Source organism: Ursus maritimus, unplaced genomic scaffold (assembly GCF_017311325.1).
Source record: "Ursus maritimus isolate PB19 unplaced genomic scaffold, ASM1731132v1 scaffold_34, whole genome shotgun sequence".
Lineage (NCBI taxonomy): Eukaryota > Metazoa > Chordata > Mammalia > Carnivora > Ursidae > Ursus > Ursus maritimus.
The window spans coordinates 23,411,619-23,555,797 of NW_024426008.1; the positions used below are offsets into that span (position 1 = coordinate 23,411,619).

A 144,179-nucleotide genomic window follows, 5' to 3' on the forward strand; every position below is an offset into this window, starting at 1 on the left:
GAATGTTTGTTTGTTTTGGTGTTGTATAAGTTCCTTATATATTTTGGATATTAACCTCTTAATCGGATATATCATTTGCAAATATCTTCTCCCCTTCAGTAGGTTGCCTTTTTGTTTTGTTGATGGTTTCTTTGCTGTACAAAACCCTTTTATTTTGGTGTAGTCCCAATAGTTTATGTTTGCTTTTGTTTCCCTTGCCTGAGGAAACATATCCATAAATATGTTGCTCAGGGCAATGTCCAAGAGAACAAATATTTTAAATTTTGATCAGGTCCATTATATCTGTTTTCTTTTGTTGTCTGTGCTTTTGGTGTGATATCTATGAAATCATTGCCACATCCAGTGTCAACCAGATTTTCTCCTAATAATTTTATTTTTAGCTCTTACATTTAGGTCTCTGACATATTTTAGTTAAATTTTATGTACCATGTGAGGTCAGTGTCCAGGTCCTTCTTTTGCAGGTGGGTATCCAGTTTTCCCAGCCCACCACTAGTTGACAATATTGTCCTTTCCCTATTAAATGATCTTGGCACCCTTTTCAAAAACCATTTGACCAAACCAAGAGTTTATTCTGGGCTCTCTGTTCTGTTCCATTGATTTATATGACTGTCCTTTTGTCAGTACCTCACCATTTTGATTACTGAAGCTGAAGCTCTGTAGAAAGTTTTGAAATCAGGCTTAAGGAAAAAAGAAATTTCTTCTTATTTATCTTAGTTCTATTTTTGCAAAAAAGTCATTGACATTTTGATAGGGATGACACTGAACCTGTACATCACTTTGGATAGTATTGACTTCACAATAGTATTAAGACTTCTGATCCACAAACATATATTTGTTTTCATTTATTTCTGCTTTCTTTAATTCTTTTAACAATGTTTTGTAGGTTTCTTCTTGTTTAAGTCATTTCTAAGTGTTGTATTGTTTTTGATGCTCTTGTAAATGGAATTGTCTTCTCCATTGCATTTATGGATGTTCATTGTTAGCGTATATAAATATAGCCTGTTTTTGTATGTTGATTTTGTATACTGATACTTTATTGAAATTGTTTATTAGCTCTAGCAGTTTTGTGGAATCTTTAGGTATTTCTTTGTATAAGATCATATCATCTTCAGGCAGAGAATATTTTATTTATTCTTTTCCAATCTACATGCCTTTTTTTTTCCTTTCTCTTATCTAATTTTTCCAGCTACTATATTGAATTGAAAGGGTGAGAGTGATCTTTTCCTTTTTCCTGATCTTAGGGGATAAACTTTCAGTCCTTCACTATTGAGAATGAAGTTAAGTTAGATTTTTCATACATAGTATTCATCATGTTGAGGAAGAGTTTTTCTATTCCTAGTTGGTTAGTTGTTGTTTTTTTTATCATGAAATGATATTGAATTTTGTCAAATTCTTTTATGCCATGTTCCCCCATCATTCTATTAATGTGGTATATTACGTTAATTGATTTTTGTATGTTGAACTGTCATTACATTCCAGGAATAAATCTCAGTTAGTCATGAGGGATCCTTTCAGTATTCTGTGGAATTCAGTTTGCTGTTTTTTGTTGAGGATTTTGTCATCAATATCCATAAAGGATATTGGTCTGTAGTGTTCTTTTCTATGTAGTGTCTTTGGCTTTGGTATCAGAGTAATGTTGGTCCCTGCAAATGAGTTAGGAAGTGTTCAACCTCTTCAATATTTTAGAAAAATTTGAGAAGGTTTGGTTTTAATTCTTCTTTAAATGTTTGGTAGAATTCACCAGTGAAACCATTTTGTTCTGGGCTTTTTTGTTGTTGGTGGTGGTGGTGCCAGATTTTGATTACTGATTCAGTATCCTTACTAGGTATAGAGTTACTGAGATTTTCTATTTCTTCATGATTGTTTTTGGAAGATTAGTTTGCTTCTAAGAATATATTCATTTCATCTTGTTATCCCCTTTTTGTGCATATAATAGTTAATAGTATTCTGTTACAATACCTTTTACTACAGTAAATACCTTGTACAATACCTTGTACAATCAATAGCATTATCCCAAGTTTCATTTCTGATTTTAGTAAGTGGAGTCTTCTCGTTCTTCTTTAATCAATCTGCTGAGTGTTTGTCACTTTTGTTGATCTTTTCAACAAAAATTAAAATATCCAACTTTTGTGGTTGAGTTATCTATTTTTCCACTGAATTTTATCAGTGTTTGCTTCATATATTTTGGGGCTCTGGAGATTGTTACAGGTATGTTTGTAACTGTTATATATTCTTAATTAATAAGTACTTTTCTTAATATTTAATGTTCTCATTGTTGCTTGTAACAGTTTTTGACTAGAAATCTATTTTATTTGATATGAGTATAGAGTCTCAGTGTACTCAGTCTGCTAAACAAAACATCACAGACTGGGTGGCTTAAAAACAACATTTCTGTCTCACTGTTCCAGAAGCTGAAAGTCTGAATTCAGGGTGCTAGCATGGTTCAGTTCTGGTGAAGGCTCTGCTGGTTTCAGACTGTCAACTCCTTGCTGTGTTCTCACACAGTGGAAGGGGCTAGGGAGCTCTGTGGGGTTTCTTTTATAAAAAATATTAATCCCTTTCATGAGTGTTACACTATCATGACCTAAGCACCTCCCCCAAAGCCCTATTTCTTAATACCATCACATAGAGGATCAAGATTTCAACATAAGAATTTCGAAGGGCACACAAACTTTCAGGCCATAGCATACAGCAGTTCTAGCTCTCTTTGGTTGATGTTTATCATCTTTTAACTTTCAGCCTATTTGTGTCTTTAGATTTAAAGTGAGTTTATTATAGACTGGATATACTTACATTATATTTACTCATTCATTCGGCCAGTCTCAGCCTTTTGAATGAAAAGTTTTATCCATTTATATTTAAAATATTACTGATAAGGAAAAGCTTACTTTTTCCATATTTCTATTTCTTTTCTGTATGTCATAAAGCTCTTTTGTCCCTATTTGCTTCATTACTGCCTTATTTCCTGTTGATTTTTTTTGTAATGATATATGTTCATTTACTTCTCATTTTCTTTTGTGTATATTCTATACATATTTTTTTTTGTGCTCACCATGGGGACTGCAGACAATGTAGTACTGAAATTGCATCTAATTTTAATTGATATCAATTTAACTTCAAATCCATACAAAATTTCTACTTCTATACAAATCCATTCTTGCAATTTTATATAATTGATGTCACAAATCACCTCTTTTTACATTGTGTACACAGTACCATGCTTTTGTAATTATTTTTATGTCTGTGTCTTTTAAATCCTATATAAAACGAAAAAAGGAATTTCAAACTACAATTACAGCAATACTGGTTTTTATATCTGCCTATGTGTTTACTTTTAAGAGAGATTTTTATTTCTTAATATGCTTTTGAGTTATATCAAGTATGTTTTTATTTTGACCTGAAGGCCTCCCTTTAGCATTTTTTTAGGGCAGATGTTGTGGTAGTAAATTCCCTCAACTTCTGCTTATCTGAGATGCCTCATTTTTTCTTTTACTTTCAAAGGACAATTGGATGGACATGGAAGTCTTGGTTGACAGTTTTATCTTCAGCACTTTATTTTTTTTAAATTTTTTATTATGTTATGTTAGTCACCATACAGTACATCCTTAGTTTTTGATGTAGTGTTTCATGATACATTGTTTGCATATAACACCCAGTGCTCCATGCAATATGTGCCCTCCTTAATACCCATCACTGGCCTATCCCAGTCCTCCACCCGCCTCCCCTCTGAGGGACTCAGTTTGTTTCCCAGAGTCCATAGTGTATCATGGTTCATTCCCCCTTATGTTTGCCCCTCCTTCATTCTTCTCCTCCTTCTCCTACCGATCTCCCTGCTATTTCTTTTTTTTTTTTTAATGTTCTCCCATTCTTTTAAGTTACCTTTCGAGATTTTTTTTTAAAGATTTTATTTATTTATTCGACAGAGATAGAGACAGCCAGCGAGAGAGGGAACACAAGCAGGGGGAGTGGGAGAGGAAGAAGCAGGCTCATAGCAGAGGAGCCTGACGTGGGGCTCGATCCCAGAACGCCGGGATCACGCCCTGAGCCGAGGGCAGACGCTTAACCGCTGTGCCACCCAGGTGCCCCTCCCTGCTATTTCTTATGTTCCATAAATGAGTGAAACCATATGATAATTGTCTTTCTCTGTTTGACTTATTTCACTTAGCATAATCTCCTCCAGTCCCGTCCATGTTGCTGTAAATGTTGGGTAATTGTTCTTTCTGATGGCTAATATTCCATTGTATATATGGACCATGTCTTCTTTATCCATTTGTCTGCTGAATGGCATCTCAGCTTCTTCCACAATTTAGCTATTGTGGACAATGCTGCTATGAACATTGGGGTGCATATGGCCCTTCTCTTCACTACGTCTGTCTCTTTGGGGTAAATACCCAGTAGTGCAATGGCTGGATCATAGGGAAGCTCTATTTTTAACTTTTTGGTCCAGGGACCTCCACACTGTTTTCCAAAGTGGCTGTACCAACTTGCATTCCCACCAACAGTGTAAGAGGGATCTCCTTTCTCCACATCCTCTCCAACATTTGTTGTTTCTTGCCTTGTCCATTTTTGCCATTCTAACTGGCGTAAGGTGGTGTCTCAATGTGGTTTTGATTTGAATTTCCCTGCTGGCTAATGATTTTGAACATTTTTTCATGTGTCTGTTAGCCATTTGTATGTCTTCATTGGAAAAGTGTCTGTTCATATCTTCTGCCCATTTTTTGATTTGGTTATTTGTTTCTCATGTATTGAGTTTGAGAAATTCTTTGTAGATCTTGGATACCAGTCTTTTATCTGTAGTGTCATTTGCGAATATATTGTCCCATTCCGTGGGCTGCCTCTTAGTTTTTTTGACTGTTTCCTTGGCTGTGCAGAAGCTTTTTATCTTGATGAAGTCCCACAAGTTCAGTTTTTCTTTTGTTTCTCTTGCCTTTGGAGATGCGTCATGAAAAAAGTTGCAGTGGCCGATGTCAAAGAGGTTGCAGCCTATGTTCTCCTCTATAATTTTGATGGATTCCTGTCTCACGTCGAGGTCTTTCATCCATTTGGAGTTTATCTTTGTGTATGGTGTGAGAGAGTGGTCAAGTTTCATTCTTTTACATGTAGCTGTCCAATTTTCCCAGCACCATTTATTGGAGAGACTGTCTTTTTTCCACTGGATGTTTTTTTCCTGCTTTGTCAAAGATTAGTTGCCCAAAGAGCCAAGGGTCCATTGCTGGGTTCTCTATTCTGTTCCATTGGTCTATGTGTCTGTTTTTGTGCCAGTACCATACTGTCTTTGTGATCACAGCTTTGTAGTAGAGCTTGAAATCCGGCAATGTGATGCCCCCAGCTTTGTTTTTCCTTTTCAACAATTCCTTGGCGATTCGGGGCCTTTTCTGGTTCCACACAAATTTAAGGGCTGTTTGTTCCAGTTCTTTGAAAACTGTCATTGGTATTTTGATCGGGATGGCATTGAAAGTGTAGATTGCTCTGGGTAGCATAGACATTTTAACTATGTTTATTCTTCCGATCCATGAGCATGGAATAGTTTTCCATCTTTTTGTATCTTCTTCAATGTCTTTCAAGAGTGTTTTGTAGTTTCTAGAATATAGGTCCTTTACGTCTCTAGTTAAGTTAATTCTGAGATAACGTATGATTTTTGGTGCTATTGTAAATGGAATCGATTCCCTAATTTCTCTTTCTTCAGTCTCACTGTTCGTGTATAGAAATGCCACTCATTTCTGAGTATTGATTTTGTATACCACCGCATTACTGAATTGCTCTATAAGTTCTAGTAGTTTGGGGTGAGGATCTTTTGGGGTTTTCCACATAGAGTATCATGTCATTTGCAAAGAGAGACAGTTAGACTTCTTCTTTGATTTAATCACCTTTTATCCTTGTTGTCTGAGTTGCTGTTGCAAGGACTTCTCACTATGTTGAATAATAATGGCGAGAGTGGACATCCTTGTCGTGTTCCTGATCTTAAGGGAAAGGCTTTCAGCTTTTCCCCACTGAGAATGATATTCACTGTAGGCTTTTCATGGATGGTTTTTATGAAATTGAGGAATGTACCCTCTATCCCTACACTCTGAAAGGTTTTAATCAGGAAAAGGATGCTTTGCTTATTTTTCAAATGCTTTTCTGCATCAATTGAGGGATTATATGGTTCTTGACTCTTTTCTTGTTGATATGATCTATCACACTTGATTGATTACTTGAATGTTGAACTAATAGCTTGCATCCCAGGGATGAATCCACTTGTTCATGATGGTAAATCCCTTTTAAAGTACTGTTGGATCCTATTAGCTAAGGATCTTGTTGAAAATTTTAGGTCCATATTCTCATCAGGGATATCGGTATGTAATTCTCCTTTTTGATGGGGTCTTTGCCAGGTTTGGGGATCAAGGTAATACTGGCCTCATAGAATGAGTACCGTAGTTTTCCTTTTGTTTCTATTTTTTGAAACAGGTTCAGGAGAATAGGTATTATTTCTTCTTTGAAAGTTTGGTAGAATTCCCTGGGGAATCCGTCCGGCCCTGGACTCTTGTTTTTCGGGAGGTTTTTGATCACTGCTTCAACCTCTTCAAAATTAATTGGTCTGTTTAAAAAATAAATGTCTTGGGGCGCCTGGGTAGCACAGCGGTTAATCGTCTGCCTTCGGCTCAGGGCGTGATCACCAAGCGTTCGAGTGATCCGGGAGTCCCACATCCAGGCTCTTCGCTGTAGGCCTCTTCTTCCTCTCCCACTCCCCCTGCTTGTGTTCCCTCTCTCGCTGGCTGTCTCTCTCTGTCGAATAAATAAATAAAATCTTAAAAAAAATAAAAAATAAAAAATAAATAAAAAATAAATGTCTTCCTGTTTCAGTCTTGGTAGTTTATAGGTTTCCAGGAAGGCATCCATTTCTTCCAGGTTGTTTAATGTATTGGCATAAAGCTGTTGATAAAAGTTTCTAATGATACTTCCTATTTCATTGGTGTTGGTTGTGACCTCTCCCCTTTCATTCATAATTTTATTAATTTGGGTCCTTTCTCTATTCTTTTGAATAAGTCTGGCCAATGGCTTATCGATCTTATTTATTCTCTCAAAGAACCAGCTTCTAGTTCTGTTGATCTGTTCTACTATGCTCCTGGTTTCTAATTCATTGATCTCTGCTCTAATCTTGATCAACTGCTTTCTTGTGCGTGGGTTAGGCCTGTTCTGTTCTAGCTCCAGCTTCTTGAGGTGAGAATATAAAAACTGCATTTTAGATTTTTCTGTTCTTTTGAGTGAGGCTTGGATGGTATGTATTTTCCCTTAAGACTGCCTTTGCAGTGTCCCATAGGTTTTTGACCAATGTGTTTTCATTTTTGTTGGTCTCCAAAAATTGTTTGATCTCCTTCTTAATTACCTGGCTTACCCAATCATTCTTAAGCCAGATGTTTCTTAGTTTCCAAGTGTTTGTGTTTCTTCCAAATTTTTCCTTGTGATTGAGTTCCAGTTTCAAAGCATTGTGGTCTGAGAATATGCAGGGAATAATCTCAGTCTTTTGGTATCAGTTGAGACCTGTTTTGTGACCCAGTATATGGTCTATTCTGGAGAAAGTTCCATGTGCATTCAAAAAGAATGAGTATTCTGTTGTTCTGGAGTGTAGTGTTCTGTATATATCTATGAGGTCCATCTGGTCCAGTATGTCATTCAATGCTCTTGTTTCTTTGTTGATTTTCTGCTTAGGTGATCTGTCTATTGCTGAGAGCAGAGTTTTGAGTTCCCCTAGTATTAACATATTACTATGTCTCTTTATTCTGGTTAAGAGTTGGCTTGTGTATCTAGCTACTCCCCTGTTGGGGATATAGATATTTATAATTGTCATATCCACTTGTTGGATACATCCTTTAAGAATAATATAGTGTCCTTCTCTATCTCTAACTACAGTCTTTAGTATAAAATCTAATCTGTCTGATAGGAGAATTGCTACACCAGCTTTCTTTTGAGATCCATTGGCATGAAAAATGGTTCTCCATCCCTTCACTTTCAGTCTGGATGTATCTTTAGGTTCAAAATGAATATCTTGTAGACAGCATATGGATCGGTCATGTCTTTTTAATCCAATCTGCAACCCTGTGGTGTTTTATGGGAGCATTTAGGCCATTCACATTCAGAGTGATTATTGAGAGATATGATTTTAATGATGTCATGTTGCCTGTGAAGTCTTTGTTTCTATAGATTGTAAATTTCTGTTCTGTATCACTCTTGAGGCCTTTTTACCTTTATAGAAGCCCCCCTTAATATCCATGTATGGCTGATTTGGTGGTTACAAATTCCTTCAGTTTCTGCCAGTCTTGGAAGGTCCTTGTCTCTCCATCAATTCTGAATGACAGCCTTGCTGGATAAAGGATCCTTGGCTGCATGTTCTTCTCAGATAGAGCTTTGAAAATACCTTGCCAACCCTTCCTGGCTTGCCAGGTCTCTGCAGACGGGTCTGACGTTATTCTAATATTTTTCCCTCTGCAGGTAAGGATTTTCTTCCCCCCTGGCCGCTTTCAAGATTGTATCATTGGGGGGCGCCTGGGTGGCACAGCGGTTAAGCGTCTGCCTTCGGCTCAGGGCGTGATCCCAGCGTTATGGGATCGAGCCCCATATCAGGCTCCTCTGCTATGAGCCTGCTTCTTCCTCTCCCACTCCCCCTGCTTGTGTTCCCTCTCTCACTGGCTGTCTCTATCTCTGTCGAATAAATAAATAAAATCTTTAAAAAAAAAAAAGATTGTATCGTTGGATCTATGATTTGCGAATTACACTATGACGTGACATGGCGTAGGCCTGTCTCATTGATCTTGGGAAAGGTCCTCTTTGCCTCTTGGACATGAATGCTTGTTTCCTTTGCTAGGTTAGGGGAGTTCTCAGCTATAATTTGTTCAAATATCTCTTCTAGACTCTTTCTTTCTCCACCCCCTCCGGGATGCTGATGATTCTGACATTGGAACGTTTCATTGAGTCAGTAATCTCCTGTAACCTACATTCTTGAGATTGGATTTTTTTGACCCAAGTTTCTGTTTTAACTTTCTCTTCTACCATCCCATCTTCTAGTTCATTAATTCGTTCTTCTGCCTCATTTACCCTGGCCGTCAGTGTATGTAGTTGAGACTGCATTTGATTCATAGCATTTTTAATTTCTGCCAGATTCGCTCTCATCTCCGCCCTTAGAGATTCTGTGTTCTTGTTAATATTTTCGTTAATATTTTTTTCAATCCTACACATCATCTTGACCATTGTTACTCTGAACTCCATTTCTGACAATTTGGTTATATCCATATCCATCAGTTCTGTGGCAGAGGCTACAGTCTCTGTCTCCTTTCTTTGCTGAGGGTTTCTCCTCCTCATCATTCTGATGAGAAGAGATTGCGGGGATGCACAGAGTCCAAGTTATTGACCAGGACCCAGGCAGTGTGCGCTTGCTTTATAGGACCTTAGGGATGTGGGCTTCTTGATTTTTCAGCCTGCCTTCTGGGGGAGGGGCCTGCCGCACTGATATTCAGGCAACCCTGTTTGGGTAGAGTCACCCCGTCCCCTGTGAGGGGGGATGAGGTTGGGCACAATGTGAACCGATATTTCCAGGCTTTTGTTCTCTGGCGGCTTTCCATGGTGGTTTTCTGTACCTCTTCTGAGCATCAGAGCAGCCGTGGCTGTATCCTAGCCTCTGTCTCAGAACAGAGAGATTGCAGTCCGCTCTCCCCTGAGCTCTCCTGGCCACTTGAACTCTGTTTCCATCGGTGATGCTAAGAACCCTGCAGCCTCCCGGGATGTGCGCCCCACAGCCCCTCTCCCAGCCCTTGTTTCCAGGGCCGGCAGGTCTCTGTCCTTTGTGCTTCTAACACCGCCAGCCGCCCCCAGTTCCCGTGCCTGCTCCCGAGCTCCGTTTCAGTGTGGTTCATGTGCGCTCTTAAGCGCCAGTTTTCCGTCTGGTTGCATGTGCGCTCCCAAGCTCCTGGTTTCAGTCTAGTTCAAGTGTGCGCTCCGGATCTCAGGTTTTCAGTTTGGACGCGTGCATGCTCCCGAGCTCCCAGTTTCAGTCGGTTCCAGTGAGCGCTCCGAAGCTCCGCTTTTCAGTCTCGTAGCGCACGCATTCCCGGGGTCACAGTCTCAGTCTGCTTCCTTGCGGGTGCTGGTCTGTGAGTCCAGCCGGCTCCCCAGTGCAGGTGGCTACGTATCCATTCACCTATTGAAGGACATCTTGGTTGCATCTAAGATTTGGCAATTATGAATAAAGATGCTACAGATATTTGTGTGCATGTTTTCGTGTGGACATAAGCTTTCAACTCCTTGGGTAAATATCAAGGAACACAATTACTAGATCGTGTGGTAAGAATATGTACTTTTGAAAAAACTTAAACTGTTTGCCAAAGTGGCTGTCCCATTTTGCATTCCCACCAGCAATGAATTACAGGTCCTGCTACTTACTTCATATCCTCACCAGCATTTGATATCATAAGTGTTCTGGATTTTTCCCATTCTAATAGGCGTGCAACAGTATCTCATTGTTTTAATTTGAAATTCCCTAATGATATATGATGTTGAGCATCTTTTCATATCCATCTTATCAGCCAGCAGTATATTATTTGGTGGAAATGTCTGTTCATATCTTTTGCTAATTTCTTAATCGGTCTCTTTGTTTTCTTTTTGTTGAATTTTAAGAGTGCTTGTACACTTTGGATACCAGTCTTTATCAGAAACATGTTTATACATCTATAGCTTGTTTCATTTTCCAACGAGTGTCTTTCACAGAAAAGAAGGCTCACGTTTTAATAAAGTCCAAAGTACCAATTTTTACTTTCATGAATCATGTTTTAGTATTATATCTAAAAGGTCACTGATGATTCATTCACATGTAGAATTTAAGAAATAAAACAAGTGAAGAAAAAAGAGACAAAGAAACAGACTTTTAACTACAAAGAGCAAACTGATGGTTACCAGAGGAGAGACTGTTGGAGGAGTGGGGAAAATATGTGATGGGGATTAAGGATTACAGAGTACATTTAACTCACTGAGCAGTTAGTTAGTAATTCACAGAATTGTTGAACCACTGTAGTGTTCACCTGAAACTAATATATCACTGTACATTAATTATACTGGAATTAAATAAATAAATAAAAAATTTTAAGAAAAATATAAAAATAAAAGACCATGGCAAACCCACATCACTTGGATTTTCTGCTATGTTATATTCTAGGATTTTTATAGTTTTGCATTTTTTATAATGATTTTTTATTTACTATTTTTTTAAATGATTTTTTATTATATTATGTTTTTTTTTTTTTAACAAGTTTCCAAGGTGATTCTTTTTTTTTTTTTTTTTTTTTTTTTTTTTTTTGAAGAAGCAGGCTCATAGCGGAAGAGCCTGATGTGGGACTCGATCCCGGATCGCCAGGATCACGCCCTGAGCCGAAGGCAGACGCTTTAACGACTGCGCTACCCAGGCGCCCCTATTATATTATGTTAGTCACCATACAGCACATCCCTAGTTTTTGATGTAAAGTTCCATGATTCATTACTTGCATTTTTATGGTAAAATACAAATTACATAAAATTTACCATTTTAGCTATTTTTAAGTGTATACTTTATTGGCATAAAGTGCATTCACACTGTTGTACAACTGTCACTACTATCCAAGTCTAGAACTTTTTCATTATCTCATACTGAACCTCTGTACTCATTAAACAAGAACTCCCCATTCCACCACTGTGAGCCCCTCATAACTATTACTCTACTCTCTGTCACTATGAAATTGGGTATTCCAGATACCTCATATAAGTGGAATTATATAATATTTGTCCTTCTGTGTCTGGCTTATTTCACTTACCATAATGTTTTTATAGTTCACCCACATGTAGCATGTATCAGAAGTTCATTCTGTTTTATGGTATAATAATGTTTCATTGTATATATACCACATTTTCTTTATCCACTCATCCATTAAGGTCATTTGGGTTCTTTCCACCTTTTGGCTTTTGTGAATAATGCTGCTTATGAACATGAGTATACAGATATCTGTTTGAGTACCTGCTTTCAATTATTTTGAGCATATACCTAGGAGGGGAATGATTGGATCATATGCTCATCCTATTTTTAACTTTTTGAGGAACCATCATACTGACTTCCACAGAAGCTGTACCATTTTACATTCCCATTAGCAGTGCACAGGTTTTTCAATTTCTTCACATCCTTGCCAACCCTTGTTATTTTCCTTTTGGAATAACAGCCACTCTAATGAATGTGAAGTAGGATCTCACTGCGCTTCTGATTTGCATTTACGTAATCACCAGTGATACTTAGCATATTTATATGTGCTTATTGGCCATCTTCTTTGGAGAAACGTCTATTCAAGTCATTCACCTATTTTAATTGGGTTATTTGTTTTTGTGTTGTTGAGTTGCAGGAGACTTCTTTATATATTCTAAATGTTACACCTTTTCTTATATGCAATTTGAAAATATTTTCTTCCATTCCAGTGAATAGTCTTTTCACTCTGTTGATAGTCTTTTGTTGCATAAAGGATTTTAAGTTTGATGTAATTAAATTTACCCATTTTTATTTTGTTTCTGTGCTTTTGGTGTTACATCCAAGAAATCATTCCATTGGAATTCAATCCAATGCTTTTGGTGCTTTTAGTGTTACATCTAAGAAATCATTCCATTGGGAATCAACCCAATGTCATAAAATTTTTATCCTGTGTTTTCCTCTAAGAGATTTACAGTCTTAGTTCTTAGATTTAGGTCTTTGATCCGTTTGAGTTAATTTTTGTGGACAGTATAAGGTAAAGGTCAAACTTCTTCTATTTGCATGTGGAAATCCAGTTTTTATCCACTGTTTGTTGAAAAAAAAAGTCATTTCCCCATTGAATGGTTTTGGTGTCCTTGTCAAAAATAACTTGAACATATACGTGAGCGTTTATTTCTGTGCTCAGTATTCCATTCCTTTGATCTATATGTCGTTCTAATGTCACTACCACACTATTTGATTACTATAGCTTTACACCCAGTTTTGAAATCAATAAATACAAGACCTCCAATTCTGTTTTTTTTTTTTTTTTCAAAATTGTTTTGGCTATTCAGGGTCCCTTGAGATCATGTATAAATCTCAGGATGTGTTTTTCTTCTTTGCAAAAAAACATTATTGGGATTTTGATAGGGATTGCACTGACTCTGCAGATTGCTTTGGGTAGTATTGACATTGAACAACACTAAGTCTTTCAACCTAATGAATATGGGCTCTCTTTCCACTTAGTTATGTCTTCTTTAATTTCTTTCAGGAATGTTTTGTAGCTTCCATTATACAAATCTTTTCATCCTTGGTTAAGCTTATTCCTAAATATTACATTCTTTTTGAAGCTATTTTAATTGGAACTGTTTTATTAAAAGCTAGTTTGACTGCTGACCCTACCCACCTATGAGCTTGCAGAGTACAGGATTCTCAACAGCACAGGGACCAAATCCTGTCCAGTGCACCCACAGCAGGCAAAGTAGGTCATTGCAGCCAACTGAACTGAAGGCAAATGCAGCTCAGGCACAACAGTAGGATGTATGAAGCCCAACAGAAGACACCCCTGGAGCACCTGGTTCTGGTGACCAGGGGACATTGTGCTACAGGGAACCACAGGATTCCTTCTACACAAGGCCACTACTTTCAAGACCAGAAGTAGCTAACCTCCCTAAATACATAGAAACAAACACAGAAAGTCCGAGGAGATGAGGAATATGTCCCAAATGAAAGACTAGGACAAAATAACAGAAAAGAGCTAAATGAAATGAAGATAAACAATATGCCTGATAAAGAATTCAAAGTAATGGCCATAAAAATAATCACTGGACTTGAGAAAAGTATAAACGGTTTTAGTGAAAACTTCAACAGAGGTAGAAAACATAAAAGAGAACCAGTCAGAGATAAAGAATTCAGTAATTGAAATAAAAAATACACTAGCGGGAATCAACAGCAGATTATAGAATGCAAAGCAGATCAATGATTTGGAACACAGGGTAATGGAAAGCAACCAAGCTAAACAGCAAAAGGAAAACAAGAATTTTTTAAAAATGACGATAGGTTAAGGGAACTCAGTGAAGTCATCAAGTGTAATAACTTTCGCATTACAGAGATTCCCAGAAAAAGAATAGAAAGAAAAGGGGACAGAAAATGTATTTGAAGATCTATAGCTGAAAATTTCCCTAATCTGGGGAAAGAAACAGACAACTAAACCCAGGAAGCCCAGAGAGGAGGCCCTAACAAGATTAATCCATCAAGGTCCACACCAAGACCTATAATAATTAAAATGGCAAAAAAGTAATGACAGAGAATTTTAAAAGCAGCAAGAGAAAACAGTTACACAAAGGGGAAACTCAACAAGACTATCAGCTGACTTTTCAGCAGAAACTTTTCAGGTCAGAAGGGAATGACAAGATATATTCAAAGTGCTAAAGGGAAAAAACCTGCAACCAACAAGATTGTCAATCAGAATAAAAGGAAAGACGAAGAGTTCCCAGAGAAACAAAAGCTAAAGGAGTTCACCACCACAAAACCAGCCTTGCAAGAATCATTAAAGGGAATTCTGAGGGGGGGGGAAGGCCATAATTAGAAGAAAATTATGAAAGGAAGAAGTTTCTCAGGTAAATGCAAATATATAATAAAGGTAGTAAAATAATTATTTATAAAACCAGTACATAGGTTGAAACACAAAAGTAGTAAAATCAGTTATATCTACAAAAATCAGTCAAGGGAATACACAAAATAAAAGGATGCAAAATATGATATCACATATGTAAAATGTGGAGAGGTGAGGAAAAACTTTGTGTTTTTAGAATGTGCTCAAACTTAAGCAACCATTAACTCACAATAAAATGTTATATACAACATAATAAAAAATTTTTTAAAAAAGAATGCTACATACATAAGATGCTATATTTGAACCTAATGATAACCACAAATAAAAAACCTACAATAGGTACACAAGAAATAAAGAGAAAGGAATCCAAGCACAATACTAAAGAAAACCATCAAATCACAGGAAGAAAGCAAGAAAAGAAGAAAGGAACAATGAAGAACTACAAAAACAACCACAACAGGGGAGTCTGATTCTCCCTCTCCCTCTGCCTGTCACTACCTCTGCTTGTGCTCTCTATCTCTCTCTCTCTGTCAAATAAATAAATAAAATCTTAAAAAAAAAAACCCACAACAAGTAATGTACTGGTAACAAGTACACACCTATTAATAATTATTTTAAATGTAAAGGGTCTGGGGCTTCTGCTCTCTCTCTCAAATAAATAAAAGCTTTAAAAATAAATAAGTAAGTAAATAGGGGCACCTGGGTGGCTCAGTCGGTTGAGATCTGCTGTCGGCTCATGTCATGATCCCAGGGTCCTGGGATTGAACCCCACATCAGGCTCCCTGCTCCAAACGGAGCTTGCTTCTCCCTCTTCCTCTGCGTGCTGCTTCCCCTGCTTGTACACTGTCTAATAAATAAATAAAATCTTTAAAATAAAATAAATAAAATATAAATAAGTAAATAAATAAATAAATGTATGTATGTATGTAAAAGGTCTAAATGCTCCAATAAAAAGACATAGGGTAGTGGAATGGATAAAAAAATAATACTGTATACTATATGCTGTATACAACAGATTCACTTCAGACCTAAAGACACATGTAGACTGAAAGTGGAGGCCTGGAAAAGTACGTACCATGCCAATGCAAGCAAAAACAAACAAAAAACAAACACAAACCACAAAACCCAAGGTAGCAATACTTATACCAGACAAAAGAGACTTTAAAAGAAAGATTATAGCTAAAGGAGGACACTACATAGTGATAATGAGAAAAATCCCACAAGAAGATATAACAATTGTAAATATCCATGCACCCAAAATAGGAGCACCTAAATACATGTCAGTTATGAACAGACATAAAGAGAAGCATTAACAGTAATGCAATAATAGAGAATTTTAGCACCCCACTCACACCAATGGATAGACCATCTGGACAGAAAATCAACAAGGAAATACTGGCTTTAAATGACACATTAGACCAAATAGACCTAACAGATCTATACAGAATATTCCACCTAAAACAGCAGAATATACATTATTTTCAAGTGCACATAGAACATTCTCCAGGATAGATCACATGATAAGCCACAAAACAAGTCTCAATAAATTCAAGAAGATTGGCCAGTTGATGTGATGGATTACATTAAATGATTTTCAAATCTTGAACCAGCCTTCCATTCTGCTCAGTGGGGAGTCTGCTTCTCCTTCTGCCCCTACTCAGTCATGGTGTATTCTTACTTTTAAACATTGTTGTATTTGATTTGTTAATATTTTGATGAGGATTTTTACAACTATGACCATGAAAAATATTAGTCTGTAGTTTTTTTGTGATATAATGTCTTTTTTTGGTTTTGGTACTAGGGCAATGATGGCCTTACAGAATGATTTAGGAAGTATATACTCTCTACCTTTCAAAAGAGATTATAGAGAATTGCTAAAATGTCTTTCTTAAATGTAGTAGAATTCCCCAGTGAACCTATCTAGGCCGCTGCTTTCTGTTGGAAGGTTATTAATTATTGTTTCAACTTCTTTAATGGATATAGGTGTATTCAGATCCTGTTTCTTCTTTTTAAAATTTTAAGTTTTAATTCCCGTTAATTGACCTATGCTGTTATATTAATTTCAGGTATACAGTATGGCGATTCAACAATTTCATACATCCCCTGCTGCTCATCGTGACAAGTGCACTCTTTAATCCCCATAACTTATTTAACCTATTCCCTCCACCCTTCTTCCCTCTGGTAGCCATCAGTTTGTTCTCTATAATTGAGAATGTGTTTCTTGATTTACTTCTATTTTTCCCTTTGCTTGTTTTGTCAAAATTCCACATATAAGTGAAATATGGTATTTCTTTTTCTGACTTATTTCACTTAGCAATATACTCTGTAGCTCCAACCAGGTTGTTGCCAATGGCAAAATTTCATTCTTTTTTATGGCTGAATAATATTCCACATCTTTTTTTAATCCATTCATCAGTCAGTGGATATATGGGCTGCTTCCATATCTTGGCCATTGTAAATATTGCTGCTATAAACATAGGGGTGCATATATCCCTTTGATTTAGTGGTTTTGTATTCCTTGGATAAATACCCAGTACTGCAACTCCTGGATCACAGGGTATTTGATTTTTAACTTTTTGAGGAACCTCCATACTGTGTTCCACAGTGGCTGCATAAGCTTCCATTCCCACCAAAAGTGCATGAGTATTCCTTTTTCTCCACATCCTCGCCAACATCTGTTGCTTTTTGTGTTGTTGATTCTAGCCATGCTGTCAGGTATAAGGTGATATCGCATTGTAGTTTTTTAAAATTAATTAATTAATTTTTTTAAAGTTCCATGATTTATTACTTGCGTATAACACCCAGTGCACCATGCAATACATGCCCTCCTTAATACCCATCACCAGCCTATCCCATTCCCACCCCGCCCTGAAGCCCTCAGTTTGTTTCCCAGAGTCCATAGTGTATCATGGTTCATTCTCCCTTCTTTTTATTCCCCTTCCTTCTTCCCTTTCTTCTCCTACCTATTTTCCTACTTCTTATGTTCCATAAATGAGTGAAACCATATGATAATTGACTTTCTCTGCTTGACTTATTTCGCTTAGCATTATCTCCTCCAGTCCCGTCCATGTTGCTGCAAATGTTGTGAAATCATTCTTTTTGATGCCTGAGTAATATTCCATTGTATATATGGACCACCTCTTCTTAATCCAGTCATCTGTTGAAGGGCATTGCACATTTTAGCTATTGTGGACAATGCTGCTATGAACATTGGGGTGCATATGGCCCTTCTCTTCACTACGTCTGTCTCTTTGGGGTAAATACCCAGTAGTGCAATGGCTGGATCATAGGGAAGCTCTATTTTTAACTTTTTAACGGACCTCCACACTGTTTTCCAAAGTGGCTGTACCAACTTGCATTCCCACCAAGAGTGTAAGAGGGATCCCCTTTCTCCACGTCCTCTTCAACATTTGTTGATTCTTGCCTTGTCCATTTTTGCCATTCTAACTGGCATAAGGTAGTGTCTCAATGTGGTTTTGATTTGAATTTCCCTGCTGGCTAATGATTTTGAACATTTTTTCATGAGTCTGTTAGCCATTTGTATGTCTTCATTGGAAAAGTGTCTGTTCATATCTTCTGCCCATTTTTTGATTTAATTATTTGTTTCCCGTGTATTGAGTTTGAGAAGTTCTTTGTAGATCTTGGATTCAAAATAGTACTAGAAGTCCTTGCAACAGCAGTCAGACAACAAAAAGGGATAAAAGGTATCCAAATCGGCAAAGAAGAAGTCGAACTGTCTCTCTTTGCAAATGACATGATACTCTATGTGGAAAACCCCAAAAGACTCCACCCCCAAACTACTAGAACTTATAGAGCAATTCAGTAATGTGGTGGTATACAAAATCAATACTCAGAAATGAGTGGCATTTCTATACACGAACAGTGAGACTGAAGAAAGAGAAATTAGGGAATCGATTCCATTTACAGATGGAAAGATATTCCATGCTCATGGATTGGAAGAATTAACATAGTTAAAATGTCTATGCTACCCAGAGCAATCTACACTTTCAATGCCATCCCGATCAAAATACCGAGGACATTTTTCAAAGAACTGGAACAAATAGTCCTTAAATTTGTATAGAACCAGAAAAGGCCCCGAATCGCCAAGGAACTGTTGAAAAGGAAAAACAAAGCTGGGGGCATCACATTGCCGGATTTCAAGCTCTACTACAAAGCTGTGATCACAAAGACAGTATGGTACTGGCACAAAAACAGACACATAGACCAATGGAACAGAATAGAGAACCCAGCAATGGACCCTCGGCTCTTTGGGCAACTAATATTTGATAAAGCAGGAAAAAACATCCGGTGGGAAAAAGACAGTCTCTTCAATAAATGGTGCTGGGAAAATTGGACAGCTACATGCAAAAGAATGAAACTTGACCACTCTCTCACACCATACACAAAAATAAACTCCAAATGGATGAAAGACCTCGATGTGAGACAGGAATCCATCAAAATTCTAGAGGAGAACATAGGCAGCAACCTCTACGACATCGGCCAAAGCAACCTTTTTCATGACACATCCCCAAAGGCAAGAGAAACAAAAGATAAAATGAATTTATGGGACTTCATCAAGATTAAAAGTTTCTGCACAGCCAAGGAAACAGTCAAAAAAACTAAGAGGCAGCCCACGGAATGGGACAATATATTCGCAAATGACACTACAGATAAAAGACTGGTATCCAAGATCTACAAAGAATTTCTCAAACTCAATACATGAGAAACAAATAAACAAATCAAAAAATGGGCAGAAGATATGAACAGACACTTTTCCAATGAAGACATACAAATGGCTAACAGACACATGAAAAAATGTTCAAAATCATTAGCCATCAGGGAAATTCAAATCAAAACCACACTGAGATACCACCTTACGCCAGTTAGAATGGCAAAAATAGACAAGGCAAGAAACAACAATTGTTGGAGAGGATGTGGAGAAAGGGGATCCCTCCTACATTGTTGGTGGGAATGCAAGTTGGTACAGCCACTCTGGAAAACAGTGTGGAGGTCCCTTAAAAAGTTAAAAATTGAGCTACCCTATGATCCAGCCATTGCACTACTGGGTATTTACCCCAAAGAGACAGACGTAGTGAAGAGAAGGGCCATATGCACCCCAATGTTCATAGCAGCATTGTCCACAATAGCTAAATTGTGGAAGAAGCTGAGATGCCATTCAGCAGACAAATGGATAAAGAAGACATGGTCCATATATACAATGGAATATTAGCCATCAGAAAGAACATACCCAACATTTACAGCAACATGGACAGGACTGGAGGAGATTATGCTAAGTGAAATAAGTCAAACAGAGAAAGACAATTATCATATGGTTTCACTCATTTATGGAACATAAGAACTAGGAAGATCGGTAGGGGAAGAAAGGGATAAAGAAAGGGGGGCAAAAAGAAGGGGGAATGAACCATGATACACTATGGACTCTGGGAAACAAACTGAGGGCCTCAGAGGGGAGGGGGGTAGGGGACTAGGATAGGCCAGTGATGGGTATTAAGGAGGGCACATATTGCATGGAGCACTGGATGTTATACGCAAACAATGAATCATGGAACACTACATCAAAAACTAAGGATGTACTGTATGGTGACTAACATAACATAATAAAAAATTATTAAAAAAATAAATAAAAATAAAAAAATAGGTGAAGGATAAACTGATGTATCTATACAATGGATTGTTATTTAGTGCTATCAAGAAATGGGCTATCGAGGCTTGAAAAGACATGGAAGAATGTTAAAGGTGTATTACTAAGTAAAAGAAGATAATCTGAAAAGGCTGTGTGATAACTCTATGAGTTTCTAGACAGTCAAAACTGTGGAGAAAGTAAAAAGATTATTGGTTGGTTGCCAGGGACATGAGGGGAGGAAGGGATGAATAGATGTAGCAGAAGGGATTTTCAGGGCAAGGAAACTGTTGTGCACAACACTTTAAGGATGGGTACGCGTTATATAGATTTGTCAAAACCCTAGGATGTACAACACCAAGTGTGAACCATAATGTAGACTGTGGGCTTTGCTTGATAATGATACGTCACTGGTGGTTCATAATCATAATAAATGTCCCAAGTATAACAAATGTACAAATGGTGGCTGAGGTTGATAGGGGAAAGGGAATCTGTAAGAACTTCTGTACTTTCCACTCAAATTTGCTGTGATCCTAAAACTGATGTAAAAAGTCAGTTAATTTTTTTAAAAAAACATAGAATGTACAACACAAAGAATGAAACCTAAGAAACTGTAGACTTTTGTAATAATAAATAATAATTATAATAATATGTCTTTATTGGTTCATCAGTTGATGCAACTGAACCACACTAATGCAAGATGAATAATAGGAGAAACTTTTTGCGAGCAAGGGGTAGATGAGAATGGTCTGTACTTTTTGCTATATTTTTCTGTAAACTGAAAATTGCTTTGTATTTGCTTTGGTATCACATATACAAAAATTGGTATGAAAATTGCTTTAAAAATTAATGTCAATTAATTAAAAATATATGTTTTCAGTCGAAACGAAAGAAACAAAGATACTTTTTTAAAGAGAAAAAATAAATGTGCCCATGCATATAGCTGCTAAGTGCTGGAATTCAGTTCATACCCATGTCTACTAGATTCCAAAGACCTCTTTCTTTTCTGGTGATATTTCTTGGATCCAACTCTGGTTGGAGTTAATCTTTTTTAAATTCAATTAGCCAACGTATAGTACATCATTATGGACTTAATCTTAATAGTTAAGGCTAATAAAGATTAATGTCTTTGAAACAGTCATTGTAGGTACAAGAACAGAAAGCATGAGTGAAGGTATAGGTTGATTACTTCAGTCTTCTTTCTAGACCCTTTTCCCTGGCTTACCTCAACTCTCTAGGCTATAAGTGAATCTAGAAATGATTTCCCAAGTCTCTAGCAGGGTCCATGTATCACAGTTCTGGCCAATACAACATAAGCACACATGTGGAGGTTTCTGGCAAAGTCTTGCTTTTCTGATCCAGACAGTAAGCCTTCTTCTCTTCCTTTCTTTTCCTGCCTAAAGTATGCACTGAGATCCAGAGGTGCAGCAGCTGTCTTGGGACCATGAGGTGAGCAGCCTAAGGAGGAAGACTTGTATACTCAGCATAGCTGTCCGGAAATGTGTGAGGAGGCTGCATTCAGGATTGGATATTTAGTCCATAGGCTTCTTTGAAGCCACCATTATAGGGTTTTGTTATTTACAGAGAACACAATCCTAATTGATACACATATACAAAGAGTAAATTCTTTTATATGAGAAATAAATTAAGCATACAACCATGAGTTTCTCATGAGAATTTTAGTAGGACTTTGGTAACACAAGAATTAGATATCTTAAAGGTGTTAACTGATTATTTGAGTGTGTATAGTAGATGGTTAGCCATAGATTGTCTTTGTACCCCTTTAAATGTGGTCATATTATCAGAGGTAATGAATTCAGATTCTGGGACCAGGAACCCTGCCTCCAGGCCTTTTTTGAAAGAGCATATGAGGGATAGGGGTTAGGGCAGGGTCTGGGGAGATACCTTATGTGTCTGGGAATGCCTTTTCATTCTGATGGGGCTGTAAATTTCCTGGGTACTGCTCTTGTTCTCCTTTTTTGGAGTTTGCATTTCGGATAGCATTCTTCCTGGCTTTGTCCAAGGTGGCTTATGGCCTGTGAGGTTCTGCAGCCACTTATGAAGTTTTACAAGGTGGCCTTGGTTAGGACTTAATATACCTTAAAGACCTCATTATGATTAACCATTATGGAGTTTGAAATTGGGGAGAATTTTTTAAAATTCTGTTTTTAGATATTTGATAGAGATTAACTCGCTATTTAAGTTTTCTATAAATGCTGCCTAGAAATGTATGTGTATGTGAGTCAAAGGAACTAGCTAAATACCAAGATACTTGTTAATTTACTTTTCTCACAAGTTTTCATATCATTTCACAGCTATTTTGTTATAGAAATGGTTTGTAAATTCTCAAATAATAAACATAAGGTTTGTTCCCTTGCTAAATCAGTTCTTCTGTAATATATGACACTCAGTTGTTTATTCTCTTCTATATATCTATTCATTTTTTTCCTTAAACATAATTTACTTTTAGTGTCTTAGATGATAGAATTAGGAGAAGAACCCTACTTCAAAAAATACTTGAGTTTATATGGCCCCAACTCAATTAAATGGATTTAGTGTCCAGTATGATTATTTGCAATTAATAGTTCAATAAGACACAAAAATCTTTTAAAATCTATTAGAAAAGTCCAAGTTTTGTGACTCTTTATATATCCAATCTGAATTAATATCAATAAAAACATTTTGGTCCATTTTGTGTACCAGGTGTTAGGCATTGTGTAAGTTATTTTTTATTTTTATTTCTTGCTATTGTGTTTAATATTAAGTAGTGAAATAACATTTGGGCATTAAATCTGGAGAAAAAAGAGTGGGTGACAGATTATAATATATCAAATACAAATTTTAAAAATAGGCTTATCCTTTCTTCATTAGTGCAAAGCAAAGTGTTTTACTAAGCTATAAAAATTTTTTTGAGTTATTGTGTGTGGCTAAAATGATAAAGATTGTGTCACCCTAAGTTAACAGCATTAAAAAAGCAATAATAATTATACCATTAATAAAAAAGGCAAAAATAGTTTTTGGAATAAAAAGTATTATTAGCAGAAACTATAATAATACAAGGAATAGTTTGTTACACACCAAATGAAAAGCCCAAACACTAAATGATGATTTCTCATATTTTAGTAATCAGTGGGGTGACAAAGCCATCAGTGAATGTGTCATAAAGAATCATGTAAACAGTAGATGAAATACACAATACTTCCATCTCAGCATATTGAAGAAAGCTCTTTTCTGGTGCAACCTACATTACAGCACTTTTCACTGTAGTTTACATACTGTCTCTTTTTTCGGGAATGTTTATCTAAGCCTGAGTTTTCTAATTCTGAAAGACTTTTGTCTTTAGCTTCATTTTGTCCAATAAGAATAATTTCCTTCAATTCTTTCAAGGTAAGATTTGGATCTTCCAGTACAAGTTGTAGCTCTTGTAATGATGACTGCCTCCCAGACAGTGCTGCCTTCAGCTCCTGTGACAAATTAGGAATGTGTTCCAATATTGTATTTAAGGTTTTTGTATTGATGACGGAGGATGACACAAGTTCTAAAAGGGGAGAAGGGAGAGAGAAAAATACTCAAGTCAAAGAACATCAGGAAAACAATAAAATTTTGGATAGACATAAAGGAAAGCATTGTCTTAATAGAATTAAACATCAAAACAGAATCAACAAATATCCTGATTAAACAACTTTGAGTATTATAGTTGGGTGGCTTAAAATTACTACAGCATCACCAAGATTCTGCTTTATCCCACAGACTTTCTGTCATCTTTCTTTATGCTTTCATCCTAGCAGTTTTGACTCCCTGATTTCTGAAGTCATCTTGGTCATTGAAAACACCCAGTTTGACCACAGATGAATTTTTCTTACCTGGGTAATTTTCTTTTGTTACTAACTTCTGAGTTATTATAGTAATCCTATCAAATATTCCATGGGGGCAAATTACTGGTTCCGGATAAAGTTAAAAAGGCAGAATTTTCAACTGCTCTCATCTAAACGTCAGGAGATAACCAGTCTCTGATGTCCCTCAGACATCTGTTAAATAGATGTAAATAGATCTTTTTTCCCCAGAGTATTAACTTCAAATAAAACTATACTTTAGGACTTTATCTTTCCTCCTAGCGCTCCTTCTCATTCAAGTTCTAAGCTGACAGATGAGAATTTATACCATTTTTGGTAGTCAGAAGTTTTTGCATTTTCCTTCAGTAAGATATCCTAAGTTTAATTCAACCTCTTCATAAAATTCCTCCTGCTTTAATTTAAATTTTCTATAGTTGGGGCCTTATTGAATACAGAGAAAAGCTAATAGTAACTTTCCATGTACTTAAAGCCAGTTAATTAATTAGGCAAAACATTTGTAGTTTTTGTTGTGTTTATTCATAGCCTTTTTTTTTTTTTTTGCATTCTTTTTCATCTGTGGATGGACATATAAGGTGTTTTGAGATCTTGGCTATTGTGAATAGTGCTACAATGAATGTGGGAGAGGCAATATCTCTTCAAGATCCTGATTTCACTTATTTTAGATGAATATACAGAAGTGGGATTGCTGGATCATATGGTATTTTTTTTTTTTTGAGGAATCTCCATGGTGTTTCCCATAGTGCTGCACCATTTTGCTTTGCCTTCCCAGCAACAGTATACAAGGGTTCTAGTTTTTCCACATCCTGAATAATACTTGTTGTTTTTTAGGTGGGGAGGGACAGAGGGAGAGAGAGAATGTCAAGAGACTCCACACCCAGCACGGAGGCTCATCTCATAACGTTGAGATCATGACCTGAGCCAAAATCAAGAGTGGGACACTTAACTGACTGAGCCACTCAGGGGCCTGTCTTTTTTTTTTTTTTTTTTTAATAATAGCTATCCTGACAGCTGTGAAATGATACCTGTGGTTTTGATTTCCATTTCCCTGATGATTAATGATATAGAGCTTCTTCTCTTATACCTGTTGGCCATTGTATGTCTTCTATGCAAAAACGTCTATTCAAGTCTTCAGCCCATTTTCTAATTGGATTATTGCCTTTTTTGCTATTGAGTTGTAGGAGTTCCTTACATATGTGGGAAATTAAACCCTTAGCAGATACATGATTTTCAAAGGTTTTCTCCTATTCCATAGGCTGCCTTTTCACTCTGATTATTTCCTTTGCCCTTCAGAAGCTTTTTGGTTTGATGTAGTTCCTCTTTTTTACTACTGCTTTTGTTGCTTGTGCTGCACTCATTTATTAAAAGTATTTTTTAAACTTAACTCGAAACATTTTGCAATCAACAACAACTTTACCTTCTCAAGTCTAAATAAAAGATAATATTCTAATTGACTTGAAGTCATACAAACATCTTAACCACTGTATTTTGGACTAAAATTTCACTACATAGACCTCTTTTAGTTCAAAATATCTGTCTTATTTTTTAAAAGGGGTGCAATGAGTGTTATTTCTGCACACGTTGTAGGAAAAAATGGTTAGTTAACAATTTAATAATATGAAAACAAAAACTAACAATAGAGGTTTTAAACTCATGAGTCATAAATTATTGACATATACTTCCAAAATATTCTTAACTAGTAATTTAAACATTTTTCTTGATCTTCACTTGCAGGCAATATTATGGTAGGTTATTTATAATTAAATTATGTACTGGATAGCTGTTAAGAGTGTTCTTCAAAAATACTTTAAAATCACAGTACTCCTACAGAAATAAAAATCTGGCTAAATAGCTATATATAAATGTGATCAAAAAAACATTTTTAAGCAACAATTTGGAAACAACGTAAATGTCCACTAAGAATGGTTAAAACCTAAATGTCCACTAAGAATGGTTAAATATATATGGTAGATTTATGATATAGAATACTATAAAGAAGTTTTAAATTATGTTTTTGGAGAATAACAATGTGAGAAACTGCTCACAATATAATGTTAAGTGAAAGTCAGAAGATACATGTACACATTTCCAAATTTTTTTTTAAAGATTTTATTTTTAAGTAATCTGCAACCAAGGTGGGGCTCAAACATACAACCCTGAGATCAAGAGTCACATGCTCTACGCACTGAGCCAGCCCGGTGCCCCTACATATCTCATTAACATTGCTTTCCAGTTCCTCATTTAATATAGATATTTTTATTTTCTCATTAAATTCACATATTTTTTCAAAATCTTTAATATCTATGAGTGTTTTTCATTTTTCTTATTATATTTATGTATCTGTTTCAGTCTTTAATATGAACATATACTATTTATTCAGAAAAAGTGAATAAAGGAAACACAATGCAATCTCGTCATTCCTACTTTGAATCAGTAAATCCCTCAACTTTGTAGTCCTCTTATAATATTATATAAGAATTCTGTAAGAACTTGCATTAAATAAATTGGTCTCTGACCAACAGTGTAGAAAAAGTAAAGGGAATAGCTTTATAATCAGCTTTAAATCCCATAAAAGAGAAGCAAATGGTGGTTAGTGTACACAATAATTTTATATGAGGGTCACTTATATACAGGATGGATAGGCTATAAAATATAGTTGTGATATATCATAAATTGCATATATGTTGTGAAACATAAAACACTAAGTTATTCATAATTGAGTTTGCATTTTCTGAATTTAATATGACCCATTGCACTGCTTAGAATAGCGTGTCTGTGAAAATTTGCATTCTACTTACACTTAGCTTCCAGTTTGTCTTTATAAATAGTTTATTACTAACGAAGTTGTTTTTGTTTTGTTTTCTAAACCATTCCAGATTTGAGCTGTACTCAATTCTGCAGCTTCCAAATGCTTGAAGCATCAATCAGGTTTTCAGCTGAGAACTTCCCTTGGGCAAACTTCCCTTGACTCTAGGTCCCTTCAGTCTCTCCTGTAGATTAGGCCCTTTTCTTTCTCTTCAATCCCTTATCTCATAAATGAACTTCAAGGTCCAGTGCAAAAAGGATGGGAGGCTAGGCTCTCCCCTTTGGTGAAGTTTACGAATAAAAATAAAATTAAAAGGAAATTTTTGATGGTGTGGGCCACAGCCCAGCCTTTTTGCAAAGGAGTAGAGTGGTTAATAAGCCCCTTCGTGTTTACCACTCCAGGACCCTCTCAGTGGTCTCCCATGCCCTTTGGCACTCAAACCAGCGCACACATCACTGCCTCTAGCTCTCTCAAGTCTAGATGGCCTGTTCAGTTGCCCCAGCCCCCAGCACGACCGAAAGGCCCGCGGACTTGACTCGGGGGTCCAGCCCGAATGGGTCCCATCTCCAGCGGGTCTTTGGGTAACCAACATCCTCTGTGGCTCCCCCTCTCCCCATCTGGATCATCCGGATTGCCAGGAGGTGAAGGGCTCCGAGTGCCTCTCAGGAGAGGCCTTCGTTGTTCCCGCTGCTTTCCCTACCTCTGGTGAGATCCGCGGTGAGACCTTACTAGAAAAGCAAATTACAAGGGAAAACTCGAAACTTTCAGGCATCAGCAGCCTCAGAGTCAGGGCTAAGCGCGGGAAGCCCGAACCGTCTGGAGCCAGGGAGTGCGGGTGCCGTTCTAAATGTCGGCGGTCCGCCGACAACCAATAATAGGAAGTACGGAGCGGTGGGGGGCGGGGCGCTCACCTGTAGGTGATTCAGGTGCCTGCCGAGGTTCCCGCACTTGCTGGAGAGCCTTTTCTCCCCAGGAGACCGAGCCGCAGATCCAGATACGTTGGCGGACTAACTCGCGGCCGCATGCCTTAATTATGTCGTTGTCATTACGGGCTGGGATCTCACTGGGAAATTGGCTCAGTAGCAGCCAGATTCTCGCCAGGTGGGACAAGTACTGTTGTGGCATCTTGGACCAGATTGCTTCTGCTCTGGGTGTTTTTCCTCTAGGACTGCAGCCGCTGTCGCCCACCGGTCTCTGCCTCTGTTCCAATCCTGGACTCAGGCTGCTGTCCTGGCCAGGTTTCATCAAGCTTTTATAGCCCTCGGACGACCACTTAGACCTGAGTCAATTGTCCAAGCTCCACCCCTTTCTCCACCCACCTCATTGGAATTCTCTCCCCCCACTTCTGCCCCCTCTTATCTCCCCACCTTTCACCCTTGACAACTTTCCTCTGTTTGCCCATCTTTCTGTTCTTGGAACAGTTGTATATGTTTTTCTTTTCTTACCCTTAAACTGTTTTGTATACTTAGGTAAAGTTAGTCAGTATTTGAAGTTTTCCTTTATTATAAAGTTAGGCATGGCCCTTACACTAAATTATATCAAGAAAAATAAAATTGAAATCACCCATATTATTTCACAATTCAGTCTTCTATCATGAACATTTGTTGCATAACCTAATCTAAATAAGTTAATTAGTATAGTATCTGATATATCAATCCATAAAGATATAATGAATGAATGGATAAATTAACAAAAGAGAGAGAACTGATGACTTTTATCTAAATCCTGGTAAAAGTATTAAAATTCTCAATGCATCACTTTAAGCTTGTACAGTATCTTAATTTACAGCGCACTTTCTCTACTGACTTTCCTTTGGCTCTTCTGGGAGATAGTTGGATTGTAACCAGTTACTTGAATATTTTAGTTTTAGGTTGTGTTGTTTCTATATCCCTAGAGACTAGAGAGAACACACACACACACACACACACACACACACACACAGAAACAAACCCCCTCCCCTTCCAAAAAAAAGATCCTGCAATTCTAGAAAGAATATTTTGGTAATACAGGCTACAGCACAAACATCAGGTTTATTTATTTTTTTTACTGTACTCTGTTTACTGTATTTAGTGAGGTAATTTTTAACAGCTCCTAATTTAACAGTTTGAGATAATATGCTCATTAAACAATCTCTCTGGATGGACATTAACTTTTAAGTGTAAATAGGTTCATTTTTTTCAATAACTTATTTACTTGTGTTCATAATGTACCGAGATTACCTCAGTTCTACCAGGTAAATTAGAGATTTGGAGGAAGTTAGGGTAGCTTTGATTAAAGTAATAACTCAACAATCACAAATACAGCTATGGGATAGAATAAGTCTAATTTCTAGATTGTTTCTAATTTCAATAGGACCCACTTGGCATTTGTCAGATGCTAAGCATTGCATAATTAAAACAACAATAACAAAACAAAACAACAACAACAAAAAAAAAACCCAACCAACCCTGACCAAAGCAATGAGAGGGTCAGAGGTAGTGCTTTTACACAGGTTTTTGCTAAGATAAGCAGTTTGGGAGAGCCTTCTCAAAACTGAGGTTTGAAGGTTTTTTTGTGGGTTCACAGTTATTGCAAAAAATAATCCATTTTCAAGGCTGCCCTCCAAAGTAATTGCTTGTGTAAAATGTAAGTTTCCGGGGGGGCAGTAGGTGGTGTGCACTAAAACTGCAGTAGGAGACTGATAATCAGCCTCCTGTGACCATCTCAGTTGACCTCAAGGAGAAATCAAATACAGGAAGAACCAGAAAACCAGTTAAGCAGGGCCATGCAAGCAAAATTTTTAGACAATCAGATATGATAGAAACATGTATTAAGATGATCTAAGGGTCTTTCACATGTCTGTGTGGAAATCAGAAAACCTTAATTGTTACAACCATAGCAAATTATATCTTGTGACTTGTCTTTGTGCTTGTGGCTTGAAGAACTGCTTCCAAGCACGCATACCCCTTTCTTTTGCATACATAATTCCCTGTATCTAATAAGCTTCGGGGCAATTCTGCAGAGCAATCGGAAAGACCATTTCCTGGGCTACAGTCCTCAGTAAAACAAAGGACAAAAGCACTTTGAGGTTGGTTTTCTTTCAGTCAACAGTGGGATTTTTGCTTTACCTGTGTAATCTTATAGAGTCCTTGTAGCTGTCCAGTGAAATGGCCATTTTCCCATTTTATGGAGAGAAGAAGTTGAGAGTACTCAAGTAACGTGTTCAACTGTCCAGCACATGTGCCAGATGTGGGCTTACCCTACTGTTAAGAGTAACAGACAAATGCAGGGTTCACAGGCTTTGTAGGCACAACTAAAAGGCATTTCATGCTGTTAAAACAAACAACAACAAAACCCTAAGAAACTTTTTAAAAGAGAAGAACCAAATGTATGCCATACACATGTCTGGTTAATGCTGGAGCCGTGATTTCTACCCATGTCTCCTGGATTCCAAATCCCTCTTTCTCTGGTTCTACTGTGTCCAGCCCCAACTGGAATTAATCTGCATGGTGAAGGTTAATAGACAAACATTAATGCCTTTAAGACAGTCATTTTAGGTACAAAGGAGTAAGTGAAACTATGGATTGATTCAACTTAGGCCGTAAGTTGTAGAAATGATTTCCCAAGTCTCTTGCTGGTAGCAGGGTCCATGTGTCACAGTTCTGGCCAATACAACATAAGCACAAATGTGGACGTTTCTGGCAAAGCCTTGCTTTTCTGATCCAGACAGTAAGCCTTCTTCTGTTCCTTTCTTTTCCTGCCTAAAGTACACACTGAGATCCAGAGGTGCAGCAGCTGTCTTGGGACCATGAGGTGAGCAGCATAAGGAGGAAGACCGTATATTCAGCACAGCTGACTAGAGAGGTGTAAGTAGCCTGCTGGTTATCATTCAGATGCTAAACAGTGTTGATGGCTTATTCCCTCGGCTTGTTTAAGGCCCCTGTCACAGGGTTTCTTGTTGTTATTTACAGAGAAAACAATCCTAGTTGATATATGTATGTCTAAGTGGAGTAGTTTTTTATATGAAAAACAAGCTTACATTCATTAGTTTCTCATGAGGTTTTAGTCATAATTCAGTAGCACTTGAGTTAGATATTTGAAAGATTGAAGTAATCATTTGAGTGCTTTTACAAGATGGTTTACCACAGATTATCTTTGTACCTCTTAAAAGCCAGTTATGTAAGAAGCAGTGAATGTACATTCTGGGACCAGGAGACCTACTTCCAGGGATTTTGCGGAAGATGTGGTGAGGGACTTGGGCCAGGGCAAGTTCTGTGGAATTGCTTTTTGTGTCTGGGGCTGCATCTTTGTCCTATCCAGGCTGTAAATTTCCTGGGGACTGCCCTTGTTCTTCTGGGTTGGATCTCCATTTCATAGAACTTTGCCCCAAGTGACAGACAACCTCTGAGGTTCTACAGCCCCTTATTGAATTCCCTTGCTCATGGTCTCCTTCCTGCACTCCACTCCATCTAACCTCCACTCCATCCAGTTGGGGTCAGCCTGTGCTTCTAAGAGAAACTCACTTTTTTAAAGACATGAGACTCTGCTCTTCTATTTTTTCACCACTAATCTCCTTCTAGCAGCTTTACGTCTTGTAGCAAACTCTCACTGTTTTCTCTGATGTGTCAGTAGCAAACAGTCCCACTCAGTCCCCATGATAATCAGTGCTGCTTCAGATCTATTTTTGTTTGTATATTTCTTCCATCATTTCATTGTGATCTGGTGAAGGAGGAGAGGTAAACCCTTGTATTTTTTTTAAGCATAGTGATCAGAAATCAGTGCTGATTATATATCTCATCGACAACCTTGGGACCAATCTAGATGTTTGTGCTTTTACTTCAGGTTATCATGCTGTTTTATCAAGAAGACTGAAATAAAAAATGAAGGGAAATTAGGATCTTCAGAAAGTTCTCTTATCAGCAAATCTTTGGGAAATCTCTTGGCTAAGAGATTAGAAAAGATAAATAACTTCAATATTTTCTTATTCTCCTCAAATAATAGATGTGCTAAGGGAATGTTCAGAAAGAATTATGCCACTGGATGGATAATTCTTGTGAACAGATATCTTAGTTTTGTTCACTGATGATACATGCTTGTCATGTAGTAGGCACTCAATAATAGGTCCCCAAATATGCTATTGCTCACCATAAATGTTGATATATTGGGTCAGAAATTAAGGCCCAACTTTATATGCTGCCTTGACATCTGGTGAAACAGGGACGGACTTAAATGTCCTAACCACAAGTCCCCCACCCTGCTTGCTCCCATGGTGGAGTCTGGCTCCCCTGGCCAAACAGCTCTACTCAAGAGGACCAGGCACAGTTCTTTCTTATCCCTCAGTAGTGGGTTTCATTTTCCTGCCAGCTCATGGAATTATGCAAAGAAGCCAATCGCATTGTCTCACAGTAACCAGGGGTTACCTCAGCCTCTTGCTACTACAAGGCCTTACTCCTACAGCCCTGGTTGTTGGCTCTGTTCTGAGTTCAGCGCCCATTTAGCCTTCTGTGGCATGCAGTGTCCTACCCTGAGCTGCAAGTGTATGTGACTAATAAACTGCTGCCAGTCTCATATGTCCAGTGTTGGGTGTCAAATGTTGTATGTGGCATCCCTATAGCCATGGGGCAGAATTTCCTCCCTCACCAATGGGGTGAATAGGAGGCAATTAAAACATCTGGATTGTGAACAAGGTGGCCCATTCATGACCAAGGACACCTGGCCAGCTTTAACTCTTCTTGGCTAACTAACTGGTTCCATGATATGGCAAAGGCCCCCTGAGACAGAGCTACCAATTACTGCAGGCTTGTGCTTTGGGTACATTTTTTGTCTTTGTCAATATTGCCATCTCTCCCTAACCTAAAATGCTCTCATCCCCAAGACAAGAATTGTTGTTAATTGACTATACCACAGCTTGACATGTTGTTGGGTTTGGCCTGTATTTGGCAGGTGGTCTTTGAGTCTCTTACCTGTAAAGGCAGACACAGCTAGCTTTAACTGTTTGGCTCTTGACTGCCACTTACCAAGGGTCCAGCTAGAACAATGTGGTCACTGCATCTAGCCTGGTGACCATCACTGGCAGCTTGGGGGCAGCCATGTGAATATTGTTTGTGATTGTGCCTCCCTGAGATAGGCTCAGAGTTGGCCCTCTGTGAGTTTTATGAAAAAGAAGGAGACCAACGTCCTGGGGAGAATTAAGCATAGCACCCCAGTTGCAGGTCTATGGCCAGTTGCTTATGAGAAAAGGAAAGGGAAAGGAGCATTTGGTATAAGCTCCTGCCAGAACACCAGAGGATAACTAATTCCGCTGCTCTTCTAATATAAAATCCCTAGCCAATGTACCCGGGTTTTGCTTAGTGTTGCTGATTACCAGCATATCAAGGGCTAATCTGGCAATCATAGAGTTTGATGACTCCCCCATAGGCCATAGACAAAATGACCTTATTGTATGTGGGCCCTGATCCTAGGGAGGTTGACTGGCATTCCCTGGAGGAAAAGGTGGTTGCCCATAAGGCTGGTTGCCAGGCTTCTGAACTTTTCCCATAACCACCCGCGCTATGAGTAATCGGATCAAGACAAACTAAAAGCCATGACTTTTTGCAGTTAGAAATATGTAATATTTTGAGAGAAATTGTATATAGAGAGCAAGAGAGATGCAGAAAGAAAACCAATAGGTGGGGTGCTGTGATTCATATACTTAAGAGCAGACAGTACAGCAGGACCCTTAAGTACCTCTCCTGCTGCTGATTCCTATGCTTCTTTCATAACAAAGATCCTGATCCTCAGGGCTATAGGGAAAAACACCTATGGCATCCCTGTGGCACAGCAAAAGAGTTAATTCAAACTTCCTTAAACCCCGTAAAGCAACTATTGCTATGGGGGTTGCCCCTAAGCCTGATGATACTGGTTTGAAATTCTGGAAGAAGAAATTTATAAATAAGCATAGGGTAGAGAGGACACCCCCTGCTATCAAATTATATTTAGTGGCCAACCAGAAAAGAGATACAGAGGAAGAAAGAGAAGGAAGGAAGGAAGAAACCAACAAACAAACCTGACTATAAGGGAAGGGGAAAAAAAAGAAAAAAAAAAAACCTGAAACAAAGACCCATATTTAGACTCAATTGGAAGTCCAGACTTTACTAAAATAATGTAAGTGGCAAAGAAATAAAGACTTATTGATTGGCTCTTGAACCTCTACAGCACAGATTCTGAATTAATTTTAACATCTGCTGAAATGTACCAATTGCTACCAATTGGACATAATACTAGACCCACATTAAAGGTACACCTGGGGCTCCCACTACATATTAACATGGTATCCACTATAATCCTCAGAGGTTACTACATATGAAATTAGAGAACAAATAGGTATGTCTCACCTTAACCACTAGGACTGTTGTTTTACCTAAGTTACCCATTGCACCCATTGCTCTAAAATAGATTTTAGTGAGCATAGATATTCTGACACAATAAATGATACATTAAAATAAAGAAAATAAAGTCTTTGGTACTTACCAATTGGCTTGACAAAATGGGACCCCATTAACCCATCTGTACATTTTTTTTACAAACTCTTGGACTATTGTGTAAGACTTGCCCCACGGTACTCCTTATCCCCATTATTCATAATCTAGAATGTTTTCTTCATTAAGATGACTGATTCTTCGGATTAGCCAATGGCCTATGGCTCCTACACCCAACCTGGGCCTTTACCCCAACCCAAAGTTTCCCCAGCATTGCAGCACATTAGAATTGCCTGGGGAGCTTTAGGAAATCCTAATGTTATGTTGCATGCCAAAACAATTAAATCAGTGTATCCTGGTGTGGGAACCAGGCATCAGTATTTTTGAAGATCTCTAGTTGTCTACAGTGTGCCAAATAGTTGACAAACTACCATGTAGCCACTGCCCAAACACTCTGGTGAAAGATTTTAGGAATAATGCCATTTAATTTGTTACTTATGCAACCCTGAAGAAACCAATAAATTAAAAATTCCTAAATATACCAGTCTTTAGCATAAGTGGGTGTTATGCAATACTTAAGATGTATTGTAAAGAGCTAATGTCAGTATTATAAGGATATGCTAATATGGTAGAAAACAGATGTGTATGTATGGAAAAAGAATGTATTTTGTAACTTGTCTAAAGTTCTAGCCATTGTTTTATAGAAACACATTAATTACTTCAATCTTATATCTAGGGAACACATGTGAAAAATTAATACAAAGATGTTCAGTCATGACTATTGAACCCAAATAATCATACTTTATTCCTTCCTACTTGATTTTCAATATTAACCTTTTATTGTGCAAGGACATCATATGTCACTTATAATTTGCATATATTCGAAGAGATTAACAAGTTATGTTTTATATTTACTTGTATCTGGCTCAATAGATCAATCTTGAAACAGCTCAGAATAATCCTTACTAACTCTTCTCAAACAATTCTCAAGCATGTATTAGCACGCCAGAGAGGACATATTAAAGCTTTAGAAGTACATATAATTCTGTTGATATTTAAGAAGTATTGTTTTCCTAGAAGCAAGTTTGACAGAATTTTTTTAATTCTTTTTTTTAAAGATTTTATTTATTTGAGAGAGAGAGAGCAGGGTGAAAGGCAGAGGGAGAGGGAGTGAAAGAATCCCAGGCAGACTCCCCGCTGAGCAGGGAGTCCAATGCAGGACTTGATCCCAGGACTCTGGGCTGGTTGACCTGAGCCAAAGGCAGACACTTAACCGCCTGAGCCACCCAGGCGCCCAAGTTTGAACAGAATTGTAAATTGCCTTTCTTATAAAGTGAAGATTGCTTAATTCTACTTTTTTGGTTAACATTGGCTGATAGATGTGAGCAGCTGTATTTTTTTTTTTTTTTGAAAAGTAAGGGTGGTACCCAAAAGCATTAACAAAATGAATCATCCTGAACTAAGCTGACTGCAGTGGAGAAGAAAATTGATTAAAAATCTAGGGTGAGTTGTATGCCTCTACAGGATTATGAACTCTCTTCATCCATGATTCAGTGGTTTCTAACAAGTGACTTACTGATTTTTGATGAGGGTGTTTTCCTGCTGTTAGGTGTGTGTAGACTATCTGCTCATTTCATTACAGTGAATGAAGAGACCTTCTTCTTACTTGCCTCCAGAGTGGTTACATTGAACCCAATAACCAGCTGTTTAGAATGCCTAGGACCACTTCCCTAAAGGTACAATTTTCTCCGAAAACCCTATTTTCCTACTTTCAGGTTTTCTTGTCCACAGGTCCAGATATCTCAGATAATTCTGGATTTTCCAGAACAGCCCGGATTTCAGTTTTATTCTTTTCAGTAAATACTAATTGTTTAAAACATCACTAAATGTTATTTGAATTTTTATACCTTTTCTTCTGAAGTATCACCTAAATGCACTGAGCAGATATGACCCCTGATCACATCACTTTCCCCAGTTTTATTTCTCAAATATGTTCATTGTGTCCATAGAAAATGAATAGTCATTTTCTGACAAATAGGATATACAATCAACTGATAAACAGAGAAGGGTTTGCAGTCAAATGTTTCTCCTTTGTAAAATAGAACTCATCAAGTTTTGGGCACCTGGGTGGCTCAGTCGTTAAGTGTCTGCCTTCAGTTCAGGTCCTGATCCCAGGGTCCTGGGATCGAGCCCCACATCAGGCTACCCACTAAGCAGGAAGCCTGCTTCTCCCTCTTCCACTCCCCCTGCTTGTGTTCCCTCTCTTGCTGTCTCTCTCTGTCAAATAAATAAATAAAATCTTAAAAAAAAAAAACCTCATCAAGTTTTATAGTAGAGTGAAAATAGCAATAGACATGGGATACACTTGGGAGAATGTCAGTAAACACAGAACAGTATTATTAGGAAATACTAAGTGCTTGTTATCTGCCAAATACTTGGTCTATATTATCTCATTTTATCCTCCTCAGCAACCCTCTAAGCTGGCTAATATTAGTACCACCAAACTACCAGAGAGGTGATAGAAGAACAGAGATTCAGTCACATGCTCAGGTCTGGTGAGCAGTTGGAATGAAGGTTCATACTGAGACTCTGTCTGCAGAGCGTGGGCTCTTAACCCTTGGATGCTGAGCACAGTTTCCTGAGAAATTTTGTAAACATGAATTTATTTTTCCCACCCAACAATCATGTTACACGTAATAATGAAAACGTAATATAAGCTGAGTACCTCTTAAATTGGCATTTTATGCTGCTAGCATCACTAACAATCTTTCAAAAATCATCTGTTAATTTTGTATACCTGGAAAGCTAAAAAGTGATGGTTATTTATCACTCTTGAGGAAAAAAATATACATTCCAAAGTTAGAAAAGAGTCTAAATGATTAGACTGTAAATTCAAAGCAGTGGTTCTCAACTAGGAATGATTTGGAGACATCTTTGATTGTCCAGTCAAGATGGTGGGGGGGGTTGCTATTGGCATCTAGTGGGTAGAGCCCAGGAATGCTGGTAAACATCCTGCAATGACAATGCATGGAACAGCCCCCACCACAATGAATTTATCTGGCCCCAAGTGTCCTGAGGTTAAGAAGCCCTGGATTACACTATTAAAATTATATACTATTGAACACTATTAGAATTATCCAAGTAATTACAAATGCTGAAATGTCAAGCATTTAATAAATTTATGAGGTTAATGGCCTGGCATATTGAGTCTAATAGTATATTTTGGTGAGTTCTAAAATATATTGCTTTTATGCTGGTATTTAGACTCATTTCTTAATTAATTGGCAGAGTGCTAGATACTTAGATATTTCAGGAGCCAACATACTTCTTCAGAGTGTCTGCATCCCATATAGAAACTGGTTGATAGGGATGAGTGGGTGGCTCAGTTTGTTGAGCTTCCAGCTCTTAGATTCCAGTTGGGTCATGATCTCAGCGTTGTGGGATCTATCGGCCACATCAGGCTCTGCGCTCAGTGGGGAGTCTGCTTCTTTCTCTCCCTCTCCCCCTCCCCATGCTCTCTCTCTCTCAAATAAATAAATAAATCTTAAAAAAGAAAAGAAACTGGTTGATGGCTCAGGACTCAGTCCTATTCTGTTGAGGAATAGGACTTGGTTACTAGGGGTTTTGTTCCTTGATTGCTTTGGCCTTAAAACCCTGATCTCTGCTCACTGGCATTGCCAAAACAACTCACTGGGATACTTTTCTCCCATTAACATGAATACTCTTTAGTGAAAACCTTTATATCCAAATTCTAAATGAAAGGATCTGGCCTATAAAATCAACACGATTAACATAAAATCTAATAGTAATTTTGTTTCAAAAATTCTGAATATATACATTAGATGACAAATGTTAAAATTCAGTCTTTTCTTTCATTCTTCTTCCCTCCTCTTTCTGAATAATGCCATGCTAAAGCCATTAGGAAGGGCAGAACAAAGGAGGTGTCCAGTGATGGCTCAGAGAGATGTGTTGAAGGCTAGGAAAAGTAAGTAGGGCATCCACACTGGGGATGGCAAGGAAGGGAAGGTGGCGTAGTGAGAGATATGTGGGCCTAACTGGTTAAGGTTGGCTTCTGCACAGTGGAGCAGGCTAGTGGGATGAGTGGGATGATGAACACATCTTTCTATGTGATGGGTGACCCAGCATGTGTAGTCGGAGCTCAAGCAGGGTTAAGAGGGGGATCTGTGTAGGAGGGCTTCCCAGCACAGGGTACTGATACTCAAATGGACTGAGAAATGCAAAAAGAAAATGAGATACTGTCTTAGAAATCTTGCTGAAAAATTATTAATAACCAGGAATTCTGTACCCATCCAATCTATCAATCAAGAATCAGAAGAGAAATAAGTTATTTTTAGATATGTGAGGTCTCAATAGGTTTCTTCCATTTACTCTTTCTCAGAAAGCTGTAAGAGGATGAGTTCCAGCAAATGAGGTAGCACAGCATAGGGAATAGGAAACAAAAGACCCAACAAAGGAATAGGGAGAAGGGAACCCCCACCATATGTGAAGGGAGAACTTAGGATGAGAGCTCAGGACTGGATGTAGTGGGAAAATAGTCCAGGTAGGAGCAGGTCAGAAGTCTCCAAATTTCTTCATGAAGGAGATTCTGATAGACTAACTGATGTGAATGGATGTCTTGGGAGATTTAGAAATTGACAAAGAGTTCGTAATCAAAGAAGTAATAACTAGATAGAACATTAAGGACATGAAACAACAAAACTCACTAATTCCAGAAAATCAGGAAGTCAAGCAAGAAAGGGAAAGTAATTATACTTTATTACATGGCGCAGTTGTGAAAAGTGTTCATCATCATTATAATGCAATCACTGAATATTGATCTAACAAAAATGATCACGTAACAATATTGGAAGGATGGGGCGATGGGAAGGATGTAAGTGTGTGTAGTTGTGGTGCAGATGGGGGTGGGAGAGTTGAAACTAAATTCCTCATGATTTGTATGTTACATTAAGAAATAATATTTTAAAAAATTGGAAACATTAAGAATTGGCTACACTGGAATGTTACTTAGAGATGTAGTTAAACAAAGTAACATGGTCAGTACTAAAATAGGAGTTGCTTTCAACTACTTGCCCTTGGCCCTCACCGTTTCAGTTTGAGCTGATCTGACTTCCAACTTGTAGCACCTGCATCTTTTGCCTGCAGGTTTTCTCTGGCCTCCAGAACCCACTTTGCCTAAACACCCTAAGTGCTGGAGAAATAACGGTCCAGGAACAGCCCTCCACCAGTGAACTCCAAAGTAGGTTATAAATACCCCAGCTCCTTCATTCCTTGGGTCGGATAACTCTGGGGTGAGGGGGATTCTAAACCATTTCTCAGAGTTCCCCAGCAGGATTAAGTTGCTCACAGAGGTAACTTCCTGGGTAAGATTTTATTTACTAGCTTTCTTCTTTGTCCTATCTTACTTCACCAATTCCCCACCAGCGTTTCTGGGATTACCTGCTGCGTAAATGACTTGCTTAAGTTACTATTGCAAAATTTGCTTCAGGGAGATCTTACACTGAGACAGCTAAAAAAGATAAAAGTGAATATCTCTGAGGAAGAAGAAATGGGAGGGAGAATGGACTGTTTTAGTTCCATGACCCATGAACCTATTTGAACTTTTTCTTTTCCTAAAATACTCCTAGTAGGAAATTGATGTCTCTGCTTGAATTGCTGAACAGAACTTACTGAAGTTGAACAGAACTCCCTTTGCCTACCTACTTAGATTTTCAGGCTGTGTCAGAGACGCCAGGCTTGTCCTAAGCTTCCAGTTCAGACAAGGAAATGGTTTGGAAGGTCAGTCTAGTACTCTATCCATAGTCTATGGTTACTGAATTCAGAGAAGTGCCCATCCATAGGCACAAACTGTATTCAAACCCCAGGTGTCTTTTTACGGTTTCTGGTTTTTGAAAGAGCATTAGTTGGAATCCTTTCAAAATGTTTAATTCCTTGAAGATGGAAAGAAAGCATTCCCGAGGCCAACTTTTCTCTGGAGTAATTTAAGAAGATGTGAAATGGTCAAGTATTTCAATCCATCTTGGGTTCCTGGCATTCTCTCTCTCTTTTTCTCAAATCACCTTAGTGGGTAGAAATGGTACTACCTTCTACTCAAGTCAGATCCTCATCAGCAGTAAATTAATGGTAAGGGGTTTGTAGGAAGAGAAGGAAAAACAGTCACCTGTATTCCTCAAAGCCCAATCATATTATCCTGACATCCTGACAGCTTTTCACAGACTTCCTTTATCACATTTCAATGTCTACTGGTATCTCTGATCCATTGACTTTCACATGGATTCAACAGCTGTTTCCTTTGAGTTTTTTGAAACCTTCACCAAGCCAGAATCCCAGATTGCCAGTCCTCCCTAGGACATGACTTCTTGTGGACACATCCTGAACTCTGTTCCTCTAACACCAAATGAAATGCCCAAACCAATTCAGGGTCAGTGTCTGCCTGTCCCTCATGTCCAGGCAGAGCAGAAAACATCCACAGAATGCTGCTGGCCACAGATGAAGTCCTCTAAGAAAAAATAAATAAACTGAGTTTAGCAATCCATCATTCAACCCCATGACACTTGTGGATTGAGAAATTGTGAACCAGAAATGTCATCTAAACCTGAAACTTAGCAATATCATTGAGTCTTTATAATTGGAATATAGGTTTCCAGTTGCTTTTATTGGTGGTCATGATGAATTTGTTCTACCCAGACACACTTCTTACTGTCATCCAGGTAGCCAAAGGAATAAGTTAGCACAGCAAAATAAACTGGCCTGCAAGAGAATCCCACAGGTAACTTTGATCTCTGGGGGGGCTCAGCTCCCCCAACCAATAGCTCCCTTGGCAGTCATTTTTGGGCTGTTTACTGTAAGAGACATTTGAGTCAGCTACTCCCTTCATGAAGACTACTCTTCTCTGGCCCTCTTCTTATTTTCCTTATTTTCTAGGCCTTTCTTAATCTTCTTCCTCTGTCTCTAGCAAGTCTGTGCTTCTTGGTACACCTGCAGCCCAAGCACTGCTCCAGTCTTCATCAACTCCAAGAGTGACCCAAAGTTACCAGTAGAAAAATTAGCAGAGATGCTAAGTAGTCATCCCTGAGTACTAGAAACTACTTTCTGCAAATTGGACAGTTGGTAGGATGCAGGGTATTCCTGGAATCTCCTGTAGGCATCCGCAAGGCCAAACCTAAGAAGCATTTCCAACCCTCTTGCAGAAGAGACACAACTCCAAGGCCAAGAGATAGTGTAACCCCTAACAGGCTTTATTTAATAATATTTCCCTAGCAAGAGTTTGTTCCTTTCTCAGAATAGCAGAGCAAAAAAACTATCTAGGGTCTGGCTAGTGTCTCTAGAATATTGCATTTGAACCTGCATATATTAATATTGTTGACATCTATAAAATACATTATGAATTTCAGATTGCTCATATTCAGATTATATTGGTTATAGATTTTTTTTTGGAATTTGAGTCTACTCCCTCCCCATCCTCTTCTAATCCCTGCCCTTCTAATCCCCCCTTCTAAGACTCTGAGGCTGAGTATATATGATAGTTTAAACCTATATTTTTGATTTTTACTTTCATTGTCACTGTCCTTTTAGAGTCATGCAGCATGTTGCATTGGACAAATTCCTGCTAGGGATTCAAAACACCAAGGTTTTAGTACAAACTACCATTACCAGATGTGGAATTTTAGGTAAATCACTAACGGCCTCCATTTTCTTGAGAAAATATAAAATGGGGGCTTACCATAGACCATTTTAAGGGTCTTCTCTTTTTAACATCTAGACAATAATTCCAGTATTTGTCATTAAAACTGTTTTGAGTAGATTTGGGGCGCTTCTATAATCTTTACAAAGTGTAGCTTCAGTATTCCCCCAAACACAAACTGAGTTGAGTGGAACACCATATAAACTTTATTTGTAATTTTAGTGCCTGTAATTTTAGTCCCCAGTTCTCTCATTTAAATATGAATTTTAAATATTCAAAATGGTTAAGTACTATGATCTTAAAAAACTGTATTTTTACTATTTTTTTATTATTATAAAGTGATTTCCAAGAAGGGTCATTCTGCTGCAGAGAACTTCTGGGCCCATATTTATTTCCTTTACACCATGACTTAACCTCCATGTGAAGCAGAGGGACTCCCTGCATTGCTTTGGTTGGGCCAGCAGTGTCTTGGGGGAAGATGGACAGTCACATGGAGTAGGAATGAGATCCCCTCATTTCAGCTTTGCTCCTAATCACTGAAAAGACATCTGATGAGGGTACCATTATTCTAATCTCTAAATCGTTGCTTATAATCAGACCTTAGTTTCTTATTTCTCTCCTAATTTACTTTTTTTTCAATAATTTCCTCATTTTTCTTGTAATATCACAAAAATCTGTGATTATGAGCTAGCTGAACAAAGACCACATCATGTTTGGTATTTAGAAATATCAGATGCCTGGTTGGTAATCAGAACTTAATAATAGTAATAATAGTAATTAATGCAAGTATTAACATAAATGGCTAAGAAACAGCTCAACAGTGTCAGAGCTAAAATGTTTGTCTTTTCAATTATAAATATTATATTTATAATATAATAATAGTATTATTATATTTAATAATAAATAAGGGGAAAAGCTTTGAATAATCAATAATACAAAGGATAATTGGGATATATTTTAATATAGTTGAATTGCAAAGCCATTATTTAATAGCTTTGCTTTGACTTTTGCCTCACAATTGGGAGCAAACAAAAATGTGAATGTGTGTATTTAGCAGAGGCATTATTGAGTAACAATTATTAATGGGCTCAGGGTCAATGCCAGGTGAGAAGCCAATGCAAATGAATGGTCTGGTGGTCCAGAGGGAGTTCAGAGCCTGCTGTGTTGCATACCAACACAAATTCTGTGTAAGGTCTTTAGCCAGTCAACCCTTGCAGGACACCCAAACCCATTCTTGGTGATCTCTGGCTAGACCAAGTTAGGAATGTTTGGACAGCAGGACTAAATTTAAGAGATACAATTCCAGATTCTGGCATGGTCTTACAAACCAATGATGGATCTTAAGCATCCCTTAGACCACCAGTGTGCCTCCCAATCACTTCTTTCCCATATCCTCCAGAAAATCCGTGCTAATGACTCCATGAAGGGGAATTACCTTCTTCTGCCTCCACAACCTCAAAGGACTTTCCCAGTTTTCCTATTCTTGTGGGCTCTGGGCTCTTCCTCTTGTAATAGACTAATTCCAGTAAAACCCCAATGCAGATTCTTTCACAGCATCCCCCCCCACCCCCGCCCCTTGCCCTCAGGATAGAGCACAAGTTCCTTAAGCCCAGAGCTAGTCAGGAGATAAACTGTGCCTCCAGGCTCATTTCTTAACTCCCTTCTGGGAGGAATTCTTTGCCCCAGGCAAATGGAACCAGCAGCAAATCCCTGGACTTGACTGCCTGTCCTGCCTTTAATCACTTTAATCAAGTTTCTTCTGCCCAGACTGCTTCCTTATCTACGTGGAGTACTTCAATGCATCCTTCAAGACCTCACCCAAGGTTCTTTACAACTATGATAGTATCAAAACCATATGTTGATATGTGGTCAGCTGCTTGAGGGTAATGGCTATGGTATTCATGCTTGTTTTTTCCCTTCAGGTTTCATCTCCTATTATTCCATTTGGCCTTTCTATTCTTTCCGCAGGCCAAGTCTCTGAGTCTTTGGCTCTTCTCTTTATGGAGAGATCCCTTCCTTGTTCCCATACCTGCTCTTCACAGGACTGGCTAATTCATCATTCAGCTCTCAGCTCAAGTGTTACCTCTTCAGAGAAGCAGTCTGTCCCAGATCTATAGTGCCCCCCTCCCACATGCTCCCAATAATTCTCTTATCATCCTGTTTCATTTCTGCTGAAGCATTCATAACCATCAGAAACGGTCTTGTTTATCTCCATGTTTATTTGTTCCTTTCCTCAGTTCTCGCACCCCTTACTGGAACATGTTCCTCTGCCTGGGATGCAGTACCCTCGTCTTCTCATTCACTCATGTAGCCCTAGTATCTACAGCAGTGCTTGATACAGAGTAGGTTTCATGAAATATCTTTGAAATTATTGTATTATATGTAGGGTTTGCAACTGTGGGAAAGGGTATAAATACAGTTACGAGTATAGGTTTCCTGGTGAGTGAAGATAAAAAGGTAGGCATCCTAATCAACCTCCCCCCATTCCCACCTCTTCAGCAACTCTGTCCTGAGTCATCATTTGAGTGTTTTTACCTTTTGTCTTTCACAGCTGTCTTTGCATGTCCAGAATGTGTTAAATACCTAACCTTTTCAAGGCCTTTTAGAGCATATTCACTGGAGCCAAACCATTTAGCTTTAAGTCTTAGTTCTGTCCATGTATGACCTTGGGCAAGTAATTTAAGCTCTCTGTGCCTTAGTTTACTTGTCCATAAAATGATGCCTGCCTCATGGGACTGTTAGGATGATTATAATAATATATGCAAGACACTCAGAACAGTGGCCATAATAAGTACAATATACGTCTTAGTCATTAATATTAGTTGTTTTCTGTTATGTGGAGACAGGACACAATTGGCAAATCCAAATAAAAGAAGTATCTGTGGGAGATAAATGTGATGGGGAAAGTGTGTGTGACAGAGAAAGGAGAGCAGCAGGACATTTGCTTCCGGGAATTCAAAACAATATAATTTATTTATTATACATTTAGATATTTGTAATACACACATATATAGGAAATATGAAAGTTATTTAGAGTACCTCCATGATTTTGTGTTAATGTTATAAATTTTATTTTAAAATAGTTTAACAAAACTCATCTTGCATTTTAATATTTTAAAATAAAACCCATTATATCAAAATCTCAAGCATCTAAAAAATTGTAAAAACCATGATTCAAGTTAACAATGATGTGTTTTGAGATTTCGTGGGTAAACATGATTTCATTTGTCTATGAAGAATTTACTCTGTTCCCTTCTGGCTTTTTCAAGGTTTTCAAAAGTGATCATGCCTCTTGGCAGCTGCAGCTTACTCTTTTCTGTTTCCAGTATGTTCTCAGCTTCACCTTAAATAAAGTACAGAAATATACAAAGTGACAAAAAGGTCAGTGTTTTGTGAAAAAATCAAATTGCTACAGTGACAAGCTGTAACATTGTGTGGAGGCATGCCTCTAAATCTCACACTTAAATATTTCACCTGTTGTCCTCAGGAGAAGCCACCTCCCAGAGGAAGGTCATTCTATCCTTTGTGAGGAAAAGGAATTCTGAAGACTGAGAGAGAGAGAGATCAGTCAGGGGCACCTGGATAGCTCAGATGGTTAAGCCTCTACCTCTGGCTCAGGTCATCTGGGATCAAGCCCCACGTAGGGCTCCCTGCTCAGCAGGGGGTCTGCTTCTCCCTATCCCTCTGCCCCTCCTCCCTGCTGGTGTTCTCTCTCTCTCTCATAAATAAATAAATAAATAAAATTATAAATAAATCTTTGAAAGATCAAATAGATGCTGTAGGTTTTACTTGACAGAAGACAGCATTTTAAAATGTAGAAGAGAAAGAATACCAAGTAATATTTTTTTCCTTGAAGGAAAGTCAGGATGGTAAGCATTAGTTGTGTTTGGAGGGGTTTGGGACAGAGAAACCAAATATAGTCTTTGCTATATTGCCCCTGAATATGTAAGTGACATGAGAGAAAATAAAGCTTAATAAATTTCTGCTTTTTCGGGAAAGCTGATCTTTTACTTGAAACCACTTGTAAATACCCAAAATAATATTAAATGTTCTTTAGTCTGCATACATACATACACACAAGTATAAGCATTTTTATAAACAATTCCTCTTTCAAGTAACAGCTAGTAATTTCTTAGGCCCAGTTAAAGAGTAATTAGCAAAATTTTTTAAAAATTATAGTATACATGGTTAACATTCTATAAACTTTCCTTGGGAATGAAAACAAATGTTTCTTTTTAAGCACTTTTCTTTTTAGCACACTATTAATTTATACTCTGGACCCAACAGGGCAGGCGGCAATTTTCAAATTATAACATTTCAACCATCTGCAATCCCCTTTTTTTTTTCTTTTTGCCCTCAGTCTTAAATAGTTAGTAAAAATCAGTATAAATTATATGTAATTAGACACAGGGTGCCTGGGTGGCTCAGCTGGTTAAGCGTCTGCCTTTGGCTCAGGTCATGATCCCAGGGTCGTGGGATCAAGCCCCACATCTGGCTCCCTGCTCAGTGGGAAGCTTGCTTCTCCTTGTCTCTCTGCCGGCTCATGCTCTCTCTTGCTCACTCTCTCTCTCAAATAAATAAATAAAATCTTTAAAAAAATATATGTGATTAGGCCTTTAATGACAGACTAAATGTTTCCATGTGATAGTGCCTCACATATGGCAAATTCTCATGCATTTGCAGAAAGGCTGTACAATCCCGATAAAGGATTGTTTATCTTGGGTTCATCACTAGTTAACAGGGCTAAATGTTATAACCTAAACTTTCAAATACCTCAAGTTTCCTGGTAGACTATAAAGTTGTATTTTTTTTAAAACAGGAAATTCCCACCTGTCTTGAAAGTTTAAAATGGTATGTTCTGTGGACTCTGATGGACCTGTAATAAAATTACTTCCCAAATATACAATCATGATGTTCCTAGAAAATAAACTTGTTCTCCATTAGTAATATGTTCAAGTGAATACTGTGTAATAGACTTGACATTAATTTTTATGAGGCACTGAGAATTCTAATGTCCATATAAGCAATGAAACAGAGTTGAACTCGGACTAATGAATTCTTAAGCAGATGATTAACATGAAACTGAATGGTTATTGAAATGGGCTTTAACATTGGTAAATCAGTTGTGTAGTTAGTTTCCAGCTTAAAATGGGATTGTACTCCAAAATTTAATTTGTAGCTCAGTGTTTTAGAACTCGGAATACATTTTCCCATAGTGATGATGCAATAAATCACTTGCTAGGCCACCAACAAAAAACTGTTAAGTCCACAGTATAGCTGAGCTATGATACCAATAGTGCTTGACCCCAAGGGACCTTGTAGCAGAGTTTCTGTGTGGAAAACGTATTGCCATCTTCAGTGGGAATTTTTTTTTTAAAGATTATTTATTTATTTATTTATTTGACAGAGATAGATAGCCAGCAAGAGAGGGAACACAAGCAGGGGGAGTGGGAGAGGAAGAAGCAGGCTCCTGATGTGGAGGAGCGGAGGAGCCCGATGTGGGACTCAATCCCGGAACGCCGGGATCACTCCCTGAGCCAAAGTCAGACGCCTAACGACTGCGCTACCCAGGCGCCCCTTCAGTGGGAATTTTTAAGAACATATAATCCTTGTAATTCCCTAGGCCTGGGAAAGAGATTTTCTACTGCCTACTCCCAATACCTGCAGAGGAGCCTGCACTTCCTCCCTTCCTGTACCAAATGAGTCCCCACAGAGCTTTTAGTGATAGTGATGTGCCTAGAGATAGCCCAGGAGAGGAAAGGATGGCAAAAATGAAGGCTCAGGAAAGCACAGTTTCCAATATGCTTGGGTGGAAGGCTCAAGAAGAGGGGACACAGGGGCCCTCATGAGAGAGTCTTCCTGGTAGAGGAATGGCTTCTGTGGCAGCGGTGCTATTTTCTAGGGTAATAAAAGCCAGAGTTCTGTGACAACAGCACGGTGCAGCGAATATTTAACAACCAGCTTTCCAGAAAAAGTATGTAAGTTTCTTATGAACATAAGTTTATTATAAATTTTACTTATATAAAATAGATGTAGCACATAATGTATAAAAAATAAAGTATTCGATATACTTTATTATAGATTTCTCATAGCAAATGGATTCTCGCGGAATGTTTTTATTGACTTTTGCTGAACTCTTACATTCATAGCTAACCTATAGTTGCAACTGATGAGAGAGTATAATTCCAACTTGAATGATGGTTGGTATTTTCATTTACCCTAACAAATAGGACAGAAGTGGAAACAATGACATATATTGGAACTTTTTTGTTTGGGAATGATGTAAACAACTTGGCTGAATCAGATAACAGTTTTTAAATGTTAGGAGAATATGTCCTCAATTGTTTGTGGTATTCACAATGTAATGGCTACTGACACAACAAACATTTAAGCATAATCTGCATTATTAACATTTGCTTTATCACTTCCTTAAATCTAGACTTATAGGTTGGCAAGCTTTCTTAAAAGGGCCAGACAGTAAATATTTTAGGTTTGTGTGCCCTTATGTCTCTGTTGCAGTCACTCAGCTCTATCATGGTAATGGGAACACATTCATAGACAATTCAGAAATGGATGGGCATGTCTGTGTTTTAATAAAACTTCACTTTCAAAAACATGTGGCCACCCTGCAGGCCATAGTTTGCCAAGCGCTGGCTTACACAGTCAACCAAACAATAAGTCAATCCTTGATTCGGTGTTTGCAGATTCCATGGTGTAAATATTCCCACCATGACCAACTTTAGGCTACCAGTGGCATGCCACTGAAGTTAGAATTGTATCTGTTATCTTATTGTGTGTGTATATTGTATTTGCATTTCTACCATACAGATACGATAGCTATACACAGGACAGATTATATAACTTCAGAGTACAGATAATAGTAAAATAATGAAAAACTGATAAGTTCTGAGTATTTATTGCCATTGTTTTAATATAATTAAATATAATTTTTTGTAATTTATTTAATTGTAAGTTTATCTAATTTAATGTTTAATCATGACTATATTTAATAACAGCTTACAAATTCCTGAAAATTAGACAGTTCTTGTGAGCTGGTATGAGCTGACTCCAGCGTATTGCTGTGAGAGGGAGCAGAAATGTTGGTCAATTGGAGGCTCAGGGGGAGAGGTCTTGTCAAAATATTCGTAAATCAAGGGGTCATAAGAAGAGGATCCTTGAACCAGAAAATGAATCAGGAATACACTCTAGTTTATCAAAGACTGACCTTTCATTCTTTGCAGAAGGGTTCCATATCCTAGGTCATACTGGTAGGTGAAGATGAAGCTTAGTGGAATAATAGGGAAGAGGAAGGCTGGCTTCTTCCTTCTTATTGCTCTGGTTCAAGAACAAAGAAAAAAGTATCAAGAATGACCTGTAAATACATCTCTCTATACTCAATGAAAAAAAATAACCTGCTTTTTGGAAGAATGTCCTCCATTTTAGAAGTTCCTTAGTTCATTTGAGTCTTCTGTGGAAATAGGATTTTCTTACCCACAACGCCTCACCAGATTCTGCAATTCTCAAGGGCAGAATCTGTGATTTGGCCATCCTTATTTGATGTTGAGGCTCAGATTACTCATTTAAAAAATGGTTAAGTATTGATATCTGCCCCTTAGGGATTATGGAGATAAATTTGCAGAGGCCTTGTTCTATCTTGGTGTCAAGTCAGTCCTCTTTCTAACTTATAAAATGGAGACGAGGATGGAAGAAATCTGAGAACTAGAGGTAGAATTAACTATTTCTACCCTGGTTCTACATTTACTTCCAAGTACTAAGCTATAAGGGGTTACATATACACTATTGGGACCAAAGTCCTATCTTGGCCAACTTGATAGTAATATGATAATGTCAAAAACAAAAAGAAGCAAATTAAGAAAAATTTAAAGTAAATAGCAAACATACCCAGCTGTTAAAGAGATGGCTGCGATGCCAAAAAAAGTTCCAAAATATTTGAGGAATTCCCGAGACCAAGCAATCTGCAAGGCCATTTGTCTTTCTCTCATTTCATTCTGCATCATTAGCTGCCTTTCCAGCTGAGGATGAAACACATGACAGAGTCTGGTTGTTCATCTTTTTATTCTGAGCACAGAGTTAATAATCTGCTTTTCCAGGGGACTGTCATTCTTCAGTTGCTTTGATTTCTCTCTCTCTCTTTTTTTTTAATCTCAGTAGACTTTGACTAAAGTTCCTCTGGATAGCTATCCCCGCCTGTCACCTTGGCAGTGATCTTCCTGGAATATATACAGAATGGATGTGATATTTTTCTTCTGTGTCCTGAGGTCTCGAATGCATGTGATCTGGAGCTTTTATTCAACCCTAAAATACATGTTCAGCCTATTCTGTCGTTCTGAGGAAAGATCTATGTGCCTTTAAATGCAGGTACATCTTACTGATCTTTATTACAACTTGCACTGAAATAATTTTGCCTTCCAAATTTATCTAACTGAAAATTGACATTCATTTGGAGTAGCGGGTCCATATCATATTATTATATGATGGTAGAGGATATTTTTCTGAGACATCAATGGAGATTTTTCTTTGCCACTATTCTCTTGATGCCTCAAGTCCTTTGTCACTTTAGTCAGTGTCTTTCCCTGCATTGGAGCAGAAAGCGGGTATAGTCCAGAACACAGAAGGAGACTGGATTTCTGGATGGATTTTTAGAAAACACACAAGAGAAGCAATAGTCTAAAAGCTCATTATTTTGAGAAAGATTGTTGAGAAAGAAAAGTTTTTAAATTCTAAAATCTTGGCACTGTGTATCACTAGCAGAACCTAGAGGAGAGCAAGCATAGAATTCATGATATAAACCATAGGGTGGGGAGGAATGAGTAATAATGTGACTCAGTTTTTACTTCTTGCCTTCTTGCTACTGTGAGAAGAAATTGGAAGAGGAAAAAGGAGACTTTAGATATAAAGATGGGGCATGGTTCCTTGGCCTCTCTTAGGATTGAAACTCTGGAGAGTTGTGGTGGATTTGGGATTTGGGGATCCCTGGACAGAGGGCACTTGTGGACCTATCTTCTGTCAAGAATTCTGGGAAGGGACAACTAAAGTAGAGCAGCCATGGTTGGAGGGCAGATCTAAGCTTAGAGCAGCCTGAGAGAGGCCACGCCCTCAGCTGCCAAGGGGTGTGGAGAATGTCTGCAAGGTTCTCATATCAACCTCTAGAGGGACACAGAAGGTAGCTGAGAATTGAAAGTGGGTGGCTTAGTAAGTAGTTAATAAAACGTAGAGACTGGGACCCTTTAGCAGACACTTAGGTAGAGGCCATAAAGCAAGTGCTGGGCAGAGAGAGAAGCTGGATGTCAGAGGATTAGCAGCGCCATAGAGTGCAGAGATGATGGCCAAACCAACCTGAAACGTGTTGGAACACCCAGAACAGATCACCTGGCGCTGCGCAGGTTGATCAAACAGAAAATAACTACAGAAACCTCTTCCAACCAGATAAGCCTTCCCCGTGACCATGCCACTCGAGCTCACTTGGACTCAAACCTAGACTGCTCCAGGAAAAAAATGGACAGAGAAGGGGAGGGGGCCAAGCTGAATTCACAAAGAAATGAGTTTTAAGAAGAAGTAATTGAGTCACTTTGATTTGTCAAAATTAAATTTGCCTTCAGCAGTAGAAATTGACGTTCATTTTGGGTTCAGTTAGAGAGTAAGGAGTGTTTTTGCATACATGATTTATTTAGCATGTGAAATTCTTCCTTGCTATATTACTTATTTTAAAAACTTAAATGATATTTCATAGCATCCCTCCAAAGTGATGTAGAATGCATGAATTTATAATTTGTGTTGTTACCAAAAGGCAGCCGGATCCAATCATGACACACATGAATGCAGAATCAGTGGTTCTGAATCTTACCTGCACATTGTGAGCATCTGGGGAGCTTTTCAAAATCTCAGTGCCCAGGCCCACATGTCAGACCAATGAAACCAGGATTTGGAGTTAGGACCAGTCATTAGTATTTTTTAAAGTTGCCCAGTAATGCCAGTGTACTGCTAGGATTGAGAACCACTGCCTGAAGAAACTCACAACCTAGTTTTTTCCCACCAAAGATCAAGCTGAAATATCAGTCTGAAAACTGATCCTCTGGGGACTCTTAAAAGATTGGGGACAGAGGGCTTTTTAAGGTGGTGGAACTCAGCTGTATAGTACTATCATGGTGGATACATGATACACTGCATTTGTCAAAGCCCTTTAAACTTCACAGCACAGAGTGAACCTCATTGTCTACAGTAATGGGGCATCCTGGATGGGATTCTGGGACAGAAAAGGGACATCAAGGAAAAACTAATGAAATTTGAATATGGAATTTATTTAAAAGTGATATACCAATGTTAATTTCTTAGTTGTGACAACTGTGCCATAGTAATGTAAGACATTAACTGTAGAGTATACAAAGGGTAAGGTATTCAAGAACTCTGTCCTCTTTTTCTATAAAACTGTTCTAAAATTTATTTTTAAAAATGGTTATGAACAAATCTTACATTCTGGGTCTCTTCTACTGATAAGAATAGAGGCATCTGGGGTGCCTGGGTGGCTCAATCCTTAAGCTTCTGCCTTTGGCTCAGGTCATGATCCCAGCATTCTGGGATCGAGCCCCGCATCGGGCTCCCTGCTCAGTGGGAAGCCTGCTTCTTCCTCTCCCACTCCCCCTGCTTGTGTTCCCTCTCTCTTGCTGCATCTCTCTCTGTCAAATAAATAAATAAATAAATAAATAAAATCTTTAAAAACAAAAAAAGAATAGAGGCACCTATCTCCATATATCATAGATAAATTGTGAAAATCAACAAGATTGTGTAGCAACAAACTCTGAGCCTAGAGTAAAAAAAAAAAAACCTATGCATAACTTTTTCACGGGTAAAAATTTTCTGATGAAAGATATCATTGAGCTATAATTTTAATTCTCAATTAAAGCTTTATTAACTACCTCATACTTCGTAAAATTATGCTTAAAATCAGGTCCAGATCTAAATATATTTAAAAATTCAAATTAATTAATACGGGGCACATGGGTGGCTCAGTTGGTTAAGGGTCTGCCTTCAGCTCAGGTTATGATCTCAGGGTCCTGGGATAGAGACCGGAGTTGCATCCTGCTCCCTGCTTAGCAGGGAGTCTTCTTCCCCTCTCCCTCTGCCTGTCCTCCTACTCGTGCTCTCTCTTTCTCTCTCTCTCTCAAATAAATAAATAAAATCTTAAAAAAACCAACTTAGTTGATAATTTATTACCAAACTTTTTCAGTAGCCATAAAGGGATAATTATATTGATGCAGTTATTAATTTACCAATTATAGGCATCATGTAACTAAGTGTACATTCATTTTCACCCTTCTTTCCCCAGTGTTGACATTAATGAGAACTAGGAGCAAAAGAGAACATGTACAGTAAGTTTCCTTAGCAGTCTTTAACCCAAATCATAAATGTAAAATTCTTTATTTTATTTTAATTAATTAATTATTTTTAAAGTAATTTTAAAAGATTTGTTTACAAGAATGTTTAATTATAACTCTGTGGTCATATTCCCAGGAATAATAACTAAATCTATGTTAATTTATTTTCCTCCTTTATTTATTTATTGAAAATCAATTAACATATAGTGTATTATTAGTTTCAGGGGTAGAATTTAGTGATTCACTAGTTGTATACAACACCCAGGGCTCACTACATCAAGTGCCTAGCATAACACCCTCTAGTTCTATCCATGTGGTTGCAAATGCAAGATTTCATTCTTTCTGATGGCTGAGTAATATTCCATTGTATGTATATACCACATCTTCTTTATCCATTCATCTGTCAATGGACATTTGGGCTCTTTCCATATTTGGGCTATTGTGGACATTGCTGCTATAAACACTGAGGTGCATGTGCCCCTTTGAATCACTATGTTTGTATCTTTTGGATAAATACCCAGTAGTGCAATTGCTGTGTTGTAGGGTAGCTTTATTTTTAACTTATTGAGGAATCTCCATACTGTTTCCCAGAGTGGCTGTACCAGCTTGCATTCCCACCAACAGAGTAAGAGGGTTCCCCTTTTCCACATCCTTGCCAACATCTGTTGGATCCTGAGTTGTTAATTGTAGCCATTCTGGCTGGTGTGAGGTGGTATCTCATTGTGGTTTTGATTTGTATTTCCCTGACGGCTAGTGATGTTGAGCATTTTTTTCATGTGTCTGTTGGCCATTTGGATGTCTTCTTTGGAGAAACATCTGTTCATGTCTTTTGCCCATTTCTATTTTAAAAGAATTTTAGATCTTTTCATAATACTAATTTTTTTGTCTCTGTTATTTTTCGGTATTGCTTTACAGGACAATTTGAAATTAGAATGTTTTAGATTATGACTTCAGACTAATGACCTTACAGGTTTATCTGATACTAGTTTAACAATTATAGAACCACAGGTAATTTTAAACAGAACATAATAAAAGGGAGCTAGCTTATTAGAAACAGTTGTACATAGTAGGGGAAACCACATTCTGACCATCTTCATAAAACTGTTATATCTGCTCTTTCTTGTGTATTTTAATTCTTCAGTTTCTTTGTTTAAAAATTTTTTAGAACAGCCACAAAATTACTGATCTCAGTTATTTGTCGATCTCTTGAGTTCAGAAGGGACAGTTACATAAAGGTCCACAGACCACTTAATGCAAGTTTCCCTTTACTACAATAATAAAATGATTAATTTTTACTTGGACACACAAAACGTTTTCAGAGCACAAAGAAGGCAATGACATTGTCCTATAAGTTGTCTTTATTACATTTTTTTAAAATTGGAGCCTTTTCTATTTTGAGAAATAATTAGGGCATTCTCGAAAAAATTCAATTATTTCTGTGTTTTTAGTTTCCAGTGATCTTTTAACTTATGCATAATGTATTCCCAAGTAACAGAACAGTTGTGTTTTTATTTGCTTAATTGGGCAATGACAAAAAGTATTCTATGTGTCCTGCCACAAAAGAGGTTTATTTTTATCAGTAATGAAAATATTTCATATTTGTCTATGACTTTGTTAAATTAACAGAAACATTATTGATACTCTCTAAACTAAAAGCAAAATCAGAATTTCAGGTAAACAGAAAATAAACTAAGATTGTTAAAATAAAGCAACTGTAATGAAAGCTGTGACAAGTAGATTTATCCTTAATTTGTTCTACAGATATTTTATTTTTTTTCTACAGATATTTTAAATGCTCAACATCCAGTAAGTAGTTTGGAGAGAATCCAGAAGGGGAAATGAATAATAAGTTTGAGCTTTAAAAAAAGGGGGGCACTATTTTTTTTTACAGATGACTTAAGAAAATAATTGAACATAAACAAAATTATAGTAGTATTTAGAAGCTTAAAAGCTTTGCTTACAACATCTCATTATACACCTTCCTATAAAGATTAAACACAATTAAATCCATTTTTACTCCCAGATGTTTGCAAACAGTAAGGTCACCCTAAGTAAAAAATACAAATGCCAGTTTGGCAAAAACCCTTTATGTTAAGTTATGGATTCCAAAATGTATCGACTCAGGTCAGATGTAAAACCTAGCTGCAAGGGAGTCTGGGAAATATGCCTTTGGCTTTCCAGCCTCTGTTGTATGGGCAGGCACTCTATAAGGGTGGAATGGAATGGAACATAAGTTAAAAGATCCAATCAGCATTAACTGCCACAAAAGGTATTATCTCAGTTTACAGTTGAGGAAACTGATAATCAAAGTTTGAGTGATTTTTCCTTGTGGCCTCACCTATTAGATAGCAGACCTGGGATTCTGACCCAGACCTGCCTGTCCCAAAATCCAAATATGCAGTCTACTGTAAGTGTACTTGCAATAATCAAGTCAGTATAGAAAATCGGGGTGAATGGATAGGGTATGTGATTACCATCTGAAAAGCCGTATTAATTAATTAATTAATGCCAGAATTCTAGAAAGACTGAATAAAGAGCTCTGAATTGACCTGGGGTACAGATTGACTTGAATTCTTCTGTTTAAATCTCTTTGAAAGAACCTCAATAACACACTGCCTCCAATTTCTCACCAGCATTTCATGCCTCCCTTCCCTTAGTGATTTCAGTGACCACCACTCTCTGATTGTGAGCCTGCCAAGGTCCTTATAAGACCCCTTCTCAATGCCATATCTAATTCCTCAGAGAACTGGGAGGCACCACCACTTCCAAATAATGACCATGGTCTGCAGACTTGACTGTCTAAACATTTCTTGAAATGTGGCCTCCCCTATCCTGTGGCACAGGCATGGGTTTGGTGCTCCAAGTGAAGAGCTCTGAGGGAGAACAAAGCCAGCCCATGGCTTTTTTTTTTTTTTAAGATTTTATTTATTTGAGAAAGAGAGAGAGGACGCACGCCCTTGAGCACGAGCAGTGGGGAGGGGCAGAGGGAGAGAGAGAAGAGACTCCCCACTGAGAAGGGACCAGACAAGACAACGCAGGGCTCCATCCCAGGACCCGCAGATCATGACCTGAGCTGAAGGCAGATGTTTAACCTGCTGAGCCATCTAGGCACCCCCAGCCCATGGCTTTATAAGGAAAATAGTGTCTGTGCTCAAGATGAGGTCAGAATAAGAAGCTAAGGAAGTTCTGAAAGATCAAGACCTGCTCCCCTTCTATAAATGGGATACAAAGGAAAAAGGCAACTCCTAAGAACGGACAAGCACTGGAACCTTTTCCAGAAAAGGTCCTTCCAATCTTCTGTTTACTTTCCCCCAGAATTTCCTGCTTAGCCATCTTCTCTTGGTCTTCCAGTAGCTGATGATCTCATCACCTTGTAGTCTCCAACTACCACCTCTTGTTGATGACTTATGAATTATAAATCTCCATCCTAGAACTCTTGTAGTGGTAGATACTATTTCCATCTACTTTCTGGGCACCTCTCCTGGGACTTCATAGGTCTTACCAAAATGTCTCTGCATATCTCTTGAATCCAGTCTCCTTCTTCTCTGCTGTCTTTGCTCCAGCTCCAGCCCAGACCATCATTATCCATCAACAAAAGCACAGTATTATCACCATCTGTGTTCTCTGTTCCTAGTTTCTTCCTCATCCCATCCATTTTTTTCATACTTCTCTCTTTATCTTTGTTTATATTTATATTCCTGTCTTAAAAATGATTCTTCTATTACTTTCCTACTGGAAACCTTTCACTGGTTCTTTAACTCCCAGACATGACATGGCCTTTAAAAATCCTATTCTGGCTTACCTCTTGGGCTTCATGTCCTGCCAGTCTTCTCCTAGACTCCAGCCACCAGCCCTTACCTGTCCCAACCATATCCACCTTTCCACGTGTTTTTTGCTTATGGAAGGAGATAGACTTTGGGGTTGCATGGACTAGGTTCAAGTTCTAGTTATGTCACTTACGTGCTATGTGATTGTGGTTAAGACCCCTAAATGTCTTGACTCCAATTTCTCTATCTTTAGGAGCAACATAGCTATCTTACAGGTTGTTTTCCTAAATAACGTGGCATATTGCAAGGGACTGGTGCATCATAGCCATTGGTGTATGTTAGTCTCTTTGTCTTGTTTTTTGCTCTTATCTCCTGTCCCTGGTGGATAGTTAGGTTTAGAGCCTTATTCTTTCACTTTCTTCACTCTCTCTTTCTTGGAGAGTTTACCTGTTTTCCTGACTTTAAAGTTCCTCTTTGCCGAAGGCTCCCACATCTCTTTCTGGATGCTGCCAGCTGCGGCATTCCTGGCACTATCCTGAACTCAACAGTCCCTATACTGCAGTCGTTGTTTCCTCCTGACCAGCTCCTCTGCCAGCTCCTTGTAGTCTTCAGAGGCTCTGGGATTCTCCCAAGGGAATGAAAACTTTGGTTTCGTTTTCAGCTTACCCCTTTTCTTAATCCCCCAAGTATCTAATTCAGAAATTCCACCAACTTTTCTTTTGAAAACCCCGTTTTCCATTCCTTCCACCTCCCCTGGAATACAAGTCCTTACCACCTCAGATCTTGGCTACTGCAGTGGCCCCATGCTAGCCTTATATGTCTAGCCTGTGGTATAAGTCTATTAAGAAAGCACTGTGGCCCAGACATTACTAATGTGCACTCTGGGGCAGACTGCCTGCATGTGAAGCCTAGTTCCATCACTTGCAAGCTGTCTGGATTTTGGTGAGTTCTTGCATTTTTCTGCCTCAGTTTTCTCATCTGTAAAATGGAGCAAATGACCATGCTTACCTCTTAAAGAGTTGGTACAAGGATTAAATGAGCAAATACTTGCAGAGCAGAGCTTTAATAACGGTTCAGTAAAAGTTAGTTGCTATTATTTGCCTAGAAAATAGATATTAAATTTTAAGATTGATTTTTTATAAATATCAGTTCTGCTCCTGTTGCTGCCCTGCTCAAAAACTTCTAATGCTTCTCTTTTTGCCACATCACACGTAAATGCTCTGCTCAGCTTTCCAGGTCCTCCAGCCCAGGTCTGTGCCCTCAGACAACCTCATATTCTGCTACAGCCCTTCCCAGCTGTGGTCAGCCTGGCCTCCTGCAGTTTCCTGGATGGGACTCCAGTCCTCTCTTCCCAGCCCTGTGACCTCAGTTAAGTCAGAACATATCTAAGCTTCAGTTTTCTCATCTGTAAAATGGGCACAGTAACAGTACCTACCTCACGGGTTTATTTACTTAGGAGTCAAAAAAGAAATTATGTATACAGAGCATCTTTTCTTTCTTTTTCTTTTTTTTAACCTGCTTGGGGTGATTGGAAGAAAGGATGTTTGTACGGGAAGAGCAGAAGCAGCTTTACATAGTACAATCAGAAATACATTTCTGTAAATCTTGAAGCCTAGGGAAGTAAAAATGTGTTTCAGGGGAAAAAGATAAAATCTCCACAGAAATGAACATATTATTCCTAAATGCTAATGGCTATTGAGTCATTTACTTCCTATAACAGTCTGTTCGGCAGATGTTACTGACATCCCCATTTTTCCAGCAGAGGAAACTGATGGTAAGAATGATGAGGTAACTCACCAGTATGTGTAGTTCTGTATGTAATGGGTTTTCTTTTACCTCTTAGATAAAGAAACTGTAGCTCCAAAGTTTAAAAGGCACATGCAAATTTGTAGGATGAGTGCTTGGCAAGGCTAGAGCTCCTTTTCTGGACTGTTAATCCAATGTTCTCAATAAAACACATCTTCCCTAATATTTATTTTCAGATAATAGGTCACGCTGTTCAGTTAGGAATAGAATGTTTTACATAACCTACTTAATTCACAAGATGTTTACTTTATTACAAATGTAACTTACCCAACGATAATCAGTAACTTCTTTATAGAATGAACTTTAAATGTTGTAATAGCTGGTTACAAATGGAGTTACAATCTTCCAAAGATTAGCCTAGCATCTTAATTTTTGTCAGTTGACAAGAACAGGCCAAAAAATAAAAACAAAAAGAAATACAGAAATGCTACATTTTCAGCAATATCGGGGAATCAGCTGTTCATATTTAAAAGCATTATCGAGAGAACTAAAATATACTCCTTTAAGCAAGAAGATTTGCAAAAGATTTCTAACCATTTTAATAGACATTTGTCTAAAAGCTATATACTGCTTTTACTCTGGTATACAGTATAATATGCTGTTGCCTTCATAATAGAATATAGCAAACCAAAGTTGTTTGATGGCTTATTTATTTATAAATTTAATTAGTTAGTGGTTATATACCCTTTTCCAGGAAGGTTTGGAGGCAGTTTGAACATTAGGAGACTTCTTTTTGTAAAGATACAGAGTCATCATTAGTTCTCCTGTGCTGTAATGCAGGGGTGCTGCCAGAGTTTGCTGAGTAGCCCTAGGCCTCTGGGTCTATCTTCGTCTCCTCCTATATCAAGTAGTTATTTCTCATTCTTAGTAGTAAATCCTCTTCTAAGCACCAGTCTTTCCTGGATTCTCTCTCTACTCTTTGTCTTCCTCTCATTCTTTCTCAATGATCTGTTGCTTTTATTTGTTTGAGGGGCAGTAAGGGAGCAAAGCTTGCTAGAACTGTATAAAACAAAAATGTATACATTCCTAATACATCCTAATAGGGACCTGAAAGTCAGGGGCCTCCATGGGTATGTTGCATGCATTTTAGAACATGGCCTTGCTATAATTATTTGGTTCTTTTGTCTTTAAGTATTTCTTCTTGCTTCCTCATCATGTTCCAGATAAGAGGTTTTCAAATAGATGACTTTGGTCTCATGAGATACCATTATAGTCAAAATAAAATGGGGAGTATATTGCTTACACCTCTTATAATAATAGCCAGAAAATTTGTGAAGTACTTATTTTCAGGAATTGAGCCAAAGCAAAAGAGAAGTAAAACAAAAAACAAAAAGACAAAACTAAACCCCCCTGAATACCTCCTATCTTCTCAATGAGTTGTGCTTCTAATCCTACATTTTGATAACTTCAGGGAATCCTGAAACTGAAGATTTTTATCCAATAAAAAGTCCTTTTGTACTTTCATGTGGTTTTATTACATCCAGAAATGTTCTAAATCTAAAATAAGTCTTCCTGCTTCAGAAGATGGAGAAATCCAGAGCAAGAAACAGATAAGAGTGATTAAAGGCTATGTTGAGCAAAGGCCTTCCCACCTGGTTGGCTGAAATTTTTTATTTTATTTATTTATTTATTTTTTTATTTTTTATTTTTTAAAGATTTTATTTATTTATTCGACAGAGATAGAGACAGCCAGCGAGAGAGGGAACACAAGCAGGGGGAGTGGGAGAGGAAGAAGCAGGCTCATAGTGGAAGAGCCTGATGTGGGGCTCGATCACGGATCGCCAGGATCACGCCCTGAGCCGAAGGCAGACGCTTAACCGCTGTGCCACCCAGGCGCCCCTGGCTGAAATTTTTTAAACATTTTTTTGAAAAGCTGATTCTGAAATTTCCTTGGAGGAGGAAATATACAGCAAAATGGATGAACCTCAAAAATATTATGCTTACTGAAAGAAGCTGGACACAAAAGACCATGTATTGTATAATTCCATTTATGTAAAAGGTCTAGAAAAGGCAAATCTATAGAGACAGAAAGTAGATTAGCAATCTTCTGGGTCTGGTGTTGGGATCAAAAGTTTACTATAAATGAGCACAAGGGAAGTTTTGGAGGTGATGGAAATGTTCTCAGACTGGATTATGGTGATGGATGTAGAACACTATAAAATGCACTAAAAATCATTGAATTGCATCCTTACAGTGGGTGGATTTTGTATTATATAAATTACACTTCAACAAAGGTGTTTAAAAAAATAGAAATGGGACACGGTACTCTTTCAGCATCAGTCATGATAGGTAAGTAACAGCATGTGTTTATTTTGAATTATCATTAAAAACAAGGAAGATATGTGATGATATAGTTGCCTGACTACATAATTATTCCTGCATCTTTAAAAAGGTCTTTTGTGATAGCTAACAAGACAAATGAAAAAATGTTCAAAATCATTAGCCATTAGGGAAATACAAATCAAAACCACAATGAGATACCACCTTACACCAGTTAGAATGGCAAAAATTAACAAGACAGGAAACAACAAATGTTGGCAAGGACGTGGAGAAAGGCGAACGCTCTTACACTTTTGGTGGGAATGCAAGCTGGTACAGTCACTCTGGAAAACAGTATGGAGGTTCCTCAAGACATTAAAAATAGAGCTACCCTACGACCCAGCAATTGAACTACTAGTTATTTACCCCAAAGATACAGATGTAGTCAAAAGAAGGGCACATGCACCCCAATGTTCATAGCAGCAGTGTCCACGATAGCCAAACTGTGGAAGGAGCCAAGATGCCCTTCAACAGTTGAATGGATAAAGAAGATGTGGTTCATATAACAGAAAGGATGAATATCTACCATTTGCATTGACATGAATTGAACTGGAGGGGACTATGCTAAGTGAAAAAAGTCAAACAGAGAAAGACAATTATCATATGGTTTCACTCATATGTGGAACATAAGGAATAGTGTGGAGGACCACAGGGGAAGGGAGGGAAAACTGAATGGGAAGAAATCACAGAGGGAGATAAACTATGAAAGACTCTGGACTCCAGGAAACAAACTGAGGGTCACAGAAGGGAGGGGATGGAGGGAGGGGGTAACCAGGTATGGGTATTAAGGAGGGCACGTATTGCAATGAGCACTGGGTGTTACACGCAAACAGTGAATCGTTGAACACTACATCAAAAACTAATGATGTACTATATGTTGGCTAATTGACCATAATAAATAAAATAAAAATAAAATAAAATAATAAAAAGGTCTTTTGTGTTCCATTCTCAGTAATTGTTCAAAACATCTGAACCACTTGGTAAGGAATAATTTTATTTATATGCAAAGACTTTATAATTTTATAATAAAGCATTCCATCTTTACATTTATTAAAGAGGGAAGGAAAGACTGTTTAGCAGTATATATGTTTCTCTTCATAAATATTACTTTTAAGCTTCATATCCCATACATTTTCTGTTCTCATACTAAAACACACCAAATTTTCCTTGCAGTTGCAAGAGGTGGGGAGAATACTGTTTTTTTTTTTTTCTCTATTAGTGGTTCTATAGTCTCTTCAAGTTTTCTTATCACTAATACTAATATCACCCTGTTTATTAGATGCTTACTTACCCCAAAGAGGTGCAATCTACACCACAGCAAATTTTTGGTCAAGAGGGGGAGTTGAAGTGATTTGCCTTCCTTTAAAACATTGCAGGAATATCAGCCCATCACCATTGTTGCAACGAATTTGGGGAGCTCAGCTTGTATGGTTGTTACATCTGGAGATTCTTTTATTTAGGAGAAAGTATATTTGGACAGTGGCTAAAATCAGAATCCAATTAATATCAGAAAGTTAATCTAGTGATCTATAATAATTAGTAATAGGAAGAATTCATGGGGCAGGTCATCTCCAATTCTAATGAATTTTAGGCAAACCTTCAAATTAGAAGTTTCTTATTTAAACCTGATTTCAACATAAAGATGAAAGTAAGTTGTGGAAAGAATTCATTTAGTTATCCATTTCTGGGAAATAATACTTCCAATACTCATGTTCACATGTGGTTTTAAAAATAAAATACCATCTCATTATTAAAAGAAAATAACCATTAATTCCTGAAAGGGAAAAAATTGTTATTTTTATATTCTGTCCTTTTCTGATGTGTATGGGTCTAAGAGTTCTACAGAAAGGTGAGCCTGACCCAGTCATAACCAATAAATCTTAGATTTGCTGCTGTTTAATCCCCACAGTGACACTCATTCCTCCTGCAATATAATGTTAAATAAAAACCCAAACTGAATAGCCACAGATAGGGAGAGGTCAAATTGGGAAACATATGCATAAATGTGTAGAGTTTTATGCCATAAAATTTTCTTCTATAATCCTCCTGAATGTTTTTGCTTAATGAGAAAGAGGTACATTTTTTGTTATGGCTGTTTATTCACACTGACTTCTTTTTTTGAAAACTAAAGCCTAATTTGATAGTACTGATAAACAAGCTAAGATAGGAAGTATTAAAATGATAGTGGCTTAGTATCAGCCCACATGGGCAGAAGGGGGGGAAAAGGCCACAGAAAAGAATGTGGTGGAAAAGGAAAGGCGTACACTTTCATGAAAGATACTGGCATCATTAATTCTTAGTCTGAAAGAAGACCGTACTCCCTGTGTCAGATCAAACAGAAAATGAATTCCAGGTGAACCAAAGCCCTCAGTGTACCAAATGAAATGATAACTATATTATAAGTAAAATTTGGAGATTATTTGTATAACCTTAGAGAAGCAAAGACCTTTTCAAGGAAAGCAGGAAACATGAAGGAAAAGATTAATAGATCTTATACATTAAAAATGAAAAATTCACTACTTCATACCCATTAGGATGGCTATCATTTAAAAAAAAATACAGAAAATAACAAGTGTTGGCAAGAGGCAAGGATGTGAAGAAACTAGAATTGCTGTTGGGAATATAAAATGGTACGGCTGCTATGAAAAATGGTATGAGGATTTCTCAAAAAAAATTAAACAAAATTACCATATGATCCAGCAATTCCACTTCTGGTTATATTCCCAAAAGCAGTGAAAGCAGGGACTGGGATAAATATTTGTACACCCCTATTCACAGCAGCATTATTTACAATAGCCAAAAGGTGGGAGCAACTCAAATGTCCATTGACAATTGAATGAATAAGCAAAATGTGGCATGCATATATGTGTGTGTGTACATATATATGTATATATATATACATATATATGTACACACACACATATATATACACCATCATATAAATATATATGTACACATATACCACCTCTTCTTTATCCATTCATCTATCAGTAGACACTTAAGTTGCTTTCATATATTGGCTGTTGTAAGTAATGCCACAGTGAACATAGGGATGCATATGTCTTTTTGAATTATAGTTTTCATTTTCTTTGGATAAATACCCAGAAGTAAAATTGTTGAATCATATGGTATTTCTCTTTTTAATTTTTTGAGGAACCTCCATACTTTTTCTATAGTGGCCTACCAATTTACATTCCCACCAACAGTGTACAAGGGCTCTATTTTCTCCACGTCTTCACCAACACTTACTATTTCTTGTCTTTTTGATACTAGCCATTCTAACAGGTGTGAGGTGATACCTCATTGTGATTTTGATATGGATTTCCCTGATGATTAGTGATGTTGAACATCTTTTCATGTGTCTGTTTGCCATCTGTATGTCTTCTTTGGAAGAATGTCTATTCAAGTCTTCCACCCATTTTTAATTGAGTTGTTTGTTCTTTTGTTATTGAGTTGTATATGTTCTTTATATATTTTTGATATCAACACTTTTTTGGATATATCATTTGCAAATATCTTCTCCCATTCAGTAGGTTTCCTTTTCATTTAGTTGATAGTTTCCTTCACTGTGGGAAAGCTTTTTTGGTTTAATATAATCCCATTTGTTTACTTTTGCTATTGTTGCCCTTGCCTGAGGAGACATATCCAAAAAAATATTGTGAAGACTGATGTCATAGAGCTTACTGCCTATGTTTTCTTCTAGGTTTCAGGTTTTACATTTAAGTCTTTAATCCATTTGAAGTTGTATTTTTGTGTATGATGTAAGAAAGTGGCCCACATTCATTCTTTTGTATATATCTGTCCAGTTTTCCCAATACCATTTATTGAAGAGACTGTTTTTTCCCTGTTGTATGTTCTTGCCTCTTTTTTCATAGATTAATTGACCATATAAGTATGGATTTATTTCTGGACTCTCTATTCTGTTCCATTGATTTTTTTGTGCCAGTATCATACTGTTTTGATTACTATAACTTTGTAGTACAGTTTGAAATCAGGGAACATGGTATCTCCAGCTTTGTCCTTCTCTCAAGATTATTTTGGCTATGAGGGGTCTTATGTGGTTCCATACAAGTTTTATTATTTTTTCTGGTTCTGTGAAAAATGACATTGGTATTTTGATAGGGATTGCATTTAATCTGTAGATGGCTTTGGGTAATTTGGACATTTTTAACAATATTAATTCTTTCAATCCATTAGCATAGTATATCTTTCCATTTATTTTCTGTTATCTTCAATTTCTTTCATCAATATTTTCAGCATATAGGTCTTAACCTCCTTGGTTAAATTTATTCCTAGGTATTTTATTCTTTTTCATGTAATTATAAATTGGATTGTTGGGGCGCCTGGGTGGCACAGCGGTTAAGCGTCTGCCTTCGGCTCAGGGCGTGATCCTGGCGTTATGGGATCGAGCCCCACATCAGGCTCCTCCGCTATGAGCCTGCTTCTTCCTCTCCCACTCCCCCTGCTTGTGTTCCCTCTCTCGCTGGCTGTCTCTATCTCTGTCGAATAAATAAATAAAATCTTTAAAAAAAAATAAATTGGATTGTTTTCTTAATTTCTCTTTCTGGTAGTTCATTTTATTGTATAGAAATGCAACAAATCCTGTAAATTAATTTTGTAATCTACAACTTTACTGAATTTATTTATTATTTCTAATAGTTTTAGGGTAGAGTGACAGGTATGGCCAGAGTAGAGTGAGCAAGGGGGAGAGTAGTAGAAGACAAGGTCAGAGAAGTGGTGGTGAAGGGACAGATCACTAAGAGCAGTGCTTCTCAAACTTCAATATGCATGTGAGTCACCTGAGGGATTTGTTAAGAGCAGGTTCTGATTCAGTAGGCCTAGAAGGACACACAATTCTCTTTCTTTCTTTCTTTCTTTCTTTCTTTCTTTCTTTTTTTCTTTCTTGACAGAGAGAGCAAGAGTAGGGGGAGGGACAAAGGGAGAAGGAGAGAGAATCTCAAGCCAACTCAGCTCTGAGCACAAAGCCCAACACAGGGCTCAGTCTCACAACCTGGAGACCATGACCTGAGCCAAAAATCAACAGTTGGATGCTTAACTGACTAAGCCACTCAGGTGCCTCTATAATTCTGTATTTCTAACGTACTCCAGTGTCAGTGCTTTTAAAGAAGGGACCACGGTTGAGTACAGAGTCTTCTTATAGGCCCTGCTGGAACTTTTGCTTTTACTCTGTGGAAGATGGGAAACTGCTGGAGGATTATGAGTAGGAATTTGTGTAATTTGACATTTTAACAGGATCAGTCTGACTTTTAATACGTACATAAGAGAGATGAGCATATATGTTTACTACTCATAGCAGCAATTAGCATAATAGACCCAAACCGGAACCAATCCATATATCCATCAACAGTAGAATGGATAAATAAATCATGGTTTTATGTAATAGAAAAAATGTTTGGAAAAAATGAATTATTGCTATAAGCAACAATGTGAATAAACAATGTGGACATAATATTGAATGAAAAAACAAGACACAAAACAGTACATATTGTATGATCCCATACATATGAAGCATTAGCATGGGCAAAACTAATTTATGACGGTGGAGGTCTGGATAATGGTTGCCTTTAGCAGTGGGAGAGAGAAGCGGGAGGAAGCCTTCTGGGGCTAGAAATGTTCTATATATTGATCTGGGTGGTAATTATGTAGGTATAAACATACGTAGAAATTTATTGATCTGTACACATAAGATTTGTTCACTTTACTATGTCTGTGATACACTTCAACATAAAAAGAAAAGAAGAAGTTGTAGGGGAGCAGTTAGGAGGCTATAGCACTAATCCAGGCAAAAGATTGGGGTTTGGAGCAGAGTGATAGCAATGGAGATGGTGAGAAGTGGTTGGATTCAGGATATGTTTGGAATTTAGAGCTGAAAGTGATTTTTCTGATGGACTGGGTAACATGGTGTGAGAGAAAGGGAAGAGTCAGAGGTAATCCTTGCTTTGTAGCCTGAGCACAGCACAGTGGTGCCACTTATGGGGATGGGGAAGCCTCCAGGATTAGCAGATTTGATGGATAAGAATGGGATCCAGTGGGGTGAGAATGAGGAATTGTGGTTTCGACATGTTAGCTTGAGGTGTTTATGGACATCTAGGTAGATAAGCCAAGTAGACAGTATGATAAGTCTGGGGTAGAAATAGAAATTGGAAGTCATCAGTTATATAGGTGATATTTGAAATTACAAGATTGGACGAGATCCCCTATGAAGTGAGCACAGATGGAGAAGAGAAGACAACTGTGATATGATCCAGGGCTGCTCCAGGAATGTGTAACAGTCAGGGAACAGAGGAGGCAAAGGAGACTGAGCTGGATTGACTAGTGAAGGAGGAGAAACAGGAAGTGTGGTTTCCCAGGAAGCGCTGAGGAGTGTGTTTCAAGAAGGGAGTTATCAGTGATCAACTGTGTCAAGAGCTGTTGAGAAGGATGCCTGGGTGGCTCAGTCAGTTAAGCATCTGCCTTTGGCTCAGATCATGATACCAGAGTCCTGGGATCAAGTCCCCATATCGGGCTCCTTGCTCAGGAGGGAGCGCGCTTTTCCCTCCCCCTGCTTGTGCGTGCTCTCTTTCTCTCTCTCTCTCTTTCTCTCTCTCTGTCTCTCTCTCTCTCTGACAAATAAAAAAAAGGGAGTTGTTGAGAAATTGAGACAAGGACTGAGAGATTAATTCTGTTGACTAGTGAACATTGGAAACCATGCCTATCATATAGTAAGCACTCAAATATCACAGGCTATATGGAGAAATATCATGGGGAATAAACATTAAAACCAATATAAACTCACTGTTCTTAGCAAGAGATATTTTTGCAGTGAAGAAAATAAAAATTCTTCAGAAATGAGCTCACTCTTTCATTCTTTCTTCCTAAACCTTGAGGTTTTGGCTTCAAATAAGCAAGTACCAGACCTAGGGAGCTAGCCTAGCCTTCAGTAATCCTGGTCCTACAGATCATAGAGAAATGAAGTGTTTTCTTGGCCTGTTCTGCAGTTTAAAGACTGCCCAAACTTGTGATGGAATGTGCCTCTCCTGGGAAACAGGACGGCCACTTATTCAACCTCCTTATGCTTTAATTTCCTCATCTACAGACTGGAAGTAATAGTAGTAGCAATGTCATAGTGTGTAACAAGGATTACAAGGGTTAATCTGTACAAAGAGTAGAATAGTACTTGGCACATAGAAAATACTAAGTATTAGATATTTATTATCTTATCATAGTGATATCAGTGTCCTCCAGCTAAAGACCCCCAGGAACACACCTATAGTTAAAAAAGTAGTGTTCATTGACTTTTTGCAGTGAAAGAGACACACACAATGGGAGCCATGGTGTGTCTCAGTAAGAGGATATTAGAAGAGATTTATAGCATATGGACATGTGTTAGATAATTTGGGAGAAGGTTCAAAGATCATTGGACTGGGTGTTGTCAGAAAGTGGGAATAATTCCATGATTGGATATTTTAAGTCTTCTTACCTAGAGGGCAGGAGGAACTAAGCAGGTGTAAGGGGTAAAGAGTAAAGAAGCAGCAGCACTCATATTAGTCAGCATGGGGGGGATGCTTAGTCATTTCTGTAGTTTGGACAATGCTCACGTCTTTGTGTTCTGATATGATTATAGAGTGGTCCTGTCTGATGGTGGTGATCTGCGAAATTGTTTGTATTCCATAGGAGAACACACGGCCTGTCAGGGGTACTGTTTTTCTTTTTCAGTCTGTACAAACTGACATGTGCTTTGAGGGGGTGATTAAAAGACTCTGGGAAGATTTTTGAAGTTTCTTCTGACAACATCTGAGTAAGGAGTCATCAAGGAGAACCTGGGGAGGTGGCCAGAGAGGTAAATTCTGCATATTTAGATCTAGGTGTACCCATCATCTCTGCTTTGCAGATGGTCCACCCTCTGGAAGCTCTCAGAAAGGGATAGAAATTTAGTGGGTCACCCAACATGATACCAGAAAGAAAACAGGAAAGTGACAGGAGTTTGCTTCTGGCTCATGGAGGGAAGAGAGTCTGGCATGCACTACAGGATATGATGGCATTCTTCTTGGTGACCTAAAGCCATTACAAACATGAAGTGGAGGAACTAGCTTCAAAGTAGGTGAAATTGACCTTCTCTGAAGGACAGGGCCCTTGGGAACTCCCAGCCAGAATGCACATCAGGAAAACTGAACCATCAAAGAGAACTGTCAAGGAGTGAGGAGCAAGGGTGAGGTTAGCAGGGGCCTGAAGTGTAAAATACTCAGGAGGGTTGGTTTAGTGTGGCCAGAAGCACTAGGAAGGTATCTTTTGAATCAGATATTCATTGAAGAAACCTAGTAGAATCAGGAGAAACCAATGCAGTCTGTCTAGAAGTTTCTGAAACCCTGGTGCTAGCCTTCTTCTGCCTCAGGCTAGTAGGTTTTTGATTTAGAAACTCAGCAACTGCCCACTCTGTACCTTGTTAAGGTCTTGTTTATATTTTGTTTGCCTTTCTCCATGTAAAATTAATCTGTAAATCCATGGGATGGCTAAGGGAAGATCTGGACATGTTGACAGAATTGACCAAGGCGGCCTGATGCTGGACCAGTTTCAGAATCTGAAGAGGCCAAACAGAGTGGCCTCAGGCAGAGACTCAAAGAGGGTGGCCGTGAGGCCTGGAGACCCTTCCTACCTGGGCTCCCCCCACAGGGTCCAAGGGCAGAATGTGAATACTGGCACACCAGCCTCACCTTTCTTCTACAGTGTATATTCTCAGTGGCATTCCATAATTCACCAAAGAAAGTTGGGGTTTGTGAGTTTGGATCCGGGGAGATCCAGACTTTGAACTCAGGCTCCTTTGGGTATTAGCTCTGTGATCTTAGACATGGGACTCTATACGGCAGTTTCCCCAAGCCATAAAACGCGACCATCCCACCGACCTTGCAAGGCTCTTGTGAGATAATATTCGTAAAAAGGCAAGCCCAGGTGTTGGAAACAAAGGAGGGTGATGGCCAGTCAAACCTACATCGATGCTGCTGTCCGTATATCATGTCAAGTGGGAACATTCCCAGGAGGACTTTTTAAATGCTTTGAAATTTAAAAAAGATTAAATCTTTAAAAAAAAAAAAGTTGTATTGACTAACATAATGCTTAGCTGTCAGAAAATTGTTACAAAGGAGGTATTTGTTCTTTTGCCCTATTAGGTCTTCCTATCCTAAACATCAAAGAAGCAGATTTTTCTAAGAACAACAATTGAAGGATATACAACACATACCAATAGCCAGAAAAATACTTCGCTGAATTTATGTTGCCACCAAAAGACCTTGAAATTTGGCTCCAATGATTAAATGTTTGTGTGTGCTTGAAAGCATCATTCAGTTTATCTACAGTCATTGATTTAAGGCAACTTTATATGATTCAAAATAGTTTTGATTTGTGTAAAATCAAAATAAGATTACTTACTCTTGAAGGAGTAGCAATTTATGACATTTGGTTACTCAGGGTGAAATAGAAAACAGCCAAGATGTCCAAAAACATTGTCGGGGAAAAAAAGCTAAGATAACAGAAGGAAGTCATAACCAACTATAATACTAATTTTATCTAGAATATCATGGTATTTTTCATGAGGGTAGCACACTTTGGGTTCATGTCAGAAAATTCCACAAAAGTAGTATGTCACATGTAATGAGCTGTGCTGTTGGGTAGATAGATGATGTCACACTGGCTTTCTTTAGAGTGCTTGCTCAGAAGCAGTGATAAACTTGGTGTTGATTCAGGGCTACCTTCTCTTCATCACCCTGTGATCAGTGGCACACATTTCTGAGATCGTCCTCCAGAATTAAAGGCAGGGTCTGTGGCCTTAAAGCAAAGGTAAGATTGGCCCTTAACTGTGTTGAACATGGAACAAAGCAGACAGCCCCACAGGTATCCTGGTATGTTCGTTTGTTTTCATGTTTTATCCAGCTTGGCTGTCTTTCACTTTTTAGCAAGCCAAACACCCTAAAGCTGGTGACTTATTATGTTCAGTGTAGAATTTGTGGGAAGGAGGTTTGGTTGGAAAAGCCTCACAGGTAATTTGGATGCACCTTCCCCATTCCCACTGCTACCAAGCTACTAAAAGGGGTGGGGGCATGTTCCCCTCAATTGGGCAATCCTCCACCAATCTCCTTTGCTGCAAAGATGCACAGAGGTGAGAAGTTGCTGGCCTGGGCAGCACTGAACTCAGCTCTTAGGGCTCTGATATTTGCGCTATGAGATCCAGAGAGGGAAAGGTGGCAAATCTCTTAGGACAATAACACTGGGGAACTAGGGTTTAATCAAAACGAGACTCAAGCAGTCTGAGCATTTTGGAACAAATCTCTTCATTTTTCTGTGCCTCCCCCCCATTTATATTTCAGACATTATGATAACACTTATATAATCTGCTGTCCTCAGGACTGCTCCAGGGAGGGGCCCCTTGGGATAAATGAAATGATACTTGGCAAATGGTTATAGATGCATACAATAAAGGTGCTATCATACTTCTGATTAATTGCTTAGGGTTGAAATACTCATATAACTTGTCATTGACAGTAAGTCCCAGAAGGGTGTATTTCTTATTTCCACACCTATCCTAAATTTCATCTTAAATTTACTAGTCTTACTTCCCATTTACTCTATCACTACTGTGTAATTGTTACATAGATATTCATAAGCCAGATAGTTTAAGGTTAACTCATATTTTCATGTTAGTTAATGTCCTGGCTTTTGATATGTTTTATGAATGAATAAAGCAGAAAGAGACAAATACTTTTATGTAAAAGTGCAAATTCGGTAGTCAGACTCCTTGGTTTGAATCTTGGCTCTACTACATCCTAGCTGTGTGACTTTAGACAAGCTACTTAACCTCTCTGGGCTTCCGTTTCCTCATCTACAAAATGAGAATAATAATAGGATCTCTTTACTAGGTTATGGTGAAATTAAGGGGCACCTGCTTGGCTCAGTCTGTTAAGCATCTGCCTTTGGCTCAGGTCAGGATCTCAGGGTCGTGGAATAGAGCCCCCTATCAGGCCCTCTGCTCTGCAGGGAGTCTACTTCTCCCTCCCTCTGCCTCTCCCCCCGTCCCCCGCCACCAGTGCTCACTCTCCCTCTCTCTCAAATAAATAAATAGAATCTTAAAATAAGAAAATACATAAAATGTTCAGAATAGTGGCTGATATTTAATAAGCACTCAGTAAAAATTAGCTGTTATTATTAGTATTAGTGGTAAGATTCTTTGTTAAAATAACTTATGGACTGGGGCGCCTGGGTGGCTCAGTCGTTAAGTGTCTGCCTTCGGCTCAGGGCATGATCCCAGAGTCCTGGGATCGAGCCCCGCATCAGGCTCATCCTCTGGGAGCCTGCTTCTTCCTCTCCACTCCCCCTGCATGTGTTCCCTCTCTCGCTGGCTGTTTCTCTGTCAAATAAATAAATAAAATCTTTAAAAACAACAACAACAAAAAACTTATGGATTAAAAAAAACTATTTGCAACATTATACTAAAAAGAGTTCCCCCTGCCATTTTCATTTTCCCTCCTGGTGATGCTCGGGGGAGCAATATCCTTTCTCCTTCTCCTGTCATCTGCCCAGTTACAAGAAATAGATGGTTTAAACAAGGACTATCTCATAATAATATGAAATAAATAAAAGTTTCTGGGTATTTTTTTGAAGATTTTATTTATTTATTTGAGAGAGAGCATAAGCAGGGGGAGCGGCAGGCAGAGGAAGAGGGAGAAGCAGGCTCCCCACTGAGCAAAAAGCCCAGTGAGCAGGGCTGGATCCCAGGACCCTGGGATCATGACCTGAGCCAAAGGGAGATGCTTAACCAACTGAGCCACCCAGGCACCTCAGCTTCTGCTTATTTCTTATACTCCTGCTGATTTTTGCTATGGTCACTGTGAAAGGTGTGGGCTTAAAGAGAGTTGCTCTATCAGCGAAATAATGTTGCTGTAAAATCTCAATAAGGCTAGTGTAAATAATTCTAACTACTTTTTCATAACTGCCCCTCAAAGCAGTTCCTTCTATAATTTAATATGGTTTTTCAACCGCAATCTGACTTTTTACTTAGCAACAGATGCTACATGCTTTCAAAGAGAACTGTAGGTTAACAGAACTAACAATGTTCACTTTTTCTTATCTGTTATTTTCTTTTGTTTCCATATATTCTGTTACTAGTTTGTACTCAGGTGTTTTTTAAAATTATTATTATTGCTTTAACAAGCTGATAATAAGGACCAGTAAACTCAAAGAATTAAGTAATTCCCTTCTAATTAACCACTTGTTGATTTAAAGTCAAACCAGTTTTGGGGCACCTGGGTGGTGCAGTCGTTAAGCGTCTGCCTTCGGCTCAGGGCGTGATCCCGGCGTGATGGGATCGAGCCCCATATCAGGCTCCTCCGCTATGAGCCTGCTTCTTCCTCTCCCACTCCTCCTGCTTGTGTTCTCTCTCTCTCGCTGGCTGTCTATCTCTGTCAAATAAATAAATAAAATCTCTAAAAAAAAAAAAAAAAGTCAAACCAGGTTTTATTGAGCAGTTTCCAAAAAGAACATATTTCTGTTTTAAAGATTTCTAAGATCATCAATAACAAAAAGCCTAATCAAGTATAGGCCTATGCCTTCATGGAAATGCTGCTTCATGAAAAGCTGAACTGTGATAACTGTATTTAGACATCTGGTGATTGGGGAAGGAAAGAATCTTATATTTATTGAGATGCATTTTCCTTCAATTGGTAAATCTATAGAAATGACCATCTTCCTAGCCTAGCACTCTCTATCTAGTTAGTGTTGCTGTTTCTGTTATTAACACCAGGTTTCGTGAATATATACCTTTCCTAAGAACTGTGAACATTAGTTATAGTTTATTGTTGTTAAGTGAAATTTTCAAAATGTTTCAAAGGCCTAATGATCTGGACTTTTTGATGCAGTGACTGAGGTTTTTTAAACTTCTGGGAAGTAAGAACACGCAGCCCACATTACTTGCTGATCAATTTGGGGGGGGGAGGGTGCAGAGCAAGAAAGTAGAGGAGCCAAATACGTCTAGTCTATCAGTTTTTCAACATAGTCCCTGAGAAAAGAACCCAAAATGAATGGTTCAGATGTAAGGAAATGAAGAAAGAAGGATAAAATAATAATTGGAAGTAATAAAACTGAATGAAACTTCCCAATATGGGGACTCTTTCATGAGAAGTTTTTTTAAAGTAACTTTTCATTTAGAAAAAAGAACCACATATTGGATACTGCAGACAGAATTCACCCTCAGTTCCTTCTAGCATTGACTTAAACATGTCTGTTTTTGATCAACTCTCTGTGCCCGAGATAGACGCTAGGGTTGAACTATTTCCAAACAGCAGTCAGAGGTGCTGCTGGCTGCAGCAGGCACGCCGGGAAGGGTGCTATTCGTTCAGAGATCAGGGCCAGAAGACAAACTTTTATTAGGGTCTGGGCTAAATTACTTACGTAAGCTACAAAACCATGTAAGTGAAAATGAATCTTACCTGACTGTGTGATCATTACTCTGAGGCATGATACTAGTTTGTTTACAGTAATCACAGTCAGTCACTCAATCCAGAAGTCATTGAAAGCTTGGTCAGCTGTTCTAACCATCTGTCTGTACATAACTCCACAGACAAATAGAGCAATTTAATAGAAAATAAGAGCAGCAATCATTAGGGAGTAAAAAAGTATCAACTCAGGGAGCAGAAAATAATGTAGGAGAAAGAAGAAAACATTACATTTAAGAATGTCTTTACAACAGTGCACATTTCTTTGTGTAATAATCTCTGTTCACTACCTCACACTGCATTTTCCTTTGTCCTTCTGTGTGACAGAATTATAATTTGGAAGCTCGTCTCTTGGAATAGGCAATAAGGACCAAATGGAGATATGGTTTCTTATTCCTAATTTGCATGGTTCTCATTTTCCCCCCAAATCCTCATGTACACATTGACCCCCCCTCCCCAAAAAAGTGAATTTTTTACTCGGCCAGATACAACTAAGGAATGCATTATGGCTGTGTTCTTTAATATAACACTTCAAATCATAATTTAGGATTCTAAATGAATCTGTCTGGTGATTCGTGAATACTAACAGGAAGACCAAAAAAATGTATTTAAATAAAGCATTTTTACATATGGAAGGCTATTTTTATTTTTATACTTAAAAGCTCTTTATATGTAGAGGGCATTTAAAAATATTAAATGAAGAACTTTTTAAGAAGGACAGAAACCTAGCAGAAAAATTCTTTTGTGGTCTGGGTAATCTGTGCTGGAAGGCTGTGTAGAAATAAGTATTATTTTGTTGCATTTATATCATTATTGGTCTTAAAATAACAAAAGCCAGTTTAGATAAATTTAAAGCTACAACAAATATTGAAATAATTTATTTCACCAAAATTAGGCATTCTATTTTACAGCAAGTTGAGGGATCACAGAATGATTCTCATTCTTAATATGTGAAATTTTGAAGTAATTCACACTTCATAGTAAGAATCAAGGCAAAAATAAGAACATTTTTCTCTTAAAGCAGAATTTTTAAAAGCATAGTTTTAACCAAAAGTTTAAAATTTAATTCCATTCTTGTTTTCTCTGCTAAGTAAAATTTCTACCCTGGAAGCAAATATTTTAGTGCTAAGTATGTATGTAAGGACTAGAAAATGAAATTGTGGGCTTCCTATTTGTGGTGACAGATGAACCAACCTATTAGGAAATGAGGTCATATACTTCCAGGAAAGATGAATGAAGTGACCACTCTTGCCATTCCCTCCATCTTGTTCATGTTTTTTCTCATTTCACTCAGGTCTCTGCCTAAAATATGTTCTTCAGAGACTGCTCTTCCCTGACCCCACATCCAGCCTTAGTTCATTATGTTGTGTGTCTCAGTCTAACTTCTATTTCCTTGTGTGTCATATCCATTAAAATGTAGACTTTATAAGAGCAGTCATTTGGTTCAGTTTCACATCCCCATCAACTGAGATAGGTGTTTGATAAATATTTGTTGAATGACTAATGAATAAATGAATAAACAAAGGAAAACATGAAGTAATGGCCAGCAATGTAGGGGGCTTTCGGGCATTTGCCTGTGGCTGGGGCAGGAGGAAGTGGAGTAGCTGCAGACCATTGTCCAAGGTGCTGCCCTGAGGTTTATTGAATGAATGGGGTAAAAAGAGGGAATATTGGCTGACATTCATGTCAGCTGTACTCAGCACACCCGCTCAGGTTTGTAAACTTCTACCCCTAGTTCTGAGGCAGTTACTTGGTTACTTTTTTCTCCATCTTATTTCCTTGTATTTAAAGGGTAGGACTGTGAATATAGAATTTGAAGGGTGGCCTAGCTGACATCTGTGCAAATAAGAACTTTGTAGCAGAGGTACCAAAATTTGAGCAGATGGATTAAAGCTGAGCCTGGAACACATCTTCTGAAGGCATGCAGCAAGAGAGATAAGGATAGTCAGTGAATAAACGGCAAAATGGGAGCAGACAGGAATAAGGTCCCATCCAAGTGTGAGGTTCTCTTTGTGACTATGTGAGCTTATAGGGCGCTAGCTGCATTCTCATTCCCTCCACAAAAGGAGGAGCATCAGGGGAAGGCTTATCCTCCAGAAATGATTTGCTGCTCCAATTCAGGAGGACTGAGAAACCCATGGCCTAGGCATGGAACTTTAGCTTGCCAGGGACACCCCTCCTCCCAGTCCCCCATCACCAGGAGTTATAGGCTCTTAATCACAAAAATGATGTAGGCACTGAACTCTTGATAAGGACCACATCAAGTGATCCAATGGGAAAAGTTAATTCTGCTAAGTCAAGAAAGTGGCACAAGGCTTACACTAAAGGAATGGAGTAGTGATCTTCCCTCTTTATAGCAACATGATTTGATTCTCTTTGGTGAAGTTCATTTGGTGAACTTCCCTGTGATGAAGTTTCATTTTGAAGTGATTACTACTTAGATGCTCTAACTTTTCAGTTTGATAAAGCTATGAACATGCTAGCATTCTTTTCCATTGCACCCCACCCCATAGTAGAATGTGAGGGCCAAAAAGCAATTAGATGGGCCTTTGGGATCTTCTTACTAGAGAGGTCCACATCTGAAATGCCTTTGTTTACATTATAAATTTTAGGCAAAATTATATCATACTTAAATATATATGTGTATTTATTTATAGATATATATTTGTTTAAATATATATCTAAATGCACCCTCCCATATGCGTGCATATGTACACAGAGAGATATAGAGACAGAGCACGCATGTGAGCACACTAAATCATGTTAAGGTGTTTAATGGCAGTAGTTTTTTATCTAACAGAAGACATAAAGTGGACAAAACCACTGCCATCTTCATTTTAACCTTACATTTCTTGCATGAACATTGGACATGAACATTGCATGTACATCTTGATAAACACTGGTCATCCTTCCTTTTATCTGTTATAGCAGGCAGATCCCCCTCCCCCTTTTCCTCATAGCTGTGCAGTTTGGATTTCCAGTTCTTGAAAATGACAGTTCTTGCAAATAAAAGTTCTAATCAATGTTATTAAAGGGGCATGCTAGCAAAGTGATACTTAGAAATGCATTAATTTAACAGTTTTTTTAAAAATATCTAAATAGAATTTCCTTTGCCTTCAAGTTCATGAAGCCTTTAAACATGCATATATTTAAATGCTGAAAATATTTAATTAAAATATATATTCCCGATCAGCTTTTATGGTGGATTGATTTTTTATTATAATACATGTCTAAAAAAACCCTTACAAAGCCTGTGAGTAGATCAGCAGTTGTTAATGTTAAGGCCTATAGCAACGTTGTCAGTGTGTTTTTTGTTTGTTTGTTTTTGTATATTTTATATATAATATATAAATAATAAATATATATAATATAATAAATATGTATAAATAATAATAAATATAAATATATATATATTTGCAGAAAGATTTGTCAAGAGAGGAAAATCACCTATAATCACCCACTCCAGTATAATTTAAGCTTTGAAGTCTTCATGTTCAAATTTTCTTTAAAATAAATATGGCTTCAAATTAATATTTTTCCTTTTTGGTTTATAACTGAAAATAAATATTTTATACTATATAATTTGTCACCCAAACCATGTATAATGATTTAAAAATCAGGTGAAAATGTCCATACACAACAAAAATTCAAATCCTGGGTCCTTGGGTGGGTCAGTCAGTTGAGCGTCTGCCTTTGGCTCAGGTCATGATCCCCGGGGTCCTGGGATTAAACCCCATGTTGGCTCCCTGCTCAGTGGGGAATCTACTTCTCCCTCTCCCTCTGCCTCTCCCCCTGCTCATGCTCTCTCTCCCTCTCAAATAGATAGATAAAATCTTTAAAAAATTCAAATCCTAAATTTTATAATACTATTCATGTAATAAATCCAAAATTTAATGGCCCACATATTTCTAATTTATCATTGGTAAATACTTGAACTGAACCTAACCATAAACCGAAAACTAACATCATTAATTTGCCAAATAGATTCAAAGAGAACACAAAATTTTTCTTTACTGAAAATGATCCAAACATTTCATTTTCCAAGAAAAGCACTATGTGAAATTATGAACCATTTCAGAACATACAAATACTATAATATTACTCAATTTTGTCTCTTCTTCTCTGTCTTCATTGACCAACACAATGCCTGGCATACTGTTAGAGCTCAATAAACCCTAAAATAATGAATATCAGACTATTCTCTTTGGCATTCTGTACTTTACATAAACATTAATAAGCAAGTAGAAATGCCAACATGTCGATTACAGTGCTACACAGCAGTATAATATAGTTATAACATATTTTTCCAAAAACATCTTGAAGCATTGCTTTGCAAATTTATACCTAAATTTAAGGACAAGTAGAAGTAGGGTCCTGGGAGATTTCACCTTCAAAAACTCTAGAAATCAAGTTATATAGATCATAAAATAACTGGCTTAGAATTTTAAAAATGTTTTGACTTTAAAACTTTATTTTTAGAAGGAAAGAAAATTTGCTGTTGCTGGCTTTGATTATACCTCTGTGTTTGTGTTTGTGATTGATATGAATACCTATCATTTTCAAATACAAAAATCTAGTATTCTATTATCCAACCTGCGCAATAGACATCACTATAAGCTCAAAAGTGGAAATAAACAGGAGCTCAGCAAAAATCTAAAGTAATAATAATTTAAGCAATAAGGGGGTGCCTGGGTGGCTTAGTGGTTAAGCGTCTGCCTTCGGCTCAGGTCATGATCCCAGGGTCCTGGGATTGGATCCCCACATCGGGCTCCCTGCTCGGTGAGGAGCCTGCTTCTCCCTCTGCCTGCAGCTCCCCCTGCTTGTGCTCTCTCTCTCTGACAAATAAATAAATAAAATCTTTAAAAAAAAAAAAAAAGGGGGGGGGAGCTGCAGGCAGAGGGAGAAGCAGGCTCCTCACCGAGCAGGGAGCCCGATGTGGGGATCCAATCCCAGGACCCTGGGATCATGACCTGAGCCGAAGGCAGATGCTTAACGACTGCTCGGTGAGGAGCCTGCTTCTCCCTCTGCCTGCAGCTCCCCCTGCTTGTGCTCTCTCTCTCTGACAAATAAATAAATAAAATCTTTAAGATAAATAAATAAATAGAGTGTTTTTTTATAACCACTTGAGTTTCTATGCGTTAGGCAGGACATGGATCTCCAGTTCCCCATGGTCTCCATTTCTCCCTATCTTACATAACCAGCCTTTTTATATACATTAATGACAGTGAAGTCATTCAAGTTATCTTGTACTCAGCTGGTTTGGAGGGCAATCTACACTTGTCAGAAGCATTGTTAGAGTTTAATGCATATTAATTTAAAAGTGTGTATTTTTAGTGTTCATAATAAATGCAGGTATCTTCTAAATGTTAGATAGTTTTTCATAGAAAAACATAAACATACCCATTAGTTTGTTTGTCTGGTGTCGACAGGCACCTTCATTAAATTCTTCTCACTTAAATTCATTTAAAGGAGAGACTGCACTGACTGCGGGCAGGGTTTAAGGTAACCACAAGGGACAGTGAAGCACCCAGGGGCGACAAATGGTTGGCAGCCATTAACACTGAGGCTGGAAGGGGAAAAGGAAGGACACAGTGTTAACCAGAGCCCTGTGAGGCCTGGAGCTATGAAAGAGACAAAGCCTGAAATGAGCTGTGACTCTAGGAAACCACTGCCACCTCCAGAACCATATACCTAAATTCACTGTCTTCTCACCCTCCAGGCTCCTGCTGGTGCCTCCCACCGGCTGAGTCCAACCTGAAGCCAGAGAGCACGGGAGCCTGGGAGACGCATGGCTGAGGTTCACACCCCCCAGACACAGGCAGGGAAAGGCAGAGAATGGATCTAGTAGGGGTAGGAAGAGGGGATCAAACAGAATAATAAAGCAGTGACCTGATTTATATGAAATAAGATTTGATTGTGTAAGAGAGAATGTTTTCAGAGTTCTGGTTTAGATCAGATCCAAAGTCTTAGCAAGCACTGAAGATGGGCAACAAATTTTAAGTTGCTTTTTAAAAAAATTTTAATAAGAAATTATGGTTACGTACAAATCAATATTAGTTGTAAAGTAAATGCTAAGTATTGGAATAGATGTCCAAATCTCTTGACAAGAAAAATTGGGAACAGGAAATATTTTTATTCAATGATTATAACAAAAGCATACTTTATTTTTAATTTTAGTAAGTTTTCAATTTTAATTCCAGTTTAGTTAACATATAGTATTATATTAGTTTTTAAGTGTACAATATAGCGATTCAACAATTCTGTAATAAAAGCATACTTTAAATTGCTCTTACAGTCAATCAGATTTAAATACATGGCACTTAAGACAGGAACTATTGATGGCTGAGTAGTATTCCATTGTGTATACATACCACATCTTCTTTATCCATTCATCTATACTACTCAGCCATCAAAAAAAAAAAAAATAAATCTTGCCATATGCAATGGCGTGGCTAGAACTAGAGGGTATTATGCTAAGCGAAGTAAGTCAATCAGGGAAAGACAATTATCATATGATCTCAGTCGTATGTGGAATTTAAGAAACAAAACAGAGGACCATAGGGGAAGAGAGGAAAAAAACCAAAATGAAATCAGAGAGAGAGACAAATCATAAGAGACTCTTATTCATAGGAAACAAACGGAGGGTTGCTGGAGGGGGCAGTAACTGGGTGATGGGCATTAAGGAGGACATGCGATGTAATGAGCACTGGGTATTGTACAAGACTGATGAATCACTGACCTCTACCTCTGAAACCAATAATACATTATATGTTAATTAATTGAATTTAAATATAAAAAAAGAGGAAAAAAAAGAAAGGAACTATTTTCCTCCCAATTACTCTGTTTCTTCAGGATAGTGCTTACTCATTACCTTCTTAAGTTTATGCCAATTCCTTTGCTGTATTTCACGTACATCACAAATAAATTAGTATTTAGTGAACTAATTTTAAACTGGGATTTTTTTTTCTTTGTTCAGAAATTTCCTGGGGGGAAAAAAAGGCAAAAGAATCCTAAAATATCATATGAGCAAAAAGAATGAACAAGAAGCTATTCCTTTTTTTTTTTTAAGATTTTATTTATTTATTTGAAAGAGATATAGACAGCCAGAGAGAGAGGGAACACAAGCAGGGAGAGTGGGAAAGGAAGCAGCAGACTCATAGCGGGGGAGCCTGATGTGGGGCTCGATCCCATAACGCCGGGATCATGCCCTGAGCCGAAGGCAGATGCTTAACGACTACGCCACCCAGGCGCCCCAAGAAGCCATTCCTTTTTGTACTAAGGTGGGCACAGGAATATATTTAATTTTCTCTGGATCAGATTGCAGGAACCTTCAGGAATGACTTAGGTTCTGCCATGGCTCTAGAAGGGACACCAGTAAATATCTCAGTGTCTTATGGCTGAGCATGCTCAGTGAGATCAGGAGTGCCTATGAGAGGTTATGGAGCTGACAGGCTAAATGGTCTAGCCCCATTATCAGGATTGATTATTTAAAGTGCTAAACACCTTACAAGGCAGAGGGGAAAGGGAACTAGAAAAGCATATGCCTGACTTCAGAATTGAAGTTATAGAGAAGGGGAAAGATAAAAAAATGTTGAAGAATGAAAAACGGAGAATGAAATTAGAGATGGGATAAAGAATGAAGTAGTGACTGTGAGCACATAAGAGAGAGGAAAGTAGATAAATGAGAAAGAAGGGAACATTTTTGAGCATCTCCTCTACCATACTGGATAGTAGTTGGGTATCCTTCTCCCCATCATAGTGATGAAGCTGAGATTCAGAGAACCTACATCATTTATCCAAGGTCATAAAACAAGTAAGTGATGGAGCCAAGGTTGGCCCTACATGTGTCTGCCCCTAGTGCCTGTGATTTTCCCAGTGCATACAAGGAGAGTGAATCCACAGTCCTTAGCAGCCATATATATCCTGGCCTTAAATCCAGTAGGCAGCAGTCTGGGCTCAGTTTTCCTTTCTAGATTTCCAGTTGTGCCATCGAAGTTCTGCCATTCTCTGTCTTCCTACTCTTCAGTCTTGCACATTTCAGAGTAAGAATGTCCTGCCATCATATGCACTGCTAACATAGTCCCTTGCCAAGTAGGCAAGGAATTCAACTGAAAGATTATTTTTATAATAATTTACAGGAAATTTTGAAATTTAACTTAAATGCCTTTTTTTTTAAACAAAAAAACCCACTTTGGTTTAGACTGTAATTCATTTATAAACTCCTGGAAGACATAAAAATAGACTCTAATAAGGGGAAAAAATACTCTGTTCTTGGGTAGAATGACTCAACAGTTCTTCCTAAGTAAATTTATAAATGCATGCAGTCCTAATTTTAAAAAATCAACAAACTATTTTATAGAGTTGGACAAGTTGATACTAAAGTTTTATGAAAATGCAAATATGCAATAAACATTGAAAAAATAAACTACAAGGATATATTAGCTTAAGCAGGCATTAAAACATACTATAAAGCACCTAAAATTACAATAGTGAGGTACTGGTACATGAGTAGACAAATTGGCCACTGGAATAGCATGTCCAGAGACAGCATTGAGTATATACAGCTTAGAGAAGGTGAAACCTCAAATCACTGGGGGGGGGGGGGGGCAGGGGGTAAAGATGGACTTTTTTTTTTTTTTCTTTCAAATTTCAGGATTGCTTATTCTAGCTCTGTGAAAAAATGTTTTTGGTATTTTGATAGGGATTGCATTAAATGTGTGAATTGCTTTGGGGAGTACAGACATTTGAACAATATTGGTTCTTCCAATCCATGAGCATGGAATGTCTTTCCATTTCTTTGTGTCATCTTTAATTTCTTTCATCAGTGCAATTCAAAAACAAAAATAAAAACAACCCAATTTAAAAATAGGCAAAGGACTAGAATAGACATTTCTCCAAAGAAGATATATGAATGGCCAACAAACACATGAAAAAATATTATTAGTTATTAGGGAAATTCAAGTCAAAACCACAATGAGGGACACCTGGGTGGCTCAGTCAGTTAAGCGTCTGCCTTCTGCTCAGGTCATGATCCCCGGGTCCTGGGATTGAGTACTGATTGGGCTCCTTGCTCAGTGGGGAGCCTGCTTCTCCCTCTGCCTGCCACTCCCCCTGCTTGCGTGCTCTCTCTCTGACAAATAAATAAATAAAATCTTAAAAAAAAAAGAGAGAGAAACAACTTCAAACCCACTAGAATGGGTAGAATGAAAAAAAAGGGGGGGGAGATAACATGTATTGGTAAAGATGTGGAAAAATAGTAACCCCCATACATTGTGATAAGAATGTAAAATGGTACAGCCATCATGGGAGGCATTTTTGTGGTTCCTCAGTAAGTTAAACATAAAATTATGTGATCTAACAATTCCACTTCTAGGTATATACTCAAAGAACTGAAAATCAAGTGTTCAAATAAAAACTTACAGGAATCATCATAGCAGCACTATTCACAATGGCCAAAAAATGGAAATCTTAATGTCATAAACTGATGAATGGACAAACAAAATGTGGTGTATCTATACAATGGAATATTTTTTAGTCATAAATAGGAATGAATACTGATTCATGCCAGACACAAAAATACATTGTGTGATTCCATTTATATAAAATGTCCACAACAGGCAAATCCATATAGACAGAAAGCAGATGAATGGTTACCAGGGATTGGGGATGATGGGGATTGACTGCTTAATGGGCATGGGGTTTCCTTTTGATGAAAATGTTATGGAATTAAATAGTAGTGATGGTTGCACAACATTGTAAATGTCACTGAATTGTACACTTTAAGATGATGAATTTTATATTATGTGTGTTTTACCACAATAAAAATAAACCTCAGAAGAATGATTATGAGTAAGGGGCACAGGGAAGGTAGGAGCAGGTAGCAGGGATGGGGGCTGGACAGAAGTGAGTTTTAGAGGGTAAGTTGAAGACTTGTAAATGCAGGTTCCCCCACTGTTGGTGAGCTTGTGTTGACAGGCTGCCTCTTTTCTTCAAGGCACTTTCTGGTCACTTCTGGTTCTGGAGCCAACTCCCACTTGCTCATCCTTCTACATACAGATAGAGTTGGCTGGTTTCCTCCCCTCTTCACTACCTGCTTTACATTTTGGGTTCCTTGTTGCAGCAAGACTCTCTACAAAGCAGACACTATACTCTCTTGCTTGCCTCAGAACATTAAGCCCTTCTTATTTCAAGATGTTGGTACAGATTTCACCTCAAAAAAACAGATGAGAGGGCATAAGAATGGCAGATTGTTGGGAGTTATAGAAGTTTAAGCAATTTCAAAAAGTTCTCATAACAGTTATTTGCTGTTTTAACTTTTATATATTTGAAAAAGCATGTATTGAGTACATACTATATTTTATGTTGTACAAATAATCCTATCACAGCCTAGACTGCTATATAGATAAATTACTACAAACTTAGTAGCTTAAAACAACACAAATTACTATCTCTTGCTTCTGGACATCAGAAGTCTGACACAGGTCTGAAATCAAGGTGTCTTGCAAGCTGCATTCCTTTCTGAGAGTCTAGGTGACAATGTGTTTCCTAGCATTTTCCAGTGTCTAGAGGTCACCTGCTTTCCTTGGCTGGGGGTTCTCTTCCTCCATCTTAAAAGCCAGCAACATCACCTCTCTCTCCCTCTCTTTTTTAAAAAGATTTATTTCATTTATTTTTTAGAGAGAGAAGGAGAGAGAGTGAGAGTGGGGGGAGGGGCAGAGGGAGAGCAAAGAGAAGATGCTCAAGCAGACTCCCCACTGAGCATGGAGCCTGACACAGGGCTTGATCCCAGGACCCCAAGATCATGACCTGAGCACAAACCAAGAGTCAGCCCCTTAACCAACGGAGCCACCCAGGCACCCCTCTCTCTCAAAAAAAAATTAACTCCAGGGGCACCTGGGTGCCTCAGTCAAGTGACCAACTCTTGATCTGAGCTCAGGTCTCCTTCTCAGGGTTGTAAGTTCAAGCCCTGCGTTGTGCTTCATGTTGGGCGTGCAGCCTACTTTAAAAAAAATTTTTTTTTTAGCTCTAGTATACTTAACATACAGTGTTATATTAGTTTCAGGTGTACAGTATAGTGATCCAACAGTTCTATACATTACTCAGTGCTCATCATAAGTGTATCTTAATCCCTTTCACCTAATTCACCCATCCCCACAACCTCCCCTCTGGTAACCCTCAGTTTGTTCTCTATAGTGAAGAGCCTGTTTTTTGTTGTTGTTGTTTCTCTTTTTTTTTATTTGCTCATTTGTTTTGTTTCTTAAATTACACATATGAGTGAAATCATATGGTATCTCTCTCTCTCTCTTTTTAAAAGATTTAATTTATTTATTGGACAGAGAGAGACACAGCGAGAGAGGGAACGCCAGCAGGGGGAGTGAGAGAGGGAGAAGCAGGCCTCCCGCCAAGCAGGGAGCGGGGCTAGATCCCAGGACCCTAGGATCATGACCTGAGCCGAAGGCAGACGCTTAAGGACTGAGCCACCGAGGCGCCCCTATATCTCTTTTTTGTCTTTACCTTTACACTTTTAGGAATTTGTGTGTTTAGATTGGGTCCACATGGATAATAATCAAGGATAATTTTCCCATCTCAAGGTCTGCTCTCTTAATCACATCTGCAAGGTTCATTTTGCCACATGAGGTTACATATTCACAAGTTCCAGGGATTAGGGTGTGGATATCTTTAGGGGGCCAGTGTTCTGCTTACCATACTTACAAACATCTGGTTATTGCAGAATAACTCAGCCTCTTCCCACCAAACTAAATGAGAAGTTCCTTGAATACAGAGCCTGTACCTTATATATTTCTGAGTCCTGCTTAGCATATAGCACATTATTTTGTAATATTAAATAACTGTATTTTTTTGGTTTATAACTATACCTCATTTCCTTAACACCAAACTCTAACAATAGACATACAGTTCAAAGGATGGCTTTCGTGTAGTTTTTAAATCTTTAGTTTGTTGCCTATACACAGTAAGCAGCGAATAGGCTACTGACTCATCTTTACATGGACCGTATCTGCTTTGCCTACATAGCACTAGAGCACGGCGTGGACCTATGGAATCTTCCTTCATTCTTTCTGCTTTCTACTTCCAGTTTCCATCCTATTGTTTAACATCAAAGTGCTTTACTGGCCACTCAGGTGATATAAAATTAGTTTAGGTATGCCATCTAATGGCATTTTAAGGAAGTATTCATTTTTTTTTAATTTTATTTATTTTTTTGAAGAGAGAGAGACAGCCAGCGAGAGAGGGAACACAAGCAGGGGGAGTGGGAGAGGAAGAAGCAGGCTCATAGTGGAGGAGCCTGATGTGGGGCTCGATCCCATAACGCTGGGATCATGCCCTGAGCCAAAGGCAGACACTTAACTGCTGTGCCACCCAGGCGCCCCGGAAGTATTCATTTTTATCTGAGTGATCCTTAGATTACTGAGTATAGCCATCCATCTACCATCCACAATAACAGAGGCTAAACAAAGCAATGGGAAACTGAAGTTTGCTGATGATCTGAAAACATCTTTATAACTAGTAGTGTAAACCCCCTCCAGCCCAACTTGAACCAAAGTTGTTCATAAAAAAACTCTCTGATTTGACCTTTTATAAATTTTTATTGATCAGACCCCAGTGACATGATTAGCTAACTTAAATTGAGAACTTATTTGGTTTCATCTTCAATATGCATCATATTAAATCCCTGCCAATCATTAGTTATAATTATGTAGCATCATAGAAAAAGAAAAGGCAGAGGTCTCAAGCTAGGCTGTGTATTACTGTCCCCTGGAGAGCTTAGAACAATAAGAACATGCCTGGCCATGAAGAGATCTAACTGGTCTGGATGGGACTAAACATCCCAAGGCCCCTGGGTGAATAGAATGTACAGCCAATGAGGATCCTGGACACTGGTATGAGATGTAGCTGAATATCTAATTCTGGTCCTTTTCCCTGAATGACAAAAAAAAAAAAAAAAGAAAGAAAAAGAAAAATCCAATAATATGGGATTATTGATTTATGGTTTATCTTTTTTTACCAAAAAAAAAAAAAAAAAAGGTAGAACTAAGAAAAAACCACTGGGAAAAGGATTTTAGTCATTAGGCTTTTCTTTAATAAAAGTTTTGCTTTATTTCTTCTATTTACCCTTTTATTGAGATGCCCTTAAATAGGAAAAGAGCCAAAAGACATGTTATCATGAGCTAAAGGCATTAGTACCTACGGTGTTTCAACTGGGGTTTTAAAAAATCTTTTGAAGAACTTGCAAAGACATGTAATCTTCTGCTCCAGTGGCTCATTCTTTACATTTGCTGAGTCCTGCTCAGTCCCAGGGGCTCTGGGATATGAGGTCAATTCCAGGCCAGCTTTAGCTGTTTGGGTTCACTCAACATGTAGGATGGAACCCACCTGTGGGTAGCTTCAGGGGTATTCTGATCATTGGTGCTCATTTTATTACTCTTCATAACTTATATTATAAATATACTCTCCAGTATATATCAAATGTTTTGTGATGCTTTTTTTTTTCCAATAAAAGAATAGCTCTAAACCCTAGAAATGATGTTAGAAGTTTAATTCCTTTAAACGGGGAACATTTGAGGACCCACCTGATCTTCCAAAATTTCTACAGATTATGTTTCTCTCTAGGCTGTCCCAGCTAGGATCAGAACTTAAGTAGCTTTGGGGTTGGAAAGCTGCTTGAGTCTTGTTAATCTATATTTTCTTTGTCATCTTTCCTTAAAATTAGAAGATAATCAATAAGGAAAAACTAATCTTCTTAACCAAACACATGTTGGGAGGATCAATCTGCATGGGCCATGAGCATTCCTGTACTTTTTACTGGGTAGGCCAAGGATACAGGCTCTCACTGCTGTTTACATGGGCCATTTCTCAGGGTTGTGTTTGCAATAAGGAATCCCGAGAGATGAAGTAACATGTCTAACCTAAGGGCAGCCTTGCTGACCACACATGGTAAAAGTAGTAGATCCCACAGTTTTCTGATCCTCAGTTATGCCACAAACCATTATATCCACCTCCTTGTCCAATTAAGTCTGCCTCCACGCCGTCCATGAGACGTGGGATACATATAAAGCATCTCATGCTTGTAGTGAACATACTTGTGCTGCTTGCTGCATTGTAACAAGTCTTCCTCATTGTTCTGAGTATCGGCGGAGCAGCAACAGACTAAATTGTTAACTTGTGAGTTGGGTAAACTCCCAGACCTTTCACAGAGCCTGCCAGTTTGAGTGACAAGGAAGAGATACTGATAGAGACATGGCGTTCTGAAAGAGAGAGGACAAGGGCCCTCGTTGTTTGGGTTATCAGATATGAAAAGACTCTCTGAGATTGGTTGGAAATAGTCTCATCCAGGTGGTAGTAGAGTGGGAAGGCAGAGGAAGGGTCTCTCACTGTCCAGTGTATTAAATGGGGCTGAACAACAAAAGGTAGAGTCCAAATAAGCTGCCCTGGTGGTGCGGTGATTGTGGCATGTGGTCCTGTGCTGTGGGAGAGGGAAAAGATGTCATCACGAAGATGGGGCAGCCAAGTCCCACAGCCCAGCCAAAAAACAGGCAATGTGGCTATGGCTGAAGGGAGGCCCCTTGAAATGGAGAATAAATGCAAAGCCTTGCTCACTGGCACTCAGCTACTCTCTCCCTCTCCCTCCAACTTCAGCTGCTTTAGGGAGGAAGGTTGGGTGTGCTGAGGAACTTCAGAGAGGAGAGAGGAGGAACTCAAATGTTTATGGCTTTGTTGGATACAGGTGCCCAAGTACACTTGGTCCCATGTGGGGAGGGTGAACTCAGCAGCAGGATGGCCCAAAGAGCTGAGGATGCAGAGCAGAGCAGTGACACCAGTAGAGGCTAGAAGAATGATGCCCCTGACCACCAGTGTCCTCCAGAAGCCAGGGGTGTGCAGGCGAGGAAGCAGCACCAATTCTGGAATGAGGAGCCAAAGGGCAAAAAGCTGTCCTTGTCCCTTTGCACTCCCCAGTGTCCCCCAGCCATGAGACAGTATAGTCTCCTTAACTACAAAGATAACCCCTGCTATGACAACTATTTAACTCCCATGTTAAATTCTTTGGTCTGTGTTCCCATAGGAAAAAAAAAAAAAGCACTGGAATTCAACTGGTAAGAGTTTGAGCAACGTTTGCAGTAAGGAAGGGAAATGAAAGTGATCCTTGAGCTGATTCAGGATACTGCAGTTATGTCCCCGGCATATAAATGTGTAATGAAATTTATGTTACATGTTTATGTTGTAAATATTCATAGCGATAAGGAGACACTCTCTCATTCAGGGATTCCCTGACCCCTTCCAGGCGGTCTATTAGAAGCAATATAGAATCCCAAGGAGAAGAAGAGAAAATCACAGCCAATCTCCAGAGAGGCTGTTGCCTATACAGCATCACCACCTGCAAACACAGGCACCACAGGCCTCCTGTATTAGTTTTCTGGGACTGCTATACCAAAGTACACCACAAATTCGGTGGCTTAACAGAAATTTAATGTCTGCATTCCAGAGGCTGGAAGTCCAAAATTAAGGTGTCAGCAGGGTTGGTTCCTTTCCAGGGCTATGTGCTAGGATCTGTTCCACAGCTCTCTCCTTGGCTCATAAATAGCTGACCTCTTAGTCACATGGCATTGTGTGTCCAAATTTCCCCATTTTAAGTGGACAGGGTCATATATTGGATTAGGGCCCATCCTAACGACTTCATTTTAACATGATTGACTCTGTAAAGACTCTCTCTCTCCAAATACATCACATTATGAGATAGTAGGGGTTAGAACTTTAACATATGAATTGTGGGGAGGACACACAGTTCAACCCATAGCATACTCCTTTCAAAAGGGGGAGGAAGCTATTGACTACTACTCAGCTCTTGTTAAAAATGAGTATCTGAACCATGGCGGCTTGTGACTCTCAGGCCTCATGGGTCAACTAGGACACGACAATTATAAGGAAGGGGACTGTTTGCTGGTCAAATAAAAATGTATTTGAGGGTATGACTGGCCTGGCCCTACTGTCATCTCAGTTTTACATAAAGGAGTAGTAGCTACCCCTTTGGGAAAATCTTCATCTCCTACTCTGCCACATGAAGTACTGCTACTGGCTTAATAGGGCCCTTGGATTCACAGAGATTCTCCTAAATGCATGGGCCTGGTTTACCTCTGGTTCAGCTAAGCTGAAAACTGATGGTGCTGATAGTGTTCCTGCTGGTTGAATTCAGCACTAGCTATGGTGGTCACTGGGATCAGTGAGCAGAAGACAAGGCTGTTCTCAAAGCTCTGGTCAGCTGGATTGAGGGGCAGATTTTTGGGAAGGTCAACTGTCTATGGGCCCTGAATGTCCCCACACATTCTTGCCAAGAAGGCCAAGAATACCAGGCCCAGACTGTTCTTCATTCAGGCCATTTCTCTGGGTTGTGTTTACACCAAACGACCTTGAGGAATAAGGTCAAGTCCTCCCCCAACTCTTCTGGCTCTCTGATCACTATAAAAGCAGTAGATTCCCCAAGCCCAGTGTTCCCCAAATGTGCCATAAACCCACTGACTGCACAGTACCCATTTAAGTCTATCTTTGTCACATGAGACTTGAGGGGCATGGGGATACTCATGCCAACCTCATGATCATGTTGCTTACTGTGCTGTGAGTAATGAAGGCCTTTGTCTCTGACGAAGTGTCTCCTGTATTCTGCCAGCGTCCATGAAATAGTAACAGGCTTATTCACTAGCTTGTGAGTGGGATAAAATCCTAGACCTTCACATATCCTGACTTCACTGATGTAAAAGTCTGTAGTTTCCAAAGGTCTTGAACAAGGACTCTCTGGGTATATGACATTCTTGTCTGGTGTGTATGCCCAATGTTTGGTCTCCCCTAGGTCACTCTGCTCTGTTACAACAATTCAGTTTCCATTCTTTAAATTGTTCCATTCTCCCAAAAGAAATTGTTATCCTGCATAAGACACTCTTTTTTTTTTTTTTTTTTTTTTTTTTTTTAAAGATTTTATTTATTTATTTGACAGAGATAGAGACAGCCAGCGAGAGAGGGAACACAGGCAGGGGGAGTGGGAGAGGAGAGCAGGCTCATAGCGGAGGAGCCTGACGTGGGGCTCGATCCCATAACGCCAGGATCACGCCCTGAGCCGAAGGCAGACGCTTAACCGCTGTGCCACCCAGGCACCCCTGCATAAGACACTCTTAATAGCAGTAGTAATAGTAGCAACAACTAATACTTTTAAAGTGGAAGACACTACTCTGAAAGACTTGAGGCATTGTTCTGTATACTCTCTACACACTACCATTATTACTCCTCAAAACAACCCTCTGAAGGGGATACTGTCACCTCCAGTTGACAGACTGGGAGACTGAGGCACACATCGTACTGTTAGTCAGGAGTAGAGATGGGATTCAAACCTAGTTGGTCTGGTTTTAGTCCTTTTAATCAGTCGCCATATTGCCTCACAGTAGGATCTTCTACTCCCAGGGCCATAATGAACCCCAAAGGCCAAGAGATCTTCATTTGAAATCTTAGGAAAATAATTTTAGTCAAACTGTTTTAACAATTGATTACGACATCCAATTTAAAATCCTTTTTGACAACCTATAGTAGGCAATTAGATAATCTTCTACTTTGATCTTTTCTATCCAGCCTATGTATAAATCTAGTGTTAAGTTTTCACACAGTATATTAATTTCCTATTGTTGCTATAACAAATTATCAACTTTAGTGGCTTAAGACAACATAAATTTACTATCTTATATTTCTGGAGTCAGAAATCTGAAGTGGGCTGGTGGGACTGTGTTCCCTCTGAGCTCTAGAAGAGAATCCATATCCTTTCCTTCTCCGGCTTCCAGAGGCTACCTGCATTCCTTTGCCCTTCACTCTGTCTTCAAAGTCAGCAGTGTAGCATCTTCAAATTTCTCTTTTGCTTTGACTTTGACCCTCTTGCCTCCCTCTATCCCTTATAAGGACATTTGTGATTACATTGAGCCCATCCAGATAATTCAGGTTAACCCAGGATCTTCCCTCTCACAAACTCTTTACCTTAATCACATTGCAAGGTCCCTTCTGCTATGTAAGGCAACATATTCACAGGGGATTAGGATGCAGATACTTGGCGAGGGGAGGGGCATCATTCTACCTACCGTACACTCTAAGCAGTTATGTCTTACTTCAGTATGGAAATTTTTACACAAGTATCCCGATTGGAGATCTAAGCACACCCATTCACCAGATAATTAATAATGCATTTCATCTTCATTCTGAGGATGGAGCCCCAAGAACATTTTACCTTTTGGGGTCAAAGAGAACGGTACTGCTGGGGTACATGTTGTAGAAACTTTAATCACTGTAACAACATAAAAGCTTAATTATTTGAAAATGTACCTGGAGTCGAGCATTCATAAGCATAAACTCCTGTTGGTTTTTCATGTTTTCACTCATAGATTTTGAGAATATAAACCCCATCTTGACCTAAAGTGTGAAAAAGCAAAGAGGCTTAAAACAATATATTCTACATATATCGTCATATGCTCTGCTTTGGGCTACCATAAGCTTATAACAATGTAAAAAAAAAAAAAAAAGACAAATTTCCCAGGAACATGGTGTAGATTATAGTCCTCGGTTCTAACTAGCTGTCTGATCTTGGGCAAACTTAACCAGCCCGCCCAACATTTGCTCACCTAAGACCAGGGGCTAAACTTACATGACTTCCAAAATCTTCTCCTGCTCTGTAGGTATATAGCTCCGTGTTTCCTGATTTTTCTTCCCACTGTAAATCTTGAAGAAATGAATGCTTACAAACAAAGAGACCACTCTCTTTTCTGTGAGGGACAGGGTGGATACCACCTATCCTCTTACCTTCTGTACAGCTGGATGACAGAAACTTTGTTTCTGAGAAGGGGTGATTCAGAAGATGCATTGTACACCTGAAAGACAGATTTCCCTGTGCTCCTTGCATTTGTGTTTTAGGAAGTTTTAGGTGTCTCAAGGTCACTATATCAATACTCTTCCTGTAATCTCCACCTCTCTCCTATATTACCCCTTATTCTGTCATTCACTGCTGATATCCCTTGGCCATCCTCTTCTGGCTTCCACCTTTGTTCTCTTCAGGCTACTACTGAAGTTCTCAAGAGGGGAAAAACAAAATGATACTTTAATGTTCTGGGAAAAGCAATTTTTAAATGAATACATGGCACTGCCTATCTTATTTATGTTACTTAAGAAGTTCTTAAGTGAGCCATCACTTCTACGGGGCCCAAATTCAATTTTTTGTTCTTAATCCAATTGGGTAGATACAGAAGGCCTTCAATGAGTTATTAATTTTACTTTCAAAAGACTGCAAAACTCAGGGACGTTACAACTGCTCTATTCTCAATAATATTGCTGATCCCCTTTGGTAGTCTACTGAGAAGGGTTGTGAACCTCAGGTCAAAGTGGTCAGTCTCAATGCTTTCTACCCAGAATTCACACTCTTCTTTGAGAAACCCAGAAGAGCTTCTATTTTCCATATCCTCATCAGGAAGTAGCTAACCGGGGAGAAGATACGGGGGGCGGGGGGGAGGGCATTTCATGCCAGGTAGGTAGAATGGGTTATCTTTGCTAATTTGGCTCCAGGTGAGTGGGAACTACTAGCCAGCCTTCAGTGGCTTCCCTGTATTCTGGCCAAAGATGCATCCTTGAATTATAGGGATCTCTGATCCAGAGTCCGCCTCAGTGCTGGACATAGGAGGCTGAACTGTAGAGAAGAGGCAGGTCATGAGGTTTCCCTGTCCCTGTGCCACTGTCCCACTCCATCCTCTGTCCAGAGTTAGAGGCCACCCCGTGAGGACGGGGAGACCTTACAGAAGTTCTTGCCTTTCTGCAGACTTTGACACCCCCAAGTCAGCTATCTCCAACAGAAGACCAGACTTGCTTTAAGGAAGGAGCAATATATTTTCCATCTAGGCAGTCCCCATAATGTCTTTTTCCCACAAATGTTTGCATAGAGCATGACTGGTACAAGAGAAACCTAGCTCAGGTCACTTACCATTTCTTTTTTTTTTTTTTCTGTACATAGGAGTAAATGACTGAATTTTTACATATGCTGCAAATGTTTATAAAGAAAACAACTGTCCTCTAATGCCATTCCTACACACACACACACACACACACGCACACCATATATCACAGAACTGTGTCTGTTACAGTCCCCCTGTTTATAACGGGGTGGGACCTCTCCTGAAGTGGAGAGATAGTCCTCATGTCAGCCATCTAGGGACGAGAAAACTATCTGGAAGGTTAGGGTGGGCTTACCTGGTTTTGGACCTCGGTTTCTTGGGTCTGGATGGTGGTTTGGATGTGTTAGAGAACGCTCCCAAGAGTTAAAGGTAAAATCCTAGCAGGATGAAGAACTTCCCCGCATTCCTCAATGGAAACCACACCTGAAAATGAGTGTACAACACCTCGTGAACTATGCCCTGGGGTCAGTGGTGTCAACTTCCCTCTCCTTCCCCATCCTAACCAAGCCATTTTCCAACGTCTAGGATGTTCCTTAGGATGGCCAGAATGCTCTCAGCTTTCTCTCTCTGAAATCAAGAGTGATCTTGCAATAGGGATAATTTTGAATTCACTCAATTGAATAAGTAAGTCTATGAAAAATTCCAGCACTTAATCACTGGTGACAAATGTGTTGCTACTTAAAACTAAAAAGTGCGTCTCAGAGGGCTGAGAATGCGGATTTGGTCCCTTCTGCCCTCATTTTTCCTTTGATTACTCCTGAGACCTTAGAAAGGGCTCTTTAATGCTCCAGCCCCTTTCAGCTGTGCTGTAGTTTACAATAGGAAGGGGTATTTCTGAGGACTGCAGGGGCTGCAAGCTCCAGGCAGCCTTCCTCCAGTCACCCCGGGAACTAGGATTTGATTTTACTTAGAGAGAGGGAGAGGGAGAGGGAGATAAGTTCATGACCCATTACCTCTTGTCATCCAAATGTCTGTGCTGATTCATTTCCTGATCGAATGACACATTACCTACATGTATGACTGGTGGCATAATTACAATCGGTTTCTGGTCTTTTTTACGTTTCATTCAAACTGGGCCACTTCCCCTGCGTATTCCAGCCATGAACCAACCCACAGCTTCCGGGAGGTTTTCCCTAGTGTAGACCCAATTGTTGCAACTTGGGTATTTCCTGCAGTCGTGAGCTTATTTCCATTAATAATGCTCTGCTTACTTTCCCCAACTCGGTTACATCCATACGGGAGGGGCCAGGAGTCCTTGCGAGGAGAACCGGCTCTTCGGAAGCGAGGTTGGAGATACCGGTCAGTACCGGGGACGGGAGGGGAGCCAACTGAGGGTGCTCCCGAGGAGCTGGCGCAGAGCCGCCCGGCATGCGCGGGGCCCGGGAGCCCTCCCGGGCAGCGGCGGCCCGGCGGCCCGGGCCCCCCACCCTCCCAGCCTTTTGCCCGCGGGCCTTCCGGCCGGCGCTCACTCACTGGACAGCGGGCGGCGGTGGTGCAGAGAGACCGTACTCAGGGCAGAGGCCTGCAGGCCCCGGGGGTCCCCTTGACCGCGACTGGACCGGGACTGCCCCGCAGAGCCTCAGGATTGGATGGCCTTGACAGTGACTCCGAGGCTCGGCCAATCAGTGCGCTTGCTTCCTTAAAGGAGCCGCTCGCCTGACTGAGGCCTGGTGTGCGCTTTCCCCACAGGGGTCGGGACTTCAGAGACAAATTCAAACTAAGAGCGGCTCAGCTGTCAGATTTTGAGGGGACGAAGAGGAAGCAGAATGAAAATCTCACATAAAGGCCTCAGTGAGGTCCCTCAGTTACCCACGCATGTGAGAAATGCATGTTCCTACACCGAGCTGAGCCTCTACAGAGTTTGACGAGCCACCTCGCTGGTATTCTCCAGAAACGGTGTCAACCACCACTGTTGGGTCTGCTTTCCAGAAGAGAACGTGTCTCATGAGAGGTTGTCACTTAAACAGATAATCCACAGTTGCACACATCTTTTAAAAATTGAAGTCTAGTGGACACACAATGTTACATTAGTGTCAAGTGTACAACATAGTGATCTGACAAGTCTATACCTTATGCGATGCTCACCCCAAGTGTAGCTGCTGTCTGTCACCACACAACCTGACTACAGTACCAGTGACCATGTTCCCTGGCTGTACCTTTCATACCCGTGACTTACTCATTCCATCATTGGAAGCCTGTACCTCCCACTCCCCTTCACCCTTTTTGCTCATCCCCTTACCCCTCCCCCCCCCATCTGGCAACCATCCGTTTCTTCTCTGTATTTATGGGTCTGTTTTTACTTTTGTTTGCTTATTTATTTGTTTTGTTTTTTTAGATTCCACACATAAGCGAAATCGTATGATATTTGTCTTTCTCGGTCTGACTTACTTCACTTAGCATTGTACCATCTATGTCCATCCATGGTTACAAATGGCAAGATCTCATTCTTTTTTATGGATGAGTAATATTCCATCCGCCTCTTATTTATTCATTCATCTGTTGATGGATGCTTTCATATGTTGGCTAGTGTAAATAATGCTGCAGTAAACATAGGGATGTGTATATCTTTTTGAATTAGTGTTTTCATTTTCTTTGGGTAAATACCCAGTAGTGTAATTAATGGATCATATGGTAATTCTAATTTTAATTTTTTTGAGGAACCTCCGTACTGTTTATCACTGTGGCTGCACCAGTTTGCCTTCCCACCAACAGTGCATAGCAGTTCCTTTTTCTCCACATTCTTGCAAAGGCTTGTTATTTCTTGTGTTTTTGATTCTAGCCATTCTTACAGGTGTAAGGTGATATCTCATTGTGTTTTTGATTTGCATTCCATTGCATTCCCTTTGATTAGTGATATTGAGTGTCTTTTCACGTGTGTATTGGCCATCTGTATATCTATTTCAGAAAAAATGTCTATACAGGTCATTTGCCTATTTTTTAATTGGATTATTTATTTTTTTTGTGTTGAATTGCATAAATTCTTTATATATTTTGGATATTACACCCTTATTAGAAGTATCATTTGCAAATATCTTCTCCCATTCGGTAGGTTGCCTTTTTATTTTGTTGATGGTTTCCTTTGCTGTGCAAAAGCTTTTAATTTTGGTGTAGTCCCAATATTTTATGTCTGCTTTTGTTTCCCTTGCCTGAGGAGACATATGTAAGAAAATGTTGTTAAGGCAGATGTCAAAGAAATCACTGCCTATGTTTTCTTCTAGGAGTTTTAGGATTTCATGTCTCACACTTAGGTCTGTAATCGATTTTGAGTTTATTTTTGTGTATGGTGTAAGAAAGTGGCTCAGTTTCATTCTTTTGCACGTTGCTATCCAGTTTCCCAACACCATTTATTGAAGAGATTTTCATTTCCGCATTGTATATTCTTGCCTCCTTTGTAGTAGATTGATTTCCCATATAAATGTGAGTTTATTTCTGGGCTCTCTATCCTGTTCCATTGATCTATGGGTCTATTCTTGTGCAGTTCCATACTGTTACTACTTATACTACAGTTGTGAAGTATATCTTGATATCTGGGATTGTGATACCTCCAGCTTTGTTCTTCTTTCTCAAGATTGCTTTGGCTTTTCAGGGCCTTTTCTTTTGTGGTTCCTTACAAATCTTAATATTAATTTGTTCTAGTTTTGTGTAAAATACTGTTAATATTTTGATAGGGATTATATTGCATTTGTAGTCTGCTTTGGGTAGTATGGACATTTTAACAATATTAATTCTTCCAATCCATGAGTATGGAATATCTTTCCATTTGTTTGTGTTGTCTTCAGTTTCTTTCATAAGTGATTTATAGTTTTCAGAGTGTAGGTCTTTCATCTCCTTGGTTAAGTTTATTACTAGTTTTATTCTTTTTGGTACAATTATAAATGGAATTGGTTTCTTATTTTCTCTTTCTGATACTTATTAATGTATAAAAATGCAACTGATTTCTGTATGTTAACTTTGTATCCTGAAACTTTACTGAATTTATTAGTTCTAATAGTTTTTTGTGGTCCTTAGGGTTTACTATGTAAAGTATCATGTCATCTGCAAATCGTGACAGTTAACGTCTTCCTTACGAACTTGGAAGCTTATTATTTCTTTTTCTTGTCTGATTGCTGTGGCTAGGACTTCCAGTACTGTGTGAATAAAAGTGGCAAGAGCATGCATTCTAGACTTATTCCTGATCTTAGAGGAGAAGTTCTCAGTTTTTCACTACTGAGTATAGTGTTAGCTGTGGGTTTTTAATATATGGCCTTTATTATGTTAAGGTATGTTCCCTCTAGGGGCGCCTGGGTGGCACAGCAGTTAAGTGTCTGCCTTCGGCTCAGGGCGTGATTCTGGCATTATGGGATTGAGCCCCACATCTGGCTCCTCCGCTGGGAGCCTGCTTCTTCCTCTCCCACTCCCCCTGCTTGTGTTCCCTCTCTCGCTGGCTGTCTCTATCTCTGTCAAATAAATAAATAAAATCTTTAAAAAAAAAAAGGTATGTTCCCTCTAAACCCACTTTTTTGAGAGTTTTCACAGTTATAAACATTTTAATGGTTTTTCTATTTACAGAATAGGTTTAATGTTGAAGGTGGACTTTTTTTTCTGTTTGAATCTAAACACAGTTCAAAGATTTATTTATTTATTTATTTGGGAGAAAAAGAGAGTGAACACATGGATGGGGAGGGGCAGAGGGAGAGGGGAAGAGAGTCTTTTTTTAATATGTGATTATCTTTTATCAATTCTTCATTTTGAAATTATTTTAGACTTACAGAAAATGTTTTAGATAGTATAATTATTGAAACAATTTAATCAACATTGACTGAATACAACCAACTGATCTATTGGAATTACCCACTAGCATTCTTTTCCTGATTCCAGGTTTCAATCTGGAATCTCAGATTTCATTTATTTGTCATGTTTTCTCAGTCTTTTCCAATTTGTAACAGTTCCTCAGTCTTTCTTACCTTGACATTGTTGAGTATTAGCCAGTTATTTTGTAGAATGTCCCTTGGTTTGGGTTAGTCTATTATTTCTTCATGATTAAAGTTATGTATCTTTTGACTAAACTACCCTAAAAGTAATTGATGCCCTTCTCAGTGCATCATATCAGGAGGTGCACAATGAAGATGTGTCTCATTACAGGTGATGTTAATATTAATGACTTGATTAAGACATTAAGTCTTCTGGGCTTTTTCAGTGTAAAGTTACTATTTTTCTCTTTGGAATTAATAAAATTCTTATGGAGAAATACTTAAAAAATGCAATATCCTGTTTCTTATACTTTAATCCACTAATTTACTGTCCATTATTGATTCTTCTTTTTCTTTTTTATTATTAACATATAATGTATTATTTGTTTCAGGAGTACAGGTCTGATTCATCAGTCTTACACAGCACACAGTGCTCACCACAACACATACCCTCCCCAGTGTCCATCACCCAGCCACCCCATCCTCCCACCCCCCTCCCCTCCGGTAACCCTCAGTTTGTTTCCTGAGATTAAGAATCTCTTATGGTTTGTCTTCCTCTCAGGTTTTGTCTTGCTTTGTTTTTTCCTCTCTTCACCTACAATCCTCTGCTTTGTCTCTTAAATTTAACATATCAGTGAGATCATATGATAATTGTCTTTCTCTGACTGACTTATTTCGCTTAGCATAATACCCTCTAGTTCCATCCACATTGTTGCAAATGACAAAATTTCATTTTTTGATGACTGTGTAATATTCCATTGTGTATATATAACACATCTTCTTTATCCATTCATCTGTCAATGGACATCTGGGCTCTTTCCATAGTTTGGCTATTGTGGACATTGCTGCTATAAACATTTGGGGTGCAGGTGCCCCTTTGGATCACTGCATTTGTATCTTTGGGGTAAATACCCAGTACTGCAATTGCTGGGTCATAGGGTAGCTCTATTTTCAACTTCTTGAGGAACCTCCATACTGTTTTCTAGAGTGGCTGCACCAGCTTGCATTCCCACCAACAGTGTAGGAGGGTTCCCCTTTCTCTGCATCCTTGCCAACGTCTGTCGTTTCCTGACTTGTTAATTTTAGCCATTCTGACTGGTGTGAGGTAGTATTTCATTGTGGTTTTGATTTGTATTTCCCTGATGCTGAGTGACATCGAGCACTTGTTCATGTGTCTGTCGGCCATTTGGATGTCTTCTTTGCAGAAATGTCTGTTCATGTCTTCTGTCCATTTCTTGATTGGATTGTTCTTTAGGTGTTGAGTTTGATAAGTTCTTTATAGATTTTGGATACTAGCCCTTTATCTGATATGTTATTTACAAATATCTTCTCCCATTCTGTTGGTTGTCTTTTGATTTTGTTGACTGTTTCCTTAGCTGTGCAAAAGCTTTTTATCTTGGTGTATGTAGCACTACAAGCGTTTCTCAAGAAACAAGAAAGATCTCAAATACACAACCTAACCCTACACCTAAAGGAGCTGGAGAAAGAACAGCAAATAAAGCCCAAACCCAGCAGGAGAAGAGAAATAATAAAGCTCAGAGCAGAAGTCAAAGAAATAGAAACCAAAAGAACAGTAGAACAGATCAATGAAACTAGGAGCTGGTTCTTTGAAAGAATTAATAAGATTGATAGACTCCTGGCCAGACTTATACAAAAGAATAGAGAAAGGACCCAAATAAATAAAATCATGAATGAAAGAGGAAAGATCACAACCAACACCGAAGAAATACAAACAATTATAAGAACATATTGCGAGCAAATATATGCCAACAAATTAGACAATCTGGAAGAAATGGATGCATTCCTAGAAACGTATAAACTACCAAAACTGAACCAGGAAGAAATAGAAAACCTGAATAGATCCATAACGAGCAAGGAAATTGAAGCAGTAACCAAAATCTTCCAATAAACAAGAGCCCAGGGCCAGATGGCTTCCCAAGGGAATTCTACCAAACATTTAAAGAAGAATTAATACCTATTCTTCTGAAGCTGTTCCAAAAAATAGAAATGGAAGGAAAACTTCCAAACTCTTTTTATGAGGCCAGCATTACCTTGATCCCAAAACCAGACAAGGATCCCACCAAAAAGGAGAATTACAGACCAATATCCCTATGAACACGGATGCAAAAATTCTCACCAAAATACTAGTCAATAGGATCCAACAGTACATTAAAAGGATTATTCACCAGGACAAAGGGGGATTTATTCCTGGACTGCAAGGTTGGTTCAATATCCGCAAATCAATCAATATGATACACTACATTAATCAAAGAAAGGACAAGAACCATATGATTCTCTCAATAGATGCAAAAAAAAGTATTTGACAAAGTACAGCACCCTTTCTTGATTAAAACTCTTCACAGTGTTGGGATAGAGGGTACATACCTCAATATCATAAAAGCCATCTGTGAAAAACCCACAGCGAATATCATTCTCAATGGGAAAAAACTGAGAGCTTTTCCCTTAAGGTCAGGAACACAGCAGTGATGTCCACTATCACCACTGCTGTTCAACTTAGTACTGGAAATCTTAGCCTCAGCAATTAGACAACAAAAAGAAATAAAAGGCATCTGAATGGAAAAAGAAGTCAAACTCTCACTCTTTGCAGATGGTGTGATACTTTATGTGGAAAACTCAAAAGACTACACCCCAAAACTGCTAGAACTCATACAGGAATTCAGTAAAGTGACAGGATATAAAATCAATGCACAGAAATCAGTTGCATTTCTATACACCAACAACGAGACAGAAGAAAGAGAAATTAAGGAGTTGATTCCATTTACAATTGCACCCAAAACCATAAGGTACCTAGGAATAAATCTAACCCATGAGGCAAAGGATCTGTACACAGAAAACTATAGAATACTAAAGAAAGAAATTGAAGAAGACACAAAGAAAGGGAAAAATGTTCCATGCTCATGGATTGGAAGAACAAATATGCTACCTAGAGCAATCTACACATTCAATGCAATCCCTATCAAAATACTATCAACTTTTTTCACAGAGCTGGAACAAATAATCCTAAAATATGTATGGAACCAGAAAAGACCCCAAATAGCCAAAGGAATGTTGAAAAAGAAAGCCAAAGCTGGTGGCATCACAATTCCCAACTTCAAGCTATATTACAAAGCTGTAATCATTAAGACAGTATGGTACTAGCATAAAAACAGACATATAGATCAGTGGAACAGAATAGAGAGCCCAGAAATGGACCCTCAACTCTATGGTCAACAAATCGTGGACAAAGCAGGAAAGAATAGCCAATGGAAAAATGTCTCTTCAACAAGTGGTGTTGGGAAAATTGGACAGTCACATGCAGAAGAATGAAACTGGACCATTTCCTTACACCATACACAAAAATAGACTCAAAATGGATGAAAGACCAAAATGTGAGATAGGAATCCATCAAAAACCTTAAGGTGAACACAGGCAGCAATCTCTTTGACCTTGGCCACAGCAGCTTCTTCTAGACACATCACCAAAGGCAAGGGAAACAAAGGCGAAAATGAACTATTGAGGGGAAGAGAGACTTAAGCGGACTCTACGCTGAGCACAGAGCCCAACCAGGGGCTCCATCTCAGGAATCTGAGCTAAAACCAAGAGTCATACTCTTAACTGACTGTGCCACCTCGGCACCACTAAACACAGACATAGTTTATTCAATGTGTTGGAGCCTCAGTCTCCTCCTCTCTGAAGTGGCAAAAAGGTTAAGGCAGGAAATGAAAAAGAGCAGATTTGACCAGTGTTACTAATTTTGTTTTTGTACAAAACCATCTTTCTCCCCCACTGCTCTGAGAAATACCTGTTTCTTCTCACTCTCACCAGCAGTTTCCATCTTGAGTATGTCAAGCCTCTCTCCTAGCTAGCCTCATGGAGAAAATGCTTGAGAAACTATTGATGCTGTGTTCTTTGCTACTAAATGACTTGGGAGAATAGCATGTACTTTAGCAGGCTCTAGCTTTGAGGAAGGTCCATCCCTGCCCTTAGTCCTAGCTGACCACCACATCAGTGGAGAAGTTGTCTAATCACCTCCAGGCTGAGCCTGTGAACAAACACCAAACCAACCTTCTAGGCTTGCCTTGATGTTCTCAGCCCTGACCATTTAAACTGTATACCTACATTATATTCTTGTATGTATGGTATCATTCATAATTTTAAAATATAAGTGAAAAATGACCATAAGAATATACACCTTGGGAACTGAGAAAAATCTAGGTATAGATTTTGAACATACTTAATAGAATGTGGAGTAAGAGGATTAAAGGAAATTTATTTCAGTATCAAATGACATATAAATTTAATGGGTATGTGCATTATTTCTAACTATGAATTTGTGAATGTGTGTACATTTTTACACACAAAATAGGGGCTTTTAATCATTTTGCATTATAGCATAATGATTTTCATGTTGTTACATAGCATTCATATGTCCCATTTTTAAAAGGTGTATGAATTTCTGCAAGTATGTATACAATTTTCATTGTTGGATTTTTTTTCGCTACTGTCAATAACACTGTGATGACCAACGTCATATATATAACTTTTTAGCATGTTGATTGTAAATATTGGTTTAAGTAGTATAAATATGTTGGAGAGAATTGATGTAAAATCATGAACTCAGTGAAAGTCCTCTCCCTTGGGACAATAAAATTATCCAGTATTTCCTTGTACACCATAAAGTAGTTTTTTAAAAAATGAAGTTTTTGAAAATTCAAGATATGCATAGTAGTATTTCCTTTTAACAGAGACGGTTTCAAAAGGAGTGTGATTTTGTCCATTAACCTGGAACTAGGTTTAGCCAAGAACCTCTCAGTCTGTGAAGGAGGGCAAATAGTTGCACAGTGTGAGCTGAGGCTAGAAGCTTTTCAGTATTAAGCTATTCTGGAATGGTTCCCCATGCTGTGGGGAACACAGTCTAAATCTGAACCTAACACTTCAATCGTGGAGTATGCTTGTAGCTCAGGCACGATTTGAACCAGCAGAACATCAGTGAACGTTGTACCTTCTCCCACTTCCCCCAGCCCCTGGCAACCTCTAATCTGCTTCCTTTCTCAACAGATTTGCCTATTTAGACATTTCACATAAATGGAGTCATACAATATGTTGGTCTTTTGCGTCTGGCTTCTTCCACATAGTATAAGGTTTTCAGGGTCCATCCAAGTTGTGGCATTATCAGTACTTCATTCCTTTCTATGGCTGAATAATATTCAAACATACGGATAAAAAATACAAATAAAAAATAATAAAAACCACATTTTGTTTATCCATTCAAAATTGATGGACATTTATATTATCCCCACTTTCTGTTATTATGAGTAATGCTGCTATGAACACCTGTGTGTATGGTTTTGTACATGTTTTCAGTTCTTGGGTATAAATGTAGGAGTGGAATTACTGGGTCATATGGTGACTCTGTATTTCACTTTTTGAGGCTGAATAAATACACAGTGCCACTGGCAGTGAATAAGGATACCAATCTCACTGCACACTTGTATAGTAATTAAGAGCATAGACACTGGAGCCAGAATGCGTGGGTTTGAATCTTGGCTGTGCCACTTCCTGACTGTGAAAGCTTAAACAAGTTACTTAAGCGCTATGCCTCAGTATCCACATCTCTAAAATAGGGACAATAACAGTACCATCGTCATAGGATAAAATTTAAATGTGCTAATATATGTCAATTACCAAGACACCGTCTAACATGTAAAAAATGCTATATGTTTTACTATTACTATATTAATCTTTACTATAATTATTGCATTTTGTTTTGTTAATTTGATAGTTGAAAAATGATGGTATAGTTTGCTGTGGTTTGCCACTGAAATGGAGTAATCAGAGATAACCGTAATTTAAGGGGCAACAAAGTCAAGGGAAGCTTTTTTGAGCAGGGGGGCAATTATATTTCGGAGTGCAACGTGAATAAAGCTGAGGCTTCACATAGTTCAGTCCAAGCATGTAATAGCTTTCTAAGGAAACATAAACTGACACCTGAAATATTGAAAAATAATACTTAAGCTTTCTTAAGAAGTCCCTACAAATGCTTGGCACAGCATATTTAACAGACTCAAAAACCTTCTCTAGGTATTTCTCTCTTACCCAATTTTTTCCACTACAGTAGCTATTATATTTCTCTTCCTTCTCAACTATGAGGTCTCTGTACCACTAGACTACAGCCCTGTTAACTTCCTCCTCATGCAGCTCACATGACCCTGTTCTCCACCTGTGACTCTCAGCCTCCTGCACCCCTGAGAAATTCAGCATGAATGCCTTTTTTAAAAAAATTGAGAACAATCTCTGAACTCTGATGGATAAAATGATCCACTTTATTATCTACTCCCTCTCCTTTTCAGCTCTTCACAAGAAGGGCAGAACATATGTTTGTGCTACCCAAGGACAGCAAAAAAACATACCCAGACCTCAGTCTTAATTCTTTTTCTCCTCCTCCTATGACAAGCAGCCCTGGGAAGTGCTGCAGCACTTGGCCTGGTATAGTCCCACTGATTCCTTCTAAGTAAACCTCGGAAGAAGCATTTCAACGTTAGAATTTATTCTCCCCCATGCCAACTCCCCGTCTTCCCCTTGCCCTCCATAAACACATGAAAAATGATGAGCTAACTGGGTTAAGTTGTTTGTGGTTACTTACAGCAGGCATTAATTATCCCCCTTACCAAAATCAATCCAGTGAGGGTTATCTCCAGAATTATTGGAGTCTGTGAAATACAGGATGACAGATACCAGCCCTACTACACCAGAAGCAAAACTAGGACTACCTTTTCTAAACCAAACCTGGGCCAACCTTCATTGCGTTTTGGCGAAACTGCTTATCTTCCTGACCTCTCTCTTGAAACAGAAAGGCCTAAATGTCCTTTCAGTAAAAGGTGGGGAAAGCAAAACTACTTCTCATTCTTTTATGATGAGTCTGCAGTCATGAGTGGCAGATTAAGAAGGTTCTCAATCCAGTAATTTGGATGTGACTAATAACCTTTAAATAGCTTAATCTTTGAATGACCCCTTACTTAAACCAGAAAGCAAAAATCAGTTATTTCTTCAGAGGAAGAGCTTCAAAGACTTTTAGACATTTAAGACTCATATTGTTCTCAGTTTAAATCTAAGTGTGAATATAAAATAATACTTCTGGAGGCAATTCCACAAGAGACATTTGAACTAGATCATATCCTTAAATCAAGTGAAATGACTCGAAGGGGCTGTTTCATTTGTACAGCGTTCACTTAGGTTATTTAGTTCTAGGATATTAAGTCAATAAAATATTTCCTAGTATCCTCTAAAAGGGTATCTCTCAACTGTAAATTTTATTTTCAGTTCATTTATTGAGATTCCTTAGAATTAAATTATTTACCATAGAATCCCAAAGCTCCACAGCATTTTTTCAAGTCACAATTATTTATGTCTGGGTTTATGAATTCCTGAGGACAGGGGAGGTCTCCTCTCTGGATGAGTTGTTGGAGGTCTCATCTTTGTTTGAAAGTACCCATGGCATGGGAGTGCCCTTTGAAGGCTAGAGCTCTTCACTTAGCCAGCTCTTCCTCAGAGCTCAGGACAGGAAGGAAGGAGACAAATACAGTGCAAGTGAGAGAAACATCTGAGCGTGGGTGTCACGTAATGACAGCTGTTACTCTCTGGCCATCCATGCATGTAAATTACTCCTATATTTTAAACACTTGCATTGTATAACCTGGGAAAGGGTTCTCCATGAACATGAAATCTGTTTGGCCCAAATGTACAGATTGTGAATAGAAGGTGAAGGTGGAACCAACAGAAGGTAGGAGTTGGATGGGGACACAGAGAGAGAAATGGGCATGACATAGGGCAGCGGTTTACAGTCCGACACCATCAAAAATAGAACATAGAGACAAATCTGGATATTGTCTTTACATATAGTAATAAAATGCATTTTTAAACATTCAATGCAAACAAAATGTGTTGATATTTTTAAAGTATCTTCATTTTACCCTGTTTTTGATGATTAAGAAAGTTAACTGGAAATTGCTCCTTCTTCAGGAAATTGCTCCTTCTTCAGGAAATGGCTAACAGCATTTCAAGCTCAGTTGTAAGAACCTGGAGTCTATCCTCCTTTTAAGATCAGGACAAAGATCATTTCTCAATTTAGGGGCAAAAGTGGAAGTGGGATAAGCAGAGGTAGAGTGAAGGGTGGTATTGATACCAATTAACAAAATTAGATAGAGGAAGGGGAGTTATGACTACACCTGCAAAGAACTCTTGCTCAATTTTCCCTTAAACATTATATCATCAGTTTTTAAAGCTTTAGTGTGCACATGAGCCACCCAGGGGTGGTGTTGAAATGTAGACTCCCAGGACCGGCCCCCAGAGAACTGGATTCAACAGGTCTTGGGCAGAAACCTGGCTTCTGTATTTAAACACCTACCCCAACTCAACAACCGTGATTCAGGTGAACCTCAGAAACAGCAACTTTGAGAAATAGCCCATCAGCAATGATGAGTTTTTTCCTCTAAAAATGAACAGGGAAAGGGGGCATGAATAGGAGACAGCAGTGGTAAAGATCTGGGCATCTCATTCTCTACCTCCAGCTTCCCACTGGTCCTCTCCTATCTTAGCACTTCTCCATCGACTTTGCCCAAATCGCAAAATCAGGATTGTTTTGATTTTCGTATTTTTTAAGGTTTTTTTATTTTAATTTCAGTGTAGTTACATACAGATTTTCATATATTTTTTGAATTGATAAGATCTCTTTTTTTCTAAACACATCCTGTTTTTCTATCTCCAGAGGATATCAAAAACTTTGTTAAGAAGCTTGATAAACTATATGGGAAAATGAATGGCTGAATGGTGCAAACAGGTGGGTAAGATGAACAAAATCAGCAATCATCAGATTACTAATATGTAAATCAAATATGTAAAGCAGCAAGCTGAGTAAATACCTTCCATTACCATCATCAACTTCAAAGAAAGGCAAATTCCATTCACTGTCTGCCTTCTCTGTTGATCATTATGTAGATTCCGGACATTGCATTGGTAAAACAAACATAAAACTAAACACTCACTCAGTTTTAAACATTATTCATAGATCATAGAGGCCTTCTAAGAGGATATTACTTAGTCCTACTCAGTAAATTTGTTGCTCAGGATAACTCCGCTGGTCAGTGGCAGGTGTCTCTAGAGCCAGCTTTTTCTGACTTGATGGTCATGACTACACTCCCAGGTCATGAAATCTATGTCCTGGGTCTTGATTATCATTTTTAGAAAAATGAAAGATTAAATAGAAAATATCAGAGGGACTGAAGTTGAGATAACACTATTGCGTTCCACTCTGTGGCCTTAAAAAGAGGTTTGAGGGGCACCTGGGTGGTTCAGTCAGTTAAGCAACTGCCTTCGGCTCAGGTCATGATCCCAGGGGTCCTGGATCAAGCCCCACTCAGCAGTCTCCATCTCCCTCTGTCACTCCCTCTGGCTCGTGCTCTCTCCCTCTTCTCAAATCAATAAATAAAATCGTTAAAAAGAGAGAGAGAGAGATTTGAAAGAGGGAGCATCTCAGCTGAATCCAAGTTTATTACAACTTTATTGAGGCTAAAGAGAATTTCATACTCTCTACCAGATTTTTAAGGCAGTATCATCCTCAGTATTTTTCCAAGTTAAAAAAAATAAAAATATATGATATTCTGAGAATGTGAAAATTCTGATTTGGGAGGCAAATGCCATAACCAAGCCAATGGACATCTCAATATTCATTTGCATTATGCAGTATTTTGAATTGTAGCTGAAATGAATAAGCAGGAAAGTCAAACAATGAAAAGTTTAGTTTGTCAATTTAAATTAGAAAGAAAGAGAGAAGGAGGAGAAGAAGGAAGGAGAAAGAAAGGAGGAGAAGGAGAAGGAAGGAGAAACAGAGGGAAGCACCTAGAAGTCCAACAGTGGGGAATGCTTAAGTAAGTTATGCCATCACCTTCCGTGTGAGTCACGTGGTTTCTGCCTGGGCTCATCCATTGATCTGGAGTTATCCCTGGAAGGGTTTTCTTAATCTTCACCTGAAATGTGCTAACCTAATCTGGATCCCAAAGATGGCAAGATAGCAGGGATCCAGAGCGTTCTTAAAAGGTATAACTGGTGATAGGAAGTTCTTTAATGACAAACCAATTGAAGTTTCATTATGTCGAGGAACTTTGAGGAAGTCCTCAAAATCCACGTATTAAAAATACATTTCCTATTATAGATACACCTACTTTCTAGAATAAAAACCAAAGCCATGTGGACCTGTCATTATATTTTGTATATATGGGTAGAATTATATCAAGTTATGTCAAGATGTTCCTTCATCTTGAAAAAGCTTTTTATCAGAGGGGGGAACCTGCTGGCAGAATTTAAGGTCTCAATTATCTGAAATCCTTATGGTAGTTTACTTTACAACGTAGGAAGTTGGTTTGTTTTAAACTTTTGTTTTAAAACTAGGAGACGTTGGGGGAGCCTGGGTAGCTCAGTCAGTTAAGTGTCTGCCTTTGGCTCCGGTCGTGATCTCAGGGTCCTGGGATCAAGTGCCAGGTAGGGCTCCCTGCTCAGCGGGCAGCCTGCTTCTCCCTCTGCTGCTCCCCCTGCTCTCCCTCTCTCTCAAATAAATAAACATATGAGATACTGTTTGCTTTAATCGTTGAAGCTTTCCTTTTTAAAAGCTGATTTACAAGAAACCAAAATGGTAAGTTTCACCTTCGGTTTCATTTATTTCTTATTTTTTCCAAGACTGCAGAATCCGCTAATTCCCCCCACTTTAAAGCTGGGCGGGAGGAGGGAAGTAACTAAACCCAAGCGCTGGTTGAGCGCGGGCGGGAGGTGGGCGGGAGGTGGGCGGGGGCGGGAGGTGGGCGGGGGCGGGAAGGTGGGCGGGACCCTTAGCCCCGCCCCTCGCCGGGTCATTAGCGTGCTCCCCTGGCCGCTGCCCCGGCAGCCCCGACACAGAGTGCTGAGCCTCCGCGCCGCCGCCGGTCCCCCGCCAGCAGGTAGGGAGCGTCCTTCCCTGAAGAGGTGCCTCTGGCCGTCTAGGATGGCACTTTGAAAAGCAGCTGGTCTGAAGACCTTTTCTATGGTATGGAGAGAAGAGAAGGGCCGGGGAAAGCGCGATGGTTTGACGCGGCAGGAGAGCTGGTCCCTATATAGGCTAATAGGAACAGCTAAGACGTTTGGTCTTTCGCGGAAGAAGGGAATTCAGTTTTGCTTAATATCAGTTTTGTAAGTATGTTTCTGCCCGTTCATTAATATGTTCCTGAGGTGGGTAGCTGGGTCTAGAGGGAAATTCCTAGGCTGGAGGTCTGTCACCTGGATCCTTGTCCACCCTCAGCTGCTCCCTAGCAGTATGCTCTGAGTAAGTCATCTCACCTGCAGCATATCCTAAGGCTCCCTCCTGCTGTAAGTAAGAGCCTGGACACCCCAACCCGAGCTCTTTGCTCTATCTGCTCTGAGGACCTACAGGAGTCCTGAAGGTGGAAGACCATAATCTTTGTCTTATAATACAGGGAGCACTTCGGGTATCATTGTTTCACCTTGTTTGCACCTAAAAAAAATACCTTGTGTGATTTTTCTATAGATTATTTTTTTAAAGATTTTATTTATTTGAGAGAAAGGGAGAGCACAGAGGAAGAGTGTGAGGGAGAAGCAGACTCCCCACTGAGCAGAGAGCCTGATGTGGCACTTGATCTCAGGACCCTGAGATCATGACCTAAACTGAAGGCAGACACTTAACCAGGCACCCCTCTATGGATTAAATGGTCTTCTAAAATGTGATACGTATATTTTTAATGGCTGCATTCCATGGTACAAAATTAATACCCCATGATTATTTACAGTGGTTAAGTGTCTTAGCCATTCAGTGAACATCATTGCTTGTAAATCTCTGGGACATTACTAATTGTATCCTTCAGATAAACTCTTTCAACTACTTAGGCAAAGAGTCTGAATATTTTAAAGGCCTTTTGATGCAAATTGAAAATCACCTTCAAGAAAGAGCCAGTTTACATTGACAGTTACCTGCAGTTTTTAAGAACTATGATAGTCTAAAGAAAAAAAGAATCAGCCTTTTTCAGTGGAATAGAGTAGGTAGAGGTTACAGGACAGTAGTTAGAGTGTAGTCTTAAAGGAAGCCACAGAGATAGTGTGGGCATTTGAAGCGATCTGGGAAACATACAAGAATGTTTCAAGGTGACTGAGGGGAAGGAGTTTGGGTACAGGGTTTAGTTGGGTATAATAGATCAACTCTCTTGATGTATTAATGGGGTGGGTTTTCATCTTGGAGATACATTGTCAAACTCTAGGAGGCTTTTTTTTTTTTTTTTGAAAATCAAATTATAGTTTATATATATCAGAGAAAAGTCAAAGGAAACCCTAAACCAACAGCTATCAAGACACTCCTTGCTCCTACTTTTGAGAAAAGAAGCTTGAATTCTTTTCCTGTCTTTTCCTCCTACCCTTACTACCCCTGGGAGATAGAGAAGTTCCATAGTGTTATACTGAGTTCCCCAGGGACAAACCTGCTTCCTCATCCTGAATGAACCATCATTTCTTCCCTAGTTCACATTTCTTTGCTCTTTGAGTGCTCTTGTCTGGGAATCCAGATCTACCATCATAGTTTCTTACTTGAAGATGTCAGTGTTCTCTTAGACCAACTGCCCTGATGTGGAGTTTAGAGATCTAAGACCATGGTTATTCACGTGGTCTCTGTCCTTTGTTTTTGTCCCCACACTAATGACAGCTGTACTGCAAGGGAAGGAAACCTTGGCAAAAGGTGGCATCATGAGGAATTATGTAAATATCAGCTCTAACCCATCAGCTTCCAATAAACTTTTATGACCCCTAAAATTTTCAACCAAATTCATTTAAAGGATAGGAACTACACCAGAGTATGTCATTAACATTGGCAAAACTAGTTTTAACCCATGAGTGGATTTTACTTCCCTTTGTTTTATTCAGTAGTACTTTGCTTGGAGTTAGGGATATCTTAAGTTTTCTTTTGCCCAATAAGTGTATTTCTGTTTATAATATTACAGTGTTTTATAACTATGGTGTAATCAACTCTTGCCCAAGGAAAGGTCAGGGGGGTGGCTTTCTCATTTCAACAATCTTCATGTTCTCACGGGCCCACATGAGAGAAAGGAGAGAGATAGGAATTATGCGCCTAACACTAACAAGAGAGTAATGACTTATTTTACTTTATTGTTTTTTATTTTTACCCATACATGTATTTATGAACATGAAGGGTTCATACAGATTGATAGGAAACTAGTAAGATAAACAGGCCAGAAAATGACGAAATAATTCACAAAAGAACCAAAATAACAAACCCATGAAAAATTCAAATTGTAACTTTTTAATAATCAAATTAGAAAAACTATTTTTAAAACCATACCCAGTAAAGATACAGTGTAACTGGTACCAATTATCCACACGTATCAGGAAGATGTTCTTTCTCCTTGATCAACAATTCCACTTGGGAAAATCTGTCCTCAGGGCCTGGCACACAGTAGGCACTTAACAAGTATTTGCTGAATACACAAATATGTATGATATTTTTAAAAGTGGAAACAATCTTAAACCTAACAATAAGGGAACTAAACATTATGGGAACACCAAAATACTTATGAATATCATTCAGTAAAATGGAAAACATATTGTAATATTAAATTAAAAATGAATGTTAAATGTATGATAAGGTTATAATTGTTTTTACAAAGATTCGTAGGGGGAAGACTAGAAGAAAAGTGTATACTGGAATGCTCACAGTGGTTGCAGGGTTTCTCAACCTTGGCACTATTGACAAGTAAGTCTAGATACATTTCTGCTGTGGCGGCCGTCCTGCACATTGTAGGATGCTTAGCAGTGGCATTCCTGGCCTTTACCACCAGAAGTAGCAATCCTCACCCCCACCCTACTGCATTTCGACAACTAAAAATATTTCTTTCTTTTTTTTTTTTAAAGATTTTTATTTATTTATTTATTTGACAGAGAGAGAGAGAGACAGCCAGAGAGAGAGGGAACACAAGCAGGGGGAGTGGGAGAGGAAGAAGCAGGCTCCCAGCAGAGGAGCCTGATGTGGGGCTCGATCCCAGGACTCTGGAATCATGCCCTGAGCCAAAGGCAGACGCTTAACGACTGAGCCACCCAGGCGCCCCCTAAAAATATTTCTAGGCATTAGCAAATGTTTCCTGGGTTAAAGTAATGGAATAGTGGGTGATTTTTCCATCTTTTCTCATTTTCTATATTGTGTTTATGTTATTTAAATAATGAAGAAAAAGATAAAAATAAACAAATATTATTATTCCACCTCAACACTGATGTGTGAGTTTCTGAGGTTCTTTCCATTCTACTACTCTGTGTCCCGAACGTTCTGCAGCTTAGCAAGGTGAAATGGTTCACCAAATTTGTTTTTTATTTTTTTCTAATAAGAGGAAAACATATCCATTTCTTTGAAAATGTAGACACAGAAAAACACCAAAGAAATCATTAACCATCTCATCTCCCAACATCTTTGCAAAATCAATACAATTCTGTCCTCAGTGGTATTACACTGTAGGACTGTAACAACATTTATTTAACTAGTTAGGCTATCTGGAATATTCCCAGTTTGTGGCTAGGATTGGCAATGTCATCACTTCACATGTATTGTTTATGTGTATGTTTTTGTTTTTGTAAGATACATTTCTAAGAGAGGAAGTGAAAGCTCATGTGTCATATACATTTCAAATTTTAATGGAGATTACCAAATTGCCTTCCAAAAAATGTTATATAACTTCACATCCTTACCGTCAGTGAGTGAGAAAACCCATTTGTTCATATCCTTACAAACATTAAATATTAGGACTCTTTTGGTTAAGCTAATAAGTGAAAAATAGTACCTAATGTTTTAAACTTATATTTTTTAAAAATTGTTGAGATTGAGCATCCTTTCCAATGTGTAGGTGTTGTTTGTATTTCTTACTCTCTGAACTGTATGCTAGAAACTTTTGCTCATTTTCTGTTAGGTTGTGTGTGGTTTTCTAATTGATTTTTAGGAGCTATTTATATATTAGGAGCATAAATCTTCTTAGATATGTGTAGCATAGATTAATTGATCATTGGTGAGTTTTTGTATGCATAAAAGAGGTCAAAGAGAAGAGGAAAACTGACTTCTTGAAGTGTGTAAATATATGTAGAACACAAGAGGGAAAATGTATTAATAAAGAAACAAATTTGGCCCGCCTGGGTGGCTCAGTCGTTAAGCATCTGCCTTTGGCTCAGGTCATGATCAGGTCCCAGGGTCCTGGGATCGAGCCCCACATCAGGCTCCCTGCTCAGCGGGGAGCCTACTTCTCCCCCTCCCTCAGCCTGCCACTTCCCCTGCTTGTGCTCTCTCTCTCTCCCTGTCAAATAAATAAATAAAATATTTTAAAAAAGAAACAAATTTGCTGAAATGCAGTATAAATCTTCTTTCTTTATTACCCTACTTGTATATAAGGTCCAAAATGAGAGTGATTTTTCTTTCTTGTTCATGGCTGTATTCCTAGTACCTAAAACAGTGTCTGGGACAGGAAAGGTGCTCAATCAATATTTGCTGAATTAAAGAATTAGTAGAATTTCAAGCAGAATGACAAAATGAAGAATAGAATCTAGGCAGATACCCCTAACAGTGGCTGTAAGTCATTCACATCTTAGTATGAATTGGTCAAATTCAACTGTTTCTCCTTCTCATTCCTGCTACTAATGGAATCAGTTTATTGAGAGAATAGGATTTATAGCTTGGAATAAGCCAAGGACCGAAGAGGAGATTTCTGAAGGATGGCACCTGTGAGAAAAGTAGCATAGTTGGGATAGTGATATGGAAGGCTTGAGTAGTTAAGGATAGGATGAAAGTATTCAGGAGCGAGGGTGGAAGAAAAAGCATTAAAAGGTGGGAGATGTGGAAGTCAGGTTGTCTTTGCTTTGAAATTTTGCACAGGGCAGGTTTGGATTTCTAGATATGTTCTGCAGAAAAAAAACATGAAATAGTTGAGAGGATTTTAGTGCAATATTTTCTTCTTGGCCTCTTTCGAGTGTTCATTATAAGTTTTTTTCAGGCCTTATAATTACATTTAAAGATTGTCATCATAGTAACTTTTTTCCATTTGGCTTTATAGGACTGTGGGATATTAAGTAAAGGTATTAAACTTCTCAATTCCATGCTGCATTTCCCCATTACAAATCAGTCATTTTTCTGATTATCAGAAGACTATTTCATTTAGAACTGCCAAGACCCATAATGTCTGGGTGTTCAGTTATTGAGTAAAGTATTTTTCTTTTTGTGTTTTCCATAATTAGGTCACTCCAGAAAGATGAAGATATTTAGTGTCTTTGCATTCATGGCCTACTGCCATTTGCTGAAAGGTAAGACACCAGATCCTTTCATTAGGTTCTATATTTTAAATATTTTAACCATAAGTTAAAAACTACAATAATTATTTAAAGTGGATGTGATTTTTTTTTTTTTTTTGTAGAGAGAACATTCTGTTTTTCCATCTGTATCTCATAAACCCATTTCATTGGACAAAGCTATAGGGAACATGGTCAAACTGAAAGAAAGAAAATTAACCCATTATCTATTTATCCATTACCTATTATCCATTTCCCAGGGATAATAACTGAAACTATCTGTAAATTTTTTGAGGAGTTTCCCATCTTCTGAAAATTGGTTGTCTCTCTCTTCAGCATTTACGATCACGGTTTCCAAAGACCTGTATGTGGTGGAGTCTGGCGGCAATGTGACTATGGAGTGCAAGTTCCCGATAGAGAAACAGTTAAACCTGCTTGCACTAATCGTCTACTGGGAAATGGAGGATAAGAAAATTATTCAGTTTGTGAACGGGAAAGAAGACCTGCAAGTTCAGCACAGCAGCTACAGCCAGAGGGCCCAGCTGCTAAAGGACCAGCTGTTCTTGGGGAAGGCCGCACTTCAGATCACAGACGTGAAGTTGCAGGATGCAGGGGTTTACTGCTGCTTGATCGGCTATGGCGGTGCTGACTACAAGCGGATTACTTTGAAAGTTCATGGTAAGAATGCATACAGGTGAAGAGGACCAATCTTTATGAAAACCATACCCCAGCGCTGAGCACTTTTCCTTCTTGGAAGTCTACCTTGCTCTCCATAGTGACAATCTACTCATTCATTCATTCACACACACCTCCAATGAGCATTTCTCAAACAGTTCCTATTTGGCAGTCCCTGGAGATCCAGAGCTGGACATGGTGGGGCCATGTTCCACAGTATGTTCGGTTCTCCTAAAAATAAATTTCTAGTCTTTACTTTTTTACTATTATGAAAGTGATACATGTACTTACAAATCATTCAGACACCACGGAAGGGAGTAACATGAATTGCAAAAGTGTTCTTCTCCCGTCACTGCCATCTTCCATGGCATGTCAAGATAGTAGCCACTATTTGTGTGTCCCTCCAGGAATTTTTTTATTCAAGTATAATTTTTTAAAAATTTTATTAAGTCTGCCATCATTTTCCTTCCTTTATGCATCTCTATGTCAACTCCAAATTAATATAGTAAAAACAAACCCCACTGTGAGGTGCACATTCAAAAAGCCTTGAAGTCAATATATAAAGGCAAAAAATATTATCAAACGTAAAGGAAACTATTCTTTAGAGACAGTATTACCTATGCTCACTGGGCATATATTCATCTTGAAAATCTACACTGCTGTTATCTTGGAGTGTTGTAGAGGAACTGTGAGTATCAAATTCCCGGGTACTGACCCACAAATATGTCATCAGGTCACCTGCGTTCGAAGTTATGTGTTGCCACTAGATAAAAAAGGAAAACACCTTAGCTGACCCCCTCTACTTTCACTGTTAAGATTCATAGAATTGAGAGATGAAAGGATCCCAAGTAAGAGCAACTAATCCAGACTCCCAAGAACAGAAATCCCCTTAAGGGATCTTCTGCTCACATACTTTCCACACTGACACCCGGTCACTTGGACCTCCCTTCCATAGCCTTTTGAAATTATTTTCTGATACCAAGCTGATATCTGCCCTCTCTAGTCATAGTTTTGAGATTATATGCCTGCTTCTTTTGTTTACATGATGACCTTTTCGTATGTGACCAGAGTGCAGTCATCACTCCTTGTTCTTTCCATTCCTGGCCTAACTAGCTTCAATCTGAAGATCAATATTACAAGTAGAAGAAGTTTACATTTATCATAAAGGGATAAATGATAATTGTAAACTCAGTCCAAATTATATAGCCATTGGGAAAAATGCATCTATTTTTATGGCACATTACTGGGTTTCTGATTCTGGATCAATTAATGTTACTGTTGTGAAGAAGATGTCACTTGTCTTGGGAAGTAGATTTAATTTTCATTATATTTTGCCATATACTTCTCCAGAACAGTGGTATTTATGAAAGGAAGCTGGTGGGATCCCAAGTTGGGATTTTCAACCTTTCTTCAGTCCATCAGCAAATATCACCCACTGACTGTGTTTCATGGCATTAAAGAAATTATCAACACTTAGCCCCGTGAACAGCCAGTAGTGCTGGATCTGGGCTGGGCAGGAAGAATGTAAGCCTGGCAGTCAGGTGAAAGGAAGTATAGAGTGTAAGTCTCTGCTTCCAGGAGAGAGGGTCTGTCATCAGCCTTTAGGGAGTATGCAGAGAGTAGGACAGCTATCCTATAACAAGGAAGGATGTCTTTTCAGGTCCTCTGGGCTCTGTAATGTCCTTTGTTGATCTATGATGTCCTTTGTTATGGCTCAACGCAGTAGGAAACCTTTTGGCACTCAAGGTTTTTTCCGAGAAGGGATTCCTGATAGAGCAAAGCAGATGACCAGCCAGATTTGAGGATCTGATTTGTCTTGACCATTCCATTTTATATTATAAATTACTAATTTATATTATAAATTACTGGCATCCTAGTCCCAGTCCATCTTGTGGCCATTTGCACACAGTGGTCTTGGGTGTTGAGTTGAGCTACACTGAGAGCAAGCCAACCACCAAGCTTCACTTGCACTGAGGTAGCGTCACCAATAGAAATGGTCCTCTTGCATGAGCTTCACAACTCAAGGAAGTACAATTCCTGAGTCACCTCTATATGCAAATGACTTCACAGTAACACTTCTCTTCCCATCACTGCAAACATGTGGTAACACAGCTTCCCCAGAGGGAGTTTACTCACCATGGGATTTTATAGGTGAAGCATTTCAAAACTGAAATGTGTTAAGACTTTAGTTTTGGATTAACTCAATTATTATTATCACTCTGGGTATTATTGCACCTTTCATATTTATCAGTTTAAATACCATACTCTCAGGCATCTGACTTCCAATTGGGAATGCTGTTTTTCCTTAATCATCGAACCTAATTGCAAGGAAAATCAAATACCATTTATACTTTAAAGACCTTAAATGGGATTAGGCAACTGAAAGAACAAAGTATTACATAGTTATCCTGATAATGCTAATTCGTTCATATGAACCAGATTCACTGCTCTCATTCCCCACCAACCCCGTCTCTCCCCAATTCACCAGCCAGCCTTTAGATTTTTTTCTATAGCATTCCTCCCCATCTACTGTATCGTGTAACCTGTTCAGCCTCATCTAACACATATAAACGCACCCGCTTTGTTTATTATCACTCTCCTCTTTCTTGAATATACTCCACAAAGGTAGAGATTCTGTTCTGTTTTATTCACTGCTCTATCCCTAGGACTTGGTATACAGGAATTTGACAAGAGCACACAAAAAATATTTGTTAAATGAATGAATGAATGAAATATTTCCTCAAATAGGATAGGGCTAAAAATTTTGAAACATGAACAGGTTTGAATATGTAAAAACTTATTTCCAAGTCTGTTCATGAGGAACTATCAGTACTTTCTGAAGAATATTACATGAGTACACTTAAGTGGTAGTTGTAAGAAGAAGAGAAGGAGCTGCTCCAGTAGTTATCATAGTAGTAATTAACACTTAGGTAGTACTTACTATGTGCCAGACCCTGTCCTAAGCATTTTGCCTCTACTAACTCATTTAATCCTCAAATGACTCTACGGGGTAGGGGCTGCATTATGTCTAAGATGTATGTTTTCACCTTTTGCTATCTCTGTGTCTAAGTGTGTCTTTCAATAGATGGCATCTTAGATTCAATGATGTGTGTGGTGTTATTCTCATTTTATGAAGGAGGAAATTGAGGCCCAAAGAAATTAAGTAATTTACCTGAGCTCACTCAGCCATTAAGTGGTAAAGCCAGGTTCTGAGCTCAGGTAATCTAGTTCTGAAATCTGTGCCCTCAACAATCAGGTTTCACTCCCTGTATTTATACCTCCAGAGTGTGTATGAAGTTGTATATTGACTTCAAAATTACAGTGAGCTTTTCTTGGTCTTGATGTGACCATTGGATTAGCACATGTGCTCTCTATCTAGTAAAACAGGAGTCTGCAAATGTTTTTGATAACCTACTCCATCAGTAAAACAGGTTAGCTAATATGCATGTATTTGTGTGTGTGTGTGTATACTTAGAAAAGATATACTTGTGCTAATGTAAAGGACGTAGCGTAAAGAATCGACATTTTTAAAAGGTAAAAGAAGTTGAACATCACTAACTTCATATGGTTCAACTTAAAGCATTGTACATTTGACAAAGGTATAAAGATAGAAACTTTTAAAGGTAGAAATAAAAATTTAATCATATTTTAATGCCTTGCTAATTATGATGATTCACTGTCATTAGCTAATAGTTCAAGGTGAAATTCATTGTTAACAGAGGTGGATGCTCTTGACAATCTTGAGTTTTTGTTTTTAGTTTCAGGTGTATAATTTAGGGATTCAGCACTTCATACAACAGCCAATGCTCATCACAAGTGCCCTTCTTAATCCCCATCACCTATTTAACCCAGCCCTCCACCCATCCCCCCTCTGGTAACCATCAGCTTGTTCTCTTGGTTTGCCTCTCTCTCTCTCTCTCTTTTTCTGCTATGCTTAATTTGTTTCGTTTCTTAAATTCCACATATGAATGAAACCATATGGTATTTGTCTTTCTTTGACTATTTCACTTAGAATTGTACTCTCTAGCTCATCCATATCATTGCAAATAAAAAAGATTTCATTCTTTTTTATGGCTGAGTAACATTCCAGTGTGTGTCTGTGTGTATGTGTTTCTGTGTGTGTGTGTGTGTGTTTATATACACAAACATACCACATTTTCTTTATCCGTTCATCAGGCTATGGACAAATGGGCTGTCTCCATAATCTGGCTATTGTAGGAAAACAGTATGGACTTTCCTCAAAAAGTTAAAAATAGAACTATCCTATGATCCAGCAATTACACTACTAGGCATTTACCCAAAGGATACAAAAATACTAATTCAAAGGCCTACATGCTGTTTATAGCAGCATTGTCTACAATCTTGGGGGTTTTTAAATCCATACTTTATCAGGTCCAATTAGGTACTTAGTGTTTTAACTTCATAAAGTGGTGGTAAGATGTGTCCCTCCTGCCACTTCCTTGTGGTTTGCACTTGAAGTATTAGTATTCCATCCTCAGTTTCTTTGTGGGAAAATTTTTAATTAGTAGTTCATTTTGTAAGCAGGTTAGTCTAGTTGAAATTAGATAAGAGAATCTGGAAATCTGTAATAAGCCCACTCTTCTCCCTTTGGTGTTATAAAACTTCCCTCTTCCCATAAGACTCTCATGTGGCATAGAAAGTGAGGCCCGGTGTCAATTAGTAAAGTTTGTTAAGCTTAGATTATTTCTTAATTATTATGATAAAAATATATATAAGTAGAAGTTCTAATTTTCTTCCTATGTCCCAACACATGTACCCTACTTTAGAGACTAGAATAGTGGATATGTAATCAATGAGTAGAACCATTCCACTCATTTATTAGGCCCTGAGAAGTATACCACATTTAAAAAATATGCTTAGGCATAAAGCAACATTCTCCTTTATGATTCTGTTAAGAATTATAAGAGTAAAAAAGCAAATATTTTACCTTTAATACTTTACCATAATCTGTGATTTTAGTCTTGAAAACTAAATTGCCCAGAAATCAAGCTCTGTGCTATGTGAACTAGACCCTGTTGTGGTAATACTATTTCAGGAAGTACAATCAGTGGACTTATTTTTTTTTTTAAGGATTCTTAAACATAACAGATACAAGGTTGAGGACTCAAGTACTCATGAGAACCATTACTTATGTGTTTTGAAATTATAATTATCTTGATTTCAAGTGTTTCTATTGGTGGTTTCATTGATTTAAGGGCACAAAAACATCACATCATTATTTCAGTCTTGTTTGATTCTGGCTGTTTTGTATTAAATCTCTGTGAATATATCTTATCACAAAGCCATTGTTATACCTTTGGTAAAGGAATGGAGAGTCAAGGTTCTGGGTGGACCGCTGGTGGTTACACTGAAGTATTAGGAGTAAAATAAAGATTATACCAACAAAATAATGACACGTTACCATGCTTGTAATGAATAAACATGAATAAAGATCTTAGGTGATGTAAATGCATTAAATAATCTACTAAAATAGTACACATGGTATCTTAATCCTAAAAGGGTCCCAAACCAATGAGCTAAATTTTAATCAATGATCTAAAACTTAAACTTTATTTCTTGAGTATAATGATTTATTCAAATAGCCAGCATAAAAAAGTTCAAAAAATAAGTATCATAATGTGGTATTCTGGGTGAGATGCTGGAATAGAAAAAGGATATTAGGGAAAAACTAGTGAAATGGAAAGAAGTGTGAAGTTTAGCTAATATAATGTACTAACACTGGTTTCTTAGTTATAACAAATGCACCATGGTAATAAGATGTTAACAGTAGGAGGGAGCTGGGTGATAGGTATATGGGAGCTCTGTACTATCTTTGTCACTTTTCTGTAAATCTAAAACTATTTTGAAGTAAAAAATAAATTTAAACTTTAAAAAGTATTATCCAGGAACACATGTCAGTTTTTATAATGATATCATACTCTTTTCATACCTAATTTCTGATCATTGACCCACAGTTGGAAAAGCAAATGGCACATGAAAATCAGATTTTCTGTTTATTAAATAAAGTCTAAGAAAACCATGCTGGGCAGCTGGAGAGGTTCATGTTACAAAGACAGCATTACAACAACAAAAAGAAAATAACCGGGAATAAATTTAAGAAGAAATGGGTTGGCCCTGTGTAAAAACTATAAAGCTATATGAGAAAGATACAAAAACTTGAGGAAACGGACAGACATATTTTATATTTGGATAGAAAGACTGTTGGTTTAAAGATGACAGTTCTCTTTAATCTATGTGTTTACTTGGAGCCCAATAAAAAATAGCAGTATGATTTTGATAGCAAGGTAGTTGTTCCTTTGAACGTAGCCCATCTATGAATGGGCGAGTTGAAGCAGAACTAACGGGTTCCTCACTGCTGAGACATCTGAACATCAAGCTTATTTCACTGAGAACCCACCTGAATTGATACTTTCCCTAATGTAGACAACACCAAGCCACATATCTAGTTTTGTCCTAAGTGAAAGCCCTGACTTCTTTTTGCTCATGACCTAGCCCCATACCGCAAAATCAACCAAAGAATTTCTGTGGATCCTGTCACCTCTGAACACGAACTAATGTGTCAGGCTGAGGGTTACCCTGAGGCTGAAGTCATCTGGACAAGCAGTGACCATCGAGTCCTGAGTGGCAAAACCACCACCACTAATTCCAACAGGGAGGAGAAGCTTTTCAATGTGACCAGCATGCTGAGAATCAACACAACAGCTAATGAGATTTTCTACTGCACTTTTCGAACATCAGGTCCCGAGGGAAACAGAAACAATACCGCTAAGTTGGTCATCCCAGGTAATATTCTGAATGTTTCAATTCAAATGTGCCTACTGCTGTCCTCTGGCCTCTAGCATGACGCCTGTTCATTTTAGGCATCCATCATTCATTAAATAAGTGAATGCATGTATAACACTAATATTTTACAAAATGGTTTCTCATCTCCATTCATCCAAGTCATATTGCTGTTTAATAAACATTCAGCAAATATTTATTGAATATGCCCTATGTGCCAGGCATCAGGGGCTCATAGAAGAGTAAGATACTGTTCACGCTTTCCAGGAAACAGATAAGAAATAGAGAAGGCAATCCCATCCCATGTAGGAAATGCTCTTGTGGCTGAGGGATCTGGGGGAATACCCCAGAGGAAGTCTCAGCTCAGGCAGTGTTTCAGGAATCCAGATCCCAGCACATCAGAGTTGCTCTTTTCTTTCCAGGGTTTCTGTGGTAGCAAGCAAATGGAACATACTTTTCTATCTTATTCTAAATCAGAAAGATCCGTCCTCCCCATCTGTGCACCCCACCCCCAACATGGTGTATGACATTTCAACACAAAGCAGTCTGTCTGTTTAGTGTGTAAGACACAAGATTGTGGTCCCTGCCTAAGCTACTCAGCTTCTGTGTGCTTCAGTTTCCCTAGTCATAACAGTTACAGACTTTTGGGCAAGGTTACCGTAGGGGCAAATGAGCCATTCTATGAAAATGATATGAGGCTCTTGCCTGCATAGACTCAGTTATTTTTTTTTTTCTTACTACCCTGCAGGAGTGGGTACAGTGGGATACAGAGTCTGATGAGAGGCTGAGACCTTTAGAGAAAGTGAGGCAGGAGAGCATGAGGTTAACATAAACCCAGAGGTGTTCTGAGAAGCACTTCTCAATGCCCCTTCTTCTAGTAGATGTTGCCAGTATAGCTTCAGCTACTTCAGAAAAAACAACTAAGAACTCGGGTGGAAAAGTCAACCAATAGGAGAAGGCAATACAAGATGGTCCCATGAATGGAAAGAGTAACAAAAAAAAAAAAAAGTTGAGAAACTTGAAGAGATGCTCTTACTGGGTTCTGAGTCACTTCGGTAGGGTCTGCATTCGTGGGTTCCTGCCATTTAAAAGTTGCTTTATGACAACTTATCTGTGGGAAGACTTAGGGTAATTCACCTAACTACTTGGAGTCTGTTTCCTCATCTAGCACCTCGGATTTTTTTTAATATCTTGCATGCCTAACTGAACTTATTTTGAGATCGAAATGAAATAGGTATAAACAGGTTTTGTGAATTGTAAGCTGCTAGAGAAAGGCTGACCACTGCTGTGGCTTTAAAGCTTGAATGAGGTCGTCAGGGATCATGACCAACGGAGGGAGGTGGGAGTTAGCAGTCTCTGAGCATCGCGTGCCAAGGGACTCCCTTTTCTTCCTTCATGGAACCACAGACAGATGGGTGAGAGGCACCCATGATTAGATGTCCTGAGATGTTCAAACTGAGAAAGAAAGCATAGCGAGCGATGGGCCTCAATTGTGGCCACATATACGAGGAGGTGGAAGCTCTTGGGCAGTGCCAGTTGGCCTTCCTGTTCCATCTTTACCATGTACCACAGGCCGCTAGCTTCTAGATTAAAGAATGCAAGGGAGGTCACCGAGCCTCCCAGTTAGTACCGAGCGGCAGCTACCTGTGGTAAGCACTTGACAGACATTAGCCTCACGATAAGTTTATTATCCTTTCCATTCTGTAGGCAGGTGAAAGGATTTGCCTGAGATCCCAAAGCTAGTTTGTGGCAGCAGAATGCAACTCCAGGACCATCTGTCCGAAGCCTGGGGTTCTTCCTCTTTTCTGCACTGCTCCTGGTTTCCTATCAGCAGTATCTAACCATTCCAGCCACTCACTGGCCAGGAACTGTTTGTAACCCAGAGCTAACCGAAATTCACCTTCAAGGATGATTGTTCTCTTGACCCCTTCCCATCAAAATTTCATCTTTAGTTTCTTTTTGTTTTCTTTTGTTTTTCAGAACCACTTCCAGTTCCATCAAATGAAAGGACGCACTTCATGATTCTGGCAGCTGTCCTGGTGTTTCTTGGTGTAACGCTGGCAGTCACTTTCTGTCTAACGAGAAATGGTATCTCCTTAATTGCAGTGGTCTCCACTGGGCATATGGGGAAATGTACAGGTCTGCTACTGTTGTCACAGCGGCACTTAGAGGCAGAGCCAGGATGCTCCATCTTCTGTAGTGTACAGCTCGGTCCCATGTAAGAGGGAACTCTCCTACCTAGAATGCTAGCAGTGGCCCAGTCAGGAAACACGGATTTACAAAATGCTGCCTTCCTGTTAGCATTCTCTTCTAGGGCCAACTTTCAATTTTGCAAAGTGGGTTTCAGCTATGCTACCATGTGACACTGTGTGTTGCCTCTTACTCCAGTCCTGTTCATTTCACCGTCCTGCAGCATTGCTTACATTGGAAGGTGGCAGTAAACACTTGGTAGTAGAATTTCCAAGGGGGTGACAGTTGAATCATAGCTGCAGGGAAACCTGATTTGCCTTTGCAATGTGGCACAAAGACATTCCACTGTTCAATAGCAATGACAGTGAAGCCGAGCAGGATTGCTGGGTGAAGATCATGTGTATGGGGGTGAGAGGTGGGAGGATGGGTATGTACAGAGGTGAAGAAGACCAAGCATTATACAGTTTCTTTTCATCATGCAAATAACCACAGACTTAGAGTAGAGGAGAAAAAGCTAAAATGCCTGTCGGTTTTGGTTGAATTTGAGTCTTGCATTAGTTGCACTGTTATATTCAGCTGGTTTCTGAGCACCCTAAAGAATAAAAATAGTTTTTTTCCGTAGAGTAGTGATGCTTTTACCGTAGAGTATTTTACAAGATTTCTGGCTGAGGGTGCTATATAATTTTCAAAATAATTTGCATGTGTTTATTTCTCTGTTTGCCCATGGGAACAATTAAAACACAGGAAAATGAGTCTATTCAAATCATTTCCTCCCATTTTAAGATGATTCAAAGTAGACATTTCCCCCAATACTTTGAGAAGTATTCCAGGGGATCCAATGATGATCTGTGTGTAGAGTTATCTGAGGTCAAATAGGGAAGTGGAAGATGGAAGGGAATTCCAATGGTGGTTGAAAAATTCCCCACAGCCGCTTAAGAGGATGGGTAGATCTGGGAAAGTGGTGTAATTGAGTGGAGGGAGGTCAGCTACTTCTAAAGAACAGGTGTTTAACAGAACTGAGACAGTTAGCCAGAATAGAAGGCTCGAGGTCCAATGGTATGATGATCCTGAGATGGAGTTGATCTGTCCAAGGAAGTGACTCTTGCCAACTTGTGTTTTGAATATTTCCCCATGAAAAATAATTAGTCATCATTAGGAATGGCTAGAAAACTAATGCATAATAAAGTTCCTCAGCATATGGTCTCTCTTTGAGGGAAGGATGGAGAATGAAAGTATATACTCCTAAAGAAAATCTGGGAGTGGGGCACCTGGCTGGCTCAGTCAGAAGACTGTGCAGCTCTTGATCTCGGGGCCATGACTCTGAGCCCTACGTTGGGTGTAGGAATGACTAAAAAAATAAACTTTAAAAATAAAATAAAATCTAGGAGCAAAAGCAGATGCCCTGAACTGTTGGATTGACCTCAGGGGTTGGAACCCATGGAATAAATTCGGAAGTCTACCAGGTTTCCTAGGGGATTAAAAATGCTTCATAGGAACTTGGAATTTAAACTTGAGTCACTATGTGGGATGTAGAGTTGTGTTACATGGGAATAAAAATGACTTTTTCTTTTCTCAAGGGAAAATGATGGATGTGGAAAGATGTGGCATCCGAGATAGGAACTCAAAGAAACAAAATGGTAAGAATATTAGCAGGGGTTAGGAAGTTGAAAGAAGAAGAAACAAAAAGTTAAAGTAATAACGGAGAAAGCCATCAGCCATAATCTCTCCTCACTTTAAAGAATGCTGGCTCCTGGAACTGCTGGCTCCTCTTTGCCTCACAACTCTAACACAAGAGCTCTTCCCATAGTCCGGGGAGATTTAGGGATGGCCCTGGAGTGTAGAGTGGTGAGCAGCTTTGGGGATAGGGAAGGAAGCAGCTTCTCTCTGCTAGATTTATAGCTCTGCATCCTAACACCTCCCTGCAAGAGGGGACCAAGTTGACTTCAGTGGGTGATTAACATAGATAGATGATGATAGATAGATAGATAGATAGATAGATAGATAGATAGATAGATAGATAAAACTTGAGTAGCAGGTACTATGTTAAAAGCAGGGACCAGTACCTCCTTTAATCTCCCCCCACAAAATCAAAGAGATAAATACTAGGATATTTCTCATTTTATAGTAGAGAAAACAGTCAAGAAAATATATCAAATTGCCCAAGAACACAGACCTGACAGAAATCAGGCTTTGGAGCCCACTAGCCTGACCATAGAACTTTACTCTTGACCTAACCACTTAAATTCATTTCACTACAAATCTTTACATTTATGAAAGTTCAGAAAGACCTCACCCAGCTGATTGAACTAAGAAGAAAGTTATATTAAGCTTTCTAATTCTTTTTAATGCAGTCAGAAACTAAACTTCACAACAAACCCTAATTTAAAGTAATCTAAGTAGTTTGGACGGGCTCAGGCAGGTTTCATTTTTTTTTATAATAATTTTTTATTATGTTATGTTAGTCACCATACAGTACATCCTTAGTTTTTGATGTAAAGTTCCACGATTCATTACTTGCATATAACACCCAGTGCACCATGCAATATGTGCCCTCCTTAATACCCGTCACCGGCCTATCCCAGTCCCCCACCCCCCTCCCCTCTGAAGCCCTCAGTTTGTTTCCCAGAGTCCACAGTCTCTCATGGTTCATTTCCCCTTCTGTTTACCCCCCCTTCATTCTTCCCTTCCTTCTCCTACCAATCAGGCAGGTTTCATTATGTGGTCAAGTCCACTCAACTGTTTTATAAAACTAAATCATGAATGTTGTTAGGCGTATCGTAGAGTGACCAGCCTTCTCTCTTGATTTGCCCAGAATTAAGGGGTTTTTCAGGACACGGGACTCTGGGTTTTAAAACCAGAACAAACCTGGGAAAACCAGATGGTTGGTCACCCTTTATTATATAAAGATAATTGGACATAAATATAATCTGCCTCTCATTGCAAATCTATTCTGTCATCTAGCAAATATGAGTTACGTTTGTCATTATCATTCTCCAGATAAACAATTTGAAGAGACATAATCCAGCATTGAAACTCCTGATCTTAAAGCAGGGATTCTCAGCCTGTGGTTTGAGTTCAGCAGAGCTACGCGTGACCAGAGCAGTGCAGTGGCCCAGGCCAGCTGCAGATGATGAAGGACTTCCCAGGCCCAAGCACTCAACAGTGGAAGCTGCGAGGGAAGAGGAGGAGAACAAAGGAAGAAGGAGCAGAGGGGGTAGCCTGCAAGGAGACCTTGGTACTTCAAAACGACTGGGAGACTCATGGGCGCCTACAGGAGAGAGGAGGGACGCTTCTGAAAGATGAGCCCCCACGCAAATCATCCATCGCTCATCCTAGGAAAACAAGTTGAGATTCCCTGATTTAATGGTCAGTTCCTGCAGAAGTGCCCTTTGCCTTCACTCAACGTCTCTGTTTGTCGTCTGTGTGACCGAGAGTCCCAGTGTTGCAACAGTATTTAAGTATGTTATTTCTATTTATTTTGAGTCTTTGGAGTCTTGTCACGTGAGTGTGGTTGTGAATGATTTCTTTTGAAGATATATTGTAGTTGAAGTTAAAATTTTGTCACAAAACTAGACTTACTGCTTAGTGAGTTATGCTTGTTCAATAAAATGTATAGTATTTATAAGGTACTTGGTATCCTCCACAGCCACCAGGACATAGGAAGCATAGAGAACAGACCCGTGGTTTCTATAGGATATTACCTTGTTTAACCCACCAGTACTTGGTTGCCTCAAATAATCTTACTCTCAGACCTTAAGGTAAGATATGTTACTGTAGTATCTGTTCTATATTAAGTGTCAGCGTTAACAACTGTATGGTATCCTCACACAGAATCTCACTTAATGCCTATGGTAGCTGTGCTGCGGTCAGCACTATTATAGCCATTTCCCAGCTGAGGGAGCGGAGACCTAACGTAACCAGCCCAAGCCAGTAAATAGCAGACCTCAGGTTTCCACGGCTGTCACCCACTGTCCTTTTAGAATACAGTCTAGAGCTGTGTTTTGCTGTAAGAAATTCATTCAGCATTTAGGAAGCACCCATGTCACTATGCCAGGCAGTGATTGAACAAGACAAGTACCTCTCTTCCAGGAGCTCATAGTATCATGGGGAGATTGATAAGGAATTCATTATTACAGTTTAGTGCAGTGTCATAGCATAAGATGTTGGAGGAGAATGACGACGTGAAGAGGAGAGTCTAGAAAGGCTGCCAAAGGGAGGGCATGCCTTGGGCAGCCCACTGGTGTGTTCCTTGGAAGTTGAAAATACATTTTATTTTATTATTTTTTTAAAGATTTTACTTATTTATTTGAGAGAGAGAGAGAGAGAGCTAGAGAGCACAAATGAGGTGAAGGGCAGAGGGAGAAGCAGACTCCCTGCTGAGCTGGGAGCCCAACGTGGGGCTCGATCCCAGGACCCTGGGATCACGACCTGAGCTGAAGGCAGACGCTTCACCATCTGAGCCACCCAGGCTCCCCAAAAATACATTTTAATCAAAGTGATTTTAGTTTATGAGGATAAATTGTGGAAAATAACTTGAGGTCCTTTTCTATCATTATGTTTCTGTCTGATTTATTTGCCTTTGCTGTGCAGTCCGATGCTTATGTAAACGGTGTTGGTATTGTTCAGCAGTTCTCTCTTTTTTATTTAAGTGCTGCTGAAGTTTGAACTCATACCTTTCCATGATTCAAAATTCAGAAGGTCCAAGAAGAGACATTAAAAAGCCTCCATTCCATCCTTCTAGCCATTGGTTTTCCTTTCCAGAAGCAGCTGTTCTTGTCTTTTGTTCTTGTAGCCTTCTAAAGACATTCTATGAGTATATGTAGAAATATACATGAAAAGTATATTTTTTATTCACAGAAGTGGTGACACACTATTCGCCTGCTGTGCACTTTGCTATTTTTATTTAATGTATTATTTCTTTTGGGGCCATTGGAACAAGTGTGATTTTCCCAGAGGCCAGGCACTAGGTCTTCTTTATTTCTAGATCAGCTTTTCCATAGCCTGTTAGTATCTTTTATAAGACATAGTACATGCTAAATATGTAGTTCATCGACCTTTGGACAGCCAGCATTTGCTTGCCGTATGACTGAGTTTGGATTTGGTTTATTTTGTGTTTCTCAAAGTGAGACCCTTGGGTTCTCCAGGGCACACTGGGTCAACCTCGTCCTAAAGGCTGAATTTATTACTAATTCTGTATGACAGAATCATGTCTGGAACTTGTGTTTTTTTCCTGTTTTCTCTTGAGTAAAAACTAGACTTTGATATTGCAGTTGCAAAATGACAGGGGTGGGGTTTTGTTTTTGTTTTTGGAAATTCCAGTAATGTACCTTGACTCTCACCTGTGTTAGAAAAGGCCATGAGCTGTGCTTAAACCCCTGAGTCCTACCAGTTCTCATCACTACATAGATCTAAGATGTTGCATTTCAAAGTCTTTAAGGTTCACATGCCTCCCAGGAGGTCTCAGTGTATTCCTGCTCTCTTGGCCTTTTACCTGGATTATCGACAAAGAAAACCTTTGTTTTGCCGCTCGTCAAGGCTGAAGAAACAGAATCTCCAACAGAACTCCTTCTGTTACTTGTTCGTACACATCCATCTGCACAGCATCCCTTGTTTGCGTGACAGTATCTTTGTGTGAAGTATAAGAGAGGATTCTGGCTGAGCCGGAGTACTGTCTATTCACTCTGTTCCTAAATTTTAATGCTCTCATACGGTGTGGGAGTTGTAAGGCACTTTATCCCCTTGTCTTGTGTTTCACTCTAAATGACATAGAGAGGATATTTAGTTCTGGATTTTAATTGTCATTGTTTACACCTGCATTAATCTAATAAAATATTCTTATTTATTTTGTTCCTTGGTGCCGCAGCATGTCCGCTGTCTTGTTTTCCAGGCTTTGTAAACCACATCCAGTTTAATGTCCCGGTGGAAAAAGTTACTGGGAATATCTGCAGCTACCTTCCTAGTTCTTTACTTCATGGCTGCTGTTTGTGCAGCATACTCTTAGTTCTGTGCGATGAAAAATACCCAAAAAAGTATTTTCTTCAAAAGAATGTATTGAAAACTTTCAGTCTCTCTTACTCTGTAGCTTCATTTAGGACAATACCAAGAAAAGAGTCAAAATCGTGTTGTACAAATTAAGGATCTGAGGGGGGGAGGGTGAGAGAGAAGGAGTGATCCCCAAGACAGCTCTGAGGAAACAAAGGGGCTTTCCTCTCAGCAAGGACTCTTCTCAGATCAGTAAACATGGGTGTGCAAGCCAGTGCCTATAAAGCTGGATGTGTTCCAGTCTTCGCCTTCTGAAAAGGAAGTGAGATGTCTAGCATGAAGTCAAGGAGAGGAGTACGGCCTAGTCTAGGGTGGGGCCATAAAAAGGTTTATAGTTTTAAGACAAACATTACGACACTTATCAGTCAAGGAAATGTAGGACCCTTAATTGCCGAGTCATCAAGCTCACTTTAAAGAGACTTGTGATCATCTCTCTGAATCAGACGCTCAAAAGATGATGATGACTATTCCTAAGAATGTTGGTTTTTAGATGTTTATTTAAGGAAAGAATATCAAATATCTTTGTAGAAATGATGACAACATGATATTTATGCCAGCTGCTGGAATCAAAGCAATAAAAATGGGTGCTGGACAGTGGGATATCTCACATTTCTGACCAGTCTTCCTGTCTGGCTATGGTGGCCATGGTTCTGGCTGGAATTTTGTGACTTTGGAGGGGTGGGGGCCCGTATTATAGGAAAAGAAGCCTGAAAAGGAACTGTAGCCTTTCACTAAATTTTTACTCCAATCTTTTTTACAAGCATGCAACTATCTGCTGCAAGTGGGTCAAATATATTTTTATCTAAATATTTTAGAAAATGTATAAATTATTACTCTTTTAAAAGTTAGAATTCAAAATTAACTTTTGCACTATTGCTATTGCTGGCCAAATTTGTGAAGACAGATACATTCCATTTTTTATAATTTTTCCCTGCTCCAGGTCCCCAGAGTTTCAAGGAAATTAATATAATAAGCCAGCTTACCCTTATTATCATTTAAATGTTCCCAGAATTATTTATATTTTAAAAGAACTTAAAGTTTGAAGAAATTCAAACAGTTGTTAGTGGTGGGGTTTTATCATTGATAGTTGCGATAATTCCCATTTATTGAGCGTGTATGCCATGCTAGACACTGGGATTACATATATTCTCTCATTTAATGCCATGGGCTCATGATGAGATACACCAAATGATAGTTTTTATTGTAATTCATGCTGATTATTTACTTATATCTTTTCCCTCAACAAAAAAACATAAAATGGCCATTTAAAAGTGATGAATGTAAGAGTATAACATAATTTTGAATAGAGAGTAAGTGACCAAATGGGCTGAAATGTACACTTCTTGGTTTCTTAATTATTGTGAAGCTATCATATTTTGGCTGTTTTCCACCGATTTGTGAACACATCGCAGATTCTGTAGTATAAAAAAGTAGAATTGGATGGAGAGCAAGTTCAGAATATCTATCTCCATTCCAAGAAACTAATACACGTAGATTCCTGACCTCCACACCAGTCAGTGTGGCGTCTTTAGATCTCTTGCAGAAAAGGAGAGTCAAAGAGGGGAGATGGGCAGCAGTCTGTGGTGTGGAGTGAAACTGCACGCAGGCCTCAGGATTCAGTCCCTCATTAGAGCCTTTCAGGCCAGATGGCAAACCAGGGGATGATTGGGATGGGGAGGGGAGGTCAGAAATATTAAGACCCTCTTCAGTGCAGAAGGGACACACACTACAAGGCTAGGTCTAAGACAATAGGCAGCAGCATCTTGGTTGAAGGGGCAGTAAAAGGAGGTAAATCTCTAGTCTTGCATAAACTCTGGGCTGGAGACCGGCCAAAGGATCACACACACTCAAATTCAGTGCTTTGAGATCGCTGGGATGACCACAATGGTGGTGAAATCGAGTTTAGGACAGTGTTCCAAGTGCCTACATTTTGGGGGAGGAAAATTCTCAAGATAAGAAGTAAATGCGTTTGCCAGAAGAAGGCTTTGGCACAGCTCAACATATTAATCTGATTTTTCTTCATGTATTACTCTCTACCTGTGCTCCCCTTCTTTGTAGCCTAAGAGTTGATTTCCCTTCCCCAGCCTGCCAAAGCTGAGACATAGAAACTACCACTTTCATAGCTGAAATTCCACTCGTATTTTTCACAGTTCCATTACAAACATCTCGGTGGGTCTCAGTTCCTCGCTGAGCAACTTCCACAGGCCAGGCATTCACAAGGCATTGCGGAAGAGTCGAAGATATTAAATGTGGCTGATGCTATTATGGAGCTCACCGTCGAACTGAAGACATGATACATATATTCAAGAATAATTAATAATTCAAGTGCTAGAGAATATGAGAGTTTAAGGATGTGTCTCAGGACAGTGAGAGGAGAGGACAGCAAATGTTATAAAGTAGGGGAAGGAGGAAATCCCAGGTGCCAGGAAGCTCAACAATGAGGCCAGATTCGGCTTGGACCCTGGAGAATGGAGAAGATGCCTACCTCTGAGGGTGTGCATTTTTAGTCCGTGCAGGCTGCTAAAACAAAACACCACAGAGCAGGTGGCTTGTAAACAACAAATTCATTTCTGACCTTTCTGGGGTCTGAGAAGTCCAAGATCAAGGCGCCAGCATGGTTGGTATTCTGGTCAGGATCCTCCTCCTGGTTTGTAACTGGCACCTTCTAGCTGTGCCCACACATGGCAAAAGGGGCAGTGGATCTCTGTGGGGTCTCTTTCATAGGAACACTAATCGCATTCATGAGAGCTTGACCCTCATAACCTAAGAACCTTCCAAAGGCCCCATCATCTTAATACCATCATCTTTGGGGGTTAGGATTTCAGGATGTGAATTTGAGGGGACACAAAATTCAGACCATAGCATTTGGAGAGCAGCTTTTTAAATAATTTTATTTATTTATTTATTTATTGCATACAGGATAAGTTTAACAATAGAAGAAAATCTGTGATCCCTTATATTTTAGGGGGAATGTAAATTGGTGCAAACTCTGAAAAGGATAATCTAGTAATATCTATCAAAATTATACATGACCCAGGAATTCCACTTACAGAAATTTACCCTACAGTTGTATTTTCATATGTGAAAAATGACATATGTATAAGGATTTTCATTGCAGCTTTGTTTATAATAGCAAAACACTGGAAATAACCCAAATGTCCATCAATAGGGAACTGGTTAAATGAATGGGTGGCAGAATCCAAACAAGAGAATACTATATAGACAGGCACGTAAACAGATAAGGAAGTTCTTTCAGTACTGATATGAAACAGATCTCTGAGATACGTTTATTGTTAAATTAAAAAAGAAGGTATAGAAGAGAGTATGCTATGCTCATTTTGCACCTTACATTAATTATGTATACAACGTTTATACTATGGACACTTTGCTCACTAGGTACTTTGTATGTATACTATGTACACTTAATTTGTATATTATGTACACTGTGTATCCTTCCAGATGTAAATTTTGCATTTTTTGAAAGGGAAAAATATAGATACACATTTGCTTGTATGTGCAAAAAATGTATATCTGAAAGGATGCATAAGAAGCTGGGCTTTTTAAAAAGATTTTATTTATTTGAGAGAGAGCATGAGCAGAGGGGAGGGGGCAGAGGGAGAGGGAGAGTCAGACTCCCTACTGAGCAGGGAGCCCAATGTGGGACTCAATCCCAGGACCCTGGGATCACAACCTGGGCCGAAGGCTGAGCCACCCAGGCACCCACGTAAGAAGCTATTAAGACTGGTTGGTTTTGGAGTGGCATATTGGGTTCCTAGTGGGAGAATTTTACTGGTAAGACCTTTTGACTTTTAAAACCTGTGAACATATTACCTATTCCAAATAAATTATAATTTTTAAAGTCTGAGCTCAATTATTTGCCTTCCGGGAACTTTCAAGTACTTGTAAGGAAATGATAACTCATTAATGTGTAAGACCAAATATAAACATCCAAGGTGAGGGAGTTTAAACAACTAAATTCAACCACCACTGGGTTTTTAATCTGGACTTGAACCCAACTGGACCGAATTATTTTCTTTCATTTACCTTTTACCTATTTTTCACTGGTTTCGCTCCCAGTACAGCCTTGAGTATGGGGAAGCACGATCAGTTTATTTATGGACTCTGATTTGCACACTGTGGATCTGGAGCTGCGTGATAGTAAACGATACTATTATAAAAAAATGAATAGACGAACATCAACCCCTTGTTTATGGCGCTATAGACATGAAATATGCTTCCATAGATGTGAAATAACGAAAACATCTGGACCTTGGGGAAACTTGGGAGTATGATCGTAACATATGTATCCAGTCTGAGAACTGAGTTTTAACCCAAGTGAAGTTTTTGTATAACTGCAAGGTGAAAGTTTTGACCAGCATTTTTGGGGTTATTGGTGACTATCAAAATCCCCCAAACTTAGGCTTCCCCTTTCAGCATCTTGGCTTCTCCATGGCTGTCTGAAGATCAAGCAGCCGGTCTTTGACAAGACACGAAAGCTGTTTTCACCTCAATGCTCTGCAGTTGTGAAAAATGAAAAAAAGCAAGATCACGGAGAAGTTACTCAATAGACAACAAAATTTACATAAGTGAAACTGATTAGAAGAACTTTTTTTTGCTGTGAGAGTTAAAATGCCATGTCAAGCCTGAATAATGAAAAATATATCAGCAACAACAAATGAGTGACAGCAGCTTCTGTCAACCAGCTCCCTTTTCAAGGTTGGAATAAGTTATAAATGCTAACTTATATGAGATCAAACAAAATGGTCTCTTCTAGGACACTGAAGAGGCCCCATGACTTCAAACCTGGATTAAAAAGATTCATGCATCTAGGAGAAAACTGAAAAACAAGGAAAAAACAACAAACCCTTGTTTGTACCTACCACTGCTCTAAAATTTGCTTCATTCCGGGTGACAATGGAAGGTGAAAAAAAAATTGAGCTGTACTGAGAAACGTACAGAGATTTGGGAAGAGCGAGAGGTTGCTTTAGAGACCTGGAGTCAGACCCAAGCTCCAGTCTTATTAACTCTATGACTTTGGGTATGTAGTTTAACTTCAGCGAACTTGTTTCCTTGGGTAAAATGGAGTGAAGTCTAAGTGGACTCCATCTCTAGTATGCTTTGTAGAAGGCGTGGTGAAATCAGCTTGTGTATTGATAGTATTGATACCAAGAAATGATTTATTAAATTATTTTAAGGTCCAAGAGCTATGAATCTAATTAGACTGTTATTGTTATGGATGACTTTAAAACCATTTTTTAAATCAAAATTAATTTTCCAGGGTGCCTGGGTGGCTCAGTCGGTTTAAGCATCTGCCTTCAGCTGATCCTGGGGTGCTGGGATTGAGCCCCACATCAGGCTCCCTGCTCAGCAGGGAGTCTGCTTCTCCCTCTGCCCCTCCCCCCACTCGTGCTCTCTCTCAGATAAATAAAATCTTTAAAAATTAATAAATCAAAATTAATTCTGTATTATTAAAATTTTATTTTTAAAATTAAAAAATTTAACATTGAAATGTTTAATTTTTCCTTCTACAAAGTAAAATAACTGAATTAAAGTTGTGCTGGGTTGAAGGTCTAAGTTGATCATCTTAATAATTTTGAAATTTTTCATTATGTTAAAATTAACTAGAATTTCTTTTCTTTTTCAATTTGCACATTTAAAATTCTGACATTGATCCCTTTTTGATTCATCTGGGCCTCTCGTGTCAGTAAATGCTGAGCTACCATAAAACAGAAATTACTTACATAGGATAATGTAACTTATTTAGGGACAATCTAGAAAATATTTATTTGGATAGCTATGTTTTGTTTTGTTTTTAAAGAAAGATGCTTCACACCTTGGTAATTTCAGAACAGACTGTTCTCTAGTGGAGAGCAATTCCTCTTTTTACACCTCAAGTCAAATATTTCTGTCTATTCTTCAGTCAAATTGAAAACAAAAGATAGCAAACCAATGACCCTGTTTGGTTTCTCACTAAACAGAACTGAGCACACTGTAAGTGAGAACTTGTCCTCTTAATTTGAACAAACATTCATTCCGTGCCTACTGTATCTGCTAGGCTTTATGGAGACTACAGAGATGACCCCAACATCCATGCTGCCCTTAAAAACACGAGGACTGAAACATACTGTCATAAGTTACGGGCATAGCTTCTCCTCCTCCTCCCAAAACAAGACAAAACAAAACAAAACACAAGACACAAATAAGTGTTAGGAAAGCCACTGAAGCACCAGAAATTCATTTAAGCAGTCCGAACTCAACCTTTATACTCTCTACCACTGAAGTCGTGTTTTACCAAAGCTTTGCAAAGTTATTTCATGTATTTTGAGGCCTCATTGGTCCTAACCCAAATGTGGTATTTTTGTGGTTTCATCGGTTCTAGTGCCACATCAGAGCACGAGAACGTACGAAAGAGATTTAATAAACAGTATTAAGATTTTTAAAAATATTTACTGCATCTTGAGCAATATTCTCCGTGCTTTGTGTGTGTTGATTCAATTAATCTTCCTAAAAAACTCTATGAGGAAAGGGCTGTTATCATCTCTTCTTGACAGTTGAAGAAATGGAGGAACAAAAACGTTTAGATAACTTGACCAAAAATCATGTGTCTGGTAAGCTCTGGCCACAGGAGGCAAACACAGTTTGGCTTTGGAGCCCATGCTCTTAAACTCTGCTATGCTACCCCTGAACAACTTACTGAGTCATGTTAATGAAGCGGTTGCAAAGCTTAATACTATTGCGGCAGCATAATACTGATACCTACCTGGGTTGGGCAATTCCAGAAGCAGTCTGAGGTTTGTTTGCCTGCACATTTTTGTTTTTCCAGGCTATGGGAGCTAATCTGTCTACTGTTGCTATAGATAGTCTAGTATATGTCTTTGATGACTCCTTGAACTTATTTCTGTTCAGTACATACCTGGTAACTTCCATTGCTGAATCATTGGTATATACATGCCTAAGAGAGAATCTCTGGGGCATAGTGTGGAAATGTGGGAAAATGTACCAGTTTGCATTCCCCGTATTGGTGTATGGGAACCCCACTTGCTCCACATTCTTACCAACATCTGCCATTTTGTTGCTTTTATTTTAGGCGGTGGTGGATCTGTAGACGTATCAAATTATGGTTTTAATTAACATTGTTTTGGTGGCTAATGGAGTTGAGCTCTTTTCCATTTGTTTATTAGCCATGTGGCAATACACTTTCACAAAGTGTCTTCTTACATGTTTTGTTCACTTTTTATTAGGTTGTCTATCATACATTTGTAGGAATTCTTATCAGATTCTACATATAAGTCCTTTGTCAGATTTATTCTCACACTGTGTGTTGTCTGTTCTTTCTCTTAATGGGTCTTCTGATGAACAAAAAGCTCTTAATTTTACATAGTCCTGTTTACCATTTTTTCCCTTGTGTGTGTGTGTGTGTGTGTGTGTGTGTGTGTGTGTATCCCATTTAAGCAAACTTTGCCTGCTCCAAGGTCATGTAGGCCTCTTTCCATGTTTTCTTCTAAAATATCGACAGTTATTTTTCACCTTTAGATCTTCAGTCCTTCTGGAATTAATTTGTTTTCATATCATGTGAGGTGCAGGGTCAAATACTTGTTTTAAAAATCATATGGATAACCAGTTGTCCCTACACCATTTATTGAAAAGACCATCTTTTCCCTCACTGTATTGCAGTGTCACTGTATCTATATCTACATATCTGTTTATCTATTCCTGGACTCTTCATTTGATCAACTCATTTGTTTTGTTTTGTTGTTTTTTTTTTGTCTAGAAACTTTGTTAAAGCAGTATTAATGAGTTGAAATTTGCTTCTTGGGACTAGGACAACACCTGAGGTTGTGATATTTCCTCTGCAGCCCTAGCCATGCCATGGCAGCCACCAAGGCTTCCATCCTGGGGGAATTTACACAATGAAAGATACTGCCGCTCTTTCCCCTACTATTTTTCTTTCCCACTTCACCCCAAATCTTTATTCAGTCTTGTTCTGTCTGAATATGTTTGTCTCTTTTTAAGTATAAAAGCATACTCACCACTTACTTTTTTATTGGATATCTTCTCTTCCTTGTGCATTATTTTAAAAGCAGATGAATATAGGATTTAATATATTTTTTAAAAATAAAGTTACACTTATCTATGTATACTTAAATGAATTTTTTTCTACTATAAATTCAGTGCACTCTAATTTTGGAAAAATATTTTGCTCTCTCACCCTGAAAAAATGGGTATTTGAATTCTACAAGGAAGTGATTTTATTCCAATCTAACCACCGCTATAAAATGATACATCCTTTCTACTATAACTTAAACATCTATAATAAAAAATAAATATTGCATATAACTGCATTCCTAGAGTGTTTGCTCACAGCTACAAAATTGTAGGATCAAATAAACTTTATCTCATATTCTCATGTTTGTAGTAGAGTCATGTAGCAATATGCAAAGCAAATTCCCTGATGGGATGTCTGTTGGCCACATGGGGCAAGAACTTGACGAAAACAAAGACAGCGGGCCATGCCCATCATTTCCCCATTGCTGTTAATGGTTTTTAGGTTCCCAGTCACCAGAACTAAAATCTCAGGACCATATTCACTGCCCACTTTTCCCCATAGCTGAGCTTCAATATTGATCTAATCCCCTTTCACAGATCTCTTATTCCAACTACTTCTTTTGTGAACTCACTGTTACTGTACTCTCTTGGACTTTATATCAGGATGTTCATACTGGCTTAAACAATAGGAAGATCATTATCTTAAATAGCAAGACATATACAGGTAGAATGGCTCTGTTTCTGTTTTTCTCTAATTCTCTTGGCCTGACTCTACTGGGTGGTTGACTCCACACCGAACCTTATATCAAGACAGCTGTGGTAGTTCCACAACCAGATCACATACCCACCCCAAAACCAATTGTTGGCAAAGAATTTACCCAGGAGCCAGGGATGAGATCATCTTTCTCTGGGTCACATGAGGATAGATACCTTAACAAAGTCAGGGCCTTGCCACCATGGAAGATGGGGGTTTGAATGATGACAGACAACCAACAGTGTCTGCTCCAGACCCTAACCGCTTCAGTTTGAATAACTACAGCTTCCTTCTAATCATGCTCCTTGCCTTTTGTTTTTAGCCACCATTTTCTCAACATTTATAATAAACCCACTATAATTCTCCTTCGATGTATGTCTGTCTTCATAGCACTTTCTTAGTACTATGGTGGCTCCTCACTGAGTGAAGTTTAAATCCGAACACCTTGGCCTCCCCATTTAAGATCCCCACAATGAGCTTCCAACCTATCCCTTTGTCCTTCCTTCTCCCTACTCTCTTATAACTGGGGTGGGCATTTTTAAATTTTCTGTAAAGGGTCAGATAGTAAATATTTTGGGCTTTGTGGGCCACGTGATCTCTGTCACAACTACTCAACTCTGCCATTATACTGCAAAAGCAGCCATACATAATATGTAAACAAATGAGTGTGGCTCTGTTCTAATAAAACTTTATTAACAAAAACAGAGAGTAGACCAGATTTAGCCCCCAGACCACACTTTGACAAACTCTGCCTTTTAAAAAACCCGTCACTCCACTGGACCTTAAACTGATATCAGCAACACCCCATTAGAGCCATAAAGAGGACAAGGTAATGGTTTGAGGCAGTGCCACATATGCGGGATATCTGGCAGGGTCTGGGCTTCATATCTGATACATCATCAAATTTACTGTAGCAGCAAGACTTTTTGTAAATGTATTAATTCAGTTAGATCATTATACTGATTCAAAGATCAAAAAATCCTGTAGGGCTCTATTTCAAATCTTTTCCAAGCTGTGGCACATGGATTTGCTATACTAAGACAAATAAATGGGTTTATTTCTCTACCATATGTTTAATATCTGGACAAGTCATCAGTTCAAGCTCTTCTTGCTACCCTCACCAGCAGATACACACCCTAACTCATGCAGTCTTTTTTTTCTCCATGATGCTATTGCTTTTTAAAAATTGTGGTAAAATATACATAACATAAATTAGCCATCTTAACCATTTTTAAATGTACAGATATAGTCATGTTCTGCAAGCATCACTACCATCTCCATAGCTCTTTCCATCTTAAAAATGGACACTTTATACCCATGAAATAATAACTCCCTATTCCCCACTTCACCTTGCCCCTGGCAACCACTAATCTACTTTCTGTCTCTATGATTTTAATTACTCTAAAATACTTCATTTACATGGAATCACATCGTGTTTCTCTTTTGGTGACTGGCTTATTTCACTTAGCATAATGTCTTTTAGGTTCATCCAGGTTGTAGCATATGTCAGAATTTCTTTTCTTTTTAAGGTTGAATACTATTCCATTCAGTGTATACAGTATATTTTGCTTATCTGTCCATCGGCACCTAAGTTTGCTTGCAAGTTTTAGCTATTGTGAATAATGCTGTCATGAACACAGATATACAAATATATCTTTGAGACCCTGTTTTATTTTCTGCATATATATTCAAAAGTAGAATTGCTGGATCATATAGTAATCCCATTTTTTCGAATGACCAATTACCATTTTATTTTATTTTTGTAGCAAAACCCCAGTTTGTTTGTTTGTTTGTTTATTTATTTATTTATTTATTTATATTATTATGATATGTTAGTCACCATACAGTACATCATTAGCTTTTGATGTAGTAATCCCATTTTTAATTTTTTGAGGAATTGCCACATTTTTCCCACAGTGGCTATGTATTTTACATTCCCACTAATGATGTGCAAGGGTTCCAGTTTCTATACATCCTCCCCAACATGTTATTTTCCTGGTTTTTTAGCAGTAACCATTCTAGGATATGAGGTGGTATCTTGTTATGGTTTTGATTTGCATTTCCTCTACGATTAGTGATATTGAGCATCTTTTCATGTGCTTATTGGCTATTTGTGTATCCGAGAAAGATTAGTATTAGTTTTATTTTAAATGTTTGGGAGAAATCACCAGTGATGCCAGCAGGTCCAGGGCTTTTCTTTGTTGGGTGATTTTTTTTTTAATATTTTACTTTATTTACTTGAGAGAGAGACCTCGTGCAAGCAAGTGGAGCAGCAGAGGGAGAGGGAGAAGCAGACTCCCCGCTGAGCAGGTACCACGACATGGGGCTCGAGCCCAGGACCCCAAGATCGTGACCTGAGCCAAGGGCAGACTCTAACCTGACTGAGCCACCCAGGTGCCCCTGTGGGGAGATTTTTGATTACTGTTTGAATCTCCTTATTAGTTATAGTTCTAGTCAGATTTTCTATTTTTCCATGGTTTAGTTTTGGTAGATTTTGTTTCTAAGAATTTATCCATTTCATGGATGTTATCCGATTTGTTGGCATACAGTTGTTCACAGTACTCCCTTATAATCCTTTTTGTTTCTGTAAAATTAGTAGTAATGTCTCCACTTTGATTTCTGATTTTAGTAATTCAAATCTTCTCTTTTGTTTTTTCTTAGTTCATCTATCCAGAGGTTTGTCAATTTTGTTGATCCTTTCAAAGAAATAAATTTTGGTTTCATTTATTTTTTTCTGTTGGTTTTCAATTCTCTATTTTGTTTATCTCTGCTCTAATCTTTATTATTTCCTTCTTTCTGCTAGCTTTGGGTTTATTTTGCTCCTCTTTTTCTAGTTCCTTAAATTATATGGAGTTGGGTTTTGATTGGAGATCTTTCTGGTTTTTTGATGTGTTTATAACTGTAAGTTTCCCCTTAAGATTGTTTTCACTGCACTCAGAATTTTTTTGTGTGGTTTTTTTATTCATTCCTAAGTCTTTTCTAATTCCCCTTTTGATTTCTTCTTTGATCCATTAGTTGTTTAAAAGGATGTTGTTTAGTTTTTAGAAATTTATGAATTTTCCTGTTTTATTTCTCTTATTGATTTCTAACTTCATCCATGGTGGTCAGAGAAAATACTTTGTATGCTATTTATCAAACAATTATACTTGTCATATCATATACTTAATTTGGAAAATGTCCCATGTGCATTTGAAAAGAATGTGTAATCTGCTGGTGTGGGGTGCAGTGTTCTGTATACGTCAACTAGATCTAGTTGGTTTGTTGTGTTGTTCAAGTCCTCTATTTACCTACTTCTCTTCTGTTTGCTTATGCTATCCATTATTGAGTGTGGAGTATTGAAGTGTCCAGCTATTATTATAAACTATTTCTCCCTTCAATTCTGTCAGTTATTGCTTCATATATTTTGATGGTCTGTAATTAAGTTTCTAAATGTATTTCTAATTGTTATATCTTCTTGCTGTATTAAAATTTTATTAATATATAGTGTCCTTCTTTGTCTCCTATAAACTTTTTGGTTTTAAAGTTAGTTTTGTCTGATATTAGTATGGCTATCCCTGCTTTCCTTGGGTTACTATTTGT

The 144,179-nt window shown here is 38.6% G+C and overlaps 4 protein-coding genes across 9 annotated transcripts in view; 2 read left to right on the plus strand and 2 right to left on the minus strand.

Moving 5' to 3' along the window:
• Nucleotides 1–23,352: 23,352 nt before the first annotated feature.
• Nucleotides 23,353–29,327, minus strand: RLN1 (relaxin 1). Its single transcript, XM_008690907.2, has 2 exons — nt 27,816–29,327; nt 23,353–23,785 (listed from the first exon to the last, which is right to left on the minus strand). The coding sequence occupies exons 1-2, from the start codon at nt 28,147–28,149 to the stop codon at nt 23,454–23,456; spliced, it is 666 nt and encodes a 221-aa protein (XP_008689129.1). The 5' UTR covers nt 28,150–29,327; the 3' UTR covers nt 23,353–23,453.
• Nucleotides 29,328–44,982: 15,655 nt separating this feature from the next.
• Nucleotides 44,983–96,411, minus strand: PLGRKT (plasminogen receptor with a C-terminal lysine). 5 transcript variants are annotated; one of them, XM_040620308.1, is made up of 9 exons: nt 96,258–96,349; nt 95,996–96,057; nt 95,080–95,207; nt 93,646–93,713; nt 93,491–93,564; nt 93,172–93,258; nt 49,945–50,075; nt 49,268–49,377; nt 44,983–45,385 (listed from the first exon to the last, which is right to left on the minus strand). In XM_040620308.1, the coding sequence occupies exons 4-9, from the start codon at nt 93,704–93,706 to the stop codon at nt 45,264–45,266; spliced, it is 585 nt and encodes a 194-aa protein (XP_040476242.1). In that variant the 5' UTR covers nt 93,707–93,713; nt 95,080–95,207; nt 95,996–96,057; nt 96,258–96,349; the 3' UTR covers nt 44,983–45,263. The 5 variants fall into 5 exon arrangements, with proteins under 5 accessions (XP_040476242.1, XP_040476241.1, XP_008689130.1 ...); XM_040620307.1 differs by lacking the exon at nt 95,996–96,057 and having other exon boundaries at nt 96,258–96,411; XM_008690908.2 differs by lacking the exon at nt 96,258–96,349 and having other exon boundaries at nt 95,996–96,209.
• Nucleotides 96,412–110,642: 14,231 nt separating this feature from the next.
• CD274 (CD274 molecule) lies at nt 110,643–129,387 on the plus strand. Of its 2 annotated transcripts, none has more exons than XM_008690906.2 (7): nt 110,643–110,718; nt 116,042–116,107; nt 116,429–116,770; nt 123,281–123,571; nt 125,549–125,656; nt 127,336–127,395; nt 128,756–129,387. In XM_008690906.2, the coding sequence occupies exons 2-7, from the start codon at nt 116,056–116,058 to the stop codon at nt 128,776–128,778; spliced, it is 876 nt and encodes a 291-aa protein (XP_008689128.1). In that variant the 5' UTR covers nt 110,643–110,718; nt 116,042–116,055; the 3' UTR covers nt 128,779–129,387. The 2 variants fall into 2 exon arrangements, with proteins under 2 accessions (XP_008689128.1, XP_008689127.1); XM_008690905.2 differs by having other exon boundaries at nt 110,652–110,947.
• Nucleotides 129,388–144,090: 14,703 nt separating this feature from the next.
• The window catches only part of PDCD1LG2 (programmed cell death 1 ligand 2), an 81,286-nt gene continuing 81,197 nt past the window's right edge, over nt 144,091–144,179 (plus strand). The window contains exon 1 of the mRNA XM_040620311.1: nt 144,091–144,179. This exon is cut by the window's right edge and continues 788 nt beyond it. The gene's annotated coding sequence lies outside the window, so the exon portion shown is untranslated.

What these genes read in the sequence shown, in the direction of transcription:
- RLN1 (XM_008690907.2), bottom strand. Translation starts at nt 28,149, where the DNA reads ATGAAACCTGGCCAGGACAGCAGCCTGAGTCCAGGATTGGAACAGAGG. An exon ending in GGCACCTGAATCACCTACAG is followed by an intron (nt 23,786 to 27,815) that starts GTGAGCGCCCCG and finishes CTCCCCTTTTAG; the next exon opens with AACTTGTGTCATCCTCCGTC.
- PLGRKT (XM_040620307.1), bottom strand. Translation starts at nt 93,706, where the DNA reads ATGCATCTTCTGAATCACCCCTTCTCAGAAACAAAGTTTCTGTCATCC. An exon ending in GAGAAGATTTTGGAAGTCAT is followed by an intron (nt 93,259 to 93,490) that starts GTAAGTTTAGCC and finishes TTCACACTTTAG; the next exon opens with GTCAAGATGGGGTTTATATT. An exon ending in TTATGAATGCTCGACTCCAG is followed by an intron (nt 50,076 to 93,171) that starts GTACATTTTCAA and finishes TTTCATCCTCAG; the next exon opens with CTGGAAAGGCAGCTAATGAT.
- CD274 (XM_008690906.2), top strand. Translation starts at nt 116,056, where the DNA reads ATGAAGATATTTAGTGTCTTTGCATTCATGGCCTACTGCCATTTGCTG. An exon ending in CTACTGCCATTTGCTGAAAG is followed by an intron (nt 116,108 to 116,428) that starts GTAAGACACCAG and finishes CTCTCTCTTCAG; the next exon opens with CATTTACGATCACGGTTTCC. An exon ending in GATTACTTTGAAAGTTCATG is followed by an intron (nt 116,771 to 123,280) that starts GTAAGAATGCAT and finishes CTCATGACCTAG; the next exon opens with CCCCATACCGCAAAATCAAC.